The sequence below is a fragment of the Pelodiscus sinensis genome, chromosome 1 (genome assembly GCF_052426305.1).
Source record: "Pelodiscus sinensis isolate ZL-2025 chromosome 1, ASM5242630v1, whole genome shotgun sequence".
NCBI lineage: Eukaryota > Metazoa > Chordata > Testudines > Trionychidae > Pelodiscus > Pelodiscus sinensis.
Genome location: NC_143052.1, coordinates 206,068,146 through 206,212,324, shown reverse-complemented (window position 1 = coordinate 206,212,324; position 144,179 = coordinate 206,068,146). Strand labels below are relative to the sequence as shown.

The following is a 144,179-nucleotide window of genomic DNA, read 5'->3' as shown; positions in this document are numbered from 1 at the left end:
GGGGGGGGGGGGGAGAGGAAGGAAGGTAAGGGAAGTAAATCTGTGAGGGAAGTAAATATTTTCATACTGTGGCTCATGGCAGTCTGAAAAGAATTGTGTGATTAAGACTGATGAACTGATTCTGAGGGAGAATTATCTCACTCGTTCTGCACCTCAGCTGCTCCAAGAAGCTCAATAGTTTACAGAACGCATCCTTACACAGGTGTTGATTTCAAAGGCACATAACGTGAATTTTTTCCTGTTACAGCAATTTCAAGATTTGTCACCCCTAAAAGTAAACATTACAGCTGCAACAAACCGCATTGCCAACTCTAGCCACGTGTCTATACAAACACCACCATCATAAGAACTAGCCACATAAGCCACATCATCAGGGGCTTATACTACTGCACATCCTCTAATACGATATATGCCATCAAGTGCCAGCAATACTCCACTGCCATATATATTGTCCAGACTGGACAGTCTCTACAGCAAAGGATAAATGGACACAAATCAGACATCAGAAATCGTAACACACGTAAACCTGTGGGGAACATTTCAACCTGCCTCAGCACTCAATCATGCATTTAAAAGTAGACATTCTTCTAGAAAGGAATTTCATTAACTAATTACAGAAGAGGTTCTCAAACTTTGTGATACCGCTGTTATGTCGTGGGGAGTTTCACAGCATAGGAAGAAATCAGTGGAAAGGCAGAGAGCTGGAGTAGGTGCAAGTGTCCATTTTATTGCATAGCACAGAACTCACTAGAACAAGCCCAGACTAGCTGGCTGACCCCAGTGACCTACTCAGTTACCATAACAACAAGATCTATATCTACAACCCAATATACAACATATTCCTCCCCCCTTAATAAAAACGTCACTTTAAGAAAACAAAAACTAACTATGAAATGAGGGTAGAACGCTTCAAGTTCCCAGCTAACCCTGGGGATTATTTTGCCCTATGTGTGAGTTAATCTCAACTAAAGGTCCAGCCGTTGAGGAGGCCTCCTTTCTCTAGGTGGATTACGGCGGACATCTGGCGTTCTCGCACCCGAAGATGTTATGGGTGCAGGCCTGACTCTGGGCTGGGAACTTGAAGTGTGAACAGGTGAGGCTGTTGGATCAGCCTGCTCAGGGAGGAGGTTATTGTTCGCCGCTGGTGGTGATGGAGGAGGAGAGTCAGGAACAGGTGATCCTTGACACGGTAGCTCACCAGCAGTGGGAAGGACAGGCAACTCAACTGGAGATGTGCCTTCGGGGCAGGAATAACCTGTCAATAACTGATCTACATGCCGCCGCCAGATGAGATCTTTCGCAGTCCAGACAGTATAGGAAACAGGTCCTGTTTGAGCAATAATAGTGGCAGGGACCCATTTAGCTCCAGGAACATAGTTCCAAGCCAAAACTGTCTGTCCAGGACTAAAGGTTCGGTCTTTTGCTCTGGATGCACGCCTGATGACTTGACCTTCCTGCTGACATTGCACAATTTGTCGTGGTTCTGAAGGTTTCAGCAAATCAAAGCACGTGCATAGCTGACATCCCATCATTAGAAAAGCCGGGGACACTTTGGTTGTAGCGTGAGGAGTGTTTCTGTAGGATAGTAAGAAGGTGTCCAGACTCTTTTGTACGAGTGAATGTTCTCTAACCAATTTCAAAGCTTGTTTAATTGTCTGGACAAACCTTTCAGCCAATCCATTTGTGGCCGGGTGATGCGGTGCTGAAGTGATGTGATGGATCCCGTTTGCTTTCATAAAATTTCCAAACTCCTGAGACACAAACTGTGGACCGTTGTCACTCACAAGTTGTTCAGGAATACCCAAATGACAGAAGATTCCCCGTAAGTTTTGGATAGTACTCTCAGCAGTAGTGGAAGGCATTATACAGACTTCTGGCCATTTGGAATGAGCATCTACCACCATCAAGAACATGCTACCTTCAAATGGGCCAGCAAAATCAACATGAATACATTGCCATGGTTTTTCAGGCCAGTCCCATGGGTGCAGAGGTGCCAATTGAGGTGCATTCCTCACACCCAGGCAAGAAATACAAGCTCTTGCCTTCTCTTCAATGTCACTGTCCAAACCAGGCCACCAAAAATAGCTTCGTGCAATTTCTTTCATGCGCACCATTCCACAGTGACCTGAATGCAGTTCTCTAACATCTGTTGTCTCGGGATTTTTGGAATAATGACACGCATTCCCCACAACAAGCACCCCGAATGGGTTGATAACTCCTTTCTCCTAGACATGTAAGGGAGAAGGTCAGATGAGACCTCAGAGTTCCGTAGAGATGTTCCACGCATCACTAGTTCCATTACTTGGGAGAGTACTGGGTCAACACGAGTTGCTCTCTTAACTTCTGCAGCAGTGACGAGCCTGTTCTCTACCTGCTCAAAGTAAAAGATTTTCTTCTGGCCACTATCTTGATGTTTGACTGGCAAAGGCAGCCTAGAGAGACCATCTGCATTGCCATGTAGAGTGGCTTTCTGATATCTGATCTCATATGTGTGTCCTGAAAGCCACAATGCCAATCGTTGCATACGACTAGCAGCCATTGGTGGAATACCTGAGTGTGGACCAAAAACTGCCGTCAGAGGTCAATGGTCAGTGAGAAGTGTAAACTTCCATCCAAACAGGTACTGGTGAAATTTCCGAATTCCAAAAACGATTCCCAATTCTTCACATTCAATTTGCACATAGTTAGTTTCAGCTGTGCTTAAGGTGCGTGAAGCAAAAGCAATTGGTTTCCCCTCTCCGGAGGGCATAACATGTGACAAGACCGCTCCCACTCCATATGGGGAGGCATCACAAGCCAACTGTAAAGGTAAGGATGGATCAAAATGCGTCAGGACCTCTGCATTTAGCAATGCACATTTAGCCTTGTTAAATGCAACATCACAGGCGTCAGTCCACTTCCAGACCTTGTTCTGGCCAAGGAGCTCATGAAGTGGTTTTAATAGTGTGGCTAGCTGTGAAATAAACCTTCCATAATAGTTCAATAGTCCTTGAAATGAGCAAAGTTGACTAACATTTTGAGGGGGTGGAGCTTCCACAATAGCCTTAACTGTTGAAGAGGACTTATGAAGACCAGTAGCATCAATGATGTGTCCCAAATATTCAACAGAGGGCTGAAAGAATGCACACTTATCTTTACGGACTCGTAGGCCATACTCTTCCAGTCTTTGTAGGGTAGCCTCTAAGTTCTTAAGGTGATCCTCCTCATTCCCACCTGTGATCAGGATGTCGTCAAGATAGCACTGAACTCCTGGCAAGCCACACAAGATCTGGTCCATAGCTCTCTGGAACAAGGCTGGGGCAACAGTAACGATAAAGCCCTTTATGAGTCACAATAGTCAACAGCTCTTGGGATTCCTCATCAACTTGCATCTGTAAATATGCTCAACTCAGATCAATCTTGCTGAACCTTTGTCCCCCAGCCAGGCCCGCAAAGATGTCATCGATGTGAGGAAGGGGGTATTGCTCTGCACATATAACAGGGTTAACAGTGACCTTAAAATCCCCACAAATCTGAATAGAACCATCTTTCTTCAATATTGGAACTATTGGAGTTGCCCATGGACTATGGGTAACTGGTATTAGGACTCCATTTTTGACTAGGCGCTCCAGGTCTGCTTCAACTTTTGGTCTGATAGCATATGGCACAGTTCTGGCCTTCAGATATTTTGGTTGGTTACCAGGTTTAATGTTCAGTTTCACGGTGATTCCCCTCATACTTCCCAGATCCTCTCCAAAAACAGTAGCATGTCTCTTTAATATATCAGTCAGACCTGTTTCTTCTTTAGTCATCCGGTGCACTTCTGCCCAGTCCAGTGGGATCTTCCTAAGCCATGATCTCCCTATTAAGGCTGGGTAATGCCTTTCACCACAAACAGTGGTAATTCTGCAGTCCATCCATTTAGTTCCACCTTAACATCAGTAGTGCCCAATAGGGGTACTGCTTCTCCTGTATATGTCTTCAGAATGATCTTTGTTGCCTTAAGTGGAAGATGCTTCAACTTTTCCTTATACACCGAGTCTGAGACCAATGAAACTGCTGCACCAGTGTCCACTTCCATGCGTACCGGTTTGCCATCCAACAGTGGGGTTACCCAGTATTCATGGGAGCTCCCTTTCAAAGACAAAACATAGCATGGCACTTCTTAGGACAAGGTGTCACTTTGATCATCAGGCATCTGCTTGATGGTATGCAGATTTTCCTTTTTGTTCCGCCAGGCCACAGGCCTCTTTTTCTTTTGTTTACAGGCACGCTCAATGTGTCCTTTTTTTCCACACTGTCGACACACTAGGTTCTTACACCAGCATTCTGCGGCATGGTGACCTGTCTTACCACAGTGGTAACATTCCTGGCTCCTCACTGTTTTGTGAGTAGGTTCTTGGGACATTTTATGCACCCCAGGGGGTGCACTAAGGTATTGTGCCTCCTGTGTGGCCAGTTCCAGGGAGACCGCAATATCAATGGCCTTCTGTAGGGTGAGCTGAGCTTCTGTTAACAGACGCCTCCGTATAGCTTCACTGTGCAGGCCACACACTAACCTGTCACGTAAGGCATCATTTAACATCTCCTTAAATTCACAGTGTTCAGCAAGCTTTTTCAAATTGGCTACAAATTGTACAATTGTTTCACTTTCTTTTTGGTCTCTGCTATGGAACCTGTACCTTTCTGCAATTGCCAGTGGTTTTGGAGCATAATGTGACCCCAGGATTTCCACAATGTCACTGTAAGATTTGGTCTCTGGCTTAACAGGGAGCAGCAAACCGCGTAGTAGAGAATAGGTCTTAGCCCCTACAACACTTAAAAATATTGGCGCCTTCTTCTCTTCTTTAATGTCATTTGCAATAACAAAAAGTTCAAAACGCTCAGTATATACGTGCCATTGCTCTACAGTCTCCTCAAAAGGTCCCAGTGGCCCTGTAAGTGTAGCCATGGCTGCTGCACTCTCCCCCTTTTCCTTTCCTTTCCCAGTCTCTGGGCTCCTTGATCTTAGTTTCAGTTTGCACAGGGTAGCAGTCAGTTCTTACCCCCACCTTCCAGAACAGCCAAAAAGAGTTTGTTTTCTTACATTGACTTCTACTTCTTTTGTTGCTGGAAGCAGCACAGGTATCCCATCCTCGTCGCCACTTGTTATGTTGTGGGGAGTTTCACACCACAGGAAGAAATCAGTGGAAAGGCAGAGAGCTGGAGTAGGTGCAAGTGTCCATTTTATTGCATAGCACAGAACTCACTAGAACAAGCCCAGACTAGATGGCTGACCCCAGTGACCTACTTAGTTACCATAACAACAAGATCTATATCTACAACCCAATATACAACAACCGCGACCCCCTCCCCCATCGGGGGGTTGGGACCCACAGTTTGAGAAACATGGAATTACAGAAAGACAGCAGAACTGGAAGTTATCTACAGATTTGAGTCCATTACATCAAAAAGCTATACATATGGGGACACATCCAGCCCATTTAATTAGCCTCATTAGCTATACTACAATTGACAGGTTCTTCTGCTGTTTATATATCTATATCGAATTTTTGTTTCTGTTATTTCCACTCCAATTCATCTGATGAAGTGGGTTTTGCCCACAAACACTCATGTTAAAATTCAGATCCTGTTGCCAGTGGGATTCTCAAAATCATCAAGAAGTAAAGTGAACAGCTCCTACTGAGTTTCAATACAAGTTGGACCCCTAGCTCCTCTTATGTGGAGAAAATCCACTTAGTAAAAACAAAAGGAAAGAGGAAAAGAAACAGCTTCTCTTCATTTCCATTTCTAAAGCACAGAACAGGAGGGCTTAGAGAGAATGAGCCTCTGAGACCTCTGCTGTCTCCCACACCAGAAACAAAATAGGATGGAGGTAGGGAGTGCACCTAGGAGAGCCAAGGATAAGTGGGGAGGGCCACAGGGAGAGATGAGGGGACAATACTCAACACACTTAAAGGGAAAGCAGCTTTACTGTAATAGCTCATCCCTGTTGCTGGGGTCAGGTAAGGCTACAGAATCTTCTTTGCCATTAATAGCTGCTACATGGGGTAAAAAGTGCAGACACTCTTGTTTAGGGCTATGTGTGGAGTAGGTTTACTCTGTGATTGTGTGTGTGTTGAGGGGCATAGGAGCAGCTGTTGCAGAGCAGTAGTTCAGGGTTGCACTTGGGCATTGCAGCATGTCTTCATGTTTGGAGATCAAAAGAGGGAATCAGGGCTTCTAATTTGCCAAGTTCTGCTGCTGCCTCATCATTCACTGACCCCAAAGCTGGGCTCAGGGAGAAAATTAAACTGACTCTGTACCAAAACAAAGCAATTTCAATCTATTGTTTACTTGACTATTTTTAGTCATGCTCCTATTAGCAGATTTAAAAACAACATTATTGGAAACACCAATGACAACCAGCTTCATCATTAGTAGCAGAGCAACAAAAAGAGCTACCTTTAGCTTCACACTGGCAGAGGAAAGAGTTGACTAACCAAAAAGAGGTGACATTGGGAAAGAAATGCAGAGCCTGCTTTTCTTATTTAGACAAAGATTCCTTTACATTAGTTTGGCAGTGTAAAGGGGGTCTTCAGATGTGCCATAGTTACATTCAAGGATACATCAAGCCTAAGTGTAAAGGAGAATCAGGCCCCTATATTTCAAATTATTAAATAAAGACATATTGAATGTAATGGCAAATATTGTAATTGCCTGCGTACTAGCCATTAAAAGAAAACCAGTGAGAAGCACCCATGATCAATGGATGTACTGTATGTTTGACACAAATGTATGCTTATAGACAAATGTTGCTGTTGAAGGTGACAGCATATAGTTAAATAATTCATACTAGGCTGGATTTGTTATCTATCATCCCAGACGGAGTGGGTAGAAATTCTCCTTTGTCAAAGGTTGACAAGCACCATGCTCAATGCCCTTTTTAAATAATTGGGCAGTATGTACATTCTGTTTATAAATGTTGGAGTTGGCCAAAATTAAAAGTGGCTGAGTTTAATGAGTCCTGGTCCTTCTCTATACATTGAAATGATGTATTGAGCTGATGAGATTTTGCTAGGAAGCAGCTCAGACCCTCTGATCCCTCCGGTGTTGACTGACATTTTGAATGGAAGGCCACAATTGCAGCTGCTCCAGCAATCTTGCAGGCTGAAGCCTCATCTCTTGTGCTTTGCGTTGTTTAAGGCACAACACAAAGGATAACATGGCTGTAAATGGAAGGGAATGTCCTCACACCAGGAGCATTGGGGATGCTGAATTTGGATGCTTGAACAGAGTGACTCACTAGGACAATAAGGTAAAATGAAAGAAACAGCTGTTAAGTTTGGATAGGGATTTCAAACAAAAAACCTGAAATAAATACAGCCTTTGTAAACAAAACAATAGAAAAAAGGGGCCTTCTTGATGGCAGCTTGTCTAAAATAAACCTTGTGTGTGTAAAAACCAGATAAAACATTCCAGCTGCTAGTTAGTTTGACATGGTATGATGTTTTGTGTGATTATATGCCGATGCCTGGAAGATGTTTTGCAGCAAACAGTATTTAAATACCCTGAATACTGATTATCTGCCAGAACAATACATTTATAATTTGATCTGCTTAACAGTCATTACCTTCGGGACATTTTTGGATCAACAAAACTGTGAAGTGACTGCAGCAATTTCATCTGACTGGTTTCCTTTCTCATTTTGAATGGACCACGTTGCTCCAAGATCTCATTTCTATTTATTGATTCTTTTATGTTGTATTTATATTCAGTCTTTGATGAGATCTAATCTTAGCAGCTCTCTGCTTGTGTAATTGTTTACAGATGTAGATGACTCAAAAAGAAAATATAAGCTGTATCAGAGGAATATAAGTATTCTGAAACTATACTACTTAAGTTTCCATTCAAATACAGAACCAACTACAAATTAAAATTAATATATAATCTTATATATTATAGAGGTAACAAACTAAGAATTGTTTGCCTGACATTTAAATACCATATTTAACTGAGTTAAAGGGTAAATGGATCTTATTTCATCTACATGGTATATTCTTAATCTAATATATGAACTTGTTCATTACATCTGTGGTTTCAGCTACTTTAGAGTGTCACTTTGCTTCCCAAGGCGGACTGTTAACTAGAATACCATTTGTGATACTTTAAATACTAGCAACAGAGAAGAAGAATCTCAGGCTGCATCTGAGCATCTGCTGAAATCCCTGGTTGAGAAAGCAGAGGAAGTTAATCAGCTCATAAAGTAAATGCAGACTGAAGACTAGCAGCAGTTGGAGAAAGAGTGCCTACTTTCTACAGAAGATGAGAGGTTCAAAGAGAAGTAATTTTTTCACCCTCTATCAAGTGTGTAATGCCTAGTTCTGGTAAAAATAGCTGTGAAGTGCTGAAAGGAGAATGATGTGTTAATGCAAGGTTTGTTTTAAAATCACAGAATCAGAGAAATGAAAGGCTGGAAGGGATCTCAGGAAGTCATTGAGTCTAACCCCCTGTTCTGAAGCAAGACATACTTAAACTAAGCCCACCACTGACAGGTGTTTATCCAACCTGCTCTTAAAAACCTCCAATGCTGGGGAGTTCCCAGAAGCCCTTGGAACCCTATTCCAGAGCTTAACCACTTTTACAGCAGAAAGTTTTTCCTAATACCTAACCTAAATCTCCCTTGCTGCAGATTAAGCCTATTGCTTCTCTTCCCTTCTTCAGTGGACACGGAAACAATTGATCACTGTCCTTTTGAAGACTTATCAGGTCTCCCTTCAGTCTTTTCTCAAGACTAAAATGCCCCTTGCTAAACCTTTTCTTATCCTGTTTTAGAAAACAATTTTCATTGTTATTGCTCCCCTTTAAATTCTCTCATTTGCCAACATGTTTCCTGACATGTGGCACTTTCACCTGCACACAGTACTCCAACAGTGGTCTCACCAATGCTGAGGAGTGCAGGATAATTACCTCATGTAGCTGACACAGGACTCTTCTGTTAATACACCTCAAAATGGTATCAGTCTCTTTTGTAACTCATTCCATTTGTGAGCCACTATTACCTGCTAATCTTTTTCAGCAGTAATGAATTAATGGAGATTGCCTATCTCCTAGAACTGGAAGGGACCTTGAAAAGTCATCCCGTCCAGTCCCCTGCCTTCACAGCAGGATCAAGTACCATCCCTGACAAATTTTTGCCCCAAATCCCTAAATGGCCTCCACAAGGATTGAACTCACAACCCTGGGTTTAGCAGGCCAATGCTCAAACCACTGAGCTCTCCCTCCCCCCATACTACCTAACCACTCATTTGCCATTTTGTAGTTGTACATTGGATTTATTTCCTTCTTAAATGAATATTTCTCAATTTCACCTAGTTATTTTCACATCATTCTCTAATTTGTCAAGGTCATTCTGAATTTTAATCTTATCCTCCAACATACTTGCACCCCTCCAAGCTTGGTGTCATCAGCAAATGGTATAAGTATTCTTTCCACTATCCATTATCCAAGTCACTAATGGAAAGTGTTGAATAGCAGCAGACCTAATGAGAATTGCTTATGAGAATGTCATGGGGGACTGTGTCAAATGTCTTACTTAAAATCTAGATGCATCATCTTTATTTTGTCATGCACTAGCCCACTAATCCTGTTAAAGAGAAAAACAGATTGGCTCAAATCTATATTTTTAAATAAACAGCATTTTAAAAAATAAGACTGCTAAAACAGAGGACATATTTCTTTGGCTTGATACCAGTAATTCCAATTGATGTAGTGCCTGGGTTTTGCTGCACTTTACATCGCTGCTGCTAAACGTCTCTGAAATTAGTTGCCTGCCAATATTGAATACAAGTGAAACCTCAATACATACATGCAGATAATTATCTGTAGTCAGAATCTCTTCAGATTATATGAAAAACTTACACGCATTGCACATACAATTCTTTGTTGCTCACATAATCCTTTGATTATCTTTTACAACCAGTACAGTTAAACTATATTTAATATTAAGTCTGGACAGAACCTAATCCTTGGAAATTAAGAGCCGGGAACAAATTTTTGGAAACAGGTGAACTCAGATACTTGTTCCCTTTTTTGAAAATGACCAAAAATAGTAATGTAATTGGAGATTAGTTTTATTAGTCCTTTCTCTCCACTTTGCTACTCCCAGCATAGTCATAAGTAAACAGAGGGTTGCAAAAAATCAAGAATGTGTCCATGTGTATGTGGAAGAGGGTTTTATAATTGAAAATAAAATCGTTTGTCTCAATGGCAAGGGAGTTTTAGATTTGGTGCTGTAGGATTGAATCTACCTGAGTCTGATACTTTCTATTGAATGCTACACATTCAGTGGGCAAATCTGGTTAGATATGGTGATTTTTCTTAACAAGCTGGGTAATTACATTCACATGTCGCTATTGCATTTGTAGAGATGAAGGATCAGCATGCAAAAGTTACTAGAATGGGCCTTTTGAACCACAGCTACCTAATTCATTCAGTCAAAGCACATAAATGCAACTTAAGCATAGACTGTCCAACCTTACACCTTCAAAGATCTAGTCCACAATGCCTATTAATGAGAAGTGTTGTTACATGCATGTATTGAGAAATTCATAGAACAGAATATAGTGTGGCGGCTTAGGCTACGTCTAGACTACAAGCCTCTTTCGAAAGAGGCTTTTTTGAAAGATACTTTCGAAAGAGCCTCGTTCGAAAGAAAGCGTCTAGACTACAACCAGTACTTCCGAAAAAGCAAGCTGCAAAACTTTTGATTTACTTTCAAAAGAACGTGGCAGCAGTCTAGACATAGGGGAAGTTTTTTCAAAAAAGGCCACTTTTTGGGGGGAAACCCCCTGTAGTCTAGACACACCCTTAGTGCCAACATTATATCTCTATAAAGAAATTAAAACCCACCAGTTCAGGGCCTGGTCCTGTAGCTGGTCCCTGTAGGCACATCTACACAGCAGGGCAAAAGTCGAATTAAGCTATGCAACTTCCGCTATGTCAATTGCATAGCGGAAGTCAAAATAGCTTAATTCGGCTTTTGGTGCGGTCTACATAGCAGGAAGTGTAAGGAAGAGCACTTTTCCTTCAACTTCCCTTAATCCTCGTGAAATGAGGGTTACAGGAGTTACCCCGGTAAGACGACCTCCAGCTCAACATTATTTCAAAATAACGGCTTGTAGTGTAGACATGCACTTCATTATTCCAAAATAATGCTGCTGTGTAGACATAGCCTGTGGGTTGTGTGCGTCTGACAGATTTCACCCCTTTTGGCAGGGATAGGCATAAAGAAACACTGTCAGTCCTCTGTTCAACTAAAAACTCAAGGTCTACAAACCTATGGCTAGTGCACACATACCAGCAGGGGGGGCATCTAACAGAAAATCCCAGTTGCACTTCAGAGTGATCCACAGACGCTGAACATGAAGTCCCCAAGTCATTACTCACTCTGGCTGGGGAGACTGATTGTCCAAAGTCACATTCTATTTGTCTGGCTGGACCCTTTCGATGTTGTTAGCACATTACTGCAACAGTTCCAAGCTGCGTCCCACAGAGATCTCTCCATCGCAAAGACATTTTTAAAACCCTTAGCTTATTAATCATAATTGATATAAAACCAATCTTTCTCCCATTATCCTCTTCTCCATCTGTGCTCAATAGCCACCGTTGAGGGGGTAAGGAGCAAAGCAGGATATGAAGGCAAGCCTGTATTGGAGGGCAGTACTAAGTTTTTTCCTACTCCTGGATATTAGATGCGTCCCTCTCGTCACAGGGAACTTTGTCACACAAAAAAAGAAAAATCCCAACATTAGGAAATCTTCAATATCCTCAAATTCATGTGTGTGAAATTATGAATAAGTTGAAGGATGCATCTGAATAAAAAAAACCAGTAGAAAAGAGGAACCCAAAGAGTCCAGTGAATTTCAGAAGAAAGGACAAATGTTATAAAAACTAAGTTAATAGACTCAAGAGAGAGAAAATCATTCTTTTACCCAGAGCTGTGTTTCAGTGAGGATACATTGCACATACCTACTACACCTCACCAATAAAGGTCTTTTAGCAAGAATACCCGTAGGCAATTAGTGACCAATAGTGACTTCTTTCTACTCCCATTTAAGTCACTGGGAAGACTAACTGGCTACTCTGATGGAGATCAGGGCCAAAGTGCACTTTTGGGGAAATTGGAGACAGTTTATGGTCTCCAGTCTTGCAATATACTGTGGACTGTGCCATCAGCCAATCAATGCATCCTCTCTTGCAATAATGCCCACTCCTCCGATACCCTCTTTTCTCCCTCTTTCTAAAGTTGACATGCCATTACACATTAATGTGATCACAAACACTATGTAATTTAGGAGACATTTATTTTGGCCCACTTCCTATTGAAAATCAGAATTTGTCCTCGGTGTGTATTACTTATTGATAAAGGGTTTGATTGACTGAACCCTAGAAAAACTGACAACCCCCCAATGGCAATTAAACATAATCAGTAACAGTAATGCTATGCATAACATCAAGCAGACAAAGAGCAAACCTGTTATCTGAAGTACTTTCAGTTGATATAAGGATCAGTCCTTGAATAAAATCAAAATAATTTAGCTGTAGTATATTATGAAGTAACACTTAAAGCAGCAGCAGTTCCAAAAAGTACTCTAAACAGCCCAACATTAATTTTTTCTTTCATCTCATTTCCTTGCCTCTGAGTTTTGCTTATGTGGACAAATAACCAACATCAACATTGTACCATAAACATCAGTGTATATTGGGGGCACTCAGTACTGCCATGCAGTTAATACCAGTGAGGAGGTTCTTTGAAAGGGGCTGTAGCAAATCTAGGACATAGGAATGAAATGCTTCAGAATTAGATAAGCTGGGCTCTTCACTAGACAGATGGCAATGCCAGGAAAGGAGATAAAAATAGTTTTGAACTGTTGAGCTGCTGCAGATTCGTGGTCAGAACAGAAGATGTTCTGCAATACTGGAACTCAGAGCAGCTTCGTACTTTTATTTACTAATGAGCATAAGAATGAAGGAGAAAAACTGGGAGATACATGGGGTGAAGGGTAAACGTATATGTAATAGTAAGAACAAAAGCTAATGCAGGTAATGAAGGGAAGAACAGTCTGGAAAGTTAATATTTCCTTGGTAACAAATGCTAAACAAGTGAATTTCATTATCAGGAGCCAATGAGTTTTAAGGAAAAGAGGACACCTCTAAGTTACCTCAACTGACTGCAGCTCACCTTTAATTCAACTGCAGCAAATTGGTATGAAGCGATTTAACTGTCCATTGTTCTTTGTCTTTGTTGGACACATTCACGAATTAGCACATTCTTTTTGACAGGACATTTCACACAGCAACTAAAAGCTACAGTAAAACCTCAAAGTTAAAAACTCTAGCATTATGAACTGAACAGTTAACCACACCCCTCCTTTGGAACCAGAAGTATGCAAACAGGCAGCAACAAAATAAACAAATATGGTACAGTTGTGTGTTAAAGGTAAATTACTGAAATGAAGCAGCATTTTTCTTCTGCACAGTAAAGTTTGAAAGCTGTAATGCGTCAATGTTCAGTTGTAAATTAAAAAAAAAAAACAGCCATAAGATTTTGTTGAGTTACTAACAGCCTCCTTTCCCAAGGCATTCATTCATAGCTCTGAGGTTCTACCATAGCTTAAAAACAAGGAGCTCAGGCAGAATTTGCTAAATAATATATGGGTGTGAAATGTCACTGAAGAGTTTTAACATGGTAAAAAAACCCATCAAGAACATTTAAGCTTGTTCTAAATAAGCTATGATGATGATTATTTGTATTATGGTTGCACCTAGGGCCTCAACTGAGATGAGGGCCCTGTGATTCAGCTTAAGAGATGGCCCACATCCCAAAGAGTGACAAAAGGTTTGGGAGGAAAGGTCTATTACATAAAAGCAGAATTAATGAAAGGATGATTGGGAAGTATGATGCAAGTTCCATGATTTATCGTTGATGTGTTTCCTTCTCTTTCTCCTTCACTTTCTGGGTGGCATTGGTTGGAGGATGCTTTTCTGGGCCCTTGTTTCCTGGAAAGGGGCTCTCCTTACACCATTTGGATCCAGGGACAAAGTGGGGAAAGGACAATCCCTATGGAGTCTAAAACTAGGCACAGTAAGGCGAAGGAGAAGGGAGGGTTCCCACTGTTCCTAAATAACAGATTATAATGTGAACAAGATAATAGGAAAGATGGACACGTGGTTAAAGCACTGAAAACCTTGGAAACATATGGCTAGTCCTGGCTCCTTTGCAGTTTTTGATTTTTGTGCCCAAGGTCATACAGAAAACCCACTGTCATTTCCCACATTCCTGGTAAATCCTGATGTAGGGGTATGTGCGCTAGTGGCAGGCTTGTAGTACGTGATGCTGTGGGACAAGATGTTCAAGTTCTGCTCTTGACTGAACACAAAGGCTTTGCCAACCCTGAAGCAGTGAAGAATCTGCAGCAGTGGCATCTCTGTACTTCATATCCCTGCCACCACTTCCCCTCCCTCGCCCACTGTTTCCCTGATTGGTGGAGTTCAGATTTGCCACATTCTAGTGGTTCTTCCTGAAGCTCCTCTCTGCATCCTCTAAGGAGCTTTAGGGCCTTTTAGAAACAAAAAAGCAAATTAAACTAAGTTATATACAAATAAGAGCCTGTTGCTTGCTGGCGTTTATTCTGAGGTCATGAATCCTGGCTCCTGAAAGCATTTTAAAATTAAATCTTCCCTTGCGATGTCTGCTAAATGCAGGGGTTCAATGTCCTATCACAACCCATCCCTCCTTGGAGGGGCATCAAGGCATGGAGTGCGGGGGAGGGGAAGTTATGACAACAGAACTTTAAGAAACTTATGGGGTGGAGTACTGAGTGTCAGGGCCGACGGCTGGGAGTGTGGGGAGCTGTTCAAGGCCAGGGTGGAAGTGCAGGAGTCAGGGCTAGGGGTTTGAGAGGGGCTGAGTGCAGGAGGTTGGGGTTTGAGAGGTGCAGGAGTCAGTGCAGTGGGAGGCTCAAGGCAAGGGTGGGGGTGCAAGAGTCAGGGTTGGGATGTGAGGGGCAGAGAGCAGGGCATTGGGGTATATGGAAGATACAAGAATCAGCACAGGGGGCTATGGGCATGAGGGAGAGGTATAGGAATCAGGGCAGGGAACGGGGGGAGGGGGAGGAGAGAGGGAGTGTAGGTGGGTGTCACCTTACCTGGCTGATGGATGGCTCCCTGCCCCATTGCTTTTGTTTGCTGCCACTGCCACAAGGGAACTGTGGGCCGACTAGGGCACTGCTGCCGGGATACCAACAAGAGGTTCAAGAAACCCTACCCCTTAGCTGCTGCTCCCTTTCCCTGGCTTCTTCCCAGGGACAGCTGGCAACAGCACAGCCCACAGATGGGGTGTGTGCTGCCTGGCCTCCACTGAGAGGGGCAGCAGAACAGGTGCAAATGCACCAGTAGCCCAGCTGGGAGCACACACTCCTCCCCTACAGCACGCCTGCAGCTGGCCCCTTTAACTTGTGACCCAGCATGCCCAGCCCAGTGCCAGCCTACAGCAAGAGCCCCAGCAGCTCAGCTGGGAGAGTGCATCACAAGTTGCACTGTCCACCAGTCAGCTCTCAGCAGAGTGACCCAGCCGGCTCTTGCTGGAGCAGTGCACCTGGGCATACCTGCTTACTTTCTCCTCTGCTCAGAGCAGTATTTGCTGGACAAAGTTAGAGCACTATACCTGAGCATAAGCCTCCCTCCTAATCCTACTGCCCTCACCAATAAAACTTTGGTTGTCCAACACCTGGGTACCAGTCAGTAAAATACAGCCCATCCTGCAAGGAGAAATCTTCTCCGAGCATGGAGTTCTACCAATACGCAAGGAGGGAGTTAAATACAACTTTAACAAGTCATACAAATGAAGGTGAGGTCAGGCCTCCAGAAACTAGGCGGTGTAAAAAACACATTTGTGGTATTTCCTGTCATTAAGTTTCTTTGCACTTTACTTCATCCCTTATCCCCCTACCAAAAAATGACTAGACTAAAGATGCTGGGAATGGAATACATTTTTCCCTTGGGTACACAGCGCTAACACGAAAACTTAGCCAAATACACTGTTTACTTTATTCCCTGTAGCTTCCTTTTAAAATTCTCATTATCTACATTCCAACATCCGACTGAATGGTACATGATTCTTATGATTGTTTTGCGTCGTGTGTGATCTGCCAGATTGTCCCAGTGCCAGAGGGGGAGTAGGGGAATCTGAGCCCAGAGAGTACCTTGCTAAACAGAAGCAGAGGGGGTATGCTTGGTTGACGACCCGTGGTCCAGGGACTTTCAGCAGCCTGGGATCTCCAGTGCTTAGTAGCTTGCTTTTCATGTGGCTGCAGCTTGCTCTGGGGGGCAGTGTCAAGTGTGAACCCCACGGTCTGATACAGAGAGGGAAATTCTCACCCAGCTGGAGAGTCTGAATGTTTGATTTCCCTGGGCAGTAACGCTGCTTGGTTGGCACTGCCCTGGGCTGGAGGGGGAGAAGCCTGTAGCTGAGACCCAAGGGGGGACTGCACTCCACCCCAGCTGTGCTGTGTAGGGCACCATAGACTGCAGCCACACTTGACATGCAGCCCTGTGAGTGCCCAGGACCACTCCCACCCCAGCACCTCTCAAAGTCTCAGCTGCTCCCCAAAGCATTCTGGGGGGTCACCATATAAACAACCAAGGGCTTCTCAGACTCAAGTCCACCTGCTCCCCCATCTCCCAGCATGGGCCATGCACCCAGCTCTCAGTGCCTCCTGCTCCTTCTCTAGCTGAGCCTGTTTCCCCTCTGCCCAAACAGCCACACAGCAGCGGAAGCCACCTGAATGTTTGCTGCCCTTGTCTGCCTTTCTCTGTGCATGTCCACATCCAGCCCTACCACCACTGTGTCTTGCACTCCAGCCAGCTCTTCCCCAAGCACAGCAGGCTCTTGCAGGAGCAATGAATCAGGGCACACTGCCCTACTTTCACCTCTGGCTAAATGAAACCATTAAACATTTCCATTCAACTCCCGTGTTTTCTTAAGATTCATACGCTGGTCAATACAAAATCTCTGGCACCGTTAGCAAGTTCTCTAGCTGCCCATATCAGAGTGGCTACGCCTCCAGATTTACCTCAGACAAAAGCTTCCATAGTAACATTAATGAAGGAGAAGTCACACAAAAAGGGGGAAAACCCTAATTAAAAACCCCACCACTATTTTTAGATTTTACACTTTGAAAGTGTCTCTACTTTGTAGATTTTAAAAATGTCAAAAAACTGACAGAACACTAACCATATGAAAGAGTTATTCAAGTGGCAATGAAGCCATTAAACAGGTATTTGCCAAACCCAGGTCTATACTGTCCGTTTCTGAATTTTCTGTGGTAGAGATGTAGCCGTGTTAGTCTGGGGTAGCTGAAGCAAAATGCAGGACAATGTAGCACTTTAAAGACTAACAAGATGGTTTATTAGATGATGAGCTTTCGTGGGCCAGACCCACTTCCTCAGATCAAATAATGGAAGAAAACAGTCACAACCATATATACCAAAGGATACAATTAAAAAAAAATGAACACACATGAAAAGGACAAATCACATTACAGAACAGAAGGGGGATGTGGGGGGGGGGGGGGGAGGAAGGTGAATGCCAGTGAGTTAATGATATTAGAGGTGGGAAAGGGGAAATGTCTGTGAGTTAATAGTATTAGAGGTGATAATTGGGGAAGCTATCTTTGTAATGTGTAAGATAGTTGAATTTTCTGTGTTACTCTACAGGGCCTTAGTTTAAAATTTGCTTAAAAAATTCATTAGTGTGTTGCTGAAGATTTTTTTTTTTAAATAATCACATCTCAAAAAATAGTCCCCCACGTCTCCCAGACCACCATTGGGCATAGGGGCACGAATTTAATAGTACCGCATAGGGCCCCATAAATCCTAAGGATGGCCATGGGAACCTGTAACCTTCAGGCTACAACAGGGGTGGGCAATATTTTTAATGGGGAGATTACTCCAAGTTTTTGGCAAGAGGTCAAGGCCACACTTTTCTATGGAGGGGGTGCACTGTCTGAGGGAGCTGTGACCTGGGAAAAGGCGGTACAGAGGTGGTTGCCTGAGGTAGATAATCAGGGGGGAGGTGTAGGCTCTGTTTGGGCAGTGCTTAGCTAGGCGGCTCCCAGCTAGCAGCCCTGCAGGGACCTGAGGCAGGCTGGCTGCGGCAGTCCTAGGCTCCTGGGTTGGCAGCATCATGTGGCTCTACTCTGGGTATGGGGGAGGTAGGCTTCTCACTGCCCCCTAGCAAAATTTCTCAGCTCTTATTGGCCAGAAACTGGCCAATGAGAACTGATAGATTTTGCTGGGAGGCAGGGCAGCACACAAAGCCTCCCCTCCTTCCTTCCCAGCCTCCAGAGCACAGCATGAGCTGCTCTCTACCTAAGGGGAGGCTGCTGAGGGCCTGATCCAGCCTGCTGACTGCCTTTTACCCACCCCTGGGCTGGTCTTGAGCGGGTTTATTGCCAAGCCTGATGACCCCTGTTAAAACACTGTCAATAACTCACTTCGGGGACTCCCAACCTATAGTTTGAGAATGCCTCTGACTAATCCTCTGGCCAGAGACAGCTATATTTTCTTACTTGCCCTCCCTGCCGTCACTGAATTAGTCAGACTGATTTGGTGTCAAAGCTGTTTTTAGGAGTTGCCTAATTGGCTGCTCAGAGCACTAGTCCACACCTATTTGTCCTTAGGAGTGCTCTGTCAAAGCACACATGTAAGAGATGTTTTCCTTTTGACATAGCCGAGTCACACACAGATACGTGCGTTTTTTAGTGAGTCTTAAGAATCAGATCAGTGATCTTCAGGAAGCCAATGAGGCTGCTGTTATGGAGCTGGAAAATGCAGACAAAGATTTCACAACTGAAAAATGAAAAGGCACAATTAAAATCTGAGTATCTGTACAAGATAGAAGCCAAAGAAGTCATCTTCTCAAGAATATGGTAAAGAACCTCCCAGGCCACAGAAAACGTCTGCCTCAAGGGTTGCCAAACTTGATAACCTTGTGAATCGCAGTCTCCAGAAGTTCAAGAGCTTCTGGGCTCAGGGAGGTGAGGAGGTGCAGCTCAGAGCTTCAGCCCCATGGTGGGGTAGTGAGGCTAGGGGCTTCCCATAAGAAACACATCCAAGGAGTCAGGGATTTAGTCTTGCTCCTACTGAAGCCCTGACACTTTCCATACTGCTGGGCAGAAGCAAAAGGCAAGATGCGGGGGGGGGGAGGAGGGGTGCAGAGGATCATATTACTCACCCCACACAATTTTTGGCAGTTTCCTGACCCCACTCGGTTACAGGATGCAGCCATCAAGCTGGGAACTGCAAATGTGGGAAGAGGCAGCAACAAATACCCAAGAGCTGCAGGGAGGGGCCACTGAGGGTAAGGGGGGGGCATGTCTGAAGAGGCCATCACAAACTGTTTGGGAAGTAAACCTGTGTGTGTCCACCCTTCATTCCCCACCCAACCAGTCATCTCTGGCAATAATCCTTACTCCATCACCTTGCTGCAAAACAAGAAGCGCCAAAGTCTCCTCCCCACCCTGCAGTAGGCAGAGAATAGAAGAGTCATGGAGGCTCTTTGAAGCTGCACTTCAACTGTAAAAAACCTGCATGCTTAGGGTTGCCAGGTGTCCGGTATTCACCCGGACCATCCAGTACTTTCGCCTCCTGTCCGGTAAAAAAATTCAGAGACTACTGGGCACCTAAAATGTCTGGTATTTTCTGAATTTTTCCCCAGCCAGGAGGCAAAAATGCCAGGCACCTGGCAACACTACAAACACTTAGCACCCAGCTTCCTCCTCCCCCCCCCCCCCCGAGTCTCCCCTCCTGACTCCCAACACCCCCAGGTCCCATGCCTACCTGGTTCAGCAAAGGCTGCCGGCACAAAATGGCTGCCAACCAAGGGGAAGCAATGCTTCTCCTGGGACTTAGTGCTCAACTGCTCCCCTGTTCCTATCCCCGCACTCACTCTTAAAGGGGACATGCTGTTTTATTTTATTTTATTCTGCTCAACAACTGTGGTCTTCCCCCCCCCTCCTTTTTTCCTTCAACAGAATTTTTTCCCAGTGTTTTTTTTTTCCCCGGGGGGGAGGGGTAGTGTTTGGTATTTTGTTTCAACAATCTGACAACCCTCTGCATGCTGCATAGAGCATCTGGCTCAGACACCTACTCAAAATATTGTGCACTAGGGCAAAGAAGTGTGATGCAAAGTTGTGTAAGAACTTCGTACACTGACTGTTAGCTCTGTAGAACATTGGGAAGAAAGCTGAGGGAAATTGAATTTGTATGCCCACAGTTCCTCCAGCTTTGCATTTGGGTGGTGGTAGCAATCCGAATCCAAATCAAGGGAATCTGTGACCTTGGGGAGTTTATCAACACAAGCCTTTAGTGGCAGGGTATTTTAAAGTCTCTTGTAGATCCCCAGTTTCTGCACTCAAAATGCTAAAGTGAGGAACAGCCTTGACACTGGGGCTCATAAACATGTATATTTCTCTTTGTCTAATAGATTAGTGTCATGGCCAATCCGCACTTAAATGATTCAACCATATTTTACATCATGCCCTTATTACTGTATTAGCATTGTCATCCTTATACTTCTCTCCTTTTTAAAGACTTTCCTGTATTACTGCAATTTCCCAAGCAATTCTTGCTGTGGAAAGCATGGAGGTAGAAATCAAAGTAATTCTATATTTTTAATTCAGACTAGTATTAAAATTAGGGATGTAATAGTGCAGTCGATTAACTGATAAGCAAAGCTATTGACTACATGCATTCCCCTCTCCCCCAGTAATTGTTTTAAGCGGGCTGGCCAGCAGCCCTACCCTTGCTGTGGCTTCACATTTGAAGTGTATTAGGAGCCAGGAAGGCTCATACCCAGTCAGGAGCCACCCAGCACGGGGATAGGTCCTGGACCCAGCACAAGCCGGGACTGAACTGGGCTGCCTTGCTGTCTGGAACTTAATACACTGTAAAACGCAGAGCTGCAGCGAGGGAGCTCCCAGACCAGGCATGAGCTGAGACTGAGTGCTTTAACTGCCTTCCCTTATCAACTAATCATGTAGGTGATAAAAATTCTATTGACTACACAAAGAGAAAATTATCCACTTCTTAACAACCCTAATTAAAAGTAAGCATTACAAGAGCTCAGAGAAGATGGATCCAAGTTCAAATGCTCATAGACGAGGTTATCTCCACTCTCACGTCTGTACTTCATATAATCCCTCACAGAATCTCTCTCTCCAAAGTGTAACATCTCAGAGCTTCCTACATGGAATTATTCAAATACTACAGGCAATGAACTAATGCCGTGCCATTTTTATTTTAAAGATGAATGGGGTGAGCAAGAGGCACGTTCCACTAGCAAGCTATGAGGATATGCAGGAGGAAACTTTTTCAACTAAGATGTGAGTGCAGGAGGTTCAGAATGTTCAGTCACCAACTAAATGAGGAAAACCACAGATTGAAAGAAAAGTTGTGGGATGTTAAGAGAATACAAATGGCTAGCAGATGGCAACAGCCAGAAAGGGTAAAGCAGGCATCCTAAAAAAGTCATTTTATAATGTTTCTCAGGCTTTTTAGAGGCCTAGGAAAAGAAACACTGAAGAAGTGGGTTGTGCCCACTAAAACGCATGCCATCTAAATTTTTTGTTAGTTTCTAAGGTGCTGCAGGACTACTCTTTTTTTTTAAAGTTTTTAATGAAATGCGTAACATTGAGGCATGGCATTGAAAACATTTTAATGAGTCTACTTGAAATGGTTAGTTTAGATTAAACACTTCTTTATGAAAAAAAGATGTATCCCCCTATTCTTACAGCCCATCATTTTGGAAGTAACATACAGACCAGGGTGTATTATACCTGTTCTGTATTTTCTGCCTCTGACTTACAGTGTTACCTGAGGCTCCAATAAGAGAGCGAGCTATACCAGAATCTTGTGAAATATGATGCACGTTTTATTTCTAAGATTACAGCTTTTACTTAAACGAATTAATTTGATTCAATTACTCTTCCTCCATATAGTGTATCATGTATGTGGGGGATTGCATAAGTATACAATTTACAACCAAGGTTGTATTTCAGAACAACTTTTCTTGTTATTAGAACTCTCATACAGACTACACTTGAGACTGTGCAAGTGAGCCTTGACAGGATGAATGTTATTCACAGTTTCAACTCTATAATGTACATAGCACCCCAAGGGACAGCCAATAGCCTCTCATGACAGGTTTCTGGCCTGTAGAATTGCCCTATAATCTACTGAGAAACTTTCTGCTCTCATTTTAGACATTACACCTTGTTGAAGCAGCAGGTTTCCCTTTAGAAAAATTCTGAGCCCCCAGTTTGAATGTTCTTCAGCAAATGAGGGAATGATGGAAACCAACTGGAAAAGCTACATGTGACAAAAAGGGCAGAATAAGACTTATCAGTGGTCCTGCTTGAAAAGTCATTGGGGTGAGAGAATGAAGGTTACAGCTATACAAGAATGAATAGCCAAAACAATGGCACCTTTCTGTGCATATAGAAAAGGTCTGGGCAATATACCCTCTGCCAGCTCACTTCTGCACCCAACCTCCATCTCAGATCCCACACCTCCTCCGTTAATATGGAAGAGTGGCGTCTTTGACCACTTTCAAAATTCTTGGAGTGCCGCCCTCCCCATCACAAAATATTGCCCACCCCGATACAGAAACTGGCTCAAATGCTCATTAGAAAGCATTAAAAAATAAAATGAATTAGACATACTTTAAGATGCATTGTATCCATTCCGCCATTCACAGATACATTTGAGACATGGGAATCCTTATTCATAAGGGAACAGCTAGCTATTGAACTTGGAAGCATGCACAGATTCCACATATTTGCTGCACTGAAGGCCCTGATTCAACAAGAGTCTTAGACACCCTAAATGTGGTGTTGAAACCCCATGGACAAATGAAGGCCAAGGAAACAGAAGGAAGAGGAAGACAAAAAGTAAGAGAGAGGGGTGGAGAGGAACAGGAAAAATAATGCTTATGTTGAAGAAAAAGGAAGGAACAATTAAAAGTCAATCAATCAGTAGACAATGATCAACATTGTGCAGGTGGGTAAAAATGGTGGGAATTTAAATAAATGTAACCATTAAATGTGTTTCAAAGATCAACACTGCCCTCCCTCCTTTAAAAAAGTATAAACTTGAATTTTCAGAAATCTGCCCATTTAATTTTTCAAACAGTTGGAAATGGTTTTCTTAATGTAAAAGTTACAATTTCATGCCAGTTTCTCCAATCTCTAAAAACTATCCAGAGAAATACTGAAGTGAAAGGCCAGTAATTCAACATATCAATGGACAGTAGGCAAAAAAACACCGCATTCAACTATCCTTTTTTAGGATAGACCACGACATTAATTTCTTGAACTAGTTTTTGCAAGAAAGATTCTAAGACTATTTCAGTGCAACATGGGTAAGTCAAGGGAGAAATGGATGTAATCTTATTCTATTAACCTTATTACATTAATCATGGACTGTGACTATAAGCAAGGAAGCAGTACACATTAAGAAATGAGTAAAACTGGACTCTATGCAAAAAGCTGCATAAAGTGTAATCTCATAGCAAACACTATATTCCCCCCCCCCCCCCCACCAGAACAGAAAGTTGTACTCCAGGTTTTACAAACCCCTTTTCTATTTTGTTTTAGTATTGAATGCTCAACTGTTAATTTTATAGGCACAGTTTAGTGCCTAAACAAGTATTAAACACACAGATCATATTCAACCCACAAAATGATAAATTGTACCTTGTTGACAAAGATCTGCTTTAACCAGCCAGCATTTCAGAATCTCTTTGGGATATGATGTTAAAAAGATGTGAAGTTTCTAAGATTTGAACAATTCTGATTAGATGGCATAATTGTCTCCCATGCCACCATTTATACAGCCCTCGCTATAGGGATGGAATTGCATGATTGAGTACAAATACAGTAAAACCTGTGTTATCCGACATGCATGGGGATTAAGTCCTGCCGGTTTTCTGAAAATTCCGGATATCTGAAGTAGGGAGAGAAGGGGGCAGGAGCCATGAAGGGCCTACAGGGGAACCGGGAAGCCATGCAGGGACCAGGATGTGGCCTGCTGGGGGAGGGAAGGGCCACGAGCCAGGGGGGCAGCCTGCTGTGGGGAGAGAGCTGCAGAGGGGGCTGACCTGTGCGGGAGGGCCAGGAAGCATGGGTGATGTGGGCAGGCTGTTAGGGGGTAGGGAGCTGCGAGGGCACTAATGGCCATGAGCCGCAGGGGTTCCAGGAGCTGTGGCGGGGGGGGGGGGGCGGAGGAACCCTGGGATGTGATCTGGTGGCTGGAGTAGCAGTTTGTCCCTCCCCCAGGTACATGCAGCTTAAAGTTCCAGTTTCTCCCCCCCCTCCCCCGGCTCAGAAAGTTGCTGGTTTCTAAAGTTTTCCAGCTAGCACAGGTTTTACTGTACAGGTAGTCCCCGACTTACGCGGATCCGACTTATGTCGGATCCGCACTTACGAACGGGGCTCTCTCGCCCCGGAGCTCACAGGCAGCGGTCAGCCACCTTGACCTCCGGGGCGAGAAAAGCTGCTCCCGGTGCCCCTGGTCTGCTGGGGACCGTCTCCAGCAGACCAGGGGCATCGGGAGCAAAGCAGCAGCCCCGGCGGGTTTGCTCGCGGTGCCCCTGGTCTCCTGGAGACCGTCTCCAGCAGACCAGGGGCACCGCGAGCAAAGCGGGTCCCGCGCGAGAGCAAAGCCTCAGGGGCGAGGCACCCCGCCGCTGCAGCTTTGCTCCCCGTGTCCCTGGTCTGCTGGGGGGTGGGCGCAGCTAGTGTGCCTCCCCCCCAGCAGACCAGGCTTTTGTTGTGGACCCTGGGGCAGAGCACCTGGGGTGCTGCTGGGTTGCTCCAGTAGCGCGGCTCCTTGGCGCTACTGGACCAACCCGGCAGCACCCCAGCCCTCTGCCCCAGGCCTCCTGATTCAGCCGCTGCTGGTCAGTTTCAGCAGCGGCTGAAGCAGGACGCCTGGGGCAGAGCAGCTGGGGTGCTGCCGGGTTGGTCCAGTAGCGCCAAGGAGCCGCGCTACTGGAGCAACCCAGCAGCACCCCAGGTGCTCTGCCCCAGGCGTCCCCAAGTCAGCCGTTGCTGAAACTGACCAGCGCTGACTACAGGAAGCCCGAGGCACAGTTGCTCTGCCCCGGGCTTCCTGGAATCAGCGGCTGATCAGTTTCAGCAGCAGCTGACTTGGGGTTCTTAAGTTGAATCTGTATGTAAGTCAGAACTGGCGGTCAGTTTCAGCAGCGGCTGAATCTGGACGCCAGTTCCAACTTACATACAGATTCAACTTAAGAACAAACCTACAGTCCCTATCTTGTACGTAACCCGGAGACTGCCTGTACTTTTAAAACTTGAGAGCAAAACATAGTCCCCAGTCATTTCCACCTTCCTCTCCATCTTATAGCCACTTAAAATCAGCTAACTTTCCTATCCATGAGCAATTGACTCAGCACTATTTAGTTCAAAAAGTCTGTAACTTTAGGCATGAAACTTGGAGGGGCTGAAAAAAAAAAAAGTGGCACGTACAGAACCAAAGAAGTTGTGCAGCTAGAGTTCTGATCATTGTTACAAAGCTAACAGTGGCTGACAGGAGATGAGAATTACCTCTTGTATGAACCAGGGATGACCAAGCAGCCACCCATCCCTGCAAGAGTTTCAAAGTTATCTAGTTTTGCAAGAGCAGAATCGGAAAATGTCCATGGGGGAGCTAGCTTTGGGTCAGCACTGACTGAGTAAGCAGCCTGGCTAAGGGGTGTGTATAGCTTCTCAGTAGTTTTCATTAACAGGGTGCTATGACGTCCATGATAAAATGTAAAGCTGCCATTGTCTGTGGTGGGACAGAACATTCTTCCCTTCCCCCACTCTTCTGGAAATCTTTCTGGATTCACAATCAAGAATGAAGTTTTAAGAAATTTAAGAATTCAAACTGGAATTCACAGGACATATATCAAAGTGTATCACAAATGCAAATAGTTATCTGGTATTCTGAAAAGAAGCCAGCACTAAGTTCTTCTGAATTATAAATTAGCTTAGCTTTGAGAAGTTTTGCTTTTAATTTTTTTCTTTTTTACACAAGGGCTCCTGTTGTAAAGAAGTGTTGCAGACTTCAAAGTAGGAAACTCGGTGAAATTCTCCTGTCCAGCAAAGAAAAATCTAGTATTTGGGGCATTTGCTGGAGAGAGTATTTGTAATTTGGGGTATAATTGGAGGGCAGCTTGGGAAAACATGATGAAACAATTCCAGGAACACACTACTGTATGTGGTAAGATTGTCATTATAGTTACTTTCAACAACAACAACAAGCCTGTTACTATTCCCCTGGAAAAATCTATAATTTATAGACACATTAGAATTTATTTGTAACAATATAATCTACTGACACAGCATAGCTTTAATTTAATCAATATGTATACACAAAGCAAATATTTTTAAAACCACTGATACTCTTTATAGCATCACTACTTTTTTCAGTTATAGCTTTTCATATTTTAATTGTATCCGGTAGATGTTGGTGTACCAGAAGTGAGGTTGTGTCTGTACCACTGACCCTTTTTCTGAATGATCTACAGAGTTATGGGAGTCATCAAGTTAGTGTCATGTTTCTCAAAACAAGCAGTTTTAATAAAAGGATCTAGGTTTTCATCAATTGACTAAGAGTAGGAGAGTCCTGCTGTAGTGAATAGTCACATTAAAAAATTGCTTAGCTAGCAAAGTTTCCATTGGGCATAATACACTGAACTACATTGCAATTATATTTTAACAAATATAGTACATGCATATACTGCAGAGTTGGAAATAAAGACTCAAAAAAGTGAAAATTAGAAAAACACAGATGACTCATTATGTCAGTGTAACAGGTTTTTACCTCCAATTATCAGGCACAAGTTCCCCACACAAGTTCCTGATTTCCAAGATAAGTTTTTGATCACAAAGAAACACAAGAGATGACTATTAGATTGTTTTTGATCTTTCTTGAACAGCCAAGATTCCTATAACACAATTAAGCCTTTTTCTGTGATTGAATACACCCAAATTTTCGTCAAAATGATTTAACATTGTAAAAGTGAAACTGGCCACTGCTCAAAGCAAAGCAAGTATCTCTTCCTCTGTTCTTGAGGCAGCAGTCCCTCCTCAGTTTTCCTGACTCCAAATCACTGTATAAACTGAATTGGATTCACCTTAGGAACCAACAGAACAAGTTTGCATTTGAATGGACTTCTTCAGGGCCCCTAAGTGTAATAAGCAGAGAGCAGGACCAAGGACAATCACTCCAGGCATCCCAGTTACAGAACTAACATTGATGGGATACATTAAGGGTAATCAGGGATACAGCACAAGACTCCTGTCTTTCCTGGATGGTACCTCTATTCTGAGAAATTGTCAGCATTTCCTTTAACCAAGGGACACTGTCCCCAAACCAAGCTTGTTGTCATCTAGTCAGTACAGACCACTATCCAGAATGAAAAATATACTAGCATCCAAAGCATAGGAAAACCATCCATATTATCTTGTTTCTTTTTATTTATTGCAGTCTCTTGTTCAGGCTCATAGAAACAATACAGGCTGCCCCCGACTTGCGATGCAATCGGCTCCACGGATAGCATCGCAAGTCAGGGGCGTCGTAACTCGAGCCTCCATTTACGATAGGCGTCGTACGCCGTTGTAAATGCGGGGCCAAGGATGTAAGCTGGGGGATTTTGGCCCCTTCCACACTTACGGAAAAGGTCGTAAATGCAGGGGGGCGAGGGAGGCATAAATCGGGCCATCGTAAAGTGGGGGCCTCCTGTATTATGCCAAATCAGCAGACTGAGTTGAACCAAAGAGGGAAAATTGGTTTTCACTTTGGTTTAGGGCAACTCTTACTATCAGTTCTGTAAAATTTGGTATCAATTTTTGGAATCCAAATCTTTCAGATCTAAGAGCAGAATTTCACTTTGCTGGCTAACAGATTTTGCTATATTTATTTGCAGAAATAAAAAAAATCAGTCTAAGTAAAAAATTAATAAGCATACCCTATACATGAGCTTTATCTGGAGATAGGAAAGCCACTTTTTAAACTAAAGTTTTGTGGATTTTTTTACATGAGCCTTAAAACAGGTTTTTGTGTACATTAATCAAATGTTTCTTTTTTCCCCCCTAGCAAACCTAATAGAGGACGATTTGTGAACTTCAGCAAGGTCATTATGACATGGGAATAATGAATCCAGGACAACTAATTAAAAAATTCTCATATGAGCCTACGGACTGACTTTTATAGCAAGTTACTGGAACGCTATGACCTTTGACTACCTGCAAAGAAACTAATTATACTGTTATACACATTCCATTAGCCAGAAGTCTGTTGTGGTATTTTCTATACATTTCACGGAAATATTTATATACTATATATTTCAGAGGGTCTGTTCAAAACACTTAGATGGTAAGACTTAGGCCAACCAAATTCAGTATGCAGCTCCCTCTTAACTAAGCAAGGCAAAGTTTTGGTTTTCCCAGGAAAATGGGATGTGTCTGTTATGGGATTGCTTCCTATACAGAAAATAGACAGAATCACCAGGGAGGTAAAAAGGGGCTTGGTGGTGGTGCACTCTCCCATTCGGGACTGTCCCAGCTGAGCTCCCAACCCCAGGCACCCTTTAGGAAGAGTGAGGGGGAAAAAGCGCCTCCCCCCAATTTGTACAGGTAGATTGATGGCTGCTCTCCTTCGTTATGAGCGAGGGTAAAGTGCACAGAGTTTACTGCATTCCTTACTCTGGCTGAGGAGTGCAGGACGCAGACAAATCTGGTCATGCACCCTTTCCCCAGCTGTGCCTGTTGGAGCGGCAGCAGTCTGGAGAAGCACTTCTCACCTCTGTGCAAGCTCAAAGGTGCAGTGACAGAGGGCTGGGATAGTCCTCTCTCTAGGGCAGCCTGCATGCTGATCCCTTCATTCCAGGTCCCACCCAAGATCAATGACTTAAATGAAGCATATACATTTTCATTTTATACTCCAAAAACCAACAATTGCTTGAATTAAGGACCCAAGCAATGCCAGGTAAATCTTTTAGTTTTAAAATATATTCTAGATCCTTTGTTGACCATTTCATAAAATACATATTAAGTATTGTCATTCCTGAAGGGAGACACTAATGCAGGGGTGGCCAACCCATTCTGGGCAAAAGGCCAAGATAGCAGTGGATCCAGGACAAAGAACCGGGTCAAAGGTTTTTTTTTATTATTATTATTTTCCTCAACAAAAGACTGCCCCTTTAAAAGGCTCTACCCCTTGAAGAAATCTCATTTCATGGCCACACTGGACAGCTCCTCTGCCAAGGTCAGCACAGGGAGCCAGGAGGAGGGGGCTGTTTTTGGGGGTGTGAGGGAAGCTTTCGAGCCATGAGGAGGGGCCTCACGAACTGCACTGGAGGGGTGGGGGGGGGGGGGGGAGAAGAGCCACATGCTTTCAGGAAAGGATATTTTTTAATTTGAGAAATTATGGGCTGGTCTACACACAAAAGCAGTATTTGTTTAACTAAAGGTGTGGTTTAAAAAAGTACTAAAAACAATGCAAATTCTAGTATTGACAATTACATCCATTTAAACCTGCTTTATATTAGTTTACATCAAAGCTAAACCAGGGTAAACCAGATGTAAACCAATGTTAAATGTCTCACACACAAAAGGTCCAATCTACACTAGGAAATTTACCTGCATACTTACACCATTATAATTATTAGTGTGGATGCAAACAAAAAAAATCTAGTTTAGTATTGATGTTAGGAATTATATGAGTAACTATAGTGGGTGGGCCATTATTATAATCCTGGTAAATATCCCTAGTAACAACCTGTCTAATTTAAAATGGTTTAAAAACTACTCCTTTAGTTAAAGTAATACAATATTGGGTGTGGTCCAGGCCCAACTGGCATTGCTAAGTTTTTTAGAAGAGTTTGTAGCATGGCAATGTATAACTAATTCCATACTTTCCATTCAATATTTCAATTTCTAACTGGTTTAATTATTTGATGCTGATGTGTCAGCCAATCATATTCTATTGAAAGCAACATGTTAAAATATCTATCTAGTAAAAGCGACGAGGAGTCCTGTGGCACCTTATAGACTAACATTTATTGGAGCATAAGCTTCCGTGGGCAAAGATCCACTTTGTCAAATGCTCCAATAAATCTGTTAGTCTATAAGGTGCCACAGGACTCCTCATTGCTTTTGCAGATTCAGACTAACACGGCTCTGATGCTATCTATTTAGGGACTTCCATCTTGGCACAAACACTTCCACTGCAGTAAAGATATTAATGTTTGATTTGTAAGTTACATGGGACCAAATTTACCTCATGGCTTTCTTTGTCAAAACTTGATGGGCATGGGAAGTTGTCAATGTCATGTAAGAGTTTACCTTTTGAAATAATTGCACATGGGGGAGTAATGCATGCAGGGAAGATTGAGATAGTCTACAATGAAATCCTGGGGGGATTAAGGATGGGTCCCTGGGAAAGGTGCAGAGGAGTGGAGCTTCAGGTGGAAGGGACAGAGCTGGGACCAGCAAGCCTACAGCACTACACAGCCCCTAGTGCCACACAGGGCTCAAATGGAGATTTAAATGGCCTGAGGTGCTGGACTCTACTGCAATGGTGTCTACGGAAGCTGGGAGCCCCCGACCTTTTTAAACTGCTGGGCCCCAGGGAAACTGTCTTTTCCAAAGCAACAGAAGGTATGGAAGGATCCCGAGGGGACCCGGAATGATCATCTAGGGAGTGAGCAAAGTACCTGGGGCAGTATCCAGGGGGTGAGTGAAGGAGAAAAACAGGGGAATGCTAGCTAGGTGTTTCTGCCTTCTGTACATGCAACTTGCTATTGTCCACATGCTGCTGTTCACCACCACCTAGCTAATCAATAGCTCACCACACACCAAACAAGGATGAGCTCCACAGACACAAATTTAACTATGACTGTATAGATAAGTTAAGCTTGTATAGGAGTGTAAATTAGGTCAAATGAATGAGTGTGCTGTGTATGCTGTAATAGACTCTACCTGCATGACAATCTAGTTTTCTATGTGTGGGCACTGTTTCTGTAGTTTCCTGTAAACATTCAGGTTGCTCCCACAGTGGAAAGTATTGCTCTGTGCTGAAAAGTGGCAGCACCTGTAGGACCCATCCTTGTTCAGTCACCATGTAATGGCTTAGTTTGGAACTATTGCCTAAAATAAAATCTAACAGTTTTGAGGTAGGTTAAATTGGGAATCCAAAGTGTGGGATTAGTTTGACTGTTCCCATGGAGGTCAAGTTAAACTCCCAATGAGTTCAACAGGAGAAGAATATGGCCAACTGTGGGCACTTCTACAAATCCCACTCAGACCTTGAAATAATCCCCATTTTAAACCTGAAACTCTTCGATTTAGAATTAAGCAGATATCAGCAAGCCACTATTTAAGACCGATTTTCATATAAATTAGATGAATTCAACTATCTAGACCTGAAATACTTAACTTGAGAAACAATAATTGAACCTAGTACCTACTTACCACCATACTTCATAGACAAGTTAAAAGGATCAACTGAAAAGTTTAATTCCTATAATACCCACCAGATCACACAACATCAATTCAATAAGCTTTAATTTGGTGAAAGATACTGCGCCAAGGATACTACTACATTTTCAGTGGTGCATCACTCTCAAACCTGAGTCAACATTCAGAAAAAACACCACAAATTCTGTACCATACATTCAACAAAATAATCTTTTCCTCAAGCCTTTTGGGAGAGGAACAGAAATCTATAAATATTCATCTGCCATTATTAATAGCATCTTCTGGCATTAGAATGCTCTTTGGTTTGCTGCTAAAAGGGACAGAGAAAAACACTTCACGAACATCATCCCTGCAAAGTAATGTCCCAATTCTGCAATCTAATCTGGACAAACATTTGACTTCAGTGGGACGCCACACAGCTCAAACATCTTTTCCCTGGACACTCACCTGCAGGTTTGGGACCCAAGTCCAACAGAGCAGACATTCAGAAAGAAATATTGATTTACAAGAACATAAACAGAAGCTTCTTATAGTTGTGTGTTTATGCTATACTTTGTCAAAGCAAGAACATTTGATATTTTGGAAATATCTTTGACTACACACGAGAACAAATGCAGGAGGTGATTTTTTCTTAATTTATTTTTGCAGAAACCTGCAACTTTTTGAGTATGCACTTTCTGAGATACCATACATGCATAACCTCTTAATGCTTTTGTACATTTTCATCTCTTGGTAATAATCCCATTCAAGGCATATACATCTAAAATCTATAGACACCATATTTACAGGATTTTAACAAGATCTTGTCTTGTTTTCATGAAAAAATTCAATAGGGTTTCACACAGTAGGAAATATGGATTGGATACATTGGTGTCACCATAAATAAATTTCAAGAACAACTTTTAAAAAATTCTTTAAGGTTTTGAAAATCCAAAATTATACTATTGCATTAACTCCACCGACCTCTGATTTTTCAAACAATTCAAGAAAAACCTACCTGTATTAATATTCATAGACAAGCAATGAGAATGTCCCAAACTAAAATATATGGCAAGTTTCATCCATGGCCAACTTTAAATTATATTAACATTTAGAAAGGAAATAAAATAGGTGCAGAACATAGAAGCAATACTGACTTGACCGCAAGACACATTGTGGGCAAATTCTCTTTATGGGGTAAAGTGTCACAGTAGTATAGCATGTAAATTTTTTAGTTTCAGAGATGCAGTTAAATATCTTCAAATCAAACTGTCCTTCTTGAACTATGAAAGCCATTTCACATTCTTGGGTACACAAATGAATATTAAAAAAGATCAAGATGACATTTCATTTCTAACTTGTGATATTCTCACATTCTTGTTTTTTAAAAACATTCTTTATTGTTTTCCATTTTGTTTTGTACCAATTTCAGCTCAGATATTTCTGAATTCAGATCAAAGAGTTTTACAATCAATCTTAATGTCAACATGTTACCACAGAAAATTTGAAATGAGATGTATAACTGGGACAGATACAAAAACTGAAAGAAAGCAATAATATAATTTTAAAGAAAACATGATTAAGTAGAACATGATTAGAAAGTACTAAGACTGAGACCAGCTCTTTAAAAATTACTGCACCTTCTCATAACACCTCCCAGTTAACGGAAAACACACACGTATAACAGACACAAATGTGATCTTAGATTATACTTTACAAAGTATTTTCTTAGCACCCACCCACCTCCCTCCCGAACAAGCAAGACTGATGATTACATCACATTTGAAGCATATCCAAGTTTAGGATTTCTTTTGGTTTACTGTACCCTGAAATATTGTTCACAAGTCCCAGTCTGACTAAAACTTGTCAAAAACTTAGTAGAAAGGGATACTCAGATGGTAAATACAAAGTAAGCTTTTATAAATGTTAATTTAGATGAACAAAATCCTTTTGAATACCTGAAGTCAATTATGTTACAACTAAACTGTACTAGTCTAACAACATGGATGAGGGAAAGCTTTGTTATTAAGAATAAGTAGTGCATTAACTCAACACAAATGACATCAGCATCCTCACAGCAACAGACTCAAAGTTTTATACAAACACAGTTCATTTTATATGCCAGTTGACATTAGGGATGTGTGCATTAAATACTACACAAAACCTTTTTGGCATAATCTACATTTCAGTTGGAGTGTTTGCCTGCTTCCAAAAACTAAAACAGAAGATCTAATATTCAAATACAAGCTATGGTCTAATAAACTGAAGATTCGAGTGCCATATGGAGTTATTTTACTGCTAATGTTTGTGCATGGATATTTACAAGTAAATGAATACAACAGATTTTTTTCAATACTTTTTGTACAAACGACGAATGAAAACTGAAAAGTTCAAAAACAAAAAAAAAGTCAGCTTTTGCTCTTAAAATGAACCTACTCATTTGATGGCACACTCTCTCACCCTCCAACAGCATCTCTTCGCAGCTTGCCTCTTGTTTTCTGCGGGCTAGTGAAAGCTATGACAGACTAGAATGTCTAACACCAAAAACCATACATTTAGGATTATCAGAGCTCACAGAATTCAAGGGTTGCATGCATTTTTTTAAATCAAGAACAACTATATGGTCTTAAAACAAAGTGGCAAAACTCTTCTCAAGCATGCTACTGTTACTATCATTTTAGTTGACTTTTTTGCTAATCCAGCAGAAACTAAAGCTGTTAAAATCAACATAAATAGGACTGAAAATTGAAATCATACAAAAGTAATGGTGTTGCTAATCTCTAAAGGAAGAAAAATGTTTCAGCTCATCTGTTTTCCGTACTGTCATTTCAGTGTTTTCAGACTCTTCATTTATACAAGCAGAACTACAAAAATTTACTCTCACTTTTAACTTCATCTGGACAGCAGGAATTTTTACACCGCCCCTTCCCCCCCACCCACAACATGAGCTCCTCAGAGTAGAAAATCACCATCAACTTAAAGAAATTTCAACTGATGCCTTTGACTTAAGTTTGCTTATTAATGCTGCACACTTTAATTGATCAAGCAGACAAATAGATTTTAGGTTATGTTTAACATTTAAGAAGCAAAGAAACATATTTCAGTATCATATCAGATAAAAAGCAGTTCCTGGTCTGAATCAAAAGACAGCAGTTTTTCACTTTTTTTTTTTTTAAACTGCATTGATGGAAGACACCAGAAAGGCAATACAGATAAAACAAATACTCTCCCTTTCAAATGCCATGAAAATGTTGGATTAAACAAAAGTTAAGAGTAAAAATTCAAATTCACTGTACCAGCTTCTTACTGACATTAAGTCAGCCACACACAATTTCACATCATAATCATTCAGCTGCCCAAACCTAACTTCTGATTTCACAAATAATGACTGCTTTATTACAGCAAACTGAAGCATTTAAACAAAACTGATTATTTTTATAATACAGTATGGTTTTTAGTTTGCAAGTGTTGTATTTGTCATTGTATTGCAAACATTTCCTGACCCCCCACCAAATGCAGCGTGCACCTTCGAGACCTGCCATCTGCTATACTGTACAGGTTGGTTTATTAACAATGTGCAAATAAACCTTTATGAAGAGCTAATATGATTTTTTTTCAATTAAATCAGAATTGGAGGTACAAAGTACCTTCTGTGCTGTAAACATCATGACTTCTTCACAAAATTGGAAGCTGAAAAGGCCTAAGTAACAGGGTGCAAACACTTCTCATACACAATCATGGCTGAACTCAAATCTTTACAAACAGATTTTGGAACAGTTCTGGCATTTGGCATATGTTCACTATACTGCTACAGAGCAGTCTGAGGAGAACGTTATTGATAAAAGCACACTTTTACTTTTTAGGTTTAATACATGATGGCCTAATAAAAGCATGCAGCAATCTTTTCATCAGTAATATGGTAGAATTAGTTCTTAGATAAATTACCAGTGTCGACACTGGTTGGTGAACACCATACAAACAAAAGGGATTGTAGAATCACCTCCAATTCTACTTTTTGTGTAAGGCTCATACAGTACCTCATTTTCTCATCAGAAGTCACAATCTGAAAACAGCGATTTTTGTTTAGACTTAAATTACCCTGAAAAAAGCAGCAATTACAAATACCGCCCCTCCCCCCGTTCCCCATTTTCTATATGCTGTAGAACCTACAATTGCATTTTCCTGTCTTCTTTATCAGTAGTTTACAATCCAGAAGCACAGGGAGCCTTTGTTTTCCGGCTAGCTGGGACCAGGTAGGTCAGCTATGGCTCTTCAGTTTGTTGGGATACCTGTAACATTTTACATCATTACTAAAAGTTCTATATTTAAAAATTAAGAGCCATCAAGCAGTAACTTTATCCACAGGATTCAACAGCAGCAATTATCTGCTCTCCTGTATACATTCTTCAACAAGTGAATCTTTTCTGGTTTGGGTATTCTTTCTGCTTTGTTCACTGCAAAGGGATAAGAAGAGAATATCCCACCCCCATTTATTTTTTTAGTGCAGTACAGAAGTGGAAACAGTTTCACATTTTTTCTTCCCCCCTTGTAATCTGAAAACAGCTGGCCGTCAAAGCCCTGGCAGATTGACAAAAAGGTTCCCCATTTTCCTTCTCCTATGTCTGTGGGCTCAATCTCATGCAGATTCTTTCCAGATTCACGTATAACGTGGCATTTCACACTGCTCACAGCGGTTTAGTGCGGGGTGGTTTAGAAAGGTGCAGCTATCACAATTCCATGGGGCCCCTTCAAAGTCTTCATCTCTTGGCTGAGTCTGTTTGGAACTGGTATGATGCTCTAAATAAATAAATAAATAAATAAATAAATGCTTTTCAGACAGCCTTTGTAAGAAAGTACACCAAGCAATTTTAGCAAACATTTAGAGAAGGTTAAGATGCTCATCTGCTAGCTAGTACTTCTCAGTTGTATTTTACAGGTATCTAAATGGCACTGTACAACTGGATAAGAATTTGAAATTCAGAATGTATAACACACATACATTATGTATTTATTACCTATTGAGAAGGCAGTCCAAAGCTGATTAGCAGGGAATGACATGAATCTACTCAAAGTAACATATACATGTGACTATGTAGGAGTTTTTACATGTATCAAAAGAAGGGAATTTTCTAGAAAGAGTAGGTCTGAAGACCATCTACCAGTCATTCACCCCCAAAAATAGTCTCCATTGGGCAAGAATCTGACATCCTGCAGGTCATTAATAATGCACTTTTGCTCTCATTTCCAATAAATCAATAGTTCACTGAAACTGCATGCAACTCAAAGCAAAATGTGTTGTAATAATCTACTCTGTTATCTGGAGCATGGTTTGTACAGATATGCCACTAGCGGTGCCTAAAAAGCTACCTTTTAGGAAGAGTTTGATGGCTCTCCCTTCTGTGTTTGTTTTATTTTGTCATTTAACTTCCTATATCCTGAGTGTTTTAGAATATTACAGAGGGAGATACTAACTCCCGAAGCCAGAACATTTTCCCATTTAAATAAAATAAAACCAAAGAAACTTCCAAGATTTTTTTTTTTAAGGTAGGACTCTTTCAAGTAGGTAATTCTTCCCATAAACAAGAAATTATTTACACAAGCCAATACTTTCACACAACTCAATTTACATATCAGCATGTCTTGCATTACTCTTGTAACTTTTCCCAAGAGTCTTCTTTCCATATTTGTTATTTAAGGCCATCAGTAATTCATAGGAAATTTATCAGAGGGGAAAAATGCATTATCCTGCATCCAAAAGGCAACACTGTAGGATGCCTCAGATGAAGATAAATTCCACAAATCTTCCCCTACCAATGCCTTTAATCAGTGATAAATTCCATAGAACTAGCATACAGAAAGCTATAGCAGAAGAATTGTGGAATCTGTGTTCCTCAAAAGAAAAATAAATAAGGCAAGACCCCGTCAAGCAGAAAAGCTTTTACACATTGCTATAAAATGTTTATACACTATTCCTCAAAGCACTGATAGTATAATGCTGCTATGGTCAATTGTGGTACAAAGGAGTGGTGTGTTTCTGTGTGATACTATGCTGTATGGTCAACCATAGAGTATGAGGGAGTAAAGTTTGTGAGAAGATCTGAGAGAGAGTATATTCCCGTGTAATTTACTGATGGCAATATCTCCCTGTATGTGATGCAAGAGCAGTCTGCTCTTCAGAAATGTTTTATAAAGCCAGGGATAAAACGCATCTCTTGCAAAAGGGAAAGGGGACAACTTTTGAATTTAGGCAAGCATCCCAACCTTCTTTCTGTTTGGTGAGAGTTCTGAAGGTGTTCATGTGCTCTCTTTCCAGTAGTGCTCTGGGCATGATCCAGTTTCCAGTGGTGGGAAGCAGCTGAGTGTCAGCAATTGATAAATTTAGGGGTTTTTATGTTCAAGTATTAATTTGTGCCCGAGATCAAATACATTTAGAAATCAAACCTTAGGATTTTAAGTTTATCTGAAAAATCTAAAACCAGGCACATGCTACTTTGTCAGGACATACATGCTGGAGAAAAGAATTCTCAGGTTCTATTTTTTCTTTGAATTAGACATTATCATCCATTTTTCAGAAAATTGGTATTTTGTCCCAAGTTACTTGTAAACTGTTTCATTGTCATCTCTTTGAATTTCTTACAATTACTTAACATGATTTATATCCTTATGTTGGCACTTTCTAAAAAACAGCTCAAGTCTATCAAACTGAAAAGTTCAATGAACTAATTTTTAATATTGCACAGCATTGCCAACAAATAACTATCAAAACTGTTGTGTTGAGTGTTTGTTGTATTATTTCCCAGACAGCACAAACTAATATAGTTTAGATATTGCACAAATCCCATCAGACCCCCTGCCCAAAGTTTTGATTTACAGGCACTACACTAGGATAACTACCCATTTAACATTAAATTGCATACTTTGATTATCGTGGTCTGACAGGTACAGTTCATTAAGATGTGCCCTGTTCCAATGAACATTAATATAATTTCAGTAGCTTAATCCAGCTTCAGTTTCTAGGCACTCAACTTTTCTAGCTAATACATCCTGAAAGAAGAGAAATGATAGAAAAGCAAGTACTGATCAATATCCATTGCTCTCATTTCAGTCAAGTCACAAAAGATAGAGACAATACACATTGTGGAATTGCCTTTCAGGAAAGCAGCACAAGACAGTAAAAAATAGTAATGTTTAGGTGTAATTGGGGTAAATTATTCAACTCTGCCATATCTCGATTCCTGCTAATTCTATACTTTGTTTTTCCTCTCCTTTCCCCACTATACAACTTCTGTTTAAGTGAAAAAGCCATTTACAGGCAGTCCCCGGGTTACGTACAAGATAGGGACTATAGGTTTGTTCTTAAGTTGAATATGTATGTAAGTCGGAACTGGCTCCAGATTCAGCCGCTGCTGCTGAAACTGACCAGGGGCTGACTACAGGAAGCTGGAGGCAGAATTGCTCTGCCCCCAGCTTCCTGGAATCAGCCACTGATCAGTTTCAACAGCGGCTGAATCTCGAGCCTGGGACAGAACAGCTGGGCTGCCAGGTAGGTCGCTGCAGGACCAACCCAGCAGCACCCCAGCTGCTCTACCCCAGGGTCCACAACAAAAGCCTGGTCTGCTGGGGTGGGAGGGGGGCGCACTAGCTGCCCCCCCCCAGCAAACCAGGGACATGGGGAGCAAAGCCGCAGCGGCGGTGGAGTGCCGCGCTGCTGAGGCTTTGCCAGAGCAAAGCCTCAGAGGCGCGGGACCCCTCCGCCTTCCCAGCTTTGCTCCCGGTGCCCCTGGTCTGCTGGGGACCGTCTCCAGCAGACCAGGGACACCTGGAGCAAAGCCGGGGAGGCGCGGGACCCCTCCGCCACCCCCGCTTTGCTCCAGGTGTCCCTGGTCTGCTGGAGAGGGTCCCCAGCAGACCAGGGGCACCCGGAGCAGCTTCTCTCACCCCGGAGGTCGAGGTGGCGGGACCGCTGTGCTCTGGGCGGTCCCGTTGCCTGCGAGCTCTGGGGTGAGAAAGCCCCGTTCGTAAGTCCGGATCCGACATAAGTCGGATCCGCGTAACTCGGGGACTGCCTGTACTAAGGTTTTTTCTACAAGTCCCCAGAGTTCTTATATGGATACCTGAAGTTAGGCTCCTAAATGTATATTTTGTCTCTTAAAAAGAGTTTTGATTTTTTTCACATGTACTAGCATGCCGAGCAGTAATTCTCCAGTATGGAGACACTTCACGCAAACTACAGGTTGAACCTCCAAAAACTGGGACACCTCATGTGGCAACATCAGTGGTCTGGCAGGACCACAGGTGATCCTGGACCAGGGAGTTTTGGATGGGAGCGTGCTCCATTGAAAAAGGGCGAGCGGCTCAAAGCCCAGCAGGACTGGGGCTGGGACTAGAGCAAGAGTCCTGATAGCACAGCAGGAGCCTCAGCAGCCCCAGTAGCAGAGCTGGGGACATGGCAGTCATGACAGCCATGCTAGCAGGACCAGGGTTGGAGATGCAGCCATGGCAGCCCTGATAGTGAGACTGGGTCCGGGGGCAGTCTGGGTTGCCGGGGCTGCAGCAGCATGGCAGCCCAGCTGGAAGGGAGGGCAGCTGAGGCCGGCAGGAGGGAGAGAAAGTGGTCTGCGGAGCGAGTAGCAGACCACCACCTCTGGTCTGGCAAATTCCATTTGGGACCTGTCAGATCCTGAGGGTTCCAGACCAGAGCAGTCAGCCTGAAAAAGGTACCTAGTTTCAATTTATATATTTATTTATTCCCACAATAAAAGAACTAAGGGTCACCAAATGAATTTAAAACAAACAAAAAGAAGTTTTTCTTCACTCAGTTCACAGTCAATCTGTGGAACTCCTTTCCAGAGGATGCAGTGAAGGCTAGAACTTTAACAGGGTTCAAAAAAAGTGCTAGATAGATACATGGAGATTAGGTCCATCAATGGCTATTAGCCAGGATGGGTAAGAATGGTGTCCCTAACCTCTGTCTGGAAATGGGTGACAGGAGAGGGATCACATGAGGATTACCAGTTGTAATCCCTCCCTCTGGGGCATCTGGTATTGGCCACTATCGGCAGACAGGATACTGCGCTAGATGGACCTGTGGTCTGTCCCAGTATGGCCGTTCTTATATTCCTATGTTCTTCATTTAGTCCTCTTTCAAGTACAACTAAGTTAAAGGCCTAAAATAAGGCTCCTAAATCTGTATGCTGTTAAATAAGCATTCAACAGGATTTAGGCTCCTAAGTGTGTCAATCACTTTTGAAACAGAAGCATCCAAACCTAAATAGGACTCAAACACATTTTTTTTAAACAATTTTGGTTCTTTCAGAATAACATTATCTTCTAATTAACTGTAAAAACATATGTACTTTCAAGTTCATTTCTATTAATAAGCAGTATTATACATAAACTTCTAATATTAATTTTAAACACGTTGATCGAAAGTAGTTTCCAGTGCCAGTGTTATTGTTCATGTAACAGAAATGTGTTTGAGTTTTAGCTGCACAGCTTGTAAAATGTACGAAGAAAGATATTTCCTGCTACTATTGTGTGTGTGAAAAGAATTGCATTAACACTTAACTGTAACTTGGAAGTTCTCCTTCTCAATGTGAGAACTACTGAACAACAATGAAATATGAATGGTTTCATTGGCACTTATTTAGCAACTCACCTTTTTTACATGGCTTTGGTGGCACAACAGGACCAGGCTCTATATTATCATAAAAGTTGCTCATGGCTTTCGGATCAAAGTTACCTAGCGACAGGATATATATATATATATATAAACAATACTACGAAAGGTTATTAGAACGTATATGTACAAGTACCTTTATGTATGAAGCGTATTATACATATTACATGTTTACATCTTTCATATCTTTGACTCATCATATTATCCCATTGCTGCATTTATTCTGGAAGGCATAATAGTACATTGAAGAAACTGTAGCAGACTTGCCACATCTCCCTGTAACCCCATCATTTTTCAGAACCAAGTTTCAGTAAAAGCTGCAGTATTCCACCCATAGCAGGTGATAATTAAAATGTTTAAATATGCCAAAATATCTAAGAAAAAGATAACACTTTACCCCATCTATCTCATTTCCTATGAGGAAACCAATTGTTTAAGGAATAGGGATGTTACATTTTGATTAACTAATTGAATAGCTGATGGGATTTCCATTGACTATTCAATTAGCTGATAAGGACTAGCATGGCATTCTACCTTTGAATGTAAAAGAGCCCCAGCAGGGACTCCTGTACATTTCAAAGTTGGAATGTGGTTGCTATGCCCCTGCTTCCTCCCATAGAGCTTTTAAACCAGCTCCCTCCAGCACTCTTTCCTCTCCCCGCCCTCCTTGCTGCCTCTTTGTGATAGAGACAGTTGGGAGCTGGGGGGGAGGGAAGCAACTAGTTGACTAGTCGCTTATATCCTGATTAAGGAACTGTGTATCTGAATTGAGATCCAGTTGACCATACGGAAATGAAAATAAAATAGGCCTGTTTTGTTAGGGGTACCATACTGAAGTTCTAACATTAACTTTTCTGAAAATAAATAAAAGCTCCTCTTAAATGCTTCTAGAAACATCTTCCCTAGAAGTTTAACTTTCAATGCTGTATAGAGAACATTTCTCCTCCATAGTGTTCTATTTTTAATATATATTTTCAGCTGGTCTCCTAAATTTTACTGGCTTGAGATAGTTACATTGTGTGCCTTCCTCTGCTGTTTCTCATTCCAGAAGGTGAAGCTCTTAATAAGGTAGCTGCTTCCAGATTGTCAGAAAAGTGGATGAAAATCAGTTTGGATTTAAGTAAATATTAGCATTCATTTCTGAACAGTTCTGTTCATAGCCTTCTGAGTATGAATCTCATGGTTTTTCTGTTCTTCACTTTCATTTATCCTGTCGTTTCACTGATCGTTCCACATTTCCTATATTCTCAGCTGGACCTTGCACAGGTTTAATTTTGCAGTTAGGAGTAATTGTGTACATGTCTAGTTGTGAATCTGACATCTGTCAATCCCATTTCAGTATCTGTGCTCTGATATGCAATTTATTTTAAATATACTCATTTATAAAATAGAATCACAGTCCCAAACAAACAATGAGTTATCTGATTGTTGTGGGAATTTATTTTTACAGTTTGCTCTAAATGGTTAACAAGTTGTCCTCTAGCGAAGGACACATTCTTATTCCATATTCTTCTAGTCTGTTTGCACACTTGTATGGATCAGGTTTGAACCATCTAGATCTAGGTTTTAAAAAAACGGGTAAGATTTTGTTTGATCTGCATGGACATTCAGAGTCCCATGACATTTTCTGAAAGAATTGCTACCAGGCCTCAAGATATCCGGCCCAAAATGTTGTCTATGGCAGATAGGTTGAATGAATTATAGTGGTGTTGTGTAAAACATCCTTTATGTGTACAGCACCTTCAGCTCCTAAAAAGGGAACTCACCAATCTAGGAAATTACAAAGAAACTTGAAGGATCAAGCTTAGTCAAATCAGAGTAGTAATTCATTTTTTTTTTAAATGGACTGATGCCAAGTCATTCTGGTATTGTTACCAGCGTTAAGACATCTGAGAGGTAGTTTATTTGTTCATTATAAGTGTTCTGCTCTGGTCATCTCAAAGCTTTCCTCTCTATAGTTATTTCATATTATCTTTTATTTCAATCTTTGGATCAGAGGTTTTCCCTGCACATCACCAGCTTTAGTTTGTTTTCAGTAGGGCAGCTTCTATTTGGACAGCAAAATATTTCAGTGTGTTGGATTGCTTAGAGAGAACTGAAAATGCAATTTTTTTTTTTTTTAAAGGAAAGACCTTGTAGGCTAAAGGCCCCAGAGATTTACAATTTAACCAATTTTGTATACATTTACCACAAGTTTCTTGATGAATTTTTGAACAGATCTTTTAATTACAACTGTTTGCATTCGCTGGATTCTTGGTTTTAAGCCAGGCTGACTTGCATCACTTTCAGGGTCCTTGATACTAGTTGTTCTAGACTTCACTTTTCATTCTCTCTCTAATTTCAGCAGTTAGACAAGCAAAGGAACGCTTTATTAGGACACATTGTTTAACTGGTGTTACTTATTTTGTCTCAGCACAGAAATGAGACAAGATTTATATCTTATTTTTAGACTATAATCACTATGAACTTTTTATTCTGTAAAGCTGGTCCATGCATCTTCAAAATATGGATATGGGAAGTGTATTCAGTTTGGAAGTGGCAGATGTAACAGCAAAAACACACCTGTAACAATTTATTTACCAAAATGCAGTGTCATAACAAATCACAGAAAAGTATACATTTGCAGCAAGAATGAATACATCAACTCAAGAACATTAAGTATGGAACCATTATCAAGGTATGACCATTTTTTTAATTAGATTTTTAGATTTCAACTATTTTTACAAAGTCTTTATACGACTAAATACTTAAATTGGTACTGTGTGAATTAATTATATTTATATATAAAATCACACTACCAAACCAGCTTATAACAAAGAAAAAAAAAACAGATTGTCTTTTTCATTCTGAAGTAATGACTCAATATGAATAAAACCCAGTTTTTATAAGAAAGGAAAGGGAAAAGCAAATGATACTACAGGTTGGACCTCCCTGGTCCGGCACCCTCAGGACTGGAGCCGTCCCAGACCAACCAATGTCAATGCTCTCCTGCTGGCTGCCCTGCTGCCAGCTCCTTTCCCTGGGCTCCCCGCCTTGCCATTGCTCTGCAAAAGCTGGCCCAGCTGAGGCTCCACCGCCCTGTTGCAGCTGATTGCACCTGGAGTCCCCAGGGGTTCCCCAGCCAGGGCCACCTAACACCGCCAGCCCCGCTACCTCTGGAGGTTTCTCAGGGTTCTCTCAGCCCCAGGCTGCCCAGCTACTGCTGAGTGTTTCCTGAGAATCACCAGCCACCGCCTGTCATACTGCCAACAGCTCTCCAGGTGCCTCACCCCACTGACACCAGGGTTCCCTAGCTGGGGTGGAGGTTTCCCGATGCCGCCTAGCCTCACTGATGCTCGGTTACCCTGCTGGGGCTAGGACTACCCAGATGCTGTCTTGCCCCACTGCCAGGGTTCCCCAGCGGAAAGAAGCTCTTGAATCTTGGCCTGGTCCTGCTGCTACCAGGGGTTTCCCAGTCAGGGCTGCCTGCCCATCCCAGCCCCGCTCCTGCCAGGGGGCTCCTGGGGTTTCCCGGCTGTCACAAGCCCCTGCTAAGGCTCTTCAGCTGCCTGACCCCACTGACACCAGTGTTCACCTACCTAGCTGCTGCTGGCCCAGCCAGGACTCAGCAAACCCCACGTTTTATCAGATGGCTCCCACTCCTGGGGCTCTTTGGTCCAGCGAGTCCCAGATTTTGGGAGGTTCAACCTGTACACACATTAAAACTTACACCACATTAAAACTTAAGTTTACCAAAACCAATCAAGTCCATACCTCTAGACTGAAGGAGGTCAACTTCTTTCAGTGTACAGTCAACATTTATCTGGAGTTGTCTATTCAGGCTTCTCAATCTGGTCATTTCTTCAGGCTAGTAAAAAAGGACCCAAAATAGCAATTGTAGAAAAGTCAGCATCAACTCTAACGTAGTTATAACAGTATTTGTCTCATATGTTAACAGTTCCTACCACCACCATTGCCAGGGGTAGCCAGGGTTGCCAATAATAGGTAAATGCAGCTGAAAAAATCTGTAGCAAATGTCAACATGATTTTAGGGAGAATATTTAAAGATAAAAATATAGTTTTCCATTAGGCATTTGGGAGATACATAAATTAGTTTCAATACTTACAAGGAAGAAAATTTTGCTAGGCTTTTAAAATGATCCAGTTACAGAATCCATGATGGCAGTTACAGTACTCCTATACCCTTAGGCCAGATTTTTACTGCCTTGAGCATCTTTGAAAAAGGTCAATAACCAAATTTTGTCAGTTAAACTGACATAACTCCTGAAAAGTCAGTGTGATTGGTACTCCAGAATTTGACAAATCAGCATGTTCAACCAGAGTCATCTGAAAACCTAACATCACATAGTTAGGAAAATCTTAGGACTTAGGGAGGAAAGGCCAAGTAACTGCAAGTTTGCAGTTTTGCTATTAAAATATAAAACAAAATGTAAATGTAAATTATTTAAATGGCCATTCTTGGTCTTATGTGCCTTTGACATGTACATTTTATTGCTATAAATCCGCTATGTAAGCTCTCCAGCAGGAAATAAAAAGGCGACTTCCTTAAAGCTAATCATTCTAATCCGTTTGTTCACTTTAGGTAAATAGAAATGTTTTAATTGCTTTAACTACAACAGCAGTATATCTCTCAGCTTAAAATCTAAAAATAATACTAAATAAAAACACTCTTGTTCATATCACAAATTAGCTAAGACCCCCATTAATTTATTCCTAATGCTGCCTAAAAAATACAAAGTTACTATTGCCGGGGTAAGGATTTTAAGAGGTGCGTAATTGGCTAATTGTGTACTCACCTGTCCTGCCTCTCTCCTCTGGTGCTTCCCCCTCCATGTGTCTGCCCTTCTGTTTGACCCCCAAAATCCCTTGACATCTACACTTTCCCTTACCTCTTGCATCTTCCTGGTGCCTCCCTCATCCCTCTCAACACCTGCACCCCTTGCCCTGTCCTGCCCTGGCGCCCATGCCCTCACTGCCCCAGCTCTCCTCATGCTCCTCTTTGTCATCACACATAGACTTGCTCCAACCCCTGCATTCCTAAAACCACCTGGTTTAGAAAAGCATAGCCCATATTTGTTTCTTTAAGTACCAAATGTGTTTATTTCAGAAGAACTAATCTTGATGACAAATCAGAGCGTGAAAATCACTGTTTAATTCAAAGAGTTTAATCTCCAAAACATCTTGCTATATGGTGTACTTTGTATGCTGCTTGCAGGAACAATAATTGAACAAGGGAGTTTAAAAAAAGAATCCTGATGTTTACAAATACAAATTTCTTACTGTTGGGATTGAAGTTGTACAGCTTACTCTTCTAAGTCGCCTTTGCATAAGATTGTGCTCCATGCTATTAACTTCAGTTTTCAGTCGTTCTAGTTCCTCCTTCTCAAGCTTCAGCTCTTTTGCTAACCTCTCCATCCTTGCTCGCTGATGTAAAAGCAAGGCTATAGTAGTATAGGGAAGAAACAGTCAATATAATGCACTTAATTAGAAAACTGAACTCTTAATGTACGTGTAAGATACACAAGTGACCTTTCCAAAATAACAGGTGAGCATAAACATGCAGCCAAAAATCAGTGTAAAGACGCTTCATGCCAACTGAACTATAAAGTCTTCCAGAATAAAAACAACATTGTAGACAGTAATTTGAAGTTCATATTACCATTTTGGTCACTGCTTCTTTTTTGTATATGGTCTTTCTCCACTCAAAAATACAAAGGCACCTGTACAAGGAGAGAGCTTCTCAGGATGAAATGGCAATCTAATTATACTGCTATTGCACTGAAAAGAATATATACTAGAGGCAAAAATTAGAGAATGAAAGACTGCACCAGAACATGAATTCTCAGTAGCTGTTTAATAAAGTCATCTGATTTCTCAGAAGGCACTCACATATTAGTCAAAAAAATCAAGCCAGTATTGATTTTTTGCAGTTCTATTAGAGAATATTAGTTTTTAAAAATTGCTTAAGCCCTTTCGAACAGCAGAAGCTTCAATATCCAGTATTATAAATTCAACAGTGCTCATGGGCAAAACAAAAAAGCAAGGAGAAACCCCGTAACTACGAGAATCCTCACAAAGATCTTCCGAACTTTCAATTCTACAGTTAAAGTTGAGTCATTCCTTCTAAACCTCTTTTAGTCGTTATTCTTCTTACAGGGCTGAATTTGTCATGTTCAGGCTCAAGCTATCAAGACTTTAGTTATCATGGGTTCCTGAGGCAGTTGCTGAACAGGTGAAGGTAATCCAACGAACTAGGAATAAATATTCCATCTTCTCCAAGAGAGACAAGGCAGGATTTTCCTCAATATTGTACTCTGATGTCAATTAACAAGAGCCATACTGGGGCAGACCACAGGTCTATCTAGCCCAGTATCCAGTCTGCCGACAGTGAGCAAATACCAGGTGCCCCAGAGGGATTACAACAAATAATCCTCACATGATCCCTCTCCTGTCACCCATTTCCAGACAAACAGAGGCTAGGGACGCTATTCCTACACATCCTGGCTAATAGCCATTGATGGACCTAACCTCCACGAATCTAGCTCTCTTTTGAATCCTGTTAAAGTCCTAGTCTTCATCACATCCTCTGGCAAGGAGTTCCAAAGGTTGACTGGGCACTGAGCGAAGAAAAACTTCCTTTTGTTTAAAACCTGCTGTCTATTAATTCCTCTCATTCTTATACTATGGGAATAAGTAAATAACTTTTCCTTAATTTTTTCCATAACAGTCATGATTTTATAGACCTTGATCATATCCCCCCTTAGCATCCTCTTTTTTAAGATTAAAAATCCAAGTCTTTTTAATCTCTCTTCACATGGGACCCATTCTAAACCCCTAATCAATTTTGTTGCCCTTTTCTGAACCTTTTCCAATGCCTATCTCTATTTTTAGATGAGGTGACCACATCTGTATGCAGTATTCAAGATGTGGGCATACCATGATTTTATATAGAGGCAATAAGATATTCTCTGTCTTATTGTCTATCCCTTTTTTAAATGATTCATAACATTTTATTTCCTTTTTCACTGCCGCTGCACACTGAGTGGATGTTTTCAGAGAATTAGCCATGAGTCCAAGTTCTCTCTCGAGCAGTTGTAGCCAAATTAGTCCCCATCATATTGTACGTATACCTGGCATTATTTGTTTCCAATATGCATTACTTCACATTTGTAAACATTAAATTTTATTTGCCATTTTGCTGCCTGATCACTTAGTTTTGTGAGACCTTTTTAAAGCTCTTCACAGTCTGCTTTGGTCTTAACTATCTCGAGCAGTTTGGTATCGTGTGTAAATTTTGCCACCTCACTCTTTACTCCTTTCTCTAGATCATTTATAAATAAATTGAATAGGATTGGTCCAGGACAGACCTTGGAAGACTCTGCTAGTTACCTCTCTCCACTCTGAAAACCTACCATTTATTCCTATCCTTTGTTTCCTGTCTTAACTAGTTATCAGTCCATGAGAGGACCTTTCCTCTTATCCAATGATAACTTACTTTACCTAAGAGCCTTTGGTGAGAGACCTTTTCAAAGGCTTTTTGGAAATTTAAGTATACTATATCCACTGGATCCTCCCTGTACACATTTGTTGACTCCCTCATAGAAGTCTAGGAGATTAATAAGGCATGATTTCCCTTCAAAGAAACCACATTGACTTCCCCCAACAAATTATGTTCATCTAGGTATCTGACAAATTTATTCTTTACTATAGTTTCAACTAATTTGCTCGGTACGGACGTTAGACTTACCAGTCTGTAATTGCCAGAATCACCTCTAGAGCCCTTTTTAAATATTGGCAGCACGTTAGCTATCTTTCAGTCATTAGGTATGGAAGATGATTTAAAGCAGTGTTTCTTAAACTTTTTAAGACTGAGGAACACCGAACAATTTTTTTTTATGAGGAACACCAAGCAAAAAAATAAAATAAAATAAAAGGTTGGGGGAGAAGGGTCGGGGGAAAGGTTCCCCCCTCCCCCAATAACTTCCTCCCGACCCTTCCCCCCCCCCGACCTTCCCCTCCCAATAAAAGGTTGCCTGCCCTTTTAAGGGTGGCCATTTTGAATTCTGTTCTCCGCAGCACACCTCCAACTGCCTCGTGGCAAACCAGTTTAAGAAACACTGACAAAGAATTATTGGTTACAAACCACAGTTAATTGTTCTGCAATTTTGCATTGGAGTTCTTTCATAACTCTTGGGTGAATGCCATCTGGTCCCAGTGACTTGTTACTGTTAAGTTTAGCAGTCTGTCCCAAAACCTCCTCTAATGACACCTTAATCTGGCACAATTCCTCAGATTTGTCACCTAAAAGGAATGGCTCAGTTTTGGGAATCTCCCCAATATCTTCAGCTGTAAAGATTGAAGCAAAGAATTCATTTAGTTTCTCCGCAATGAGTTTATCATCTATGAGTGTTCCTTTAGCATCTCAGTCCTCCAAGGGCTCCACTGGTTTTTTAGATGGCTTCCTGCTTCTGATGTACTTAAACATTTTGCTATTACTTTGAGTTTTTGGCTAGCTGTTCTTCAGACTCCTTTTTGGCTTTTCTTATTGTATTTTTATACTTAATCTGACAAAGTTTATGCTCCTTTCTATTTTCCTCACTAGAATTTGACTTTGACTTTTTAAAAGATGCCTTTTTATCGGTCACTGCTTCTTTTACTTCATTAAGCCACACTGGCACTTTTTTGGTTCTCTCAAATATATACCTCAAATTAAAAACGTAGTAAGTTGGGCCTCTATTATGGTGTCTTTGAAAAATTTCCATGCAGCTTGCAGGGATTTTACTTTTGTCGCTGTACCTTTTAATTTCTGTTTAACTTCCTCACTTTTGTGTAGTTTCCCTTTCTGAAAATAAATGCCTTAGGTGTTGGGCTGCTGAGGTATTTTTCCCACAACAGGAACGCTGAATTTTATTACATTACAGTCACTATTTCTAAGCAGTCCAATTACATTTACTTTTTGAACCAGATCCTGCACTCCATTTAGAACTAAATCAAGAATAGCTTCTTCCCTTGTGGGTTCCAGAACTAGCTGCTCCCAGAAGCAGTCATTTAAGGTATCAAGCAATTTTATCTCTGCATCCCATCCTGAGGTGACATGTACCCAGTCAATATGGGGATAGTTGAAATGCCCCACTACTATTGAATTTATTTTGATAGTTACTATGAATGCTAAGGGAAATTAGAAAGACTATCACAGTCCTGGTCAGATGGGTCAGTAATATATCCCTATTGTTATAGTCTTATTATTGGAGCATGGAATGACTATCCATAGAGATTCTATGGAACATTTTGGCTCATTTAAGATTTTTACTTCATTTGAGTCTACATTTCTTTCATGTATTGTATAATGATATGCCCCTACCAGCACAACCTGTTCTGTTCTTCCAATATATTTTGTACCCTGATATGACTGTCACCCATTGATTATCCTCATTCTACCAAGTTTCCGTGATGCCTATTATATCAATATCCTCCTTTAAAATGAGGTACTCTAATTTATCCATTTTATTATTTAGACTTTTAGTGTTTGTATATAAGCACTTTAATAATTTGTCACTATTTATCTGTCTTCCATATCCTGATATGTTAGAGTCAACTCTCTCATTTGATTGTGTCTCATCTGATCTGACCCCTACTTCCATTCTCTCCTCCTGACTAGAACAGAGAATCCCTATTAAGAGACCCTACACTAAAAGATAACGGCCATACTGGGTCAGACCAAAGGTCTATCTAGCCAACAGTGGCCAATACCAGATGCCCCAGAGGGAGGGAAGCACAACAAGTAATCCTCACGTGATCCCTCCCCTGTCCCCTACTTCCAGAGAAACAGGTTAGGGACACCATTCCTACCCATCCTGGTTAATTGCCATTGATAGATTCATGGAGGATAGGTCCATCTAGCTCTTTTTTTTAAAAGCCCTGTTAAAGTTCTAGCCTTTACCACAATCTCTGTCCAATCCTAATACAAGTTGCAATTCTCTTATAACTGGGATTCTCTGGTCCAGCAACATCCAAGGTCTGGCATGGATGTTGCGGACCAGAGAGTTCTGGTTGGTGGGCTAGCGGCACAGATCCCTGCGGGGCTAGCAGGGCACTGGGCTGCCTGCAGTGAGTTGATGGCGGGGCCACCCAGTGTGTGGCAGCACAGCTGCCTAGCATGCAGGGCCCAATGCCCCAGCACATGGCTGCCTGGCTTGCAGGACCTGGCACCACAGCGCAGTGCATACAGTTGCACTGCAAGTCACGGAGCCACAGCAGCGGTGGCTGCCCCATTGATTCAGGAGAGTCAGCAGAAGGGGGAGCCAGCTGGGAGTCCAGTGGGCAGGCCAGAGGTGGCCAGTGGCAGGGGTCCAGAAATTACCTCTCTGGGTCTGGCAAAATCCCTGATCTGGGACTGGTCAGGCCCTGAGGGTGCCAGACCAGGGAGGTCCAACCTCTAGTAGTCAATACCCTTCAGACCAGTGACCTGTAGCACCATCTGATCTATTTGTTTTCACCTTTGCTCAAATGAAAAAGAGGAAAGATCCTTCTTGATAAGGGCAATTGAGTGAAGTGGGAAAAAGGAAGAGATGTGCTGCTGGCATTCAGATGGGCACACTGTTCAAATAATGGGATTTCCAGGAGGCTATTCCTATACTTCTACTCTGAAATAAACTAACAGAAAAAAAATGCACAAGAACATACTACAGAAGTCTGCAAAATACTACTGCATGCAAAGCACTTACAATTTAACATTTTTATAACATTTATATGGAGGTCAGGGAGGAGAGGGATTGTAAGAAAAAAATGTATACTGAATGCAAGAAAGGAAAAACCTCCATACGGGAGCTAAGTACAGACATGACCTCTTACTGAAGCAGGATTTTAGAGAGAGGAAGAAGAGCCAGGAACAAGAAAGAATATTTTTATTTGGCTGCCACTTTTCTACCTGAAGCAGAAATACTCAATTTTGGATTTTATAGGGGCCCTAAAATTTAAGAAGCCATCAGCAATACAGGGATTGAAAACAGGATCTCCTATTAAACAACTTTACAACAACAAAATCAGCAACCTTCCATAAAAAAAATGTTTCAGTCAAGAGAATAGTTTAATATATCATAATTACGCTATTAATTGAAAAAACCACAATAAAAATATCTTGCAAGACTTCACGGCACCCCAATTCTTGGCTTTACAGTCTCATTTGTTGTCCATTTTATACCAGACATATGCAATGCCCTCTTGTATATGCTAAATTTTATTAAGATAGGCATCACACAATATAATTTATAGCATTAAGGAAAAAAATTAATAATGATGCTTATATTTTTTGTAACTTTTTTACCAAGGTAGACACTTGTAGAAAAGACATACAAATTAATTTATTTTCTAAATTAGCAAAATCATATTCCTCTTTAAATCTGAGTTGGTCTACATAAGTGGAATTTGTGAGTTTGCAGAAGCTAAATATTATATTGCTGTTATTCATATTACAGTAACAAAGACACTTTCCAAGTGCCATAATGCTAATTGTACAACATATAGAAAGACAGAGGTCTCTGCCCCAAACATCATACAAACCCAAGAAAGTGAACCCCCCAAATGAAGGAAACCAAGAACTAGAGGAAAAAAATATCTAGAGGGCGGGGAAAAAACAGGGTGCAAAAAAATTGAACAGCAAATAAAACCTTATTTAGCAAGTAATTTACAACTCAGAACCTACTTTGTCTTAGTCACATGAAGCCAGTAGTATTTCTCCTAAACTCCTATGAGTTTCTTGTTAACAGTGAAAGCAACAAGGAATCCTGTGGCACCTTACAGACTAACAGATGTATTGGAGCATAAGCGTTCGTGGGCCAAGACCCACTTCGTCAGATGCATCTGATAGCACATGATAGCATAATTTATGCTATCATGTGCCGAAAGTGTCCGTCTGCTATGTACATTGGACAAACGTCTCAGACACTTCGCCGAAGGATCAATGCCCACAAAACAGATATTAGACAGGATCACAAAGAAAAAACAGTTTCTTGCCATTTCAACCAGAAAGGACATTGTCTCAACGACTTGTTTACCTGCATCCTGCTTCAAAGGCCTTTTAAGACTTCACTTCAAAGAGAATCCTCTGAACTGTCATTCATGCTAAAATTCGACACTTTACGCCGGGGTCTTAACAAAGACTCTAGTTATCTTACCCATTACAAAGATAGCTTCCCCAATTATCACCTCTAACATCATTAGCTCAGACATTTACCTCCCCCTCCCCTGCATCCCCCTTCTGTTCTGAAATTTGATTTGTCCTTTTCATGTGTGTTCATATTTTTAATTGTATCCTTTGGTATATATGGTTGTGACTATTTTCTTCCATTATTTGATCTGAGGAAGTGGGTCTGGCCCACGAAAGCTCATCATCTAATAAACCATCTTGTTAGTCTTTAAAGTGCTACATAGTCCTGTATTTTGTTTCAGCTACCCTAGACTAACACGGCTACATTCTTATGTCTCCTGTTTTCCATCATTCACAAAGTTTATTCCTGCCTGCTTTCAGTCCAGGAATCAGCAAGGGATGCTGCGTGCATGGAACAGAAACAGACTGCTACAGAGCAGTTCTATGTTAAAGAGGTTAAACATAGGTGAGAGGATGGGAGGGCCTAAAAATATGGCAGGAAGAGTTGAAGATGTGAACAACATGATATGGGAATAAAATCAAATATGGGAAATCTAAGTATGAAGTACACTGAGTAATTGCTGCTAGTTAGCAATATGACAGATAACATAGCTGACTGGCTCGAATGCTTCCAAACTAAACTTTCTCTGGGCAAATGAGTTAAAGTATATCAATTAGGTTACAAAAGCAATAACTCTGAAGAGAGCAATTTTCTGCTCAAATGTTTGGGTAGAAGTTTTCACCCAATTCTTTTACATAATTTGTAATTACTTAGCATTTGATATTAGACCTCTCGCAAAGGATCTGCTGCCCCTAGTCACAGAAACACATGCCTGATTGCCAAATTCTTAACCCTTTTTCATCCAAATCTACCGCCAAAAGCATTTCTGCCATGATATTCATGATAAAGTCTTTTTTAAGCTTTAAATGATGCATAACAATTCAGTTATTTTATCAAGATGTGGATTCTTACTGTGCAACCTTAATATTTTAGACCCTGACCCCTCTCTCGTCTCCTTTTTATTTATTCATCTTGTTGACTTGTTTGGCTTTGTCTTGATAAAACGTTTTTGGTTCTGCATAGCAGCTAGCAAATTTTGCTTATTAAACAAATAGCTATTTGTTTATACAAGTATTCTAAGTTATCCAAATATTATTCAAAGTACAAATAGTAATGGGTTTAAAACTGCAGCACAGTAGATTTAGGTTATATACAAGGGAAAAATTCTAACTCTAAGGACATTTAAACTCTGGATTGCAAGAAGATTGTGAAATGCCTGTCACTGAAGATTTTTAAGAATTAAAAAGTTCAACCAATCCTTGTCAGGGATAATCTATTTTCTTGATCCTGCCTCAATGCAAGGTGCTGGACTTGATGGCCTCTTGGAATCCCTTCCAGCTCTACAATTGAGTCTATAAAAATGATCTAATCTGTATTTAGATGCATGTAACATTTCAACACAAAATTTTGTAAATGACCTATATAGAAAAGAGTTTGCTTTCATTATTTTTAAACCATACAACTTCCCATTTTCCTCAAATGTTGTCTGGCTCTCTTATGGGATAAGATGATTTGCACCACTTTATTGTCAAATTCTAATATTTATTATCTCAATTAATATTTTCCATTTTATATTTACATCAAAATCTTTCCAGTCACAGAGATCAAATGTTATCTTTGGTCTTCTGAATAAGTACAGTATTTCCTGACACAAGGCTTGTAGAATCCTGGATTATAAAATGCAATTTAATTTTTTAAACAGTTTGCAGTTCAAGAAATTTACCTTGAGTATAAGCATAGTCATCTGATCCAGAACTGCAACTCCTCTGGTATTTATGGATTCCTTTTTCTCCTCCAGATCCTGGCATTACTGAAATGGGCTGAATAGGTTCTGGTGCTGCAGAATGCTCCTCTTGGTCCACTAAATTTAAAAGATTCTCAGTCGGAGCTCGACCAACTGTGATTTTAAACACTGTTGAGTTTGGCTGAGATACCATTACCTGGGGAGACTGTGTTAATGCACCTGTAGGTCCAACTGGTTGTGTGTAAGTAATATATAATGGATTAACATTAAATGGTGGTTTTGGTTGACCTGACATACCTCTTGAAGGAGAGCCTGAAGGTGGAGTAGTGGCTGTATACAGCTGGTGCTGGTTTCGTTGAGATGGTTGATTACTGATCGGTGAAGGACTTCTATTCATTGCCGTCCCAGGTCTTTGTGGTGGCTCAACTGTAATTTCTATCTTGTTCATAGAACCTTTGGATAAACTAGGTCCACCATAAGGGAGATAAGATATTGAGTGACCACCCTGTTTTTGATAACCCTGGGATGCTTGTTGATAAGGGTGGGAAGGAACAGTTGAAGGACTAGGCGGCATAAACACATGTGAACTCTGATGACCTAACTGGGTAGGCTGTACCTGATGCTGAGGAGAGCCAAAAGGAGAAGGACATTGAGAAGCAGGTGGTGATTGATAAGCTGGCTGAGAGATCTGGGGCTGTTTAGGAGAATACTGTGAAGGCTGGTAGTTCTGTTGATGTGGATAAATAGGTAGCGGGCGCGGAGTATAATGTGGGACTGGGCCTTGCGGCGATGAATGCCACTGTGTATTCTGAGGAGTCTGTCGTCCTGAAGAACATTGAGAGGTCTGTCTAATATATATAGAACCAGGAGTCCCATAAAGATTGCTTGGAATCTGTGGAAGAATTTGTAAAGCTCTGGGTACTGTTTGTCCAGATGGGAGGTTTTGTGATAATGTAACAGTAATAGGATTTGTGCTGTACCGAGGTATGTGCATATATGGAGGAGGAGGGCCTTGCATAGCAGATGTATTCATTCCTGGGTGCATGGAAGATGGCTGTTGAGATGGCTGCGGAGGAGGAGTAGCTGCATTTCTATTCTGGTCATTCATGAAAAATGGATTGTAATTAGGAGAAGCTGCAACAACAGCTGGAGCAGAGTGTGGTTCTTGAAGTAAGCATATCAACTGTTTACCTGCTGTGCACTGAGGATCAATATGTCCATCACTTGAGCTATGTACCAGTGTACGACCACCATTAAGTTGAGCTCCTTCTGCATGGTAGTTGGCATGGGGATGAATACCCAGATTAATGTGCAAAAGGCGATTCCTGTTTATTCTGCTGTCATCAGGGCTATGGTACTCCATATATAAATATTTGCTGCTCTCTTGTGCAAGGACTCGACAACATGCTTCAAGGTTGTTGTTGTTCTAGAAGAAGGAATTGACACCAATTATCTTCAAATTACATCAGTAACTTGAGTCATTACATTTAACTGCAACTCCCATTAAGACTAGCTTGAACACATTAGGGATAACATTTCACAATACCTGGCATACCTACGATTCCTGAAATAAAGATAATCTCCACTAAACCATGCTATATAAGAAATGTGGCTGTTACTTACAATGAAACGTTATGATATCAGCTACTGAGTGACCTGCAAAATCTAGCAAGTCCATGTTAAGGTAAATAGAATTTGGTAATAACTTTGGTATTCATTCCTGGAAAGTTTGTTTCTTCATAAAAGGATGTGTGCCTATATTTAACAGTGTTTCAAATGAAAAAACACTACAAATTAGAACTATTTCACACAGTTTGAAACTCTAAAGTGTTCAAAAAATATTTTTAAGTGGTTTAACATATTACAGCCATCCAATCTCCTTGGTTACTGAATTCACACTCCAAATACTTATCTTGTTTAACTTTATTTTAAATAGAAGCTAATGAAAGACAAATCAAAGCTCAGCATTAAAAAATTCACTTTATTTTACAAGTGTTCATCGTTCAAATGTATTCTGTCTAGTTTTCCTTGAGCCATGCAATAGGTAGTCCTGCATTTTGTCCTTTATTCCTTTGTGTAATACAATTCAATGTAATGTTTTCATTATTCCCCCTAGAAAATAGTTTTGAAGTAGTAAACAGCCACAAATGCTAACTAGGACAGATGTTTCACTATTCAGATGCTTGGGCAATATTTTCTAAATAGAGTTTAAAAGCTACTTACAAATAGTCTGAAAATGGTGCATAGTAGTATTTCAATGTCAGCAATGCAGATTGAAATCTGTTTTCAGAAGAATGGTTTATAAAGATAAACTAACTGTACCAATATTCTCCGGCAATTTAAAAAAGGAACTCAAACATTTTGCCCAAATTATTCTCTTACTGGTTTGGTTGTCAAGCAAGCTAGAGAAACGTAACTTCTAAATCCACATAAGGACACTGAAACAGTGTACTTACCTATGACAATTTATAAGACCCATTTAACAGCAACAAAAAGTTAAAAAAAACCACACCCATAAATTCTACACTGGCCAAGTGATAAAAGACCTTTTAGAATTTTCAAATTTTTTGGAAATAGCCATTTTCCAAGACTCTTTATATTCTTACACTGCATCTTCAACTCCGACATTTTCTTTAAAATAAATAAAACTGAAAAAACTTGTGCCACTTTCAGAAGAATGAATAATCCAAACCCCTTCAAAGTTCAGGAGGCGTGTAATTTCTGCTGCGCACCCTGCACCTGAATGTATGCCAAGTACGTGTTTTAAGTCAAAACGAAAACAGACTTTCCCCGCTATTTTAGTTATGGCCAAATCAGTCCTAATATTCTGGCTCAAGATAATGGAACACACCCCAGATAGTCACTCAAGATTAAGGAAATGTGATTTCTATGCTATTTCAGAGAAAGCTTAGATATTTTTCACATTTCTAGAACAAAACCCTCCCCCTCTCCCCCCACAAATGGGATTCAGTCTCGTATCCAAACTAGCGTTCCCTGTAAGCTGTGTGGCAGCACAACCATGCTGCTGCTTAATAAGCCCCACCCAATGAGGGGTTCAAGTCTCATGCACAAGCTGCCTGGTAGAGGGAAGGGCACTTCCCCATCAGCAACAAAAGTGTCCCTTCTCCTGCCAGGCAGCTCTGTGTGTGAGTCTTGAGTCCCTAGCTGGGTGGGTCTCATTAAGCAACTGTGGGGTTGTGCTGCCATGCAGCTTAGAGGGAAAACAGATCTAAACTAGAGAGGTCAAGGTATAGTTTACTATACGATTAACCGATAAGCTTATTGGTTAATCTTGTCAACTACACACATTTCCCCTCCTCCCCAGCAAGCCTAAGTGACAGGGAGTACAAAATTAAAGCAGGATCCCAGTGTTCCATCCCCATAATTAGAGAAATGCAACAGAGCAACAGCAGATACCAGAAATCAGTCCTACACAGAAAGCAGTATGAGTCCATGATGCCCTCAAGTAGCATAACATGACAAAGACGAGAGGGGAATGACAGCAGCTTGGTGATATCCCATGGAATACTCTCTCACCTATCTAGAAAGACCTCAACTTTTTGGTGTATGCAAGACATAGTTTTAAATAACTGGAACACACAGTGTAAAGGTAAGCCTATGACTATTCTTGGTTCATTTTCCTTTTTAACTCAGATATTGCACAGCCTTGTGCCCATTCTACACTAGGGACTTGTGCTGTAAAAACTATGTTTCTCAGTGCTATGAAGAACTGAGATCCCTGACTGACACAGATGTGCAGGCAAAAGTCCCAGGCGTAGGCATAGGTACACCAGCTGTGTTTTACAGGCATAGCTTCCTTCAATCATACAGGGTAGTTTTGCTATACAGGTACAAAGCGCAGTGACCATACCTGCAACTATACCTAGGAAGTGTTTTTCCGTGCAGCAGAGCAATATTCCCATATTAGTTTTTTTTCCCCTTCTGCATTCAAGCTCATCTGAATAAACTAAGTTTAGCCCACAAAAACTCATACTTTCTTTCTATAAACACACACACACACACACACCCCCCTTGTTATTTTTAAAGTTAGAGACTAATATAGCTACTCCCTGAGATCATATTAATGAAGTGCTTCTAGTGTGGACGTGGTCTTGGATAACTTTGATATACTTAAAAGACTGTTGGAATACAATACATTAAAAAGAACACTGTTCAAATGTCCTCTGAGTGTCTGGATACTGTACTTCAGAGAGATCCTATAGCTTTGTCAGCTTATACATCTGGTAGTTCAATATGGTTAATCCTAGAAATAGACTGTTGCCTTTTGTAACTGGTGTTCTTCAAGATGTGTTGCTCCTCCTCTTTCCAATTTAGGGGTGCGTGTGCGCCATGTGCATAGTTGCCATTAAGATTTTCCCTAGCTGGATACCAATAATAGTAACCAAACACACAACTTTCATTGACAAATATAATAAAGAACAAGCAGCTAATGGCTTGAATGGAGGAGCCATTAACTTAGACAAGAACAGGTATAAATCCCATTGAAGTACTAGTTCCCTCACGTGAGGGTACAATCTATCCAAGCCCTTACGGAATGAGCTTATCAAGCAATCCACAAATACCGAACAGTCCTATGACTTGGGATGGAATATAGATATTGTGGCCAACCCCTGTTTTAGCCCCAATAAGGAATTCCAAAATTAAGGTAACTAAAGCCTGCAACAGCTGGGTGCTCATTTGTAAGGCCCACAAAGCAAACCTCTTCCACTTGAATACATAGTAGACCAGGTTGAAGACTTCCTACCACCACTTCCCTGACCCCCTCCGAGCACTGTTGCTATAATACGCTCAACCATGGAACCTCCATGGTGCAAAGCTTGGAGGCCGGGGTGCAGAAACATGCCGCAATTCTGGGACAAGAAGTCTGGGAACAAGGGAAAGGGAAACGGGGGCATTACCGAGAGCTGACAGACCCTCATGTACCCATGTTGCCTGGGCCAGGGTGGTGCTATCAAAAGGTCTGCACCTTCCTCACGGACCTTGGGAATCAAGGGAAATGGGGGAAAATGAATACAATAGGCCCTTCTTCCAATGAATTTGGAAAGCATCAGCCAAGGAGCCCCTGTTGCCGCACCAGTAAGAACAGAAGGCCTGGCACTTTCTGTTCCACCTAGCAGCAAACAGGTCGAGACGGGATGCCCCCACATTTGGAAAAGGCCTTGTGCAACATCCCACTTGTGCATTTGAAACAAGCGGCTGAAGTTATCTGCCAGGTACCAAGTTCTGAGACCCTGGCAGGTATGAGATCAGTAGATGCGTCTCATCGTGTATGCTCATCTCCCACAGCGACACTGCAGGGACAACACCACAGTGATGTTTTATATCAATAGATAAGGTGGTGGTCACTATTTCCCTATGCAAGGAGGCAAACAAACACTTCTCCCTTATTTCGCCCAAAAAGGCCAGACAGGCCAATCAGACAGCCCTGAGTTCCTTTACATTGATATGCATTGCAAATTCTGTTCGAGACCAGACACTCCAAGTCTTGAGTCCGCCCAGATGAGCACCCCATACCAAGTCTGAGGCACCTAACCAAAGCCAGGTTAGATGGGCCGAGGGGCATGAAACAGAAGCTTCTGGAACACATGGAGGGTCAAGCCACCAATGAAGAACCTACATCACCGCCAAGGTGGGGGTGGGGGGGGAAGAGTTAATACTGTCCAGATGGAGACAAGATGGCTTGTCCACCCCGGCCTACCACATTTGTAGGGAGCGGAGTCGAAGTCTGGCAAGAGGGACAACATGGGTACAGGAAGCCATGTGTCCCAACAGCAAGCAAGTCCTGGCTGTCCTAAATGGGTGGGTCCCCAGATCTGAATCAGTCTGTACATGCTCCCGAAATGGGGCTGGGGTGGGATGTCCTGGCTGCCAGGGAGCCCGAACATGCCCCTACAAACTCTTAGACTTGTGTGGGTGACATGGTCGACTTCTTCCTGCTCCACCTCCAGGACTAGGACCGCAGGCACATGCCCTTGGCCACCAGCATTGGAGTGTTGTGAACTAGGCAGCACTGGGCACAGAGACATCCCTGGAACCTGGTGTCATTGATCCTCCCCAGACCGGTGAGCCTATGCATGTCCTGACTGGCAGCTCAGTACTGAATGGGACTCCACCAGTGCCCTGAATGGCTGTGTAGCTGGAATCTGTCACCCTGACAGTCTGAGACAACCGTACCCCTACAGCACGGTCTCGACCCAGAGCTGACAAAGCAACAGAGACCAACCTGGAACCTCCAGCTTGCCCAGCGAGTCCAGAACAGCCACTGAGGCTGGGGCCTGCCACTGAGGAGGCCGCTGTAGGGTCAACTCCTGTCCTCTCTTTGAAGGGACCTGTGCTGAGCAGCACCTCGTCTTGGACTGGTGGTCCTCTGGTTCCAACTCTGACATGGATGTGGAATGTGGAGACTATGGAGAAGTGGTACCATGCTGGTAGCCTCTGCACAAGTGTAAGGTCACTGGGAAGACTACACCTTGTACCGGACACCTCCTGGAATCGATGCCGAAGGGAACCACCCCTGCTGATTGACCTGTGCTGCCCGTGAGGACTCCACCTTGTACAGGAGTCCCCACCATATCAGTTCCAAGGTGAAAGGGACCTTTGTAACACTGGAGGCTTTCCCCTTGACTGTACTGGGCCTAGTACCAGTGACGGTGCTGGTGAAATCAGAGATTCACGGAGGGACACTGACCAGTCAGATGTTAGCTCGATCAGGTCTCAGGAAGTCTCATAGGTTTCGGGAGCAGATGGCATTTCCACATCTCCCATCTGGCTCTCCGAGACAGAGTCCACTTGCACTGACTCGACAGTACCAGTGGGTTGTTTCCAAAGGTGTGCCAGATCAGGACGCAGTCTTTTAAGCCTATTAAGCTGTGGCAATAAGGGACCATCCCCTTTCCCACCTCTGCTTCTTCTGCACAGGAGAACAGGATTGGTGCTAAGAGCTAGGCTTCAGTGAACAACAGTGCCTTGGGGTGTCTTGTCCACTTCCTTCCTCAGAGCCAGCACAATCCGCACTAAAGAAGGCACACAGAGGCTGTCGTTTCTGGTCCTGTGGGGATCCTAAGGTGCCTCCATTAACAGACTTTGGAGGCAAAACTCTGTGTCTTCTAGTTCTGACGTAAAAGTGTTACAGACCTCATACTTGTCTGCTAAGTGGGCCACTCCCAAACACTTTGGGTAGTGCAGATCGCCAGTGGGCATAAACTTTGTGCACCATCTGCACTGCTTGAAGCCAGGGAGCTGAAGCATGCCCAGCCAAGTGTGGAAAACCAGAGTTCCCACTGCGAACTTAACACTTTAGAAAAAACACTACTTAACACTTTAGAAAAAACTAACTACAAAGCAACTAGGAAAAGCACACTTGCCTGAGGTAAGCGACGTTAGCTCTGACAACCATCACTAGTGGTAAGTAGTAACTGAGGGAGGAGGCGGTCAGCAGGCTGCTATATACCTAGCCATACTGGCGCCACTCTAGGGGTCTCCCCTGCCAATCTACAGTATTTAGCTAAGGAAAAACTTCCTGGCAACTGTGCACATGGCACGCACACACCTAAATTGGAATGCACATGAGCAATCATTTGAAGAACATCAACTTCCCAGTACACAAGAAATTACTGTCAGAGTACACAGTTCTATATTAAAAGAATGTCCTTTACTTCTTGTCTAAAATCAGCTCAGAGCTATGATGGGTGGAGATATTGTATGCAGTAATTTCAGCAACAATAAAACTGCTGGAGCATTCCTATGGTTAAGTTGTATTCCCATTTTGCTATGTAGTGCTTGGGGGGAAAAGGACTGCAATTGGAGCTGGCAAAGAGGAAGGTCATGTCCCTACCCCCATATGAAACTGAACTGATTTCTAACTAGTCTATTACAAGGAGGTTAGTTTTATGCCATAATGATAGATATACTGTAACTGTTACTATGCTATTTTATTCTTCTGCAGCATACCTGGAGCATGCACTGAGACACCACACCTTCTGGGATTTCGGGAAAACGTTGCCGAAGGTCATGGAGTACCTGCACATCAAGTTGCTGACTCCCCTGCGCCATGCCAGACTGATGTTGTTCTGGGATTCTCAAGAATGGAGTTCAATAAGCTTTCCAGTGGATATGATCTTCCGTTGATTCAGGCATTTTCTATTAGGAAAAACAATTTATTAAATACATCAAATTCATCCAAGGTAAAAGTGAAGCTAGTTTCCTTCTCCCTCAACCAAATTGAGTTTGTGCACAGATGATCTGAATCAATTTCTAGGTCCACAGATGTAAAAGGGATGAAACACTGGAGTTGAGTCATGAATTTCTAATCCCAGATGTGCAATAGACTCCCTCAAGATCATCTGAAGAGTTTTTGTCCATGAAAGCTCATAATACTATATATATTTTTGTTAGTCTAAGGTGCCACAGGACTATTCATTATTTTTAAAGTTACAGACTAACATGGTTACTCCTCAGAGTTTTTAAATTTAAAAATAGTTGCAGACATTAAATAGAAAGTTGTAGACCTGAACTACAAAAACTAACAAAACACCTGTGTGGGCACTTTTGTAGCCTAGGCGTGGATTCTGAAACTGCTGGTCAGGACCACAAAGTGCACTGTGACCCTGTTATGATAGGGTTGCCAAAGCTGGCTTTGGTTCTGGGCACCAGCAAGTCTAAGCCAAAATGATTTCAGACTTGGGTGATAGGGTTCAGGTTACAGACTCCCCTGGCTGGGGCTAAAGCCCTGGACTTGGGCCTCTACCAGCACGAGGGGTGATAGTGCTCAGGCTTTGGTTCCTCCTTTCCCCCGCCACCTGGAGTATCATAGCTCAGGCTTCAGTCTGCCCTCCTTGGGTCATGTAGTAATTTATCATCAAAAAGGGGTCACTGTGCAATTAAGTGTGAGAACCTCTGGTTTAGGCATAATATATACATTACACTATTCAAAATATAGAGCAATGTTCTCTGGATTTATTCTCATAACACACACTAGTTAGAAAAAATATACAGCCACCATTTTTGTGGCAAACAGGAAAACAATTCTTCCTGACTCAAGCAATTAACCAATATTACCAAATCTTACAAATGATGAAACAGACATGTATAATTCTATTCCTATACATAAAATATTAACAATTTAAAATAGAAATGGGTACAATCTATAGGAAAATAATATTTTTACGCCTACAAGTCGTGAACATGCATTGAAGATACCTTCTGGGAAAGAGTGATTGAGAATCTGCTAAGTGATTTTAGGATACAGTAAGTATTTATCTTTAGTATTCATAAAATGTCACTTTCATATTTAAATACAGAGAGAAGAGTGTCCACTTTTGCCTCAGGATTCTTTTATCTAGTAGTATTCTAACTAGGGATGTGAGCATGTACCCTAGTACACAGTTAACTGATAAGCCTGGGCTCATTGGTTAACCCTAACCGTTACCTCCCCACCCCCGCACAGTTGCCTCTGTATCAGAGACAGCAGGGGAGGGAAAGAGGCAGGAGCCAGTGCCCTTGGAGCTACCTACCCCCTCCCACAGACACACCTGTCCCCCCCACCATCCTGCTGCCTCTAATACGCAAGGGGGGGGGGAGGAGGGAGAAGGTGAGAACGGGAGCTGGAAGGGAATGGCCTTAAAAGCTGGCTCCCCACTAGCACTAGCTCCTTCCCCCCCCCCCCCCAACTCCCATGTAAATGTGTAACCACTGGAAAATTCAGTGGTTACACGTTTACACAATTAAACGTATTTAAAATCTCTAATTGTACCAAGTAACATTTGAACCGGAGTAAGGAGTGTACATTGGACACAAATGCATCTGAGTAAACATGGTTTACCCTTAAGACACACCAACACAATATTAGCCTTAAGTATCCTAGCTTAAATTAAATATCAAAGTAAGGATGCCTTCTACAATTGTGGCATACAGAAAATAACTAGTATTAAGTACTTACTATAGTTAACTATAATATATTTTATAAACATTAACTAATCCTCAAAACCTTCTGCCTCTCAAAACAGGATCAATGAACTTTGATAAGACAGAGCATCTACACTCCACAGAAGAGAGATATTTGGTATGACCCTCAAAATGAAAGCAATTGTATACAAATATTACTGTATCAAAGAAGATCTTTCATAAAAGCTTATGGTACATTTCTGTGAAAAATAGGCATTAATATTACATATAGGTCCCTATGAAATCCGCATTCACAAGAACATGGACAGAATTACAGAATCAAAACCAGCAACAGAATCCAGGTTCTCCCCAGTACTAGGATCACAGGGGTAGGTGCACAAGGCAGGCTGAACAGCTGAACTGTGTGCAAGGGCCAGTGGACAGAAAGGGAAAAAGGAGGGGGGGAGGCAAGGGCCACGAGGGAGTGCAGGGGTTACAGAAGCAGCACTAGCATCCAGGATTTAGGGGGCAGCTTCTGAAAACTTGGTTCCTTTCTCTGTTAGTTTCACATTTGGAGTTGAAGCTGACCAAGGTGCTCCCTCTGGGACACTCGCATCACATTAAGAGAGAAGCTGAAATTTCCTTGGGGACCTATATCAATAGAAGTATGCCGGGCCCAAGAGAATAGATTCATTTGAAAGAACATCTTCATGCTCCTTTATGTGGTATCAGTATCCCTTCCTCAAAGGCACATGTACATGCAAAACTAGGATGCATGAGATTGTTATGCACAAGTTGTGGATGGGTTCCACTTGACATTTGGGCAGTGCTGTGCCTACACTAGCTGGTGCCCAGTGAGCTGCCAGCTTCGTTCTTCTGGCATAACCAAGGCTTCCACATGCCCAGCTGGTAGGGCTGCCAACTGTCTAATCCTGTAAACACTAAGACCCTTTCCTGAGGCCAGGGCCATCCCACCCCTTCTCTAAAGCCTTACACCCTTGCTCACTTCATCCACCCTCCTTCCATCACTCGCTCTACCTCCCACCCTCACTCCTTTTCACCAGGCTGGGGTAGGGGGCCGGGATTCAGGAGTGCATTGGAACTTACCTTGTGTGACTCTCAAAAAAATCAACTAGTACATCTCTCTGACAGTGGCTCCATGGCGGGGAGTAGGGGAGGTGGCAGGGGATCTCCAGGAAACTCAGGGTCAGTGCTCGATGTGGGGGACAGTGCGTATAGATTCTTACTCCCAGGACTGCAAGGATATGCCATGCCACCAGCCACTTCTGGGAGCAACGTACAGTGAATGCAGGTAGTAAGCCTGCTTTAGCCCTGCTGGTGGTGATGGCAGCAGATGGGGGCACCAAGCCCTTTTAAAATCACCCAGGCCCCTGAGCAAATGTCGCCACTGTCCCCCTGTTGGCAGGCCCAGCTACAGTGTATTGTCTCTTTAAAGGACGGTGAACATTTTAAAGTTCTGTAAGCATTTGGGGAGGGATGAACACAGCAAGGTTTTAGGGAACACAGTTTTAGGGAAATTCAGAATGGGGGTGGGAGAGGCATGTGCTGGAATTACATTGCAAAAAAATTACTGGGCAACTGAAGCCAAAGTATGACCAGTACACTTGTAGGTTGGCTGTTGGCATCAGGTCTGTCAGTCATAGCAGCACAGCATGGAAGGCACCGAGACCTGCAGGGCAAGCAGTAATACAGCCTTTTTCTAGTCTGGGTTCAACCCCAAGTCTTCAAAAACTCCTTTGAAACTCAGCTTAATTCTGATGCACAAACAAAAAACTCTGCTCAATCTCTCATAGCTTTGTTGGATCTGCAGGACTAAAGAGTGGTAAAAACGCACATTTATGATTCAAGTAAGCAAATATCTTAAAACATACAGGTGGGTTTGATGTCAAACTTATTGCTATTTTATATAGTACCTTAAAGCAAAAGCAACACTGGATTTCAGTTGCACATTAAGACTCATTTGGAAGTGAAATAAGCTACCTCCTTCCATTTTTTTCCTGCCATCTCTTGTATGAAATGCAGGATGTAGACACATTCAAAAGGTACCATATGTAAATTTTCAAAACAATGACTAAAATGAACCATCTAGCTATATGCTAGAACTAGGATTATTGTTCCACATGATATTAAAACAGCATAGATAGCTATTTCCATAAAAAAGTATTAACTACCCCAACAGTCTTGTATATACAAAACACTGCTGCATTGTAAGTCCTTAATTGTTTGTATGTTTCCATATCTCAAAGTCCGCCAACATACAATTCAGTTAACCTTGTTTACACAATGACTGGCTGCAGCATGTGATGGATATACAAATATTGGGTGATACTCACTTCACTGTTCCAAGGTCTTTATTCTTACTGAAAAAAAGACAGAAATCTGAATTATACTGAATTAAAAAAAAAAAGAGTACCAAACATTAATCCCCTACCTGAAAAAAACAAGCACACACACAAAGGAAAGCCTAAATTCCTGATATTGAGGAACGGACAATATTTTTATAATGAATGAGAAGACTGAAATCAACTGAGCAGAAGTGAAAAGGTATGTTTAAACAAGTAAAATTGTTTTATATCTCATTCTGTTAATCGAGAGCTACACAGCAGATCTTCTGCCAAAAAAGGATACCTTGTGCCACGATGAGATCTTGTCCAAAAAGAAGCTGCAATTCCGTAAGTACCAACAAGATCACAATCAAGTCACCAAGCTATTAGGCTATTAAGACCTGTCTCTCCTTTGTATCTGATGGTCACGGGTGGGAAACACCTGGCCTCCTCAGAGGCAGGGTGTTAGGCCTCAGGTCCAATAACTATATCCCTTCCCAATGAGGCAATCCGGCCTAGCAGCCACAGTCACTAAAACCACCTTCTTCTTGAAGGGCAGTGAGGCCCAGCAGCCAGAGTCAGTAACAGGGATGTCAATGTGTAGTTCACTACACAATTAACAGATAAGATTAATTAATAAGCCAAGGTTTAACTATACACACTTCCCCCCCCCCCAGCCCCGCCTCTAAGAGGCAGCAAGAGGGTGGGAGCGGGAGCCAGTGCCCATGAGGGGCTAGCCCCTGGGGACTATCAAATAGTTGTGTAACCAATACAATTTTGTGTAGTTACATGACTATAATATCCCTGGTCAATAATTGCTCTCTTCCATCAGGACAGTGAGGCCTAGTGGCCAGAGTCAACAACATCATTCCCCCTTCCACAGGGCAGTGAGGCCTAGCATCCAAAGTCTGTAATCACTCCCTTCCCTCAGGTTAGTGAGTCCTGGGGGACAAAATCAGTAATCACACCCTTCTCTCTGGGCAGTGAGGCCTGGCAGCCATAGTACTAAAGTCAATATCAATGTTCCTGTCACGCAGGGCTGCACGGGCTAGCAGCCTGAGTCAGTAGAAATAGTAGTAGCATCCCCTTTGGGGTTTAATGGGGATGAAGTAGGGGGACCTGTGCCCACGCTCACCACCAGGTCCCAGCCCAGGGCCCTGTCAGTGGTGGGATGACCCATCACTAGCTCAGCCAGAAATCTGCCTCAAACACACCGAGCTCTCGGGGATCTAACTTCTTGCACTGGGCTACTTCCTACCACACTCACTGAAGAAGCCTTCTTCACCACTTTCCTCCAGACTGGGGGCTTCTCCGGCTGTTCCCTGCTGACTCGACTCTGTGGTGTGATCTCTCCACAGCTCTTCCTCCAGAGCGGGGCAGCACCTCCTCCCCCAAGTGGCAGTCACTCTGACTGAGCTGCTCTACCAGCCTTTATACCTGGCTTCCAGCTGGAGCATACCCAAGCAGGCCTCTGGAGTTGGAGCTCTCTTGGCCAAGCAATCCTGGTTAGCCCTTGCAGAACCAGTGTGGGGCTTGTATACCCCATCACACAGATCTACAATGCAGATTCATTTTTATCAACTCCTTTTCTTTATTACCTAACTTATAAGGTTGCAAGCAGATCAATCTAAAAAAAATGTTCAATTAATGGGCTCCACATTTACCTTTACCTCTAGCTTGTTTCCTAATAAGTACCAGAACCTTGATGTGCTGCTCATCATCAACTTTGCAGAACAGTGTAAGGAAGACACGTTTTTATTTATCGATAAATTAGTTCTAAACTTCTTAAATAAACACACTTCCCAATATATCTTAATTCTATACAAATACTTCAGAATGGTATCAGCTAAAGCTTTCTTTTTAAAAACTCCATGGTTTTTCCTTTCTGGAAATCAGACAAAAATGATAGGCTTAAAATAAGTGTAACAGCCCTTAACTACTGATTTGAAATCATATCCAACCATCTAACATGGACGTAAAAATGCATTAAAAAAGCTAAATAAGCTTTATATGGCAGAACTTGCAATGAAACCTCCCTGGGAGTGGGGCAGCCTGGAGAGAAGGCTTTGCTGCAACCCTCCCCGGGAGCTGAGGCAAGGGCCCCCCACCGCTGACCCTCTCCCCCCATCTGGAGTGGAGGCTTCGCTGTCAGAGAAGCCAAATCCCTGGGAGTAGGGCAGCAAAGGTGATACTTACCAGTTAACCTTTCACGTCTTACTCTAAAGCTGAAAGGAGACAGGCTGCTAGATCACATTCTCTTAACTAAAGCAGCAGCTAAAACGGTGCTTCACATTTAGTAACGTGTCACTCCATTATGATAGTGTAAGAAATCAAGGTTAGACAAACAGGTTGAAAATAATCCAGAATGTATTCTAAATATCAGATCCCAATAAAAGGTGCGTTAATTTACCTTAGAGTTACAACAGTGATATTAAATAAATAAAATCTACAATTAGAAGACAAGGATTTGACAAACCCTAAATTTAAGGATGAGTTCATAACCGAGACCAAGCTTTGAACCTAGACTACATTCCAAAACTGAAACGAACTCCCAGGGTTAAAATGAGCTCCCAAGACTGAAGCAAGCTTCTGAGCTAAATTTAACTACCAAGCTGAAGTGAGAACCCAGGGCTGGAAACAGTTTTTTGCTTCTTAGTTTCACCCTTCATTGGAAGAAAAACAATAAGCCCTTTCCATCTTTCCATACAGTTTAAATGGGAAGCTAAAAGCATTGCCTTCTAATAAAGAATATTATAAAAATGGTATAAATAGCATCATTTACAAGCCCACTCCCATGACCCAAACCAGATTCCAACAAGCAACAAATACATTATTAATGTAACCCTTTCACTGATCACTGGGTTTCCACATTCTGTAACTTAATTCTTCACAGGGAGAGATCTCCCTTGACTTTATAAGAGCTAATCTACATTAGAAGTACTACATTGGTACAGGTGTGCTTCTTCTGTAGCACATCTAGTGAAAAAGCACTATGCTAACAGGAGAGAGCTCTTCTTGACATAATCCATTTCTGTGGAAGGCAGTAGCTATGTCAGCAAAAGACGCTCTCCTGCCCACAGCACTATCTACACTTTTAGGTTGGCATAACTTCCATTGCTTGACGGTGGCTTGGACCTGTGGTTTTCAACCAGGGTACACATAACCCCCCCCCCCCAGAAGATCTCTGCATAGCACCAGGGTAAATCAACTCATCTAACTATTTGCCCAGTTTTACAATAGGGGTTGGCGCTGGCACTGCGGGAGTTCTGGAGGTCAGGGCTTTTTATACTGTGGACCGGCAAATCCATTCACTAACTTTTGGTGGATCGGTAAAATTTTATTTGAATATTTGAATATTTATTTGCATAATGAACATGCAAATAAAATATTACCAGTCCACCAAAAGTTTGTGAATGGGTTTTGCTGGTCCATAGTATAGAAAAGGTTGGAAACCACTGTTATAGACATATCTTTGGCCTATGAGAAAATGGATCCTGCAGGATTTAGAAATCCTCTAAGACGAAGTTACTTACCTTCATGCATTAACAACGTTTCTTTGAGATGTGTCCCTGTGGGTGCTCCATTGTTGATGTCGGGCTCGTCCAAGCGCCACAGATTGGAGTTTTTCCCTAGCCATAGTCGGCTGGGCTGAGCATGCACGGCCAGCGGCATGCACCATTAGCGCCCTTTTCGTTTCACGTGGTCCAGCTCCCACTAGTTCCTCTCACCGCTCTGAAATGAGAATAGAACAGGCTCCAGAGCGGGGAGGTGGGAAGAACGTGGAGCACCCATGGGGACACATCTCGAAGAAACATTGTTACTGCACAAAGGTGAGTAACTTCTTCTTCGAGTGGTCCCCGTGGGTGCTCAACTGTTGGTGACTATACAGCAGTATCTGCCTGTGCTACGCAGCTAGATTTACTGTCAAAGGCCAGAACTGCTGAAGCCACCGCTGAGTCCCCTGCTAGCTGTCGCGCAATTATGTAGTGCTGCATAAATGTAGTGCCAGATGACCATGTTGCAGTCCTACAAATGTCACTCAACTGGATCCCCTTGACAAACGCTGTTGAGGTGGCAGTTGCTCTTGTAGAATGGGCCTTAGGACGAGACTGAAGCAGTCTTTTCCGGATATTGTGGCAAATAGTGATGCATTGTACTATAAGGTTTTAAATGTGCTGGCTTGATAGGGAACAGCCCTTGGAACGTCTTGAATAGGATACTATCAAGCGGTCCATCTTACGCCATTCCTGAGTTCTGTGGATATAGAAGGATAAAGCTTGACGTACATTGAGAGTACGTAGCAGGGCTTCCTGAAAGGACGAGTGAGGCTTCGGGTAGAAGGAGGAGAAAACAATAGGCTCATTAATATGGAACTTTGAACACACTTTAGGAAGAAAAGCAGGGTGTAGCCTTAGTACCACTGAGCTTTGGGTAAAAGTTGTAAATGGTGGGGGTGGCCATAAGCACTGCCATCTTACTGATTCTCCATGCTGATGTGATTGCTAGGAGGAAGAGGACCTTCACTGTCATCATTTGAATGAAAATTGAGGCGAGAAGTTCAAACAGATAGTGCATGAGACTGTCCAATACCAGGTCGAGGTTCCAAGAAGGGAGGAGGTGGTCTTCGAGGAGGGTTAAGGTTGTTAGACCTTTGAAGAATCTTTTCATAATAGGATTAGCGAACAATGAAGTACCATCCACAGAGTGGTGGAAGGCACTAATGGTAGATAAATGTACTTTCAGGGAGGACAGCGAAAGACCAGACTGCTGTAGATGTAATAGTCAGTCTAGTATGTGATGTAGTCATTACTTCTCGGGATTGATGTCACGTTGGGAACACCATGGAGAAAGGTAATGCCACTTCGCCAGGTAGGTCGTGCGTGTGGATTGCCTCCTGCTATGCATCAATACAGGTCTGACTTGCTGCGAACAGAGGTGTTTTGATTCCGTGAACCGGTCAGAAACCATGCCGTCAGATGTAATGTGTCTGGTTTGGGATGAAGTAGACGACTGCCGTTCTGGTAAAGAAGGTCGGGGAGTGGGGGTGGCCAGAGAGGAAGTGGGGGCTTCACGGACATTAGATGGAGGAAGGGAAACCAAAGCTGCCTCGCCAATGCTGGTGCAACGAGGATCACTTGCGTGCAGTTTGCCTTGATCTTTTCCAACACTCAAAGTATGAGTGGCATTGGAGGAAATGCGTACATCAACTGGCCCAACTGACTAAGAATTCATCGGCCATTGATCTCATCCCCATCCCTGCTCTGGGGCAAAAGAGGCGACACTTGGTATTGCCTTTTGTGGTGAACAAATCTACTCGGGAAGTTCCCCACCAGTGGAAGATTTGGTGAAGAACGTCTGAACGTAATTCCCACTCATGGTCGTGGTGGAACCTTCTGCTGAGATCGTCCGTTATAGTATTGTTCATGCTTGGAAAGTATTATGTGAGTAGGCTGATGTTCTTTGCTATGCACCAATTCCACAAATGTATCGCCACTGCACAAAGGGATCGTGATCTCGTTCCCCCTTGCCTGTTTATATAAAACATCATAGCTACGTTGTCTGTAAGTATTCTGACATATCGCACCTGATATGAAGTCTTTGAAGTGTTTGCAAGCCAGATGCACAGCTCTGAGCTCTAGCAAGTTTATATGCAGTGCTCTCTCCATAGCTGATCATCTGCCCTGAACTGTCATGCCATTCATATGAGCCCCCCATCCTAGGAGGGATGCATCAGTAATTATCTGACAGGTAGGCTGAGAGTGGCGAAACAGAATACCCGCCATCAGGTTCTGTGGCTTGGTTCACCACAACAGAGAGACACGGACCTGAGGTGGAGGAGTTACCAACCTGTGGATGTCATGCTTTGCCGGAATATAGACTGACACTATCCAATGCTGCAGGCATTGGAATTGAAGACAGGAGTGCATGACCACAAACATGGTGACATGGACCGGGCCAGGTCTGGGCACAGCTGAGGGCATCCGCTCAGGGTGAATTGCTCAAATTCGGGGCTCCTTACAGCCCCCAGACTGGAGACCTTCCCAAAAAGGCCACACACCAGTCCCAGAGCGCTTCAGCTGCCTGCCTGAAGCCTCACAAGCAAAACCTCTCCGACACCTCAGCAATATCCATGCCCCAGATGGCCCCGGGCCTCATACACAGGTGAGAGGTCTTAGAACCCAATCTCACCTTCCCCGAACAAGTTCTGTCCGGTTCCAAGAAACCAGCCACAGATCCCTGGTCAATTTACCCTCTGGACCTTACCCACAAATCATGCTAAGGCAATCCTTTAGAATCTAACATCTAAAGGTTTATTGCTACAAGAAAGAAAAGCATGAGAGTGAGGTTGTTAAAGGATAATACATTACATGCATCGAATCTCCCAGTTCTCGATGTAGGTTCTAGCAGAGATGTTATAGATGCTGGCTTAGAAGTCCTTGTTTCACATCCTAGGTTAGGATAGGTCCACAGTTCTTTCCGGCTCTTCGATCCCTGCACTGCTGCCTCTGGGATGAAGTGCTGAGCTGAGTACAAGATGGAGATGGCCACATGGCCAATTTATACCTCCTTCCTGGTTTCTTCCAGGCTGGTTAGAGTCACATGGCCAATGGCCAGGTGTGTCTTTGGCCTTCAGAGGCCCATTGTCCCCTGGAGCTTCGCTCATTAGCATGTCCATAGGCAAACATTCCTAGCCCATTACTCAAGCACATTCAGAGAGACTTCTAGTCTCCATACAGAGTGCAGATTCCTAACTCCACACACAGACATTATACAGATATATGAAGAGCAAATACAGAATCAGAAGAAAGTAAGCTTTTGTTTGACCCCTCACATGGCTCCCTTTGTACCACCTTTGGGGCGAACACCTCCCCCCCTCCATGGGTGCAGCAGTGACCCGGCTGCTCCCCTCACAATCCAATAACATGACGTGGTCGCAGCCATATGGCCCATTGTCATGTTACTGGAATTTGAAGGAAGCAGCCGGATCATGGCTGCACCCATAGGTGGGGGTGCTGACCCCAACAATGATATAGAAGGGGGCCATGTGGGGTATTGAATGGGAGCTTGTTGTTTGCTGATCCTGTGTCCGCTATTTATGTGAGTGTATAATGTCTGTGTGTGTAGGTAGGAATCTGTAATGTGTGTGAAAGCTGAATATTTCTCTGAATGTGGTTGAGCATTGCTAAGGACAGGCTGATCAGCGAGGCCCTGTGGGACAATGGCACTCAATGGGCCAAGGACACACCTAAAGCATGAGGGCGGAGACCTAAGAGCTGCCAGCAGAGAGAGGTTGAGGGCCAGGTGACCAGCTGCATGCCAGAAGAGGCCAGGAAGGAGGTATAAAGAGGCCATGTGGTCGATGCCATTTTGTCTTCAGCTCAGCACTTCATCCCAGAGGCAGCATTGCAGGGATTGAAGAGCCCGAAAGACCTGTGGACCCATCCTAATCTTAGGATGCGCAATAAGAACTTTTAAACCAGCAGTTGTAACATCTCTGCTAGAGCCTTCATCGAGAACTGGGAGATTCGGTGCATGTAACGTACTATACTTTAATAACCTTACTCAGGCTTTTCTTTCTTGTGTTAATAAACCTTCAGTTGTTAGATGCTAAAGGATTGGCCCAGCGTGATTTGTGGGTAAGGTCCAAAGGGTAAATTGACCAGAGATCTGTGGCTGGTTTCCTGGAACCGGACAGAACTTGTTCGGGGTAGGTAAGATTGGGTGCTAGGATCCCCCCACCTGTGTATGAGGTCTGGGGCCATCTGGGGCACGGATATTGCTGGGGTGTCAGAGGGGATTTGCTCATGAGGCTTCAGGCAGGCTGCTGAAGCGCTCTGTGGGACTGGTTTGTGGCCTGTTTGGAGAGGTCACCAGTCTGGGGGCTGTAACGAGCCCCGGATTCGAGCAATTCGCCCTGAGCGGACGCTCTCAGCGGTGCCCGGACACGGCCCAGTCTGTCACACCCATAAGCTGTAAACAAGTACGGACCAGTATGATGGGGGCTTGTTGTAGGATGGCAATCAGGTCTTGTATAGCTTGAAACCGGTCAATTGGTAATTATGCCCTTGCAGTGACAGAGTCTAGTCCAGCACCTATGAAATTTATGACTCAAGATGGTTCCATTGTGGACTTCTGCTCATTGATAATGAGTGCCAGGGAGTCGATAGTGTGTCTATCGAGACCATGCGAGATGCCTCCTGCCGAGCTCCCACCTTTATAAGACAATTGTCTAGGTACAGGATGATAACATCTTTACGGCGTAAATGGGTGGCCACTACAAATAACTTCTTGGAAAAGACTCTGGGGGCTGAAGCCAAGCTGAACGGTAAGACCCAGTACTGGAAGTGAGTGTTGCCGACTACAAAGCGAAGGAATCGACAGTGAGCCAAATGAATAGTAATATGGAAATAAGCGTCCTGTAAATCAAGGGCTGTAAACCAGTCTGCATTGTTGAGCAATGAGATTATGGACATGAGTAACCATTTGAAGTGTTGTTTTCAAAGGTATCAATTTAGGCTTCACAAATCCAAAATGAGCCTCCACACTCCTGTTCTCTTTTGCGTCAAACAATAACGGGAATAAAACCCTCCTCCCTTGAACTATCATGTCACCATCTCTACAGCTCCTATTTCCAGTAAATGGTGCACCTCTTGCTTCAGGAGTTCTTTGTGATATGAGTCCCTGAAGAGGGACGGAGTTGGTGGGGAGGGAGGAGGAACGGAGGCGAATGGGATTGTGAGACCCCACCTTACAACCTCCAGGACCTAGCGATCTTTTATTTCAGCCCATTGGTGATAAAAAGGCCATAACCTATGGTGGTCAAAGGGACGTCGCTGCTGTCTATGGCACTGGAAATCGTCCCATCCTTGGTAGAGTAATATCTCTTCCTTCTGTAAGGAGGGGTATACATGACCAAAGTACATAATGTAGTCCGGGAGTCTTTACCCGAATGTAGGCCTTACTCTATCTTTTCAGAGAAGAGTCTACGCTTCTCAAAGGGGAGGTCCTCCATTTTTGCCTATTTCCCTCAGAACAGCCGCTGCGGTAAGCCATGACAATCGTCACATGGCTTTTGCAGTAGCTGTCGCTCATACCGCTGTCTTGGCCATGTCCATTGCAATCTGCAGTCTGGCTCTAGCTACATTGTAGCCCTCTTGGACAACTGCTTTAAGTATGGGCTTTTTGGAGTCAGGGAGGTGCTGGAGTAAGTCCGTTAGCTTTGAACAGTTATCAAAGCTATGATTGGATAGCCAAGTGGAGTAATTCGCTATGCGCAGGAGCAGAGTAGCAGACTAGTACACTTTCCTCCCGAAAATGTCAAGTTTCTTTGTGCCCTTGTCACCTACCGTATTTCTATATTGGGGCGTTTTAGACCTATGCTGAGCAGCATCGACCAAAGAATTTGGCTGCGGGTGATTAAGCAGAAATTCTAAGCCTTTGGAGGGAAAGAAATATCTTTTGTCTGCTCACCTGCTTGTTGAAGGTACCAAAGTTGGCATCTGCCAGATTTCTGCACACTCCATAATCGCTTCATTGATGGGTATCATGATTTTCGCCCTTTGCTGCGGCTGTAGGTTTTTAAGCAACTGATATTGTTTGGTTTGCTAATTGCATTTGCTGCGACTCTGCAACGCATTTGAACAACTCCTAGAAGTGTTTCAGGTCATCCTGGGAACACAGCTTCATCCGGAGATGAGGACAACTGATCGGATGGCGATGTCTCTGGCACAGGCTCCTCCGGGTCAGATAGTTGTCTCTCCTCAGATTTGGAGACTTGAGCCTGTGAATCCCGGGTTGGTTCGGACAGTGTTGGAGGCCGATCATTGGTTGAGATCCAGAGTGGGGAATTACACTGAGGTGAGCGACAGCCGCGAGATGAGCCCGAACGCGCGTATGTTGCATGAGGGTGTCTGGAGTAGTAACGAGGCCTGTGGTGATAGCTACAGTCCTGCTGAGATCTAGCAGGCAGGGAGCAACAGGAAGACATCCAGCTACAATGGCGGTGGTGACAAGGTGAGTACGGGGACCTACTCGGTGAATAAGGCCCATAGTAGGATCTCCTTGATAGGGCATTGGGAAAGGAGAGCCTGATCTCCAAGTGGTGTCCCCTTGATTCAATAGCCGGAGATATTGCGTGGATTGGAGAGCTATAGTATCGTCAACTGACCAGTGACGGGCAACTCAGTGGTGAAGGGGACGGTGCCAGGGAGAAGGTAGGCAACGGCGAAACCGATATATGCCATGTCGTGGATTTCTGGGCTGCCTTTGTCAGCACTGAGGTTGCACGCAGTGCCAGCGGCACCTGTGAAACAGCTGAAGTCCGGGCAGGTGGCCGGGAAGATTGCACCGTGGACAACTGACATGCACGGCACCATGGATAGTGCCGAGGCATGCGGCACCGAAGGCAGTTCCAGAGCATGCAGTGCCGTGGAGGGTGCAGAAGTGCGCAGTGCCCTAGAAGGTGCCGAGGTGCATGGTACCATGTAAGGCACCATGATATGCATCGCCGTGGAGGGCGCAGAGGTGCGCAACACCGTAGGTAGCGTCGAAATCATGATGTCGAATAGATCATAGTGATAGAAATGTAGCCGTGTTAGTCTGGGGTAGTTGAAGCAAAATGCAGGACAATGTAGCACTTTAAAGACTAACAAGATGGTTTATTAGATGATGAGCTTTCGTGGGCCAGACCCACTTCCTCAGATCAAATAGTGGAAGAAAGTAGTCACAACCATATATACCAAAGGATACAATTAAAAAAAATGAACAAATATGAAAAGGACAAATCACATTGCAGAACAGAAGGGGGATGCGGGGGGGTGGGAAGGGGGAGGAAGGAAGGTAAGTGTCTGTGAATTGCTGATATTAAAGGTAGGGAGAGTGGGATGTTTGTGAGTTAATGGTATTACAGGTGATAATTGGGGAAACTGTCTTGGTAATGGGTGAGAAAGTTCAAAGACTTGTTAAGTCCTTGTTGGCAAGTGTCGAATTTTAACATGAATGACAGTTCAGAGGATTCCCTTTCAAGTGCAGATGTAAAAGGTCTTTGTAGCAGAATGCAGGTGGCTAAGTCATTTAGCGAGTGTCCTTTCTGGTTAAAGTGGCAAGAAACTGTTTTCTCTTTGTGATCTTGTCTGATATCTGTTTTGTGGGCATTAATCCTTTGGCGAAGTGTCTGAGATGTTTGTCCAATGTACATAGCAGACGGACACTTTCGGCACATGATAGCGTAGATTATATTTCTGGATGCGCAGGAATATGTGTTCTTGATCTTATAACTCACTTGGTTAGGTCCAATAATGGTATCAGCAGAATGAATATGTGGACAAAGCTGGCAACGGGGTTTGTTGCAAGGGAAGGTACCAGGGTTGGTATTAGTGTGGTATGTCCTGTGGTGGTTGGTAAGAATCATCTTGAGGTTAGGTGGTTGTCTATAGGAGACTATGGGTCTGTCTCCCAGAGCCTCTTTGAGTATGGTATCCTGTTCCAATATAGGCTGTAGTTTATTGATAATGTGTTGGACAGGTTTAAGTTGGGGGTTGTAGGTGATGACAAGTGGTGTTCTATTGTTGGTTTTCTTGGGTCTGTCTTGAAGTAGATGGTTTCTAGGTATTCGTCTGGCTCTTTCAATTTGCTTTTTTGTTTCTCTGGGTGGGTAGTTGAGATTTATAAATGCTTGGTAGAGATCCTGAAGCTTCTGGTCTCTGTCAGTGGGGTTAGAGCAGATGCGGTTGTATCGAAGGGCTTGGCTATAGACGATGGATCGTGTGGTGTGTTCTGGATGGGAGCTGGAAGCATGTAGGTAACTGTATGAGTCGGTGGGTTTTCTGTAGAGTGGTGTCTAATTTTCCATTGTTGATTTGTACGGTGGTGTCCAGGAAGTGGATCTCTCGTGTAGAATGGTCCAGGCTGAGGTTGATGGTGGGGTGTAGGTTGTTGAAATCTCTGTGGATAGAGGGCAGTGCTGAAGCACAAGGCCTTGGAGACTGCCCAGGCGTCGGAGGTGGTGATGTTAATGACAGAGCCGGAGATTGCAGCGCCGCAGAGCCTTCATCGACAGTCCTTTGCACCGGTGATAGTGATGGTGCCAGGGACCGCGGTGCCGGGGGCTTCGGTGCTGGTGCTGACTTTTTCGCTGGCTTGTGGAGAACGCCGGAGGTACCAGGATTATCTCCCTTGCTGTTTGGCTTTCAGATACAGCCAGGAAAGATCTCGCAGGGGATTCCCTGACTTCCTTGGCGGCTGTAAACGCCGGGGGAGAAGCTGCTCGCTTATGCGACCTAATCAGTTCTGAGAACGGTAGCGGAGAGGGAGTCGTTGGTTGTAGCGCCTTATCAAGGGAAATCATCTTAGGGTGCATCTCCCTGTCCCTTCGAGCTCTGGCCGTTAGTTTCATGCAATGAATGCACTTTTGTGGGACATTGTTTCGCTGAGGCAGCGGATGCATGCGACATGACCATCGGACGCGGACATGGCCTCCCGACATTCAGAACATTTCTTAAAGCCCGGGGAACAGGGCATTTTGAGAGCTAAGTATCTACCTCTCTAAACTAAAGAACAGAGGTCTAACTATAGAAACTTAGAGAAAAAAATGTTTTAAACAATTAACAGTAACTCATTAACGACTATAACTAACTAACTAAAACTAAAGAACTACAACTAATCTTAACTATTTTACACAGGGAAGAGTTGTTGACCAGGAGAGACGTTGCGCTCCACCTGCAACCGAGGACAGTTGAGAGGAACTGGCAGGAGCTGGACTGTGTGAGACGAAAAGGGTACGAATGGCGCATGGCACTGGCTGCGCATGCACAGTCTGGCCAACTATGGCTAGGGAAAAATCTCCGACCTGTGGCGCTGGGACGAGCCCAACACCAACAGTGGAGCACCCACAGGGACCACTCAAAGAAGAAAGGGCTACTCAACATATGGCCAGTGGGTTGCATGTGGCCCACGGCCCATTTGTTTGCGGTCTGCAGCGTAGCTTGGGTTTACGCAGGGCTCAATACATGGCCTGCAGGTGGGATCCTTTGAACATGACCTTCAATGAGAACATGCTCCACAATAGCGAGTCATCTCCCAGGTGAGGTGAGCACAGAAAGACGCAAGCAGACGGGCTGGCTGCAACAGACAGGTACAAGGTGTCAGTGTTTCCAGCCCCTAGGGAGGAGGTGATGGGAGTGCCGGGGCATTGTGGGAAGTGCTGGCTGCTGAGCCTTGTAGGCAGAGCCTGAGAGGTTCTGACTGGTTCACACGGGTCATGTTTGGGTCTGGCACCGCAGCTGGGCAGCCCTGCCTCCATCCCGCATGGAGCAACGGACTCCCACGTGGAGAGATCAACAATGCTGGGAATCCAGGACAGGGGTCCCTGTCCTTTATTGTCTCATGTCCAGCCTGACTCGCCTAGCTTCCTGTCTGCCACAGATTGTAGCGCTCTGGCTTGGAAACTTTGAGTAAAATCACTCCAAGAAACGTGAAGCTTCAAGCTAAACACCCAAAACATTGGCGTACAATTTTCTTTTAAAAAGTGCTCATTAAGAGTGCTGTCACAGGTGAAAATCAGGTAAATATTGCATTTATTAGTATCAACAGAACTGACAAATGGGACCTGTGTGTTGTGTAGTCTTGCCTTAATCTTTGTATTCATGCCCATCAAGGTGAAAAGTTATTTGCATATATTTGTATGTATATGCAACCACACTTAAGTTGCAGCCTTCAGCATGTGCTGCATCATTGTGGCCCCTGGGGCTTCCAAAGTTGAGTAGCTGTGCTCTAAGAACACAGGTACAGTCCTAAAATAATGTACTCTCAACCAAGAAATCACCCAGTACACCAGGGGTGGGCAATAATTTTTAAAGGGGGGCCACTTCCAAAATTTCTGAAGCTGCCCTGGAGGGGCAGGGCTTTGGGTGGAAGGGGTGGGGCCAGGAGACTTCTCCTGCTCACCTGCCCACAGACCCTGATCAGCCTGGGGGTGGGGGAGCGCATGAAGTCGTTACCCCACATGCCTGGAGAGCATCACCAGTTGTTCTGAACAGCTGGGGGTTGCCTCTACATTCCACAGTAGGAGGAAACTACTTGCATTCCCCTCACCCCCAAGGCCAGTCATGACCTGGAAAGGGGGGTGAGTGAGTGAGTGAGGTCTTTGCCCCCTGCCCTGCCAAGGGCGCGTGGTGGCTAGAGAGAACCGCCATCTGTTTTAAAATACCTGGCAGTTCTCTGGTGCCATGCGTTCCTGGTGCAGGGAGGAAACTTCACATGCTCCCCCATCCCCAAGTCTCGATTGGCCTTGGGGTAAGGGAGTGGCAGGGTGGTCACAGGCCAGAATAACTGGCTTGACAGGCCAAAGTTGGCTCATGGAGGCTCTATTGCCCACCCCTGCAGTACACTGTACATTCTTCTCAAAAAGACCAGACATTAACAGTTCTCTGATATTCTAGTGAAACTGAAGGGGAAAATATATTTTAGTGTTCTTACTTTGAAATGAAGCATTTAATCTCGGCACGTGTAACAAACACATTGGAAGTCTTCAGAAACGGCTAATCTAGGAGGGTAAGTTTTTTCCAAGAAATATCTAATCACCTCTACAGATCAGTTAAATGGTCAGAATCAGCAGCAAATTAGAAACACTATTTAGGAATTACAAAATCCAGGATTCCCAAAAATTGCCTCGTGGCAAAGAAATGGGTTTTTCAGAGGTTTGATTTACTATGGCAAATAATAGGAAAAATATTCCATTGCACTAGGCAAATGGAAGGCTTGTTATGGTGTAAACTCCTATGGGGTATGCCACATGTGCCCAGTCAGAGGCAGCCTATGATTTAATTTGTTTTAGTGAAGAGGTCTCCAATTTATGACTCTATTTTTATTAGGCTATTGTCACAATCCAAAGTAGCACAAAAGTGGGGCCAGGACAAAAAACTGGCTGTTTTTATATGAAAGCTGGTGCATGGAGACGTTACATGAGGTTCTGCTGCTAGGGGTCTATTTTAGGGACGTGAATGGGTAACCAGTTACTGGGTGATGTTTACCTGTTAACTGGCACCTGGCAGTAGACACCCGCCTATGACCCACCATGGGCGGAGGGCTGTTCCAGCGCCATCAGCCCACTGCAAGGTGCCATCAGCCCACAGCAGCCCTGTGAGGCCACAACAGCCCCTGCCTGCAGGATCTTGCTTAATCAGTTAACTGATTAAAAGGGATTTTACATCCCTAGTCTATTTTGAAGCCAGGGGAATACTAGCTAGGAACTGAGCCAGATGAGCAACTGCTGGGAATAGGAAGGGAAAGTGGCTTTTCAACTCCCTCCCTAAGCTTTCCCACTGCCCAAATCATACTCTTTTCTAGGAAAGTTCTACTTAAAATGAATAGGAGCTGGCTGATTACTGTAAGTCAGTGTTTCCCAATTGGTGCTCTGCGGAACCCTGGGGTTCCATGAAGCGAAAGTAGGGATTCCGTGAGGAGCCGGCACTCCCCCGCCCCCTCTGAAAGAGTGCACCGGCTAACCAGCTTCTTAAAGAAGCAGCACACTTGTTTCCCCTTCCTCCCTGGCAACACAGAGGCATAGCAAGGAGGGAGCAGAGGGAACAGTTGCTCCCAGCCGGCACATTAGGGGGGTGCTGGACAGGGGTGACCCCATGTGACCCACAGTGGGGAGGGAAGCACTTCCCCTCCCCAAAGGAGCCAGCGCCTGTCCTTGGCCCCAGTACTCTGCTATCCACCCAAGCACCGTCCCCAGCCCCAGCCACCCACTGCAGCACCCAACAGCACCCTGTCCCTAGCCCCAGCACCCTGCCATCCACCCTCGCACCCAGCAGCACCCTGTCCCTGGCCCCAGCACACTGACACCTATCCTAGACCCAGCAGCATCTGTTCCTTGTCCCAGCACCCTCCCCAGTGCCCAGCAGGAACATATCCCTGACACCAGCATCCTGACATCCAGCAGCACCCTCTCCCTAGCCCCAGCAGCCTGCCCCCTACCCCACCAACACAGTTGGGACCACATTAATGAGGCTTGGGGGTTTTGGAGGGGTTTTTTTGCATCTCACTTGTGTGACCTCAACTGACTTTTCTGTGGGTCAGTGACCCTTGATTCAAAACAGGTTTCCCACCTCTCTCAAAGACAATGCTTAAAACCTTTTGAGTTTGACATATTTTATTTAAAAGTGAAGCTTGGCCAGCAAGCCCCCAATTGGGGCCAAATCCCCATCTCATTGCAGCATCATAACTCTCCCGCACCACCTGACCCCAAATCTGAGCCTATCGTACTCTGGAACCCCCCCGTCCTGAGCCTCTTACATCTCCAAACGCCTGCATCCCCACATCCTCAGTCTTCTAACACAACATTCCTGCACCATCCACACATCACAAATCTGTGTCCTGAGCCCATCATACTCACAACCTCCTTGCCCTGAGCCCCTCACATATCCAACACAAACTCCAGCACCTTCACATCTATAAGCCTGTGGCTTACTCGGCACACCAACCTTCAACCTGAGCCCAACACTCCCCAGCCTGACGCACCCTCTCTGAGCCAGCATCCCCTTCTCCTGCATCCAAATTCCCTCCCAGTGCTTGCACTTCTCACCCCTTCCACACCCAAATCCCTCTCTCACCCCAGAGCCGGCACTGCCTGTCTCAACCCAGTGAGAGCGTATAAGGGCTGGGGATAGCAAGTGATGGAGAGGAGGGGTACAGAGAGGATGGAGCCTCAAAGGGGTGGGGTCCTGGGGAAGGAATGTGATTTTCATGCATATGTGGGTTCCCCCTTTTTTTGGGGGGGGCTTGACAAACCTAGGGGTTCCTTGAAATTCTGAAAAGCTAAAAAGGGTTCCATGGCCAAATAAAATTGGGAAACACTGCTGTAACCAATGTGTGTGAGGGGGAGGCAGCTGATTCCACACAAGTGATATTATACCCATAACATTCTTAACTCCCTTGGCTGCTAGTGTTACATATTTCTGAAAACTGAATGGAAAGGATACCGCCCTTTTCTGGACATCCCAGAAAATTAAATTGCCTGTTAGGGTTAAAACCCTTGACAGCGGATCCTGAAGAATCTCCAGGAATGCTAGAGAAACAGGAAGTGTTGGCAGGAAGCCAAGAGACCCCATTTTTTAAAAAAAGAGGGTGGGTTTTTGATCTGGAAGCAGTGACCTTCCTGCACCAGTCTGTATGTGACCAGAACTGGACAGACATGAATTAAGCTAGGAAAACAGGCATGGTAAATTCAGCGGCATCCAATCTTAGGGAAGAACTAAACTTTGGAACACCAATTGTGAGTATAACAAGGAATGTTTAGTCAATCAGGTTATTTTTGGGTTTGTTGGACTTGTCCATGATGAGCACAGATACTATCCCCCTTATGCTAACTTTTAAACTGAACTCCAGGGAAGCAATTCTCTGTGCTTTTTTCAGTTACACTGTAACACCTAGCAACCAAGTAATGTTTTATCAAGTATTTCTTCCTTGTTCAGTTAATAAAAAAATTACATTTTAAAGATCATGATCTCACTCATATGTCCTAGAAGGCAGGAGGTTCTATGTGTATGTGCCTTAGACTGCAAGGCAAGCTATTATGGAATTTACAGGATTTTGTCAGCTCTCTCCAGAGGGTACCCCAAGAAATCCTCAAATGCATCTCCCTGGGTTTTCTCATCCGAGTAGTGGCAGCATACCATCCATGGACAGACAATCTGTAGTACTGGAGTGCTTAAGAAGAAGCCTTTAGTGGCAGGGTGTTTTAAAATCTCGAGCCCCCACCTTCCGCATTCAAGTTGCCAGAGCAGTGAATAGCCTTGACACCTCCAAAAACAATTAAACCCAAGACAAGAAGGAAACTAACGCAGAAGCTAAAATTAGAAAGCAATGATTTTAAATACAAGTATAATACTATTTTTGGTTTGTTACCCAATAGAATGGAGCCCCAAAATGAATCGTTTATTGTCAAATGTCTAGACTATACTCCTTGGTGAAGACATCATTTCCCTTCCCATCCCTTGCTACTCTGGTAACCTCGTAATTCAGTTTGTTACTGCTAAGCATTTTACAGTAACTGTAGAAATGAGACTAGGAAGAAAAGGTTCCCAGAATATTAAAGCATTTAAGTTTGATACCTAAGCTCATTCCACTCCACAACATTTGAACATAGCTCAAAATGAAATTCTCTTTAATCAAGGATCAACTAGGCAAAAAAAAAAAAGTGTTTTAACATTTCATCTCAGATCTATTCTATAGGCATCTGTACCCAATTATAGCCTTTTATACATGACTGGCAGGTGACCTGGCAGCAGATGCAATCATGTAATCTCATCTCTAAGCCACTGAACAGGCTTTGGAATCATGATTGGCTCAACTTCAAACTTGCCAGCAGTGCAACTATAAAGCAGACTGTTTAAGTAGTTTAAGTGATAGGACTTTCTTGACAATAGGAAAAATCCAAAGAAGTGCTGTGACATTTTTATTTAATCACTCTAATGATTACATTGATGTAATTGTAAGAAACAAGTATTTTCTCCAAAATTCATATGCCAGATAAATCTCTTTGCCTTCCCTACCAAAAGATGAAGACAAACACAAACTTATGGAAATGTTGTATCTACGAGTGTTTGCTCACTGAAATATCTTAAGAGGCCAGCAGCCAGTTAAAGTTACATGGTTTCCTGTGTATACACATAGGAACTATTCGGTCATACACTGAATAAACATTATTAAGTGGGGTGGTAGTATTTTTGGGACACAACATCATATTGTCAAGGACTGAGTATTTCTTTTCCCAGAGTCTCCAACTAGGGATGTTAAATTTAGATTAGTCGGCTAATCGAATAGTCAATGTGGTTTGCAAGGCTGTAGCTACACTTCAAAGGTAAAAGGGAGCACAGGGCCAGAGAGGGGACTCAAGCAGTCGCGCGCTGGCCCCATGCTCTCCATGGAGTTTCGAAGCGATAGTGCCACATGGAACCCAGGAGCAGCTGGGAGTCCTCAGTTGGCCCTGGACTGCACATAGCATTTCAAAGCAGCAGCACTTCATGGAGCCCAGAGTCTGGCCCCAGGCTCCATGCTGCGCTGCTGCTTTGAAGCACCCCCTCTACCACCCACTTGTTGCCTCATTCTGATAGAATGCGACTAAGTCAACTAGGGATGTGAATGACTAGTCTACTAGCCAATAAGCAAATGCTTATTGGCTAGTCAGACTAGTCAACTAGTCTCTCCCCCCGCCCCGCCTCCATCTGAAAGAAGCAGCAGGGGGGAGCGAGGGGAGAAGAAGAGGGAGTGCATCAAAGCTTCCCCGCTGACCCTTGGCCCCACATGACGCTGCCACTTTGAAATGCTGCGGGCAGCACGGGGCCAGCGGGGGGACTGCTTGAGTCCCCTGTGGCCCCATGCTTCCTGCAGCACTTTCACCTTTGAAGTATAGCAATAGCCCTGGGGCTGTTGCTACACTTCAAAGACAGAAGCGCTCTTATTGACTAATCAAAATTTTACATCCCTATAGTTGACTAGTGTGTCGACTATCTGATAAGCATTTGCTTATCGGACAGTCGACTTGTTGTTCACATCCCTAACCTGTCCTAAATTATCTATCTAGGATTACAGAATGGTTTATACAAAACTCCTTTTCTTGCCTTAGTGATCATTTGTTGTGGACAATGAATAGTCCTGAGGCACCTAAGAGATTATATATTTGTTAAATAGTATCATGAGCTTTCATAGACAAAACCCACTTCTTCAGATGAGCTTGAAAAGTGGGTTTTGCCTACAAAAGCTCATACTATATATACTAGGGGCTGTGCACCCTGCTCACTACACTTGCCACCCCCCGCCTCCATTAGCTGGGGAGGGCCAGGGACCGAGGCCACCTGGCTCTTGCCCTCCCTCCAACCCCCACCTCCACCACCGCTGGGGAGGGTCTGAGGCCATCCTGGCCTTGATTCTTCCCCCTACCCCTCATTGCCAGGGAGGGCCTGGCCCCAAGGATGCCCGAGCTCTTGGGGCCCCCACCACAGCTACTGGAAAGGGACAAACCAAGGCTGTGCTGGGCCAGGTTCTTCTCTCTGTTGCTGGGAGGGACTGGGATGAAATTTCTCCCCTTTTCCCTCCTCACTACCAGGGAGGGTTTGAAGCTGGCCTGGGCTCTTCCCCCCTACCCCAATCACTGCCCCTTGGTGCCTTCCTGGCTCTTGCCCCCTCCCCAGCTCCAGCTCTTTGCATACCGTCCCCCACTGGCTGCCGGGGAGGGGGTCCGGGGCAAGGTGGCAGCCGGCTGTCCTACTAGCTGTCGGGGAGGAGGGCTGGACCTAAACCATGCTGCTGGGAAGGGGAGGGCTGGGCTGTAGGCAGCCCCAGGCCTCCACATGGGCCCTGGGAAGAGCCAGGCTGGAAGTGGATGGGGTTTGTTCCTATGGATGCAGTGACACATGATATGAGAGAGACATATTTGTTAGTCTGAAGTGACACAGGACTACTTGTTTATAAATAAGTTACAGACTAATATGGCTACTCCTTTCAGACATTTGTCATCGAGACATTCATTGCACTGCAGGTTGCTACGTCCTCTAGAAGCTAGAAGTAGACAGGTCAGAGACAGTTACAGTATAAAGAGCAGTTTCACTGTTTTCAGATTATAACTGTAGAGGGGAAAACAGAACTGTGTCCATTTAAAATGCCAAAGAACCACAGAGAAAGACTTCTGGTAAAGCAGAGCTCAGCCCACTACTGAGACAAAATTGTAATGATTTAAAAAACCAAGAGCAACTCCGAAACAGGGTTTCAGTCACTTCTGACTGCTTGAAATTCACTCAGAGGGAGTTTGTCCACGAAGACAGTAAGTTGTCACAGCAGTTTGGAGACTGGCCAAGAATGCAGATTATCACTTGAAAGCTTTGGCATGGGAAAGCCAACAACCGAAATAGCACTGAAGGCATACACTGCAACAAAATAAATGCTACTGGTTCGTGATCAAAGTTAGCAATTCCAATCAAGTAATTGAGAGCTGTGAATTATGCTGGGACTACTGATGGAATTCACATTCCGGTTCTGTGTTTCCCCTCTCTACTTAATCCCCAGAGCTCTACAACCATAAAATAAAGCTGTATCAGATACAGAGGGTATGTGGCTCCGCAGGAATCGGTATTGCAGGGAGTTGACTTAAAAGCTGGCTCCCCTTGAGCACCAGCTTCTCTGCCCGATCCCCCAGAGGCAGCAGCACAAGGACTGGACCCTGCATGTAAGCAGGAAGGTTAAATCAATGATCCCAGGCTAATCAGTTACCACTAGGCTTATGACTTATTTGCTTCCATGGCAAGATCTCATTGTTTAATTCAACTCCTGGGCAGCCCCTACTTTTATTTCTGAGGATCCCAGCTTCAGTTCCCCACATGACCGAAGAGAGGTGGTATTTACTTCTGAGGGAATTTTATGCCACTGTGCATATACAGAATTCACGTTCCCTCAGATTTTTTTTCCCCTCTGAAGAAAATATATTGTCAGAGATACAGGCAGTCCCCAGGTTACGTACAAGATAGGGACTGTAGGTTTGTTCTTAAGTTGAATCTGTATGTAAGTTGGAACTGGCGTCCAGATTCAGCCGCTGCTGAAACTGACCGCCAGTTCTGACTTACATACAGATTCAACTTAAGAACCCCAAGCTTCCCCAAGTCAGCTGCTGCTGAAACTGATCAACGGCTGATTCCAGGAAGCCTGGGGCAGAGCAACTCTGCCTCGGGCTTCCTGTAGTCAGCGCTGGTCAGTTTCAGCAGCGGCTGTCTTGGGGACGCCTGGGGCAGAGCAGCTGGGGTGCTGCTGGATTGCTCCAGTAGCACTGCTCCTCGGCGCTACTGGACCAACCCAGCAGCACCCCAGCTGCTCTACCCCAGGCATCCTGATTCAGCCACTGCTGAAACTGACCAGCAGCGGCTGAATCAGGACATGGGGCAGAGCAGCTGGGGTGCTGCCGGGTTGGTCCAGTAGTGCCCAGAGCAGCGCTGCAGGACCAATCGGCAGCGCCCCAGCTGCTCTGCTCCAGGGTCCAAAACAAAAGCCTGGTCTGCTGGGAGGGGGGGCACACTAGCCACGCCCCCCCCCAGCAGATCAGGGACACGTGGAGCAGAGCCGCAGCGGCAGCGGGGTGCCGCGCCTCTGAGGCTTTGCTCTGGCAAAGCCTCAGAGGCGCGGGACCCCCCCGCGGCTGCGGCTTCAGTCCCGGTGCCTGTGGTATGCTGGGGACGGTCCCCAGCAGACCACAGGCACCGCAACTGAAGCGGCAGCAGCGGCGGGTTCCCGCGCTTCTGAGGCTTTGCTCTGGCAAAGCCTCAGAAGCGCGGGAACCCGCCTGGTGCCCCTGGTCTGCTGGAGACGGTCTCCAGCAGACCAGGGGCAACGGAGCAGCTTACGAACGGGGCTCTCTCGCCCCGGAGCTCGCAGGTAGCAATTCGCTACCTCGATCTCTGGGGCGAGAAAGCCCCGTTCGTAAGTGCGGATCCGACATAAGTCGGATCCGCGTAAGTCGGGGACTGCCTGTACTCTGAAGTTGCACTTTCTACCCACTGAGGGCTACTGTGACTCAGAGGCAGACTGCTCCCTGGGTGTAGTAGTCAGGAGCAAAAAGAGAGAAAGCAGAGGCTGCATTCTTCACAGCACCCTTCCTGCTTTCAGGGTCAGGTGAGGCATCATGGCATTGGGGGAGGGTGGGAAAGGAGACACAGGGATGCTGTGGGTGGAGTTACAGACATGAATTTAGAAGGGCTAGTGAGGCGACGGGGCAAATATTAGTGACAGAGAGAAGCCAGGAGTTAGCCAGTGTCTTCACGGGGGAGGCTTCTCAACTTTTAACAATGCCTCCCCTAACCCTTCCCTAAAACTGTTCCAATACTTCTCCCACCCATGCCCAACAACCCTCCTGGGGGGAGTCCCAGGCTCCTTTCCAGTAAGAGCTTCCCTCTCCCTCATCTCCTCCATTACTCCTTTGCCCCAAGCCTTCACTGCTTCTAAGGGGAACAGGAAATAAGTTTCTACATCTTACTAGACATCTAAAAGCATTTTTCCTGTGGGACGACAGAGTGACAATCCAGTGAGAGTGAGTAAAGGCTGTGATCACCAAGTGATGGAGAGGGGGGAATGGAGATGGCAGGGCCCCTTGGCTTGCCCTGACATTTTAAAAAGTGCTTGAGTGCAAAAAGGTTGGAGACAATTGGATTAATGCTATAGACTACATGCATTCCCCCCCAGTCTCCTTTGCCAGTAAATGTTTTTAGCTGGCTGGCCAGCAGCCCGGCTCAGTTCTGGCTCGCAACGGGTACAGGGCCTACCCTGCTGCAGCTCTGCATTTAAAGTGTATTGGGAGCCAGGTGGGGAAGCAGCCCAGCTTGCGAAAGGTCCAGGAACTCAGCTTCCTCGCCCCGGTAGGGTCTGCTGCCACCCCATGCTGTTGCCTCTATCAGAGGCAACAGCGCTGGGTGACAGGCAGCTGGTCTGTGAGGGGGGCTGTTTTTTAAACTGATTCCCCTTGCAGACCACCTCCTTCCTAGTACCCCGCACTGCTGCAGAGGCAGCAGCATGGAGTGTCATAGGGCTCCTCAGGAGCGGTACTGGAACACACTGGCTTCCAGCCCCACCCCTGGGAACTATAGAGTAGTTGAATAACTGATAAGAATTCATGAGGTTAATCAACTAATCAATTAACCGATATTTAATATCCCATCTAACCCCCAAGTCCTGAGCCACTCCTGCTCTGTGAAGATAAGGTTTCCCCCTCCATCCTCCACGTACCCTAACGTCAACCCCTATGCTCTGCAAGGCAGAAAGCAGGATCAGCAGCAGTGGGGGATGGGGGCACCTAAACTCAAGTCATTAGATGTGCCTGGCTCTACTAATCAATTGTACAGAAGTGTAGCCATGAGTTGGCCTGAGCGGGTTGTGGTCCACCCACTTTGTATCTAGGCCCACCTGTCTGATGCTCCAGCTGGGAATCGAGGCCAGGACTTATCCTCTCCCCTTTTGTACTGCTTCCCCCTGCCCCATTCTTGCCCACTCACACAAAGTGGAGTGTTCTGGCTACGCCACTGATATACAGCTGCATGATATAAAACAGGGCTACTCAACATGTGGCCCATGGGTGGGATCCCTTTGAACATGGCCTTCACTGGGAACACACCCTGCAACGGCCAAGCGTATCTGAGGCATGGTGAGCACTGAAAGATGCAAGTGGACAGGCTGACAAACAAATGGGTACAGGGCATCCCCCCGCTCAACCTCATTCAATCAGTTAAATTAGTTAAGCAGTTAAACTTTAAGTAGGGATGTAAAATCCTGTTAAAGACAGTGTGTGATCTCTCTCTCACTCACCTTTCAACACACACTTGTATTATTGTTCCTTCTAGGGACTTCTTGCAATGAACATACATTCTTTGTAATTTTATTCCAGCAAAGTGGTATTATGTAAGTTTCTGAAGCGACATATGAATTTAATAATTGTATTTGTCTTCTATGCTTAAATTTAATTCTTTGAGTAACGAGTTCTAAAATGCCTAAATTATCCTGGCTGGAGTAACAATCCCTATGGCATCTTTTAATATATATCACATCTAAATTTTTTTGTTCTTTACTAGTAGTACACATTACTCCAATATGGGTGCACATAAAATTCACTCCCTACATGGATAGAAAAAATGAGAGAGAACATTGCCCAGAGACCAACTTACTTCTTCTGGAGTTATTGGTGAAGCTCATCAGAAAGAAGCACTAAAAGCAAAAGCTGTAAGTAGGCAGATTAAGAATCTACTTCTTAAATAGATACTCTGAAAATCCTCAGAGATCATGGCAATTATTTTATAAAAACTTGAATTATAAGACTTAAGGATGCTATAGTAAATAGGGATGTAACCAACTAGTTGACTACCCGATAAGCATAGGCTTATCATGCAGTCCAGTCACTACTCGACGACTAGTCGCTTGGGGGGCGGGGGGGGGGGGGAGGGAGAAGAGGCACAACGGGAAATGAGTGAGGACTGAAGCAGTCTCATGCAGGGCTCTTGCAACATTTAAAAGGCAGAGGCACAGCAGTCAGGACCCTGCATAGCGGTGCAGCCAGGATAGCAAGCACCCCACCAAGCCCTTATCGACTGATTGAGTAGTCAATGGAAATTCCATCCACTACTTGATTAGCTAATTAATCAAAATTTAATATCTCTAATAGAAAATGACCCATCAGAATTTCCATTACAATTTATGGAAAGTTTATCTATAAGTCTCAGTCATATGTAATCCATCTAGATTTAAACTTATTTCAGTCCAGAAGCAATTTAAAACCTGCCCAAAAAACCCAAGAGTAGTATTAGCAGGTCAATACTCTGACTGCACGATTACTATGTAGCTAAATATACTTCCATTTTAATTAAAACTGCAGGTACAAAAGGAGGCCTATAGTACAGAGGACAGTTATTAAATATGCAGGGATCTCAACACCATGCAGGGATCTCAACACTTCAGAGAAAAACATTAAGCACATTAACGAGGCAATCATTTACTTTAAGACACTAACAGATCTGTGCTAGAGAGCTGTTAATTGATATACATTTTGTTTTAGAATATCAATACAGGTGGGACCACAGACATATCCCTAAGGAAATTAAGTAACAGTCTGGGCAGCATTTTCAATCACAAGGTTGCCCAACAGTTTCTATTTTAAGACTCTTTTCTGATGCTTGTTCTTTTGCAAAACTATTATACAGGGTGTCTGCCTAATCCAACCTTTTTTCAGAGGGGTGAGAGGTAAGTTTAGCTAAAAATTCAAAACAAGATCTGGAAAAAACAGTTTTACTCATGCTAAAAAAAAAACCTCAGTTGCTTCCCTGAGAAACTTCAGGCTTTGGAGCATGGGATTCAAGTTTGATTGGAATGGGGGAGCATGACCCTGGTGTTAGAGCTGCACCTTTTGCATTCCGTATGAATGTCCACTCAAATTTCACCACGTGATGACCCTCTTAAAAACAAACACTCCCTGAATACTCAGATTTGCCAGCACTTAGAAGATACATTCTCTAACGATTCTATTTGTACTCAGTATACTTCCTCCTAGGGGTATAAAATCTTAATAAATGGTTAAACCTAACATTTAGGTAATTAAACTGACTAAATGGGATCCCAGGCAGGGGACTGCTTCAGCCCAGCTAGAGCAGTCCCCAAGCCAACACTGGGCATCTGTTACTAGTTCATATTTACTCCATCCCCTTTACAGTTCAGACGTGCCAAATGGACTGAATATATGCCGTTCCCTCAGGATGAGTGAACCATGTTCCATCTTAGCAATGTAAGGACTGAGCACAAGTTCTTCTGCAATTGCTCTACCTGGATGATTTAATGCTGGGCACAGGAATGAAGAGTTGGGAGACTGTCTCCTCTCAATAACCGTGATTGCTGGCACTCAGCAAAGAGAAAGCAACAGCAATCACACTGAAAAATGGATGGCTGAGGAAAGTGAAGGTGACTCAGGAACAAGTGGCAGAAGGTGGGCTAAACAGCTTTAGCAAAGGTGGTATATGCAAGCACATCATGGGGGCATGAGCTACAAGTGTTAAAGGAGCACAAGGAAGAAGAGAGTAACCACTGCAGCACATTCCTTTCCAGAACCTAGAAGTGAATGAAATCTCTACATGCCTCTACTACTACAACAAAAGCGGTGAAAAGTTAAACCCAAAATGTGTCTCATCCTTCTCTAATAGCTTGTTCACAGAGAACAAAAGCCTATTAATGTTACTGGTTATTCATTTAGTTCAAGTCACATATGTCTATACTGTGGATATAAAGGACTAAACTGTAATGACTTAAATGCGGGGTAGGGGAAGGCGAGGACAGGGTCAATATGATTCTGCATGAATTTTCTTTTAATTCAGAAATTAGGTAAAAATGTATTACAAGAACATTAAAGGCTGTAAAATCAAGCATTTAAAGGTTTGAATTAGGATTGTAAACTCCAATTAATCAGTTAACTGGTTAAACCGCTCTTGCCACCCAAAGGAGAAGGGAAGGAGCAACAGGAGCCAGCAACTGTGCTTAAGGGGGGGGTGGCTTCTGCTCTCCCCCACCATGATCCCCTCCCAGGACAAGTCTTGTGGGGAATCAGCTCGAGAGCCCTCTGCCCACGGTGGGCCATTCCAGGATACTGATTTACTGGTACCCTGTAAGCATCGTCCAGTAAGAGTTATGCTTATTGATTACCCATTCACATCTCTAATTTGTATAGCCTTAATTCTGGCATTTGCTATCTTAATACTTGTACAAGGGAGACAAATTATGATCACTCAATTACCTGAGCACGCACATACATTCCTCCTAGCCCCATCCCACTCCTCATGCCTAAGACCTCTGCATCATTAAGTAAAAGAATAGTTATTCACGTTTTTTAATCCTCTATTCACTATGCAGCTGTACGACCTTTTTACCACTTACCGTATATAATCAAATCCTGCAATGAATACAAATAGATTACTTTGACCAAAGTATCCTAGTACTTCAGAAATATTAAAGAATTTCATAACACCCAGTTATAATTGATAGTGGTACCTCCATTTTAGAGATGGAGACACTGAGGAACAGATCAGAAGTGTCAGTAATTTTGGTTACCCAACTTTACATACCATGGGCCTAATTTTTCAGAGTACTTAACGTTTGTATAGCACTAACGTTTCCTCTTAAGGCCTGGGGCTAGAGGCACACTTGAAAGATCAGGTGATCATTCTAAGAGCAACAGGAAGCTGCTGAGAAGTGTAGGGAAGAACAGGAAACTGCTGGGAGTGAAAAAAGTCTCCTCTGAGAAGACCCTGACACTAGCAGTATTTGTAAGTCAGAGCCAGAAAGCGGAGCTCCAATCAGATAAGTCCCAGAAGTAACAGCTGAATTAGGACTTAGCTCTGGGAAGGGGAATTCTTAAGGTGAAAGACTGAAATTGGTGCTGAGGCCTGGAAATCCAGACTACGTAAGGACTAAAACTGGACACCAAGAAGGGACTATTGTTTTTAATTGCTTTTGGACTGTGAATTTAAACAGCCCTCTGAGGGAAAATTGAGCCAGCCTGCGCTGCAGAATGACCAAGGCCATTAGAGGTACATGGAGAATGTTTCCTCTAATTTTTGCAATACATAAGCCGGATGAATTAGGGACATAAAATCCCATTTAATTAAGCAGTTAAACATTAGGTTTAATTGGTTAACCAATTACAGAGGGTTGGGCAAGGGGGCTGCTCCAGTCTAACCAGAGGTATGCTCTATGAATTTTCAAGATTGGAACAAGGCTTATGCTTTAAGAAAGAATTTAATGTTTTGATATATACAGAATTTCCATTCTTCAACATGTTGAGAACATTATACTACCCAAACTTGACCTTTTCTGCTTGGACACAAATTCTTTCCTGGTACATCAGGAAGTTTCCACTAGTCTAACATGATAGTTAGACTACAGACTTCACCAACTTGCAGAATTAATAGAATCATATGGTTGAAGGGGACCTCATGAGGTCATCGAGTTCAACTCCCTGCCCAAAGCAGGACAAACCCCAACTAAATCATCCCAGCCAGGGCTTTGTCAAGTGGTGACAACCTCTAGGGATGGAGATTCCACCACCTCCCTAGGTATGCTGACCATATGGCCCCAAAAATCCAGGACTGTGTCAAATTTTAATGTGCTGTCCCAGGTGCCCCACTTACCTATGATTTGTTCCATAAAAAGTCCCTAGCTCCTAGCACAGCAGGAAGCAGCTGATTCTCCTCCTCCTCCCTTTCCCCTTGATAGGGGAGGAGTCAGGGAAGCTTCCCAGGCTTTCCCTTCAGCTGGGGATCCGGTCAATAGAAGCAGAGGGAGGTCTTACACACAGAACATGAGTAAGTGGCTGGACTGGTGCGGAATGGGGATGGAGGAGGATGAAAATCAGGCCCCTACCCCTCACCCCCCAGCCTGGCTGGGTGCGAGGCGGGGGGACGAGGAGTGATCCCCGCTCCCCTCCCTGCAGCCCAGCTGACTGTGGCAGGGCAAGGAAAGGCAGGGCACGGCCAGCGAGCTGAAGAGTGGCCTGGCTGACCCTGGCGGGGCAGGGCAGCCAAAGAGTGCCACCCAGATCTCGCAATCTCTCCCTCTTCTGCCCACCCCACCTCCCATCTCCCTCCCAGATCCTGCACTCCATCCCCATCCCATTCTGTAAGCCCTGTCACCACACTGAACCCCTCATTTTTGTCTCCACCCCAGAACGGAGCCCCATAAAAATCTACCAGAAAAGTAAATCTGACCTATGGGAAGACCTGAACCTCAGTCCTTCCTGTCCCTTCCCCTCACTCCGTGGGGCTGAGCCACCAGAAGTGAAGTTTCTCAATTGGGGGCCACTTCAGTGAGAGTTCAGGGAGTTCTTTTGCTTCTCACTTGTGTGGTCCCCAACTCATTTTTCTGTGGATCAGTGGCCCCGACCCAAAAAATGTTCTCCATCCCTGCCATAAAGAAAGAAAACATTGAAACCTTTTGTGTTGGACATAAATTAATGTTTTATTTTATTTAAAGTGAAATTTGAAAAATATGAGAAAGTTAAAGCACTTCATCGGTTTAATAATTTAAATTAAACCATTCTCCCAAGCTGCAGCACTAAAAAAGGGGCTCTCCGGTGTAATTATGTAATTAATGGTGAGTTTTCATTAGCAACTGGTGGTCCATGGAAAGGTTTACATTGAACCAGGGGGTCCAAAGGCCAACAAAATTGAAAATCACTGAAATAGAGGTACCGCTGGCCTCTCCGCCCAAGAGACCTCCCCAGACACCCTGCTGCTCCACAAGAGCCCACAGAGAGATCAGGTCTGCTACAATGATAGTGAAATCACTGTCACTACAGTGTGGATGACAGACTTTTTGTGAGTTTTCCTCATCCAAGCAGTTGATTTAAACAATGAGTTAAGATGCCACATGAAAACACTTGGTGCATCCACAGAGAGGGAGGATGTATCATCTCTCTCCAGAAAGGGTTGTGTCATGGTTAACAAGTCCTTTGTGAGCGCTGAAGAGGTGAGATGTTTTTACTTCCAGCTTCAAGGGATTTGTCTGTGTCTTTGGGCTGCACGTTGCCTAGACTGATAAACATCCCTCACCCCCACCAAAAGGGGGATGAGACAATAGTGGGCACTGCTGGAGGGCAGTGTCCTAAAGAGGACACTGTCGTCTGGGAGTGATGTGGGTCCAGCACTGGAGAACGGAGTGATGGGGAGACACCAGCCAGAGGGAGGCGCCCTATGGGCTAACTAGCTAATTCGCAGCACTACTGGCAGGAGGCGCCATGGTGGTGAATCTGCTGCATGACACAGGTGATCACCCAGATATTGAGGGAAACACCCTTGACAGCTTTCATTTGAACATTTAAAACCCTAAACCATTCCATACTCCACATCTCTAACTCTACATACAAAAGCGATACATACACCAAAATAAGATACACAGATCCAAGAGAATGACATTAAAATTGATAGGTTACTGAGGTTGTGTCCAAAGCATCTTTGAGTTTCACACGTGTGTCCATAAGTCAGTTTCATAAATCATGCGGGGGGGACCCATGACACCAAAGCATTTTCAGCAAGAAAGGCATGACAGTATCACTGCCAGTCTTTGCATTGTCTTGGGGAGAGGTAAACAAGGAGGGAAGACAAATCTTGGCCAGTTTTGCAAAATTTCGCCACCTCACATCTGAGATCTTTCAGAGTGATATTTCAGAGCCTTTTAGGTTCAACTCTGCATCTGCAAGCTAACAGCCCACGAAAGGGAATTATGACAACATTTACAGATAAAACAGATACTCTATATAGGATTTTTGTCATTAACTCTTGATTTTCATCTATCCCTTTTTGAGCAGTGAATGCAGACATGGGCAGTATTTCCTGCCCTGGGTTCTTTTCCTGGTCTTCACAGAAAACTTTACTAAAAATATTATCGGTCATGACCAGAACAAGTCCATTAGCTGTGGGATTCAGAGACCTCGATGAATCACTGTGCCCCAAGAAGGGGGTTCTGTACATTTCTGGCGCTGAAAATGAATCAGGAAGACCCCTAAAAAAATCTGATATCCATCATTCTCCAGTTATGGAAGCAGAGAATAAATAACCTGGGCTAGATCCCTGCTAATGGATGAGATATCCAATTTTAATAGTTACCATATGAATTTGTATCACTGAAGTATACCTGTGTATAAGATACAAATTTTCATTACCATCAAATAAGAAATGCTCCACTGGACCAGAGCAGGCCTCCCATGGACAGGAGTTACTCAGGGTGGCTGGAAGGGATGTTAACGAACATGTGTGTGTGTGTAAACAAGTTACTGCAGGTTTAACTATGGGGGGGCAGGTAAGAGAGGCAGTAATGCGGGGGAGGAGAGGTAGGCAGCTCCAGGGAAACTGGTGCTCATGGGTAGCTGACTTAATTTAAGTTGGCTCCCACCTGCCCCCCTATGCTGCCTGCCATCTCCTGCTGTCTCTGAGAGGCAGTGGGAGGGGAGCCTCTGCAGGAGACAGCTCCCCAGGGGCAATCCCCACCTTGCTGTTTCTGAAGATTTCTGTTTACTTCCCATTTGGAGTCAAGAGATGGGGAGGCTGAACAGACTATTCTAATAGATCCATTTAGGAGCCTGATGTCTGGAAGTGCCTAGACTTCCTAGAACTTGCTTTTCTTGGATATTTGGTTCCTTTCTTAGGCCATGCTTGTCTAGTTCTTTAGGATCTTAGTGCCCCTCTGAGGCACAGGAGGAAAGGATTTTGCTCCCATGATTTAGAGATGATAGTCACTTGAGAGGCAGACTGCCCATAAAAAAGTAAACTCTATACCAGGAGACATTTCCCATTTCTAAGCGGAAGGATCCCAGTTGAAGGGCTAATGACCTATCACTTGCACTAAAGAGAAGGCGGCCATTGTCGGTGGGCCACTCCAACAGGTGACCATGAAGACCCTTTAACAGTATTTCATGTGCCCTGGGGGTTCCATATGGCAGAGCTCTCCCAGTGGGGATAGATAGTAAATAGGCAACAAAAGCTTTACTATAAACAGATTGCTAAAGCAGATTTGGACAGTTTGGGCTTTGTTTTTGATAAGGCACCCATCAGTCTTCCACACAGAGAGGAACTGGGGTAAAATTCAAAAGGTCCCAAGTCCCATTTACAAATAATGGGAATTTAGTAGCCTAAATGTCCCATTGCCTTTCAATGGGTCTTAGATCTTCAAGTAACTTAGCGTATGTCTTTCTACAAGGATACAAATCCCTGCCTGGCCTGAGGTGGCGAAGGCTCAAGGGGCTCAGATTCCGGATTCAAAAAATTGCTGTGTAAGACATCTTGGCTGAGGCTAGGGCCCTGTGAAGGGAGAGTCACAGAGCCTGGGCTCCAGCTCAAGCCCAAATGTCTAAGCTATATTGCAGTCCTGCACTTCAAACCCCATGAGACTACGTTAGTTGATAGGGGACAGCCATGTGGGTTTAACTGCAATATAAACAACCCATAACGTGATATTTGAAAAATTTACACAGCTCCACAAAGTCTCCTCTCTATTCCCATTTTATCTCTCTCACAGAAGGGAACAAAGGGCTACCAAAGCTACTCCTTTCCACTCTAGCAAGTGTCTATGGTAACTAGTTCCCAACTTGCAAAAAAATGCAAAAATCTGTGTATATATTCTGTTGAATACACAACAGGAGTCTTAAGGGTACACGGTGCCCAAGTAGACTGTAAAAGGTTTATGATGCTTTAAAAAAATAAAATCCCTCAATATCTTTTTAGGAAGTAATATTTCCAGGAGTGCATCTCTGATTCATTTGCAGCATCTATTAAAGACAAGGTCACTTGCATCAGCTCCAGTCAGAAGCAGACAGCATTTTCATTTTAAAGAATAAGAGGAAATAACTGTAGGAAGAAAGAATGATTACAGTGCATAATTTTGAATGATTACAAAAGATGGGTCATGTGAAATATCTAAGCCTCAATATACGGGGTATTAAATTATATACAGAGCTAATGCAACAAATCCAGCATAATCAGAAAAGCTTTACAATACTATTAAACAGCATCACAAAACTCCCTAAATTTACTTCCTGATTGCTGAAGGAAAATATATCCAGCTTATCCACTACAGACTGTTGTGATTCCATTAGCACTATTGCCTATAGCAAGGAGTGCCACATCAACTTCATGGAAGTTAGTTATTTGATAAGTACATGTATGCAGTCAACATATGCTTAAAGTTTACCTAATTTTTCCACAATTTTAATGTTCAGTTATATACATAATACTAAACATGTCCCTATTATACTTTATAACCCCATTAACTTCTCATTTGTTAATAAATGTAAAGCTACCCATCTAGAAAAATAGCATAAATATCAGTAAGGAATTGCAGTAACATCTTTCAACATAAAACTATCTTCAGAATGGTTACTGAAAATAAAGCAAATATTTTGTACAATATTTTGTTTACTCTTACTAGAGCAACCACCAGCAAGTTATCAGACAATTAAGATATTCAGATTAGCAAACATGTAGTGATACAGTCCCATAGACAGGGATCACTAAAATACATTTTCCAGACAAACAAAAACTGGTCTGGTAGCACTTAAAACTTACAGATGGTATCATAAGCTTTCGTGGGCTCTGCAATTTAACATCCCTAATATGATGTGGAGATGTCAAGTGACACTAAGACTGTAAGCAAGGCAACACAATGTTATGCAAAACTGTAAAGTGCTTTTTCCAGAATCACTGGAACATGACTGAATACATTCATTATTTCAATTAAAATTAACACCTTAATGTGATGTTCGCACTAAACTATTTTATCAGTTTTGCCTGGGCCTTCCCCCCCCCCCCCAGAAATGAAGCCATTTAGCATGTGGCAAAAAATAGTGAATATAGATATTTTTCAATATATTAACAAAATGTTTTTGCATTGTATATTTTTACTTGTCAAATCTCTCAAGTGATAATAGTTTTCTATATTTTCAATTGCAATTTGCTGACAATCAATGTTGCACTCAGTTGTACACCAGTAGCAGTATATTGCCTACTACTCTCAGTTAGGGATGTGAAGAACTAGTCGGCTTTCTCCCCCTCCCCTTTTGCTGCCTCTATCGGGGGAGAGAGAAAAGGGCACTACCGATCTGAAGTACCGAGTGGAGCCTGGAGTCAAATCCCAGGCTCCACATGGTGCTGCCGCTTTGAAACACCACTTGCAGCCTGGGGCCTGCTGGGATGTCCCCAGGCTTCATGTGACATCTCAAAGCAGCAAGCGCCACATGGAGCCCAGATCAGCTGGGGACTCCCCTGCTGACTCTGGGCTCTGTGCAGCACTGCTGCTTTGAAACACAGCATGAAGCCTGATGCTGGGCTCCCTGCAGCATTTCAAAAGCCAGCACTGCATGGAGACTGGGGTCAGTGGGGGAGTCTCCAGCTGATCCAGGGCTCCATACACTGCTTCCACCATTGCTACACTTTAAAGGCAAAGGTGCCCTATTGACTATTCCATTAGTCAATTACTTGCAGTTTAACATCCCTATTCTCAGATTGTACAACATAGTGAGTAGACATATTAAAATTCACCTATTAAACTTCTCCATTTATAAGTCTTATATTAGATTTTACATATTATAAACATGCTTGGTAGGTTTTAATTTGTAATTGCCGATGCATGTGCCTTTTGAAATATTCTAGAAAATAGCCTTTTAATTCCATTATATTTATGCAAACGTCAGTATTAGTGTTAAAGATGACATTGAAGCCAAGAATGAAGCTGTCTAATCAAAGCACTCACTAAACCAAAAAAAAGGCTATTTCGATACTGTCATAGTCATGATAGCCAGCAGCCTGGGGACTAAGGGGTTAACTATGTCCCTATACCTAGCCAGGTAGCATTCAGCCAACAGAAATGAAGATAGGGATTTCAAACCGAGAAAGGATTTTCGGGGTTCTCTCTCCTTTGTCTCTGAGCCAGTTGACTCTCCAGATACTGAGGGGGACAGACACAAGTCCCCCTCCAAGAAAAGACTCTTCTCCATCTGTAAGTAGGGCAAAGTCTAAATAAATCCGTTTTATGGTTTGGGAATGGGCATCTGATGTCTGTGCATTTAGAAATAGGGTTTCTTCTCCCTTGTAACTAAGTTTTGGCCCATGGGAGTCCCCCATGAGTATACTAATTGGTGACTTTTCCATCTAGTCATTATGCTTGAAACAGGACTATTGTTTTGATAAAAGTCTTCTTTTTTATTAACTTGGTATTGGTTCAGCTGTGTCCTGGAAAATCTGTCTGTGGGATCTGCATGTCTCTGATTAGCAGTCACAGACCGCAATTTGTATTTTCTCTTTTCTTTTCCAAGCTCTTTCGGAAAAAGAACTTGGGGTGCCCCTGGGATTGGTTTCAAGTGTCCACCCCATTTGTGGGTGGAAAAGCACTTGATGGTGGCAGATTTTTTTAATCCCCAAAATCTAGGTTTTTGGGAGGGAAGTTTTATACCAAAGCCTGGAGAGAGAGAGAGGTGGTTTTGGGGTACTTTTGCGGGCCCCCACTTCTGCATTTAAACAGAATGAGGAATCAGCCTTGACAGATACTAACACAGAACTAAAAACATGTAATTTTAACAGAAATCTGCATACTTGTATAACAAATAGTGGTAGTGGTAATGCTAACAATAAATAATGCAAAACTGACAAAAGCCACCAGTGCTGGACAGAATTCCATGATGCTGGCAGTAGGGATGTCAACGTATAGTCGACAATATAACTGATTAACCAATAATCCTATGCTTATTGGATAACCTAGTCAACTACATCCATTCAGAGGCAGCCGGCTCAAAACCCAGTTCCCCCCAGCACTACTCGATTAGCTCATTAGGGATGTTAAATTGTGGATAACCAAGGTATCTACTTCAAGAAAAATAAGCAGACAAAACAGGACATTCAATACCACAGAGGTTTCTGCATTCATGTCAGATCAGAATTTATTCAATTTAAGACATGTAGGTGAAATCTGCAGACTGTTGCTGGCAGCTTCAGCATTTGCTCTCCTTTGCAAGGGCTGCTTTAAATAAATGAGCTGCATTTCAGTAGAATATATGGAAAATCTTGTTCTGAAAATAGAGTGAGCACTTCTGACATTTAAATACATTTCTGCCCCAGCCTCCAAAAGAAATTTTGTCCAACTCCCATCTCTATCTATACTCCCTCACATATAAAAAATTGGTATTTGACATTTGTATGCAGTCTCAACAAAACAATCATCAGTCTTTCAAATTAATGGAGATTGCCTATCTCCTAGAACTGGAAGGGACCTTGATGGTCATTGAGTCCAGTCCCCTGCCTTCACAGCAGGACCAAGTACCATCCCTGACAAACTTTTGCCCCAAATCCCTAAGTGGCCTCCACAAGGATTGAACTCACAACCCTGGGTTTAGCAGGCCAATGCTCAAACCACTGAGCTATCCCTCCCCCCAGACATTTCATAAGACAGACATTTCACACATGTATAGTTTCTAAAACGTGGAGCATACAAATGGTATTAACAACTAGAAGTCATTAAAGGGGACCTTCAACTTAAATCACCAACATCTGCCTTTTTTCCACTCTTGCTGTAAACACCCAGTATGTTTCTCCTTACACTGCCATGTGCAATTTTATTGCTTCCTCTAATTTTCTCTTTGGTTTTTGTGAGCCTCACACATACCCCAAAGGGGAGAGGAAAGTATTGAAAAGAAAATAACAAACGACATTTTTGTTTGTACATTATCAATGTCTTTCTAGAGATTAAAATTGGGCACAATGCCTAGTTCAACTACAAGAAATTATTCTAGATTCTTAATTCTCATTACATCTTTGGAAAAGTGTTTCTAAAATTAAAAAGGTCACTGGACTAAGCTATAACATGAGAAAGTGTACATAACATACAATTTGGGTATATTAAATGGGTATTACATTTAGAACACAAACACTCAGTTTTGAACATCACTAAACCTTTATCAGTTTTAGATTTCAAAAAAATTAGTAAGCAAACAAATTCCATTGTTATGGAACTGTAGTTACAAAAATAAGAACTTCAAAACCACAATGTTACCCAACTAAAAGATCTGAAAACTGAATGGTCCTATAGCACCTTAGAGACTAACAAAAATATATTTAGTATTATGAGCTCTCATGGGCACAACCCATTTCTACAAATGAATGGAGCAAAGGGTCCAGAGATATTTGTACCCCACACTGCCAAGGGCTCTCCAGTCACCTGACTCTACTGACACTGGGGTTCCTGGAGAGCGGGAGGCTCTCCAATGCTGCCTTGCCCCACTGACACTGGGATTCCTCTGCCTAGCCACTGCTGGTCCAGTGAGGACTCCACAAACCCCATGTTCTCTTGGTTGGCTCTTGCTGGGACCATGCCAGACCATGGATGTTGCCTGACCAGAGAGTCCCGGATTTGGGAGGTTCAACCTGTACAATGGAGTACTCATCCAACCTCAAGTTAACGATAAGTCTTTGTAGGATTGAGGAAGCAGTCTTGAAATCATCATCTCAATTATATCCTAAGAAAGTCTACTGAAAGCTACAGGGCTTACTGAGGCAATATTGAAAATTAAGATTTTGCAGGCCAAATATTATTAACTAGAAGCATGAAAGAAACCAGCTTGCTAAGATTCCACGACAAGTTTTGCTTAAGAAAAAACTGTTATTTATATTTATAAACTGAGACTAGGATACAGAATCAAACTAAACTACAAGCTATTTTTACAGAATTACTCTTAAAATTAGAAAGGCCTTTTAAGCTTAAAATGGAAGGCAATAAAATGACTTAGTCATAGTGATCTAAAAATCAATATTAAACGCAAGTGTGCCTATCTAAATATGATCTCCTGCATAATACAGGCCATAGAATTTCACTCATTAAACCTGTAACTAGAAACACAACCGAAGCTGCCTTGATTAATACATTTTTCAATGCCTTCTACCACTGCTACTTTTCTTGGATACTGAAAATTCCTTTGCCAAGACCACCTGTGATAAAATATGCCAATTTGTTGGAGTTCAACCAAAGGCCTGCTTTTGAAGGTTTTGAAGATCAATAAGCATGGGCAAGTTTATCAGCACTTAGACGCTGTGTCTTTATTTGATAAACAGTTTTTAGCTATACAATTTAGATTTTTCAATGTTGTTCACTACAAAAGCTCCTTCAGCATCTTTTTTATCTATTTGCGGACCAATAGTATCAGAGTTTGTCTTCAGTAAAGAATTAACTTGAGCTGTAACTTGATTGTTGCCCCTAACTGAAGTCAGGGCCACACAAAAACACTAACTCAAGCTGAATGACCTGTCAAAGACATCGGTTCCAGTTATGGTAACTCTCAGCTGCAACTACACCACCACTTGAATTATGCAGTGTGGTATTTCACAGTGAGGCCATTCCCATTCCAATACAGTCTTAATCAAGCTCTTACACAAGACACCAAGGCTCTCTTAAAAGGCAACATACAGCAGACAGAATTGTATATGGTAGTGGTTCTCAAACCTTTTGGCCCATGATCAACCCTGCTCAATGCAGACCTTTCCGCAGATTATCAGCCATCCACCCATGATGACAAAATGGGTTCAGGAAAGGGTGCAGTTGCAGGTTGTGGCCAGGAGGTAAGGTGCAGGAGTGGGCTGAGAAGGAAGGGAGGATGCAGCAGCAGGGTGGGGGTATGAGCATGGCAGAGAGGGTGCAGGAGTGGATTGGGGGTGCAGGGTCTGGGCATAAGCAGGCTACAGGGGGTTTACGTGGCTCTGTGCCTTCTGCTGCTCCCAGGACCTGACCTTCAGTGATTCCAGCCAATGATAGCAGTGGGAAAAGCCTTCAGACAAGCAGCTTCCTGCTGCTGTTCTCCCAGCCAGGGGCAGAGGTATCAGCAGCAGCGCATGGAGCCACAAGTCAGGTCTGGCCCACCAGGCCTTCCACACCCTCCCTCCCCCACAACAAGAAGCTGGCACTGGCACTCCAACTTCATAATTTTTGTACAACTCAAAACAATAAAATATTTATATTGATGCTTACTGCTGAGGCATCTTCTGGTTTCTGGTATCAAAATCACAGATACGGGAAAAAAAAGGGCAGACAACAGAAATTGTGAAATATTTTATTTTGAGAATGTGAGCACACCATTCCTCTACCACTTCCAAGAGGGGATAAACTAAGCATTTCTTTGTTTTACTTTCAAACATATGTTCATGGAATATATACTTGCTGGGAAAAGCTTTTTGCAAGTTATTCTGCTAGAAGTAGAAAAAAATCAGTAGTTTAACATCAAAATGAAGCTCCTTTTTAAAAAAATATTTTTGCCTTGTACATGTTAAACTTAAAAATAATCAAAACTTAAACTGCTTATGTATACCAGTCACAGGCTACAACCCTACCAATTGACAATTCATTCTCATTTTTGCAGTACGGCATGCCAGCACTAAAAACATGAAGATTCTCCATTGATGGGCCAAATCTCACTGCTACTTAACTATTATTGTTTACATAAAATGAAAAGTGGAAAGCATTCTAGAAAATCGAGGCTTCAGCAACATTCACTACACAACCCTGTATCAAGGAAACCTCTAAGTGCCTTCACCACCCCTTCTAACTTAAAACACTTTTTTATATTTAACACTATTATAAATGCTGGAGGTGAAGCAAGATTTGGGGTGGAAGCTGATAGCAGGCACCGTCCCAGTAATAACTTTCCAACCCCCCAGTTTGAGAACCCAAGACAATTGTAATAATTAGAACAAAACTACTATTTTCAAATGACTCGTTGGTTTACAAGGGGCTATTGGAGCAATCATGTTAACTAACAAGATCACTCAACAATCTTGATAGCTGTTTTTACAGACTTACAGAAAGACCAGCAGAGTGCCTTGCTTCACTCTTGTAAGCAGCATCTTTCAACTTGGCATTTCTAGGCCGTGTCACTTTTCCTGAGCTAGAGAAACCCTAAAGTACGTTTCTGGACGTTAAACTACAGTTACCCTCAGAAAGAACCAGAATAACCAGGTATATTTAAGGATAGCCGCGCCCTCCAAAAAAATCCGAGCCGAGGAGACGCTCTGACAGCCAGTCATGCCTGCAGGAAGCGTACGTACACGGCCACGCAGCAATTTCAAAGCAGCAGCAAAACCTCTCTCAGGAGGCGTCCTTCCACCTCTGCGGCGCCTTTGGCGGCTCCAGAGCGCAGCCCAGCCCTGAGAGCGGCGTCCCGGCGGCAGGGCACGGCCAGGCCCCGGCGGTCTCTGGAGCCCCCCGCCCGCAGCCTGCAGACGAGTCGGCGGCAACGCTTCCGCCTGCACCCGAAACACCCGGGTGGCCCCGCCAGCTCCGACCCGCGCCGCCTCCCAACGCCCAGGAAGGGCCCCCCAGGGGCGGAGCCTACAGGGACCAGGCCCCACCGATGCCCCCGCCACCCCCCGCCCGCCAGCCTCGCCCCCCCCTTACCGTGCGCTGGGGGGCGGCGGCCACATGCCCAGCTCCCCTCGCTCTGCCCCCGCCGCGGGGGAGGGGCGGGGGTAACCTGAGACGCCCCCTCCTCCTGGGTCCGTCGGGGCAGCTCCCCCCTGTCCGCTCGCGGAAGGGGGGGGGGGAGGAGGGGACTGGTCTCGGAGAGCGCGAGCTCCGCTCAGGGGGCGGGGTGGAAGGGGGCTGGCTGGGCGCGGACGTAAAGCGCTTCCGGGATCCGGGCAGCCAGCCTCGCGACGAGGGGAGGGGCCCGGCCCGCTCTACCCAAGCGCCAACATGGCGCCGCCCAAGCCGGCCGGACGCCGGCCCACATATCGCGAGACTTGACAAAAGGCAAGGAGCAGTGTGGGGCGGGGCTAATTAAATATGCGGAGAGAGAGTGGGAGGCCAGAGCCCACGTGGGGTTGAGAGGCGCGCGGCAATTAGACCGTTGGGCTACGAACACTGGAGGAGCCGCCGTTCCATCCCGCTTGCCGCGCTGGCCTCCCCCCCCCCCCCCCCCCCCCCCCCCCCCCCCCCCCCCCCCCCCCGAGGCCAGTTGCAGCCCCGCCAGATACAATCACAAGCAGGAGCAGAACGGCGGCTCCCGGACAGTTGCCAGTTGGGGTTGCCCTTCTTCCGGGAGCCTCCAGGACGGTTCTGGAGGGTTGGCAACCTGGAGCGCCTAAGGGGTTCGTTCTGGTTTGGGGAGTTTTCTGTTCGTGCGCTTTATGGGGCAGGGTCCGGTCATCTCCTCCCTTCCCGGTCTGGGCAGCGCCGCCTCCGCAGCAGGACGTGATTTCAAAACGACTGATTTTGAAATAACTCCGGAAATAACTATTACAAAATAGCGTGTCCCTGCTACAGGGAGGCTGCCTCGATTTGGACCTGCTGCCTCTGCCTCGAGCCCCAGGAAGCACTGGGGAGTCATTCTGTGCCTGCCTGGGAGTAGTTTTTTCAAAATCGAGGCAGTGACGCTTCTATACTATTCCAAATAACAATTTCCAAGTAAGTGTTACTCCTTGTCTGCATCTAGATTTCCCGCAAATGCTTTTAACAGAAAAGAGCACTTTTTTTTGCGGAAAAGTGTCCGTGGCCAATCTAGACGCGCTTTTGTGCAAAAAAGCCCCGATCGCCATTTTCGCCATCGGGGCTTTTTTGCGCAAAACAAATCTCAGCTGTCTACTCTGGCCCTTTTGCGCAAAAGGGACTTTTGCCCGAACGGGAGCAGCACAGTACCTAGAAACCATCTACTTCAAGACAGACCGAAGAAAACCAACAATAGAACACCACTTGTCATCACCTACAACCCCCAACTTAAACCTGTCCAACACATTATCAATAAACTACAGCCTATACTGGAACAGGATACTAAACTCCAAGAGGCTCTGGGAGACAGACCCATAGTCTCCTATAGACAACCACCTAACCTCAAGATGATTCTTACCAACAACCACAGGACATACCACACTAATACCAACCCTGGTACCTTCCCTTGCAACAAACCCTGTTGCCAGCTTTGTCCACATATTCATTCTGCTGATACCATTATTGGACCTAACCAAGTGAGTTATAAGATCAAGAACACATATTCCTGCGCATCCAGAAATATAATCTATGCTATCATGTGCCCAAAGTGTCCGTCTGCTATGCACATTGGACAAACGTCTCAGACACTTCGCAAAAGAATTAATGCCCACAAAACAGATATCAGACAAGATCACAAAGAAAAAAAACTATTTCTTGCCATTTCAACCAGAAGGGACACTGTCTCAAAGAATTCACCACCTGCGTTCTTCTACAAAGACCTTTTATATCTGCACTTGAAAGGGAATCCTCTGAACTGTCATTCGTGTTAAAATTCGACACTCTCCGGGGGGGCGGATTGAACAAAGACCCCAGCTATCTTACCTATTACCAGGATAGCTTCCCCAATTATCACCTCTAATACCATTAGCTCACAGACATCTAACTTTCCCCACCTCTAATATCATTAACTCACAGACACTTACCTTCCTTCCTCCCTCCTCCCCCTCCCCCCCCCGCATCCCCCTTCTGTTCTGAAATGTGATTTGTCCTTTTCATATGTGTTCATTTTTTTAAATTGTATCCTTTGGTATATATGGTTGTGACTATTTCTTCCACTATTTGATCTGAGGAAGTGGGTCTGGCCCACGAAAGCTCATCATCTAATAAACCATCTTGTTAGTCTTTAAAGTGCTACATAGTCCTGCATTTTGCTTCACAGTACAGTAAACGTCCGATAATCCGGCACCCTTAGGACCCAGGGGGTGCCAGATTATCAGATATGCCGGACTATCGGAAGGGGGGGCTATGAGGGGTCTGGCCCCAGATCCCTCACAGCCCCCCCTTCCGATAGTCCGGCTCTGCCTCAGGCGTCCCTGATTCAGCCGCTGCTGGTCAGTTTCAGCAGCAGCTGAATCGGTGATGCCTGCAGCAGAGCAGCTGGAGTGCTGCTGGGTTCGTCCGACCTTGGCGTTGCAAGACCAACCCGGCAGCACCCCCAGCTGCCCTTGGGGACGCTCCTTGGCGCTACTGGACCAACCCAGCAGCACCCCAGGTGCTCTGCCCTAGGCGTCCCCAAGTCAGCTGCTGCTGAAACTGATCAGCGGCTGACTCCAGGAAGCCCGAGGCAGAGCTGCTCTGCCCCGGGCTTCCTGGAGTCAGCCGCTGGTCAGTTTCAACAGCAGCTGAATCCGGACGCCTGGGACAGAGCAGCTGGGGTGCTGTGGGGTTGGTCCCCTCAGCGCTGCACCTCAGCGCTGCGGGGACCAACCCGGCAGCCCCCCAGCTGCTCTGTCCCAGGTGTACCCAAGTCAGCTGCTGCTGAAACTGACCAGCGGCTGATTCCAGGAAGCCCGGGGCAGAGCAGCTCTGCCTCGGGCTTCCTGGAGTCAGCCGCTGATCAGTTTCAGCAGCGGCTGAATCAGGGACAGCTGGGATGCTGCCGGATTGGTCCCAGCAACACTCCAGCTGCTCTGCCCCCGGCTTTCCCGATTCAGCTGCTGGTCAGTTTTAGCAGTGGCTGAATCGGGGAAGCTGGGGGCAGAGCAGCTCCAATGGTCCCGCTGCCCAGAGCACTTCTGGGTTCCTGATGGTGCTGGGCCATCAGATGCTGGACCATTGGAGTTTTACTGTATTTCCGCAAAAAGCACTGATTTCTTACAGTAGGAAGTCAGAGCTTTTGCGGAAATTCAAGCAGCCAGTGTAGACAGCTGGCAAGTTTTTCCGGAAAAGCGGCTGATTTTCCGGAAAAACTGACTAGTCTAGACACAGCCCTTGTGGAAAGCAGGAGTTATTCTTTCAAAACAACCAATCTGTTATTTCAAAATAATGGGCTTGGTAGAATGGATGCTCCACTTGTGATTTCAAAATAAGGGAAGTAATAACTTCCGTTATTTTGAAATAACTTTCTAGTGTAGACCAGAGCATAGAGACTTAACACAACACCCAGGAGAAGATTCCAATGGGATCAACTCTCCCCCTGCCATGAATCCATCTTACTCTGCATAAAAGTTTTACACGGAACAAGCTCATATGTTTGCTTCTTTTAGCAAGGAAAGAGAGAGATGCACTGCTGTTGTCCCCCCTCCGCGCATTCACACACACACACACACAATTATTTTACACGTGGTTTAATAAAAGTAATTGTATTAAGGATAAAAGGTAGGATTTAAGTAGTTGCAAGTGATAACAGACAGATCAAAGTAAGTAATTAAGTAAAATAAAACATGCTAGCTAAGGCTAATACACTAAGTTATTACACATCATAATTGCTCAGTCTAATTCTCATTTCAGATAAAGTCCTCAGGCTAGAGTTGTTCTTTCTGACGTACGTCCATATGTCCAGGTTGTTGCAAAGCGAACTGAGAGGTGTCTGGGTCAAACCTAGGTACTGCTATAACTGTCTGCACACCTGGAATGAGAAACCAGCCTCAGCCTCTCAGGACAGGAGCTGCAGCTAGAGGATGCTTTTTAAGTTTTAGGACATTTTATATAATCTCAGTTGGAGGCATTTTCTTTAGTGTTTTGCATTTGTGGAAAATATGGGACTCTAGTCATAATATTTATCTTCCTTACTTATGTGCTGAAAGGTACGAGAGGATTTGCATAGGCAAAGAGTTATCATGAGTTCCTGCTATTGACCATCTAGGTCCAAAGGCATAAAGGATAGTTGTGCAAGAAACATCGGATGTGGTTTAATTTCTAAAGGGCCCATGGTGTCTTAGGGTGTGTCTGACTACAGGGTTTTTTTTGAAAAAAGTGGCCTTTTTTCGAAAAAACTTCCCCTGTATCTAGACTGCTGCTGCATTCTTTTGAAAGTAAATCAAAAGAATACGGCAGTTTTTTCAACTGCAGAAAACCTTGTTTTATGAGAAATAATGCTTTTTTTCGAAAGTGCTCTTTTGAAAAGAGGCACTATGTAATGCAAACTGTGCTTTTTCGAACGAGAACGTCCAGACTGCCTGGGTGCTCTCTTTCGAAAAATTGGCTTGTTTTTTCAAAAGAACTGGTTGTAGTCTAGACTCTCTCTTTCGAAAGAGGCTTTTTCAAAAGTATCTTTCGAAAAAGCCTCTTCTGAAAGAAGCTTGCAGTCTAGCCGTAGCCTTAGTCTTGATAAGGAGCCATGCCCTGCACTTGTTTGTCCTTCAACTGTTTGCATAGGACTGATCTTTCTGGCTTTTCTGGCAGATGCCTCATACTTTCTGCCACTGGGGTTTAGATTCCTGTTAAAGCTTACACAGTTAATTAGTCCCACAATGAATCAGCAGCAAAGCCAGGATTGGCTATTAGGAGTTCATGCCTTGCTCGGGCACTTAGCCAAAGGGTTTCCAGGTATTCACATTGTGTGGACCACATGCTAAAAGCAAAGTTTGTCTTGTGATCCTCCTCCTCTTTCACATATGAGTGCAAAGACCACTTCCTCTTCATGCAGCAACGTAGTAATTGATTATATGGAAAAGTAATATTAGGAAAATATTAAACTTCAGCTTCTTTTAATGTGATTTAGCTACTGGAAACAAGGAAAGCTGGCATTGTGTCACAAGCCAGTTTTATTTTGTTCCTCTACGGGATTCCGCTCCACCCACCATACTACAAACCAAAAGCAAATGACATTTTATATGCCCTGTAAATGGATAAGCAATACAATACAAAATAGAATTTCATAGCAAATGAGTGGAGTTATTCACCACTGTTAATTATTTTTGCTGTATCTGTATTGTGCCTTAACTACAAGGAGTATGTTACGCTTGACATTCTAGACTTGAAAGATTCCAAGATTTACCTTGGTATTCTTCAGTGCTATAAATAGTTTTTCCAGGTGGCAATAAGCACTAACAGCACTATGCTCTGGTGTTGAAGGCATTCTTCTGACATAGAACACCAGAGAGACACTGCAAAGATCCATACTACCCAGAAAAAGAAGGCTTGGGGGAAAGGGTGAAACTTCCCCTCACACTTCCCAGGGGTGGGAAGCAGAGCAATAAGGTTGAGAGCTAGTGAAGAGGGCTGGCCCAGGTCATTCCACTTCCTGCCACCTCCTGCACTCCCACTCTCCATCAGGGATGGCTCTAGGGTTGCCAGGTATCCGATTTTCGCACCATCTCTCTTGAAGAAAAATTCAGAAAATACTGGACATGTGCAATGTCCGGTATTTTCTGAATTCCCGGCTGGGCGCCGGACTGAAGCCTGGTGGAAGCAATGCAGTGACTGGGAGGCGGGGCTGCAATTGGCGCTGGGAGCCCTGAAGTCGCATGCAAAAGCCGGGTGGGACAGGGCGGGGGCCAGGACTCCCAACCACTCTCCCTGCCAGCTTTTGCATGCGACCAGAGGCTCCCAGTGCCAATCGTGGCCTCACCTCCCAGCTGGGAGCCTCTGGTTGCGTGTAGAAGCTGGGCGGGGGGAGTGACTCCCAACCCCGCCCCTGCTTCCCCTCCCCAGCTTCTGCTCGCAACTAAAGGGCATGCCTGCCGGGGGTGCAGCCCAAAGGACTCTGGCTGTGGCCAGTGGCTGCACCCCCCACCCACCCGCTGCCAGGTTTGTTTCCCTTCCTCCAGGCTCCCCCTTCCCAGCCAGCCCCCCGCCCGGTCCCTAACCCCCCCAGCTCTGCTTCCTGGCCCCCCTTCCTTCCTCCCGGCCAGCCCCGCAGCCCCCAGACACTCCCCCCTGCCAGCTTCCCGCCCCCCCTTCTCCTGTCCCTCCCTTTCCTCCCATCTAACCTAGCAGTCCCCGAACCTCCTCCCCCACCCCCACCAGCTCTGCTTCCCACCCCGCCCACCTCCCGGCCAGCCCCACCTGCCTCCCAGCGGGTTCTCCCCCTACCACCCATGATCAAGTGTGTCTGCTTTTTTGGCTGGGTCTACCTGGCAACCCTAGATGGTTCTGGCTCCAGGATCCATTTTCTGTTACATTTTGTTTTGTTATGTCTGTAGTTTTTGAGATTTTGCTTCCTTGTATTTTTCAAGCATTACCTGTTGAAAGTTGTAGGCATAATAGAAATATATTCCCTCTACCGGCAAATACATAGGATCACAGGGAAAAACAAAATTGTAGTTAATATAGCCTGTTTATTTTATTGATGTTGACTAGGGTTGCCAGGTGTCCGGTATTGAACTGGATAGCCCAATATTTGTGCCTTCCATCTGGTAAAAAAATTCAGAAAATACCGAACATCTAAAATATCCAGTATTTTCTGTTTTTCCCGAGACCCGACTGAAGGCCACTTGGGACATGCGGCACTGCTTGCGCTGGCTTGGGCAGAGTGAGGGGGAGCGGCCCGGCAATTAAAAGGGCTGCAACTGCATTTCAGTGCTGGTAACCTTTTTCAGTGGCCTTTTTTTTTCTTCTTCTTCTTCTTTTCTCAACAGAATTTTTTCCTGGCATTTTTTTTGGGGGAGGTCAGTATTTTTTGTGAAACCATCTGGCAACCCTAATGTTGACTAGAATTATTGCAAATATTTTGCCACATCAAATTCACCAGCACTATCTTATACTGAAACACTGGAGAATCAAGATAATGAAACATCTATAAAACAAGAAGGATAGGGTATACCAACTCTACACAACTTTTAGTGACAAGTCTTCCTTTAAGGGTATGTCTACACTGCATTCCTCTTTCAAGAGAGGAATGCAAATGCAACTGAGCAAAATTGCAAATGAAGCGCGGATTTGAATTTCCCACGCTTCATTTGCATAATCGTGTCCAGGCACTATTTCGAAATACCCTATTTCGAAAAAAGAAACGCTGCCTAGATGCGGTTATTTCGAAAGAAAACTCTTCTTTCGAAATTACCCTTACTCCTTACAAAATGAGTTTTGTTGGAGAAAAGTGGCAGTCTAAAGGCTGATCTATCACTACAGGATCTATCGGCAAAGGCTTTCTTTAGCAATAGATCAGCCTTTAGACTGCCGCTTTTCTCCGATAAAGCTCCGTGCCGGAAAAAAGCAGCAGCCATTTTTATGCTAATGAAGCGCAGGATATTTAAATCCACACTTCATTAGCAATTTTGCCCAACCTAATCTGCATCCCGTTGACAGCAGAAGGGTGCAGTCTAGACATACTAATAGATAGTTATCATAACAGAAGGGAAAGGACTTGTGGGTTTGAAGGTTTATTCCGGGTTTTTGGGGGGGATGGCGATGGTCACCTTTAACCTACATACCTTTAACTTGAATTCTTCCTGCAACTTCTGTAATTGAAATTGAAGATATTACTCTTCCTGATCTAATGCTGTTGTGTGGTATTGTTGTATAAAGTTGCCACCCAATGCAGTGTAATGTAAGTATAAGTTTCAGTGTAATGTGAATGTAAGTTTTGTAACCTTTTCAGCTCTGTAATATCCCATTACGTGAGAGAGAGTTAGGAAGGATTCCTGTGATTCAGCATGATCACGCTGTTGCTCTTAGATATAATTAGAATATAGATTGTGTCATAAAGAAAATATAAAGATTTATTCTTTGTATTGAAATAGATTGATACTTTTTGTATGGACAGTTGTATCCCTTTTCCCATGTGTGAAATAACTGTGTAGTTCCTAGGGAGCAAATGAGTTTGGAATGTGAGTGTTTGGAGAAGAGGCATCAAGGTACCATAAATTGAGGCCCAAACCAAAGCAGACGGATGTAAGACATTATGGACAGCCTTGGAGTGTTAAGAGCAAGCACCCTTTTACAAACAAGACAGCCTTGAAATAACACTGGGGACGGGGGCACCAACATACTGCTGTCAGTTGGCAAAGAAAAATGACTTCCACATAAGCAGATGTTAAAGTGGTGATTAAGAACTGATGCAGCAAAATGTATATACTTTAATGAGAGAAAAGTCCTACAAAAGATAGGACGTTTTGCATGAATCTCCAGGTCTCATCTTTGTCAAGGTCAGAGCGTTGGTCTAGACCAAGAGAAGCCCCCGCTCCTCCCCGTCACAATTATCTTGCCTGGCCACTAAGTTAATGTGAGCAACAGACTGGTAACTTTAAGCAAAAGCAAGATGGGGTTTGTTTGTTTGTTTGTACATGAGTGTATGGCTATATGTGTATGATCAGGTTTAATCCCTTTTCTATTTAATTCAGCAGCAGCATTTAATACAAGCAATATAAGTATAACCCTGTGTTGGTCTTTAGTGAAAATAAAGTAACATATATGTGCCACTTTTTACCTCAGAGGTGTCTGTGCTTCATTGATGGACAAATAAATTATTTATGTATGTACCTGTATCATTACCTGTAACCTACTCAGGCTAGCTAAACAACTTATGACTAAACAGATATATCTAGATGGATGGTTATGCAATTTGTAAAATACATTGGTAAAGCCTTTTGAAATCCTTATGCATGAAAGGTATTACATATTTGTAAATTATCATGAAAGAACATCCATGCTCTGTTCTTAATCATGTCATAGGTGATTTTGAGGAATTGCCATCCACTCAGGATCAGTATATTGCTTTAATTTTTTTCTTTAATGGGGTTTAAGTGTGACTGAATTGTCCTCTTGGTAAAACTGCTTTTCCACACAGGAGATTTTTTCATCAGATGTGAAACTTTAGGCATTTGAAAAAGAGCGCATTTTCTGAGTTGTACTGACTGCCTGTCTAAACTAATCATCACTTACTATCTATGATCTAGTCAAACTGGCTAAACAGCATAGGAGTAGGCAAAATGCCAGTTTAATATGTGAGCGTGAAAATAGGCAGCCAGCACTTCAACACATCACATACAGTAGCATCATGTCTGGTTGGTAGGAAGAGAAGTCTCTGACAGAAATACCCAAACCTGCCAGAAGCACATAAGCTGTATAAGTGAAATGCCATTACAAATCTAGTTTTAACTGGAGTACTTTCAGGAAATAAAAAATATAACTTTTCTGATCACATAGAAAGAAATAAACAGGAACGTTATTTGGCTAAGAATCGAATGCATCTCATCATTTATCTCCATCCCCTATACATTCTGCAGGTATGCAGGGCTTGAAGCATGGTATAATCAGTGTGACTCTTCTACAAGTCTATGCAGGGGCAATGTGCCCCCTACGGCTCTAGTGTTTTTATATTTTGGTAACTACTCTGACTTTTTGCCTATATAATATAACTTAAAATCCATCTTTTATATCCAATAAACTTGTTTAACTGTCTATCTTTACCATTGAGTTTCCCTGAAGTACTTGGTAAGAGTGCTTGCTCAAGTTTGCAAAGGCTGGAGTGTATTCACTTTCCATTGATGAAATGGTGAACCAATTAATACATTAGATGGTATATTCCTGAGGTACAGTACTGGGAGCTGGGGGATCTGACTCTGGTGCCTTTCTCTGTGTGATTCATGAGTGGCTCTGGGTGCATGCATATAATCTAGCTGGGTGTTGGTGCTCCCCATGCAGTTGTGCTGAGTGATAGCTGCACTTGGAAGGGTTTGTTGTTCGTCAGTAGCAAGGCTAGAGAGAGTTAAGGGGGCACATCAGGACCACAGTCCCAGGCTGCACCCTGGGGAGTCTGTCACACTCCAATGGTTCCATTCCTATTAGAGTCTAATAAGGAATAGCCAAAGAGTGGTTTATTGGAGGCACATGAGCAGTGAAGTCCGCAGACTATGCAGATTCACCAGACCAAAAAAAAAAAAAAAATCTACCAAAGTGGTATAGAGGCTTTAGGTGCTGCTACAGTGCATGGGCTGGAGTAGTGGTTGCAGAGTGATTACATGCATATCCCATATGTTTTGCTAACTTGGATGGAAGATTTTGTTCCAAACCAATTTGCAAGGGCCATTTACTCAGATGTTTCACAGGAGATCAACATCAGGCCCAATGTAAGAGGTATGGTATTACTCACACATTGCCACCTTATAGCATAAGTAATTATTTGAAGTCAATAGGGCTACGTGTACAGGTTGAAACTCTCTTGTCCAGCAACATCTATGATCCAGCATGATTTTAGTTATCCGGATGTCTACTTATCATAGGTGTAGCCAAGCTTCTCGCTATCCCATAAAGTTTGTTTACGGTCACCAGACCTGGCTCTGAGTGTTCTGTATCTAATGCATCCCTAAATGTCTTCTAACATCCCAGTAAGCAGTGGAAGTGTTGGTAATGCTTCTAGACAATATTGACTTCCCCTGGTCCTGCATATTCTCTACTTCGTTACTGATCAGATCCCAAGGTGCTGGACTAGAGAGGTTCAACCTATAGAATAAGGTTGAGATTTTCATAAGAAACTAAAAATTCAATAGGAATTTGGTGCTTAAGTTCATTAGGTTCTTTTGACAACACAGATCACAAAGGCCAAGATGAACCATATGAGCGCAGGAATAAAGCATTTTTAGGTGCTCAGTCTTGGGGATCGAGCTATGGAACAACCTTTCAGAGGAGATCAGAAGAATCCAGAGTTCTACCATTTTCAGGAAATGTTACAAAGTCTGTCTTTATGAGAAAGCTTTTCCATCATAAGTGATGTTCACCATACAAACACCCCTTCTATTTTTATCAACCCCTCCAAAAACAGGGACCTGTTTTGGGACCTGTTATGTTTAATATCTTCATCAATGATTTAGATGACAGCATAGAGAATATGCTTATTACGTTTGCAGATAATACCAAGCTGGGAGGGTTGCAAGTGCTTTGGAGGATAGGGTCAAAATTAAAAATGATCTGAAAAAACTAGAGAAATGGTTTGAAGTAAATAGGATGAAGTTTGATAAGGACAAATGCAAAGTACTCCACTTAGGAAGGATATGTCTACACTACAGCGCTAATTCGAACTAACCTAGCTAAGTTCGAACTAAGCTAATTCAAACTAATGGATCCAGACTAAAAAACTAGTTCGAATTAGCATTTTGCTAATTCAAACTAGCATGTTCACATTAAGTGGACCCTGAACCAGGGTTAAGGATGGCCGGAAGCAGTGCCGGCAGGGCGTCAGATGAGGACTTAGAGTGTGGAGCTGCTGCCTCAGGCTAGCCGAGGGCTGTGCTTAAAGGGACCCGACCCCCACCCCGGACAGACAGTTCTCAGGGGTGCCCCGCTTGCAAAGCAGTCCTGGCTTGAAGTGCCCAGACTACCCAAACTGGGCACATCACACCATTTGGCCATCAGCCCGGCTGCACTTGCCAGAGGCTGCCATCTGGGAAGAGGGGGCAATTGGGGGGCTACAGGAGCGCTTCCACCCCCAGAAGCTCGCAGAGCCAGCCCAGTCCTCCCCTTCGGGGACTCGTACCCCATTCCTCCCTCACCTCCTTCCACTTACCCCTCCCTAGCCCCCCTTCCTGATGTACTAAATAAAGGACAATTGTGTTCAAAAATAGAATCTCTCTTTATTGAACAAAACTGGGGGAGACTGGGAAAAGGCGGTGGGAGAGGGGAAGAGAGAGGGTGGGAGAGGGGAGGGCAACTACAATGATGAGGGGTTTGGAACAGGTCCCATATGAAGAGAGACTAAAGAGACTGGGACTTTTCAGCTTAGAAAAGAGGAGATGGAGGGGGGATATGATAGAGGTCTCTAAAAGCATGAGTGGGGTGGAGAGGGTGCATAAAGAAAAGTTCTTCATTAGTTCCCATAATAGAAAGACTAGAGGACACCAAAGGAAAGGAATGGGTAGCAGGCTTCAAACTAGTAACAGAAAGTTGTTCTTCACAAAGCAAAGAGTCAACCTGTGGAACTCCTTGCTGCAGGAGGCTGTGAAGGCTAGAACTAGAACAGAGTTTAAAGAGAAGTGAGATCAAGTCATGGAGGTTGGGTCCATGGAGTGGTATTAGCCAGGGGGGTAGGAGTGGTGTCCCTGCCCAAAGTTTGTGGCCAGCTGGAGAGGGATGGCACGAGACAAATGGCTTGGTCACTGTCTTCGGTCCATCCCCTCCAGGGTCCCTAGGGTTGGCCGCTGTCGGCAGACAGGCTACTGGGCTAGATGGACCTTTGGTCTGACCCAGGACAGCCATTGTAAGCTCAGGGCTCAGGGTCGGGGTCTCAGTGGATCACCTTGATTTTCATGCACACCTGCTCCTGGGTGGCCAGGCTGGCAGCTCTCCTGCCCTAGACGGCCACTTTCCTGTGCCTAGTGCTGTCAACAGAAGGTGTTATTGCATGTAAACTGTCCTTGCGTCTACACTGCCATGTCGACAAAGCAACTTGCTTTGTCGACAGAACTGAATGTAGTGTAGACGCTCTTTGTCGACAGAAGCTTTGTCGACAGTATCTGTCAACAAAACTTCTGTCGACAAAACTCTGTAGTCTAGACGTACCCTCTAATCCAGCAACATCTGTAGTCCTGTTGTACCACGAATGCTGCCAGACCAGAAAGTCCCATACTAGAGGGGTTCAACCTGTAATTTGTACCCTCTCAAATGCCACCCTCCCATCCCCCCACATTGCAATCTTTCCACCAATGAGTGCCTTACAAGTGGTTATCTAGACATAAGCTGGTATGATTGACTTTTGTTTGAGTGAAGCTGCATGAAGTTTAGCAACAGACCAAAACACCAGATTTGCTCCCTAGGTCTAGATTACTAGAATCTAAGTTATTTAAAATTTGATGTTGTGTATCTATTTTTAGATCACTCTCTTGATCTGCATTCTGGAATCTTAAAAACAAGGGCTTTTATCCAGTCAGTTTAAGAGCAGATAGGCATGAGGAGCTCTCTAGTTAAGGCTGAGATTGCCATTCCAGTCTAAAATCCTTCTTTTCATCCATTTATAACTCTCTCAAAAATTTTTCTTTGTGACTGAATTATGTGTTCTGTTCTCTCATCTGTGTCTCATTTTTCCCTACGGTGGCTGTCTAAAGACCCAGTCCAGCAATTTGGTCCACATAGCCCAAACTTACGTACCTGTACAGTCCCTGTTAACTTCTTTGGGGCGCCATGCTAGCCCAAGGGCTCTTCTGCTGATCAAATTTTTCTGGGACCCAAATGCAATGTATCATTTGCCAAACAGTACATCACATTGCCTAGATCTATGTGATCGGGTATTGAAAAATCTTAGACCAGATCCTCAACTGGAGCCAATGCAGAGCAATGCTGAATTACACCAGATGAAGATATGGCCTTATACAGCTGGGCCTATAAAGAGGGCAGAATAAGCTGTGCATATTTAGAGCCTTATTTTCCACTGTCTTACTCCTTGTGTAATCATTTACACTTGTGTAGAATGAAATCAAAGCACGTGCAATGCTCCCAGGACCAGAACGGTAGCATTTTATACAGGGCAAGGAAGTGGAGAACCAGACCTTCAGTCTAAATAGCTGAACTAATATCTGCCTCAGTTATATCTGTGCAGACTCAGTGAAGCCGGTAGGCTTACATGCATATAACTGAGTTCAGAATTTGGCCCATAATTTGTGAGCTTGTGTTTGTTGTTTGAATTATTTCTCATTACTCTGCTACTGTGATTAAAATATAGCTCCTCTTGAGAAATTGTCTAATTACAATTCAAAACATTCTTTCAGTCACAGGTTCATCTAAAATTTTCCTCTTAATTTTAGTCTGAGATGGTTTGGCTGCTTCCTAAACAATAGGCTATAGGGGCATCTTTCTTATTCTAATCCAAACTCCCACCCCAAAACATTTTAAATAAAATGGGTAATTAGAGGCATCTCTGCTATATTTTGAATAATTATAGTGTCTATAAGTTCTTCCAGACATTGATTTATATTATTTAAAGTTGCCCAAGACATATTTAATTTCTATGCTTAGTTGGTTGCTCTTCCCACCCACTTTCCACCTTCATTTTGCGAGACGCTCAATTAGTCACACAATACTAACCATGCAGAATCACATCCTATTTGAATATGCTTTGTTCATCAAAATCCCTGTGAAGGATTATGAAAACACATTGCATGACTAGAAGCAAATTCTCCCATTTGACATATAGCTGAATATTTAGGGTTCTCTCAAGTCAGAGGAGCCAGTCCATGACCATTTTTGAAGACTGAAGGATGTAGCAGCTTCATGACCCAAATGTAACTCGGATCTTTGAGTCTGGGTAGCATAACGAATAGTGCACTGGATCAGGACTCAAACGCAGATTTTGTTTTCAACTCTACCATTAGCCTGCTCGATGTCCTTGGGCAAATCATCGCTTCTCTCTGTGCCTCAGTTTCATCATCAGTAATATGGAGATAATCATACTGACCTCCTTTGAGACCTAGGGATGAAAAGTGCTATGTAATAATTTCATCTAGTTCTTATATAGAGATGACAGGAGGAGCTGCATTGAGGCAGTTCCTCTAGCCCCATCCTGCTTTGCCCCAACTGCACAGAAAAGCACCACAAAGCTGAGTTCCACACCCCATTCAGGAGGGTTGTATTACATGCACCATGATCTCCTCCCCAAAACCCTGCTGCTTTCTTATACTACAGAGGTACATTGGCTGTGCTGCCAGGGCCCTGCATGCCCATGAAAGAGGAGGCAGAATCTGGCCTGTAAATATTAGCTTTTAGCTAGACAGCTGGTTTGCCGCCTTTGGAAACTCTAACTCACAATCTTTATATGCTTTGTAATATTAGTTGAATGCATGTAGATCATTCATATGAAAATAAATGAGTTGTACAAGCAAGGTTAATCAGAAAAGATTAGTATTTTGATGATGACATCATGGGGTGAACCACAACATAGACAAGAAATATTTAACAATTTCACACTGATGCCGTCCTCTGATTTCTTGTTTCTAAAAGGAACGTTGTTGTTGTTATGAATGTATTTTGTAAGTGAGCCTGGATTTAGCAAATGGCCCCAGGGGCAATCATTGAGAATAATGGCCATACTCTGTGTTGCACCTTGTAGGAAGCTCAGCCCAGGTGAGGGTGTAGAGGACAAACATGCTGTGATGGTTTGGATCATGAAGGTCACTTTGGGCTGTCACTCAGGGTACGTCTACACAGCAATGCTATTTCGGGATAATGTCCGTTATCCCAGAATAGCGTTCTGCGCTGTCAACACAAGAAGCCCGTTATTTCAAAATACATTCAAAATAATGGGCTTCTTATTCCGGCTTCCTGTCAACCTCATTGCACAAAGATTAAGGAAGACGCCGGAATAGTGATTTCTTTTGAAATTTAGTGTTGTGTAAATATCGCCAAATTTCAAAATAAACTACACAATTTGTGTTGCTCAAATTGTGTAGCTTATTTTGAGGTACGCACTACTGTGTAGATGGACCCTCAATGTGCTACTCATAACATTGAGTCTGCCTCTCTCCCTCTGGTGCACCCCCACCCTGTCCTGTTGAGCCAGAAGCTCTGCTCTCCCCCAGCAATGGCACAGAGCTGACTAATACAGATGCTGAAACAGCTCAATTCTGGGAGGGCTCATCTACAAGGACTTGTAAGCATCCAGACGCACAGCCCCAAAGAGGCCCAAAACCCCAAATAAATCTCTCTCACTCTATATAAAAGCTCCGACATCATCAGAAAAAGCTCATGCAGTTTTGGTATCTTCTCAATGAAAGTGAGACATACACAGCTGTGGCTACCTCCCTCCTCCCCAACAATTATTTACACTGGATTAGATAATAAACAAATTGTTATTAAGTATAAAACATAGGATTTAAGTGAATGAAAGTGAAAATAGACACATCAAAGTAAGTGATTAAGCCAACACAAACAATACAAGCCAATTAAGACTAATCCACTAAGAAATTATTACAAATATATTTCCCACCCGCCTGCTTGTTCCAGATAAATTTGCGCAAGTCAGAGCTAACTCTTTTTTCTGGCATGGTTCTAACAGCTCCTTGAGTGGCTTCTTGGGCCAGGGGGAGGTAGTTTTCAAAAGCCCCAATCTGAAGACTATGTTGATTGCTTCCCATTCCTTACACAGAATTTCCCCAATGCAGGAACTCTTTATTTGACTTTCCACAGATTCAAGATGGATTCCAGCACCAGGTAGAATTGTCATATGTCTTTGTAGGACCAACCACAGTCTGGGCTTACAAAAAAAAAAAAGCCATGTTCAGATCATTGCCTTTATCACTGGGCCATCAAGCACCACTAATGGCTTTCACCAGAAATTCTAGATTAATAAACAGGTTTACACTTCATATATCTAACTTCACATACAAGAATGATATATGCATACAAATTGCGTGTATACATTCAGGTGATCACAGGCTCTTAAATGACAGGTTACTTACATTGTTTTTCATACATCATCTTTGAGTGATGCATATTCATATTCAAAACATATTTCCAAAAAATATAGGGGCACAGAATCACAAATGCCTTCTTGCCATCTTTGAATTCTGGGCTTTGCCTAGAGCAAGAAACTGACGTTTCCTAATGCAAACATGGGCAACCCCAGGGAGTCACATCTATGTGTGTATGGAATTCATGGCGGTGTTCGTCCTTATATGAGAGAAATGTAACATTTAGTGCCAAATGTTGCGGTCATGAGGCCAAATTCACCCTCAGTTACATTTCTGTTCCCTTGGTCAAGTCATTGGAGATGCATAGGCATGAATGAGGACAAGACACATTAGTTCTAAGTAGGCCTTTATTCCTCATGGAAATGATGGCAAGGTATGTTTCAGACTTGTGCATTCCTCCAGGAGTCAGCTCTAGCATGTGAAACAATTCCACCCCTCCCACATCTGCAGACATAACCTGTTCATGTTCACCATTATCAGGCCACTGTTTATGTGATCAATTTAAGGATTCTGTGGAGAGTAAACTATAGGGTTTGGAAAAGTTGCTTCCTCGCTTAGCTTGCCCATTTAAGGCATTGTTCACTCTGACAAGAATATGTCACTTCCTACATCCTTCCCTTTGTGTACAATAAAGTCTATATATTTTTAAAATGTGATTTATTACTAAGGCCCTACCAAATTCATGCCTATGGGAAACCTATCCATGGATTGTGAAATCTTGATGCCCCCGTGAAATCTGCTCTCTTGTGTGCTTTCACCTTGTTCAACAAAGATTTCACAGGGAAGAGCAGTGGGTTTGCAAGGCTGTTTTAGGAGGATTGTGCTGCCAGAGTGCAGCAGCCATTGGCCAGGTGCCCAGCTCTAAAGGCAACAGCAACGTAGAAGGAGGCAATACCATTTCATGCCATCCTTACTTCTGAGCTGCTGCTGGCAGTGGCTCTGCCTTCAGAGATGGCCTCCTAGCCAGCAGCCACCATTCTCTAGCTGCCCAGCTCTGAAGACAACAACCTTGTGACTCTAGCTCCTTTCTGGAGTCAGGACCCCTACGATTAAAACACCATAAAGTTTCAAATTTAAATATCTGTGTAGTAGTTCGAGTCAGCAGGAGGCCACGCTGACTCACCGTAAGCCCCTTGTCTGGGGCCTCAAGGCCTGACGGTCAGCCTGTAGTAGTCCTAGTTGCCCGCCCTGGTTTAGGGCTGGTCAGCAAATTTACAGTGACACAGTGGTTTGGAGGGCTCCCCACAGTTCAGGGGTCCAGGCCCTGGGTCCGGGCCAGTCAGCAAATTAACTGTTGAGTCGTAGTCTAGTGGGCTGCACGGCAGTTTATGAGCCCAAGCCCTGGGTCAGGGCAAGGCAGTGAATGAGTAGTTGCACACTATGAAAAGTCTAATGGTGCAGGCTTGTTCGCAGGCTGAGCCAGGAATCGGGTCTCCTTGCTAGCAGAGAGCTGACAAGCGCAGGGGATTTGCCCTACAGAAGGAGTCTATCACCCAGGGAAAGAGGTGGTGGGGGGGGACGCGGGTCCTCCCTACTTCACCACGTCGCAGCCCAGGGCCCTAGTAGTGGCAGCGCTGCAGCCACTGGATCGGTGGGGCTCCCGACCGTAATGCGCCATCCGGGTCAGTGGATCAGCAGTGCTCCAAGCCTCAGCGCGCTGCCCAACCAACCTCCGTATCCTCAGCCGCCCCAAGGTCGGCTGTCCCTGGGCCGCTTCCCTGTTCCTTCTGGGGGCCTACCTGACTCGGAGGTCGCTCCTTGGCATCAGCTAGGGATGGCGGCAGTGGCAGCATGTCCATAGGCTCAGGATCTGGGTCTTTTAAAGGTCCAGTCCACTCGACTGGGACCTGCAGACACTTGGGGGGTCTGGGTTGACTGGTGGGTACAAGTGACAGCTCCCGCTGCAGTCGGCATGGTCTAAGCCTCAGCTCAGGGCCTGGTAACGGCCCAGGAGGCCCAACTCAGGCATCTGCCGGAGAGCAGTGTGGCAAGGCCCTCCGATGCTGGGGTTGGGGGAGAGCCTCTGCCCAGCTCGGTGGCTGAGCCCTAATTGAGCTAGGAGCTGCCCTTCTTATACCCTCAGCCCTGGCTTCCTGTTTCCTGTGGGTGGGACTGGCACCACCTACCGAGAGGTTATGAAGGGAGTTTCCTCCTCTGAGTCAGCGGGGGGCCACGCTGACTCAGTACAAGCTGAAATCATGAAATTAATGACTTTTTAAATCCCGTGACCATCAAATTGACAATCTGGACCATGAATTTGATACAGCTCTACTTTTAACATTTGTTGCTTTTCTCAGACCTTCTTTCCTTCTCTGGTTTCACTCCACTTTTGTTGTTTGGCATTGCCTTAGACTGGATAATCATAGAATCATCGAACACTAGAGCTGGAAGGGACCTTGAGAGGTCATTGAGTCCAGTCCCCTGCCCTCATGGCAGGACCAAGCACCATCTAGACCAGTGTTTCTCACCTAGCGGTAGGAGTACCCTTACGGGTACTTGAGAGAAGTCTAGGGGGTACCTCAACACAACTGAAATTTCGAGAAAACTGAATTTTTGTTTTAAATTTTACAGCGTTTTATTATTTTTGTACTTTTTACACCCAAACATTTCATCACCCACCCAGCTATGATTAAGTAGTTTAAACAAATGTGTTTCAATGATAGGGGGGAAAAATATGTCTGAAAACTGTAGGTACTGGGGGGGGTACTTTTTTTTTTGAAAAAGGGGTACTTTTATAAAAAAAAAAAAAAAAAAAAGGTTGAGAAACACTGATCTAAAAAATCTATCAGGGGTGGTTATCTAGGCTATTCTTAAATATCTCCAGATATGGAGATTCAACAACCTCCCTAGACAACTTATTCCAGTGTTTAACCACTCTGACAGTTAGGAAGTTTTTCCTAATGTCCAACCTAAACCTCCCTTGCTGCAATTTAAGCCTTGCTGCAGTTTAGTGAAGTAAAGAACATTATAAAGACAGCCAACTTGGTAAAAATTTAAGGACAAGCAGGGCTCAACATTATTTATGCTAAAACCAACATCCTTGAAACCCAGATGATGAGCTGTAACCTCACATTACAAGGAAAAAATATCAAGAAAATAGAACAGTTTGCTTACCTGTGCAGCACCATATTTTCCAATGGCAAACTTAAGAACCTTGAAAAATAAGTGCCTCTGAATAATTCTGAGCATTAGGTGAAAGTATCCATCATCAAGAGAAACCATCAACCAGCAGCAAACATACGTCAGACTCAAAAGGAAGCATTGGACATATCTGGGGCATGTTCTCTGGATGGCACACAATGATTCCCACATGAAATTGTCAGATGGAAACCAATTGGTGTGAGAAAGAGGGTGTCCATGAGAAACTTTAAGAAGAACGCTTAACACAGAGGGCAAAATAGTTGATCCCAACACCATAGAGCAAATGGAAGCAACAGCAAATGATAGAGAGGAATGAAGAGTGACATGAGATTTGTTTTGAAAAATAGATGATGGTGTGTCTTTTCCTGAACTGTCTCAGTATCTGTTCCTTCTCTCTTTTGTTCACTGTGATTTCTCTCCTTTGCTCATGTTCTCTGCCACTTGCCATAGATTTTGTCTCTCCACGCTTGTCCCACCTCTTTCACTGAAATCAAGGTTCTCTTTTCCAACTTTTCTTGGGCATTTCTAAACCTCATCCCTCTTTCGAAAGAGGGATGTAAATTAGACATAATGAAATTGCAAATGAAGCCGGGATTTGAATTTCCCGTGCTTCATTTGCATAATGGCATCCGCGCTTTCTTTCGAAAACAGATATTTTGAAAGTGAAACTGCCATCTAGACATGGTTCTTTAAAAAAAACCACCTTTTTCGAAAGATCCTGTATACCTCAAAAAATGAGGTTTACAGGATCTTTCGTAAAAAGATTTTTTTTCCCAAAAAGAACTGCATCTAGATGGTGGTTTCACTTTTGAAATACCAGTTTTCGAAAGAACACGCGGCTGCCCTTATACAAATGAAGCACGGGAAATTCAAATCCTGGCTTCATTTGCAATTTCGATATGTCTAATTTACATCCCTCTTGTGAAAGAGGGATGTAGTCTAGACCTAGCCCTTGTGTTTTCCTTCCTCTTTCTACCTAACAACTTATACCCATCTCCCTTCACCATGTACTCTCACGTTCTTATGTTCTTATATTCTTATAAGGCTCATAAATTTTAGTAGATACCTAGAAGCTAGAGAATTACATTTACCAGTCAGGGATGTACTTAGAGGTTGAGATAAACCAACATAAATAGTGTCCCTAACAATGTATGTCCCTGAAGTTATCTTGGCAAGGAAAAGGACTAGAAACTTTTTTAAAAAATGATAGCTGGGATGCTCTTTTATACTCATAATCAGTAGGGGCAGAAGACATGGGCTTTGTGCCCAAAGGTCAGCTTTGCCAAGACTTACAAGGATCTTGGGATCCTCAAAGGATGTCAGAGCAGGCATAGAGATGTTTTGGCCCATTACAAATATCCTTTGGCTTTTTTCTCCTCATGGCAACATAACAAAGCGTGGGCGAGATTTCTGACCTATAGGGATTTGATATGTGAGTACTACTGTCAGAAAGGTGAGTAGAAATAGCTGAGACAAGATGTTTTTTTCTCAACCAGATAATGCTTTGCTAAGTCAGGATTTTGGAGCTTGGTAGTGTGCCTAATGCAAGTAAAATCTAATGTACTTGTTAATTGTCTTGCTCTGAAATGCCAATGCTCCTAGCAAAGTCCAGAAATAGATCCAGACCACCTCTGTTCTTCATTAAAAAAAAGAACTGCATTCCATACTAATTCAAAAACAGCAGCGCATGTTTGCATATATGTCACTGGCAATGACAGACATAGGGCCACATTCTGCTCAATTACACCAATTTATATGTTGTGACTCTCCCCCATTTCATTATGGGTTGTTCTCCAATGCCCTTAACAGAGCTGCAGAAACTACAGACAATACAGTTCCCCTCTCTTCCATGAGTTTTATGATGTGGAAACATGGGTAGTTTTTCACTGAATCAGATCTTTAGTAATTAGCCTCCTCTCTGAATTGTCCATTGATATTAAACCAGGTGGCAAGTTTCTAGGATTGAACTTCATCCCTTGTGACTATCTTTTTATCTTTTGTTCATCATAAACCAACTGAAGTAACTCCACAAGTGCCAGTGACAATTTTATCTTACCATTCCAACTCTCCCCTCCAAGAGGAGTGAAAGTTTTTTACCACTGTACAGTAGCAGTCAGTGATATTTACTATAATTATCCGCCTTGATAGCATTTCAAAGGGAGGCTTATAACATCCCAGAGGATTCCAATATTATGTAGGTCAATTTGTAAAGAGTATGGGCCTTTCCTTTGGCCAAGTACTGGACTGAAGGTCATGGCACCACATGGGCCAAATTCTCCATTGCTATTAATTGGTGCAGCTACATTGGGCCAGAATCCTGGCTTCTGTAAAGTCACTATAGGACTTTAGCATGCATAAATCTACATTTTGCTCTCATATACACCAGTGTAACTTTTGTGTCTACAGTGGACTTATATCAGTGTAAATGAGAGCAGAATATAGCCTGCAATGTGGCTCGTATAGTATTTAATATAACAGGACTACTTTCTTTTTGAAGTTATAAATTATGGTGTAAATCTAAACACTAACAAAACAAACAAACATCTAGACTGACACCAGTGTGATAGAGTAGAATTTCACTCTAAATATTGATGTGACCTTGTGCACATACTGTAAGAAATCTATGTACAGTATTAGCTATTTCCACTTGTGTCCATAGAATAATAAGACTGGTTGTAGAAAATTGGTGCAGTGCAATAAAAAGCAAGCAAGCAAAATCCAGAGTGGTTCATACAGGAAATGACAAGAGTTCTACAGCATGCCAGCTAAGCAAGGATCAGTGACTTAAAGCTATACTAGGGTCAGATTCCTTTTTAAGTTATATCAATATAGTATCTGGAGTAATTCCATTGCTTACATCAGTGTGATTGAGAACAAAATCTGCCCCAAAATGACTTCAGGAGAGGGCAGCCATCTTAAGATAGCAATGATTTAAAACCTAAATCAGTAATGACTTTGCAGGCTCCATGTCAAGAAATTCTGACCCTTCCTTAAGTTATTACTTATAAGACCACAGCCCCCGCATCACTTTCTAGTTCTCCATTTTCATGATCCATGCAAGCACATCATCTTATATGTCCTGCTTGCCAGCATTATGTATTAGCCTACTTTGCAGTTTTGTGTCAAATGCCTTTTTGAAATCTAAGTAGATTATGTCCATTACTCATTTTGCCCTGTCTGCATTTCTTGTGATGTCATTTCTTATTAATAATTTTAGGAACTTGCTTAACTCTGAGATCAAACTGCTCTGCAATTTCCTGGCTCCATCCAAGTCCTTTTTAAACATGAAGGCTACATTTGTGGAGCTGCATTTTTTCAGGGGGTTAATAAAAATCTCTCATTTATCTCATCTTTTCCACAATCTCCTTCAGGATTCTTAGTGAAACCTGTCTGGCAATGGAGCATGGTGTATCTTTACTGATTGTAACTTGTACCAATCCTGTTATAATGCCCTTCTCTTGCTCTCTGCCAGAATATTTGCACTTTTGTCAACACATATCTCTTTTCTCTTACACAAAGAGGAGCTCATTTCATTTTTCAATTATCTTCTGTCTGGAAGTGATGTTTCTGATAATATCTTTTAAATATTTAATAGTCTTTCATCATTCCCCCCACCCACCCATGTAAAAGATTGCTTAGCATAATAGAGTGAGCAGCGAAGGGGACTTGGTAGTAGTTTATAAAAAAAATACTATGAGTAACTTTCAATTAGACTGATATCTGTGGAGTTACTCCGGCTTTATATTAATGCTTATTTATATTACTGTAACTGAGAACCGCAGTTTGTCCTATCCTGGATCTTCCAGTGTAAGCACATCTTGTCCATCCTGGATCTTCCAGTGTATCCTATCTTCTCTATGTCTCTCCCTAGATCAGAAGCTGTGACGAGCCGGGACTGTTTCATTTTGTATCTTGTACAGTTTCAAATACACTGGTAACATTTAATACAATACATCATATGAAATTCATAGTAAAATACTATATCTTGGTCATGGGTTCAAACCTATTGATAGTAGTGAGGGAAAATCAGCATAATCTGATTTCTTTTCTGAGGCAGACTGTAGGTGAAATGAACTGACAGTCTCATTCCAGTATTACACAGCTGACACTGAGCTATAGAAATTCATGAAATAAACAACATTCCTACTGACAAATTCAAGCTAAAAGCCAAGACTGAATGGACAAAGAGACCTGTCTGCCTATGTCACAGACATATTCTCTTATCTTTAGAAATGCTGATAGTAAGTTAGAATTGAGGTATACTACAGGTTGAAAATCTCTAAACCAGGACTCTCTGGTCCCACAACATCCATAGTCTGGCATGGATGTTGCAGACAACAGAGTCCTGGTGGAGGGCCAACATCAGGGAGTCCTGAGTGCTGGCAGGGAAGCAGGCTTCCCACACCAACTTGTTGGCATGTGGCTGCCTGAGAGCTGCAGTAGTGGTGGCATGTGGCTGCCCAGCCCCATCGCCCCTGAAATCCTGAGCATGCAGCTGCTGGCAGCAGGTGGGGAGCCATCCAGGAGGCCAGTGGGCCAGGCCAGAGCTGGGGGGAGTGGCAAGGGGGCCAGAAATGATCTCCCTTGGTCTGGCAAAATCCCTCATATGGGACTGGTCACATCCCGAGGGTGCCGGACCAGGGAGGTCCAACCTGCAGTTGAATATTGGCAATCCTCTCATTATCACCTTTAGTTTTCTTTATTTTACACTCTGTCAGTTTTCCTTCATATATTTTTGGGCAGTTACATTTGGGGGAAACTAAATATGAGCGAGAATTATAGCATTAATTAGCATGACGTATGAATATCATTGAAGATAATGGCACAACACATATCTGCTCTTTGTGGCAAGCCACTGATATTGTGTCAAGCTAGCAGTGACTAACGTGGCTTCAAAGGCATATCACAATCAAAGAACATGTGTTAGACTTACTTGTGTCTTCACTGACATTTATACAAAATGCTACAAAATGTTGCTGCCCCTCATTCATCTTTTTGAAGCGAACGTCTTTGTGACAGTATACATGACTTGTCCAAGGATATAGCAGAATGAACGGCTGCAAAGTACTACATTGATCTTTGCAGTAATATTGACTATAGGGTCACTATGCAGAAAATAGGAATGAAATCTGACATTGCTGTTATATCATATGCTGATAATTTGTGTCCCTATCGCAGCTGCAGAGGAGTATATGTTTACTTGCTTCTCATCAGATATTTACAAGGTCTCACTTGCTAAATAGTGCCCTAGTCCTTCAAAAATAAATTGTATGCTTAACTTTAATGAAAAAACTACTCACACACTTGAATGTACTTCACAGGGATGACTCATTTGTTTGTAGTCGAGCACATACTTACTTATAGGATCAGGATCTAAATACTCAGATCATTTCCTTATTTAAGAAAAATATCCACATTCCTCTTGTTCACTACCTGGAAAATAATTCATCCCGGCTTACTCAGAGGTTTGCACTGTGAAATGTTCATTTTCAAAACTATTTAATGAGTTCAACTGTTTGGAAAATACAGTCTGACTAGTAAACTAGAGCCCTTAGTATTTTTACTAAGTGTAAGTTTGGGTAAAGTCTATGGGTGTTACAGTATATTGTGGCCACATCTGAGCTCCACACACTATTCTCAGTCCCGGCACAGAATTCCCACTGATACTGAATAAATGGGTCTCCTTTTTGGTGCTACACAGTCGGAAGCATCTCTCAGTCACAGATTCAGACACTAAGTGGCTCACATTTGAACTTTACCTTTAAGGCTTAAACCGCCTTTGTGGGCTAACCCATAAACAAACAACATAATCAAACTCCCTGAATACTTCTGACATTAATTCAGCAGTAGACCATAGAACAGCCCTGCATGCAGTTTGTCAGGGTTAGCTGTTGGCGGGCCACTAGATGCTTTGTTCATCTGAGCATGCACAGGCATGGCCACTCTCAGCTCCCAGTGGCCATGGTTCACTGTTCCTGGTCAATAGGAGCTGCAGGAAGCAGCCAGTTTCCACTGGCCAGAAGTCCATGCCTGCAGATGCTCAGATAAACCAATGGGTAGCCCACAAGCAGGTAACCCTGATGAACTGTGTGGGGCTCATGGGCCACACCACCCCTGCCCCACCCCTGCCATATGACTTCTGTGCAACAGATAATAAACTGCTCCATTGCACACACTGGTTTGTTACTGTAAGGTTACTTCAGACATATTGGTTTTTAATTTATGTTTCATTTTAAAGAAAACTCTCAAATGAAAAAGTTACATGGACTTTGCAGACAGATACAGGAGGAAAAGGTATAGAAATAGATCTTAAGGCTGGGTCTTAATCTTGAAAATGTCCTTTTAACAATGCAACTTTGATTATTGCCAGTAAGGTATCATAACACATACCAACTGGTAAGATTGAGCAATACTATATTTAAGACAACTTTGAAGATTTGAGACTTTGTTGATTTATGGTTAATTAAAAGAAGGATAAAGCTGTGAGTTATGTATGGTAATAAATGAATTGTCAGGCTACTGATGAAAACAGCCTGCCTGATTAATGTAAATCTGTTAGCAGGTAGCTGATTGATGCAAAGCAAAAATATTGGTTCATAAGTCAGTGGCGAATGCTAAGGAATTTGGACTAAAATAACATCTCACCTGAAAATGCAAGAGTTATACTCTATTGTAATTTGGTGCTCCCAAGGCATGAATGCACTTGCAGAGAGTGCATCATCAGTAATGAATGAATGACATTCAGAAGTAGTAATAAGGACAGAATATAGGTTTGCTACAGTAGATTATCCAATACAACTGTAAGTATCTCAGGCAATGTCTACACTACAAACCTAAGTTGGCATACAACCACCACTAAGGATGTTAAGAACTAGGGGTATGTCTACACTACCCCGCTAGTTCGAACTAGCGGGGTAATGTATGCATACCGCACTTGCTAATGAAGCCCGGGATTTGAATTTCCCGGGCTTCATTAGCATAAGCGGGGAGCCGCCATTTTTAAATCCCCGCTGCTTCGAACCCCATGTAGCGTGGCTACACGGGGCTCGAACTAGGTAGTTCGGACTAGGGTCCTATTCCGAACTACCGTTACTCCTCGTGAAACGAGGTGTACCGGTAGTTCGGAATAGGCACCCTAGTCCGAACTACGTAGTTCGAGTCCCGTGTAGCCGCGCTGCACGGGGTTCGAAGCAGCGGGGATTTAAAAATGGCGGCTCCCCGCTTATGCTAATGAAGCCCGGGAAATTCAAATCCCGGGCTTCATTAGCAAGTGCGGTATGCATACATTACCCCGCTAGTTCGAACTAGGAGGGTAGTGTAGACATACCCTCGTTGACTAATCAATTCCCCCTTCCCTTGCTGCCTCTATCAGGTAAGAGCAGCTAAGGGGGTGGAGGAAGAGGAGGTACTTCAAAGTGGCAGCGCTGCACAGCTGAACTCTGGCTCTGTGCAGTGCTGCCCCTTTGAAACACCGCTGTGTTGTTTCAAAGGGGCAGCACCACATGAAGCCCAGGATCAACTGTGTGGTGCTGCCCCTTTGAAACTCCACCACGGTGTTTCAAAGCGGCAGCGCCGTTTGGAGCCCAGGGTCGGCTGGGGACTCCCCAGCTGATCCTGGGTTCCAGCGCAGCATTTCAAACTGTGCAGAGACCGGGGCAGCTGGGGAGTTTCTAGTTGACCCTAGGGTCAGCTGGGGACTCTCCAGATGACTCAGGGCTCCACGTGGCATTTCAAAGTGACAGTGCAGCACGGAGCCCGGTGTCAGCAAGGGACTCTGAGTCACCCGCTGACCCCAGACTCCATGAGGGTGCTTTTGGGCTGGCCCCAGGCTGCACACGGAATTTGGTATTCCTCTTTTGAAATGTACAAGAGGCCCAACAGGGGCTCTTGTACATTTCAAAGGAGAAACGCAGAAGTGCCTATCAACTAGTCAAGTAGTTGATGGGCGTTCCATTGACTACTCGACTAGTAAATTACTTGATATTTAACATCCTTAACTGCTACAGCAATTACTATTGTTTTTCCATGTCCACATTGCCTTCTGTCAGTAGCACACATCCTCAACAGGAGCTGGGCCCACTGATGGGAGGAGGGGCAAAAGGGGCAGTTGCCCCAGGGCCTGGCAATTCAAATGGGCCCAGGACTCCCAGCCTATGCTGCTGCTTCTGTGGCAGTAGTATTGTCTAAAGGCCTGGTCTCTTTAAATTGCCTCCAGAGCCCTATATGACACATTCCGAACAGTGCTGAGGGATGGCTACCTCCAGCCCTGCTCCTTCCAGGAATGCGGAGCCACTCTGCTCCCTGCACCATGCCCAGGAGCCAGGCAAGTCAGTCAATCCTCCTGCCAGAATCACTTGAACAGGTTAAGGGGGGTAGTGTGGGGAAGGAGGGCTGAGAGTCTGGAATCTTTGCTGCCTGACCCTGGCTGCCATTCTGGGGCTCTTAGCTTTCCACTCTCAGCTAGTTAGCTGAGGGGGGAGCCAAGAGCTTTGGTGGCAGCCAGGCTCCAGCTGGTTCCTGCAAGGAGTGGGGAGCTGAGAGCCCCAGGCAATAGCTGGGCTCACAACTGGAGCCGACCGCCTTCTGTCATGTGACAGCCTGAGCTATGAGCCCAGTGTCAGGTTCACAGCAGGAAGCTTACCAATTTACCATTTCTTGTCAATTTCATGGCTCCATTGAGCTCAGATCAGCACTGGTAGTCAAAGCTGAAGCTGTGAAATTGACCAGAAAGGCTGGTAGGCTCCCGGCTGTGAAATTGAACCCAGCACTGGGCTCACAGCTAGTGTTGTCACCACAGGATGCAGGTCAAGGACTACTGCCATGAACACAGTGCTGGGATCAGTTTTATAGCTGGAAGCCTACTGGCCTTTCTTGCAAATTTCAAGGTTCCAGCTGTGAGTCCCCTGCTGCAGAGCAGAGCTGTGCATTTGACAAGAGTGACAGCCAACAGCGGATGTAAATAATAGTGTCTCATAGAAATTTTGTCCTAATTATCCTGATGTAAGCCCTACACCTCTCATGGAGGTGGAGTAATTATGTTGGTGTAGCAGGGCACTTACATCAGCAGGAGTAAGGCTGTAGTGTAGATACTGACATAATCAGCTTGGCTTAAGTTGCCTCAGGTAGACCTAAGTCGGCAGTGTAGAGCAGGCCTCAGTGACAACTAAGGTGAGTACTATTGAAAAATTGACATTTATGAAAATGCACAAACAGCTTTTACCTGTGAGGAACTCCTTGAGCCAAGTGAAAAGTAAGAAGAGGATAGAAATAATTGAGAGTAATGCACAGTTGTCAGTCAAGAACAGAGATGGATTTTAAAAAAGAATACCTGCTAGCTATAATTCAGAGATGCAAATGAAGTAGTTTAATTGGAGTTAAACCAATGTAGCAACACTCAGATTCAAATGGGGCCTGATTACTTTCAACATCAGTTAGTCTTGGGCAGTCTTTTATCAAGTTTAGCTTATGATTGTTCATTCCTCTTCAGTTTAGTGAAATGGTTTAATTTTTAAAGCCGTGACAGACTCACTCTAAGTCAGTTTTAAAATGTCATTTCTCTGACAGCAGTAAATCTCTTCTATCCCCATGTTTTAAATAACAAAAATGTTGTTGGGGTTACTTCATAATAGCACAGATATTATGTCAAAACCTGAGTGAGAGACAGCATTGCGGAGAAGAATTCTGTGGGTAACTGAGGGTAGAATCCCCCATCGAGACTATAGAGCACCTGCACAAAAGGTGCAGCACCTATATTGGCCCCTGAGCTGTAGAAGAGCCTACAAGTTCATATCCCAACTCCACTCTACTATCAACACAGTAAATACAATTATGCAGAGGCTTTGGATAACAATACAACCCTCTGTGAACTAACTAATTGGATTCTCTCAATCAACCCACTCCTCAAGCAGTCTCTACCCCTTCCTTTGTGCAGCACCATAGAAACGGGGCAGGGGAGAGAGAAGACAGTGCCAAACAAGCAAATAACCATTCCCCTATATCCTTTTATAGGAGAGGAGGAATATTTGCATGTACAAAGGGTTTCCACTGCCTGTAGCTTATAAGATGAAATTTTCCCTCACACTTGAGCTGATCTTATTTCTCCTGAACTACAGCCACGCCAGTCAGCATTAATTCACGCTATGGTACAGTCAGGGGAGCCAACAGGATTACCTGCCCCTTATGTGGGAGAATGGGACAATGTGGGAGAAAAGGGGCAACTCCACACACTTAGAAGGGATGGAGCCTTGTCCAGAAGGGGCAAGGCCAGGTCAGCCCTCAGAGCCAACTGGCACGAGGCACGGGGCTCGGTAACGTGCTGTGCGATGCTTCTGCAGCAATTCTAATGGGTCTGGGGCTCTGGTGACTTGCCAAGCTCTGGGGCAAATTTCCTTTTCGTTCTCTCTCTCTCGCTCACCCCGCCCCCCCATTGTCAGGCCTGTGTAAAGTGTAGATATATCCATAATCAGTGGGGGATATAGGTCAGGGCAAGTGGGGCGGCTGCCCTGGGCCCCGCACTTCAAGAAGCCCCGTGAATGCGCTGTGGCGCCACGGCACATGCGCCGTTTCAAAAGGAGGGGCCCCGCGAAATTGTGCTGCCCTGGGCCCTGCAAAATCCTCATCTGCCCCTGTCCATAATGCTTTTTGTATAGCTTCCGACAGGTAAATTCAGATTCATGCTGCAGCCAGTTACATGCTAATCCCCCAATATATTAAGGATGAAGGAACAGATTTTTGCAAGGATTTTTTATTTGTTTTTCTTTTACCAACAAGAGGAAAAATATAAACTAATATAAAGAAAAGAACACACAGATTCCTATCCTCTCTGAGATTGGTAGGTAAATGTGTTATGATTTGCTATATTACTTGTTACATTGAGAGGCAGCGACATACAAGCATAGGAAGCCAAAAGCCCTGAATTCTGCCACCATGTGGTTCAAGGTGGATTTCTTAGGCATTCCTCCTTCAAAGGCCATGAACAGAAAGAACATAGTTGCACCTTCTCTGTAATTTAAGGTCTTATTTTTCTTCAAGGAGGTGCATGAAAGATAAGAAAAAAGCCTCCAATGAGAAGAATTTACTCCATAGTTATAGCTGAAAAGGCTCCTGAATGATGGACATCAGTACATGATATACGACACTTTTTACACTGTTTTATTCTGACTTTTTTTCAATCAGAATGATTACAAAGGTACAACCCCTAGCATGTATGCAGTTATGCCTATACAACAGTGTTTATACCAATAAAGCTAATTCTTGTATGGGATGGGTACAGCTAAACTGGTAAGTTAAAGCAGTGCAAGGGATGGCTATGTGGTAGCAGTGTCTTCAGCCCCCTTTCTTCCACTACCAGGAAGCTCACATGATTATCCCCTTTACTGAAGGTTCCTGCCCTTTCACCTCTTCTTCCTGTACTATTCAAAAAGAGAGTTTGCTACCAGCACTTCTCATCACTGATTTAACCACTGAGGGGGATCCTTTGTAAGGATGCAACTGGAAATTCCTAACAGTAGTTCTAGTCAAAGTACTAAAGATAAAACTGGTCAGGAAATGGAACACATTCCCTCTCCTCCCTCCTTTCCCCCGGCCTCTAAAATTCCACATTTTCTATCAAACTATCAAGATCAGACAGATACTTCGGCCTGCCCATGGAGGGTGGATGGGAAAAGGTGGTTGTTGCCCCGAGGCCCAGAAATTCAAAGGATCTTGGGGTTCCTGACCACCACTGCTGCTACTGTGGCAGCAGCAGGCAGAACCCCGGACCCTTTAAATTACCTCTGGGCTACATCTACACTGCCCTCTCTTGTGCAAAAAAAATATGCAAATGAGGCAAAGCATGGAATATCGCTGTGCCTCATTAGCATAATTAGTGAGCGGTCGCTTTTTGCGCAAGAGGCTTTTGCACAAAAAGGAGCTGTCTACACATCTTATTTTGCACATCTTATTTAATCAATGACTACCTAACATAACATAAGAAAATAAGAATGGCCGTACTGGGTCAGACCAAAGGTCCATCTAGCTCAGTATCCTGTCTGCTGACAGTGGCCAGTGCCAGGTGCCCCAGAGGGTGTGGACTGAAGACAATGATCAAGCGATTTGTCTCCTGCCATCCCTCTCCAGCCTTTCACAAACTTAGGCCAGGGGCACCATTCCTTAATCCCCGGCTAATAGCCTTTTATGGACCTAACCTCCATGAATTTATCTAGCTTCTCTTTAAACACTGTTATAGTCCTAGCCTTCACAGCCTCCTCTGGCAAGGAGTTCCACAGCTTGACTGTGCACTGTGTGAAGAAGAACTTTCTTTTATTAGTTTTAAACCTGCTACCCATTAATTTCATTTGGTGTCCTCTAGTTCTTATATTATGGGAACAAGTAAATAACTTTTCTTTATTCACCTCCACACCACTCATGATTTTATATACCTCTATCATATCCCCTCTCAGTCTCCTATTTTCTAAACTGAAAAGTCCCAGTTTCTTTAGCCTCTCCTCATATGGGACCTGTTCCAAACCCCTAAACATTTTAGTTGATCTTTTCTGAACCTTTTCTAATGCCAAAATACCTTTTTTGAGGTGAGGAGACCACATCTATACGCCGTATTCAAGATGTGGGTGTACTATACTTTTATATAAGGGTAGTAAGATAATCTTCGTCTTCTTTTCTCTCCCTTTTTTAATCATTCCTAGCATCATAGGAATTTTTGATTGCTGCTGCACACCGCGTGGATGTTTTCAGAGAACTATCCACGAATTCCAAGATCTCTTTCCTGATTAGTTGTAGCTAAATTAGCCCCCATCAGATTGCATGTATAGTTGGGATTATTTTTTCCAACCTAGACTAAACCATGTGTCTATGTCTATACTACATGCTTCTTGCACAAGAAGCCTTTTGTACAAGAGTTTTTGTGCAAAAACTTCTTGCGCAAGAGCACGTCCACACCTCAAAGCATATCACAAAAGCAATGTGTTTTTGTGCAAGAGAGCATTCTCATTGCATGGACATTCTTGCGCAAAAAAGCTCTGATGGCCATTAGCAAAATGGCCATCTGAGCACCTGTGCTTTTTCCCATAGAGGTTTATTGCACAAGAAAGCCCTCTGGAGCGTCCACACTTGCCTTTTTGCACAAGAACTCTTGCACAAAAGGGAGTCCTGCCTCGTAAAAGGAGGTTTACCTATGCCAGAAAAAAACCTCTGTTCTGCCATTTTACTCTTGATTTCCTTGCACAAAAGTGCATTTGAGGTGTGGACAGCTGTTTTTGCACAAAAACCTTGCAGTGTAGACGTAGCCTGGATTTTTTATTAAAAGACAAAAAGCCACCGCTGTCATACTTGACCCATACTTCCGAGGTAAAAAACTCCTGCATTAACTTTGCCTCCAAACCCATGAGATTTAAAATTTTAGCTGGAAATTGAGTTATTCCATATCTCATCAATAGTCACTTCACTCTTATCACCAGCCCATACATACTTCAGTCATTACACTTTTGAATGTGTCTTGACAATATTTTCTAGTATTCTTTTTGTGCATTTATCTGTCACTTGCAATAATTATGTGACAAGCTGTACAGAGCTACACATATTGTATTACCAAGCTCAAGAAAGTGATAGAAGAAACTGCCCTTTGACTTCCTTACACTGAAGATAACCATAATAGTAATCTTATGGTACAACATTTAGCTCACTAAATAACTTAATATGTGAAAGATTATGACTCAGTGGTATTTCAGGTGCATAGATTTCCAACCACATGATGGGTATGCAGGTATAAGCACTATAACAGTATCTTATCTGAGGCTCAAACAACACCAGTTCTCAAGTGAACATTAGTCAGAAGAGACAGAGGAATTTCTTCTATTTTATTATGGGACTTATTCTCCACTCTACACTCCCAGATTTCACTTGGTCAGTATGGGCATGTCTACACAGCAGGGCTAAAGCCAAAATAAGCTACACAACTTCAGCTATGTCAATTGCATAGCTTAAGTCAAAGTAGCTTATTTAGGCTTTTGGCACTGTATACACAGCAGGAAGTCCAAGGACGAGCACTCTTCCTCCAACTTCCCTTACTCCTTGTACAATGAGGGCTACAAGAGTCGGAATAAGAAGTTCCCCAGCTCAACATTATTTTGACATTATGTCGAAATAGCTGCTTGTGTGTAGATGCAGATTATGTTATATTGGAATATTATCAGTGTTATGTTCCAAAATAACACTGCTATGTAGATGTATCTTATGAGATCACTTAGAAATACATTGCGGATGATTTAGCACGTGACAAAAGGCAAATTATAATTCATTGTTTTAGGTAAAAAGTTTTCTAGATCTGCTATCTGTATAGAATTAGTGTCTCCCTCTGTAGCAAGCTTTTGTTTTCTTTGCCAAACTGTGTCTCAACTTCTACACAAGATGGTCAAGAGTAGATTTCTATTATTGTTAATTATATTCTGGAGGTGCCCTAAGGCCTTAGTTGAGCAGGGGCCTCAGTGTGCTAGGCACTATACAAACACAACAGAACCAGGCATGAATCTGTGAGAATCAGTGCAGCTGGTTTAAACTGCAGTCTTTACAAATTTATATTTATATTCCATGACTTGTAACAAATCTGCTTCAATAAAAAATAAATACAGCAATGTATTCTGATGTTGCCTGAGTTGCTGAGGAAAGGATCATGTCTGGAGTTATTTTACATCAACTTAATTTTGTTGAGGAGACACAAAACTGAATATGGGTCGTCTTTTACATAAGCATTCTGTTGGGGTACACAGGCTTTTGACATTGTACAAGACATTACAGATAGTGTGAGACAGTTTACAGGAATACTCTAAGGCTATGTCTAGACTGCAAGCCTCTTTCGAAAGAGAGCGTCTAGACTGCACGTTGAACTTTCGAAAAAGCGGCTTGCTTTTTCGAAAGAAAGCATCCAGTGAGTCTGGATGCTCTCTTTCGAAGAAGCCCTATTTACATTGAAGAACGCCTTCTTTCGAAAGAGGAACTTTCGAAAGAAGGCGTTCTTCCTCGTGAAATGAGGTTTACCGCCATCGAAAGAAAAGCTGCGTTCTTTCGATTTAATTTCGAAAGAACGCAGCTGCAGTCTAGACGCAGGTGAGGTTTTTTCGAAAAAAGGCTACTTTTTTCGAAAAAACCCCTGAGTCTGGACACAGCCTAAGAGATGTTGAGCACCCTCCACTCCTCTTGACAATAGTATTTTTAGCCCAGCTAGTCTTCGGTCAGTTTTACTTCCCAGCATTATATACTAACACAGCACCGTTTTGTGCAGGGTTCATTAAGATGTAGTGCTGAGTTTAAATCACTAAAAACTGATTATGTGCAAACTTGAGAGAAAAATCTGATTCTTTTTCAAGCCTCTCCCCCATGGTCCCTTTGGCACTCCCTTCCACTCAACAGGGAGGATTAGGCCAAAGAACTGAAATGCTTCTTTGGGGTCCTACTCCCAGCCTCACCTATATTATGAAATCTGATTATGCAAAATGCTTAGGGCTCTCAACTCCCCCTAGATAAAAAGTTAGGTTTGCAACCTTCCCTCAGTAAAACAATCTAAAGATGCTATCAGTAAGACAGGAAAGGAAAGCCTTTTGATTTAGCAGTGTCTCTACAATATCTGGTACATTTTAATTCTTGTAGATATACATACATTATAATACATCCATTCCCTATATATGTTTCTGGAATATTGGCAAGTACAAAAGAATCCTTCCTCTTGACAACTTCAGCCTATTGGTTTCTGATTCTTATCTACAGTAAGGCCTCTTTTCATCATTCTGGTAGCTGAAAGGGGCTTTAATGAGAGTTTAAATTACAATTACATTTACACCTATCACAAGGCCCCTTTTCATTGCCAGACAGGCAGGCACAAAGGGGCCTTTGTATAAATGAGAATTAGGGATAGCTTCATGTGGATTGATATCACAATTGGATTTGTAAGGCTGAATTCAGCCTAAAATGTACATTTAAAGAGACCTATTTTACCAGGACAGTCCTGGGTCTTCATATAACATCCCAATGTCCTTAGAACTGGAGGGAGCAGCCTAAAAGGTCCTAATTTTGGATTTCAATCAAAATGCGGAAGAACTTGTATAACTGAAAAAAAGAGGATTTTTTGTTCCACAAATATTGCTGCACCAAGCAGAGTTTGCCCTGTTTTTGCCAGAAATGAACAGTCCCATAAGACATCCTTCAGTGTGATGAAGAGTGCCCAGGAAAGTTAAACAGGGTAGAGTCAAAAGTTAAAGTAATGTCTGTTTTATTTTATACTCTCTTGATAGTTGCTTTTCACCTTCACCTTCTGCCCTTGGCATGCAAGTAGTTCTCATCTGAACACTCAGTGAATGCCAAATTCATGGAAGTAATTCTATTCATACCATTTGGGGCTTGATCCTGACAGAACAAGTGTTCAGTGCCGCCCTTGAAAACGTAATGATTAAAAACAGGGGCCCTACATTAGTCCAATTTACATAGCTATAACTCACTGAAA

The 144,179-nt window shown here is 43.6% G+C and overlaps 1 protein-coding gene across 6 annotated transcripts; it reads right to left on the bottom strand.

The window, feature by feature from the left end:
* Positions 1 to 32,181: 32,181 nt before the first annotated feature.
* On the bottom strand, positions 32,182 to 108,218 carry TAB3 (TGF-beta activated kinase 1 (MAP3K7) binding protein 3). Of its 6 annotated transcripts, XM_075913271.2 has the most exons (8): positions 107,904 to 108,215; positions 63,145 to 63,333; positions 55,471 to 56,599; positions 55,153 to 55,290; positions 46,504 to 46,664; positions 44,977 to 45,070; positions 41,203 to 41,286; positions 32,182 to 36,341 (listed from the first exon to the last, which is right to left on the bottom strand). In XM_075913271.2, exons 2-8 carry the CDS (start codon positions 63,244 to 63,246, stop codon positions 36,202 to 36,204), a joined length of 1,848 nt encoding a protein of 615 aa, XP_075769386.1. In that variant the 5' UTR covers positions 63,247 to 63,333; positions 107,904 to 108,215; the 3' UTR covers positions 32,182 to 36,201. The 6 variants fall into 6 exon arrangements, with proteins under 6 accessions (XP_075769386.1, XP_075769383.1, XP_075769387.1 ...); XM_075913268.2 differs by having other exon boundaries at positions 55,153 to 56,599; positions 63,214 to 63,333; positions 107,904 to 108,217; XM_075913272.2 differs by lacking the exon at positions 55,153 to 55,290 and having other exon boundaries at positions 107,904 to 108,216.
* Positions 108,219 to 144,179: the final 35,961 nt, after the last annotated feature.

Bases quoted from the DNA above. Each gene is read 5' to 3' on its own strand.
- TAB3 (XM_075913266.2), bottom strand. From the start codon at position 63,246: ATGGCGCAGGGGAGTCAGCAACTTGATGTGCAGGTACTCCATGACCTT. The intron at 45,071-46,503 runs GTAAGAAATTTG...CTTTTTTACTAG, and splicing joins GTACAACTTCAATCCCAACA to CCTGAAGAAATGACCAGATT. The intron at 36,342-41,202 runs GTGAGTTGCTAA...TTATTTATTTAG, and splicing joins ACCAAAGCCATGTAAAAAAG to AGCATCATACCAGTTCCAAA.